The 143438-nt window shown below is 51.2% G+C and overlaps 1 protein-coding gene and 1 long non-coding RNA gene across 2 annotated transcripts; one reads left to right on the top strand and one right to left on the bottom strand.

Annotated features, from left to right (window-relative positions):
- Window positions 1-41228: 41228 nt before the first annotated feature.
- WNT7A (Wnt family member 7A) lies at window positions 41229-108868 on the top strand. Its single transcript, XM_030849522.3, has 4 exons — window positions 41229-41431; window positions 46130-46356; window positions 63588-63859; window positions 106452-108868. Exons 1-4 carry the CDS (start codon window positions 41361-41363, stop codon window positions 106929-106931), a joined length of 1050 nt encoding a protein of 349 aa, XP_030705382.1. The 5' UTR covers window positions 41229-41360; the 3' UTR covers window positions 106932-108868.
- An 11775-nt stretch (window positions 108869-120643) lies between these two features.
- LOC132598144 (uncharacterized) lies at window positions 120644-132389 on the bottom strand. The gene is made up of 3 exons (XR_009565892.1): window positions 132272-132389; window positions 130879-131070; window positions 120644-120730 (listed from the first exon to the last, which is right to left on the bottom strand). It is a non-coding gene; the product is annotated as an uncharacterized lncRNA (long non-coding RNA).
- Window positions 132390-143438: the final 11049 nt, after the last annotated feature.

Below are 143438 nucleotides of genomic sequence, written 5' to 3'. Positions count from 1 at the left end.
TAAGCACATAGATAAGGCAAACAGATTGGTGGTTGCCAGAGGCAGGGGGTGGAGTGGGGGCAAAATGCTTCAAGGGGTCAAAAGGGACAGACTTTCAGTTTTAAGGTAAACAGGTCCTGGGGATGTGAGGTACAGCATGGTGACTCTAGCTAATAATACTGTGCTGCATATTTGAAAGCTGCTAAGACAGTAGGTCTTAGAAGTTCTCATCACAAGAAAAAACTTTTATAACTATGTGTGGTGATGGATGTTAACTGGACTTATTGTGGTAATCATTTAACAATAGATACAAATATCAAATCATTTAGTTGTATACCTGAAACTAATATAATGTTATATGGCAATTATACCTCAATAAAAAAAGGTAGACTTGGATTAGTTGTAAATGTATATTGCAAACTCTAGGGCAACCACTAAAAAAGTAAAGAAGTGTAACTGATATGCTAAAAAAGGAGAGAAAACAGAATCATATAAAATGCTCAATGAAAACCAAAAACAGGCAGAAGTGTGGAAGACAAAAATAGAAACAAAGAACAAGGGCAACAAATATAAAACAGTAACAAATACAGGAGATAGTAATCCAACAGTATCAATAATCACTTTGAATGTTAATAGTCTGAATACACCAGTTAAACGATAGTGATTGGATCAAAAAACAAAACCCAATTAATTACATGTTGTTGACAAGAAACCTACTATAATTACAGAGACACATATAGATTAAAAGTAAATGGGGGCTTCCCTGGTGGCGCAGTGGTTGAGAGTCCGCCTGCCGATGCAGGGGACACGGGTTCGTGCCCCGGTCCGGGAAGATCCCACATGCCGCGGAGTGGCTGGGTCCATGAGCCACGGCCGCTGGGCCTGTGCGTCTGGAGCCTGTGCTCCGCAACAGGAAAGGCCACAACAGTGAGAGGCCCGCGTAACGCCAAAAAAAAAAAAAAAAAAGTAAATGGATGGGGACTTCCCTGGTGGTGCAGTGGTTGTGAATCTGCCTGCCAATGCAGGGTACATGGGTTCGAGCCCTGGTCTGGGAAGATCCCACATGCCGCGGAGCAACTAAGCCCGTGCGCCTAGAGCCCGTGCTCCACAAGAGAAGCCACCATAATGAGACACCCGCACACCGCAATGAAGAGTAGCCCCTGCTCACCGCAACTAGAGAAGGCCCACGCACAGCAACGAAGACCCAACACAGCCGAAAATAAATGAATAAACTTATTAAAAAAAAAAAGTAAATGGATGGAGAAAAACATACCATGCTAACACTAATCAAAAGAAAGCAGGAGTAGCTATATTAATTTCAGACAGAGCAGACTTCAAAGCAAGGAAAGTTATCAGGGATAAAGAAGGCATTACATGATGATAAAGGGATCATTTCTCCAAGAAGTCTCAACAATTCTTAATGCCATATACCTAAAAATGGAGCATCAAGTTACATGCAGCAAAAACTGGTAGGGCTGCAAGGAGAAACAGATGAATCCTGCATAATAGTTGGAGACTTCAACACCCCCTTATCAGAAGTAGACAGATCCAGCAGGCAGAAAATCAGTTAGGACACAGTTAAATCCATCAATATTCAATCAACAGGATATAATTGACATCTATTGCTTCCATTGCCCATCTGTTCTTACATATTGTCTACTTTATCCACTAGAGCCCTTAGCATATTAGTCGTAGTTGTTTTAAATTCCCAATCTAATTCCAACATCTCTGCCATGTATGCTTCTGATGCTTGATTTGTCCCTTCAAATTACGTTTTGATATGCCATGTAATTTTTCTGATAGCTGAACTAGATGCACCTGGTAAAAGGAACTGCTGTGGAGGAAAAACAGCATCTTTGGCAGTGAGTTTTTCCTTTTTTTCTCTCCCCCCCGATTTACAACTAACTGGATGTCCATAACCAAACCAAAGTGCCTCTGCACATTACGCCAGGACATCCAGGAGTTTCTACCACCTGTGCATCCAGCACGGCAGACAGGCCTTCAGTGGGGCTGTGGGTCCACGGGAGTTGGTGAGCCTGCCCCACACCCACTTTTCACACCAGGAAAAGGGAAACGTGGAGAGTGTAACACAGGGCGCCATTCATGGGAGACAGAGAATCTGTGGAGGTCCATCCAACCTGATGGGAGAAAGTGGTGTGCCATCAGAGCAGGACAGAGATGAGTTTGGAGGAAGAGAAGACAGAGGAACTCACCAAGCAGGTCCCCCTCCCCAGGGTGCCACTGTGAGGTACTGCGCTTTTTGCTGGTAATGGGGACAAGCCGTGACCTCCCTGGCAGAGGAGTGGGATGCAAAAGCGGTGAGTGACTCACTGCCCGACTGAACACACTGCAGCTGAAGGGACCCGTTTCTCTACAGCAGCACCTGGATTGCTGAGGCGAGACTTCTGTGACGGGGATGGGGGTTGGGGAGTGAGAGGAGAGGGAAGGAGGCAGACAAGAATATCAAAGCGCATTGAAGGAATGCATTTCCTGCTGCCTGCTCCAGGATTTCAGCAGGAGGTCTGCCTATGAACCTCTAGAGTCTCCCATTCGATCCCCCAACAGAGCCAGGGCACCCACAGCCCCAGGTGCTAAGGCCACACCTCCTTTCACTCTGCTGCCACCTCTTCTTGCATGGTCAGTAGTACTGCTCTGAAAGCCAGAGCCAGTAAGAGAAACCAAAAACTTGAGCTATAGTGCCACCTTCTGAAATACAAAAGAAAGGTTTCTAATTGCCAGCCTGTTGAACTGTAACAGCTAAAAAAGCCCAAATCCTTGCCTAAGGAGAGTGTTTGCTACTTCGAATGTGAAAGCAGAGGTGCATATCCACAAACACTATGAAGAATCAGGGTAATACGTCATCGAAAAAGAAAATGATAATTCTCCAACCATTGAATTCAAAGGCATGGAGTACTGCAATGAAACTGATAAAGAATTCAAAATAGCTATTATGAAGAAATTCACTGAGCTACAAGCAAACTCAGAAAGGAATTCAATAAACTCAGGAATAAAATCAATGAGCAGAGGAGTTCTCTACTAAAGAGATTGAAATTTTAAAAAAGGAACCAAGCAGAAATTCTGGAGCTGAAGAATTCAGTGATCGAGACGATGCATACATTAGAGACCATAGGTAATGCAGAACAGATGGAAGAAAAAATAAGTGACTTATAGGAATTTAGAAATGATTTGGTTGGAAGAGGAGAGAGAACTAAGATTTTTAAAAAGTGAAGAAATTTTATGAGCACTATCACTTTCAATCAGAAAAGAAAACATAAGAATAATTGGTGTACCAAAGGAGAAGACAGGGAGAAGGAGGCAGAGAGTTTACCTAAAGAAAATTTTAAAAATAAATAAATATATATATTTATATTTATATAAGAAATAATAGCTGAGAACTTCCCAACCTGGTACATACAAGTCCACAAAACCAACAGAATACCCTATTACTTCAATGTAGAAAGATCTTCTCCAAGACATAATATAACATAGCATAACTGTCAAAAATCAATGGTAACTAAAGAATCTTAAAGGCAGCCAGGGGAAAAAAGAAAGTAACCTACAAGGGAACCCTCATGAGGCTATCAGCAAATTTCTCAGCAGAAGCTCTGCAGTTCACGAGAGAATGCAATGACAAATTCAAAATGTTGAAAGATAAAAATTGCCATCAGTAATTCTTCATCTCACAAAGTTATCCTTCAGATATGAAGGATAAATAAAGGGTTTCCAGACAAACAAAAGCTGTGGGAGTTCACCACCTCTACACCTGCCTTGCAAGAAATGCTAAAAGGAGCTCTTCAAAACAATGTGAAAAGACGTTAACTAGTGACACAAAACATATGAACGTAAACAACATGCTGGTTAAGGTGAAAAATAGACGCTTAGTATTAGAAAAAGTAACTCTATTAGAATACTGTGTTAACCACTTAATTACAGTATAAAGTTTAAAGAGAAAGAACACTGAAAATAATTACAGTTATGATAATTTTAAAAATTCACAGCATAAAAAGAGGTAAATTGTGACATCGAAAATAAAAGGAGAGGAGTAAAAAGGTGGAGTCTTTATAGGTGAATGAAGATAAGCTGCTATCAGTAAAAAAGGGACTGTTTTATCAATGGAAAGTTTAATGTAAGCCTCATGGTAACCACAAAGCAAAAATCTAGAGTGGATTCACAAAACATAGAAAAAGGGGAGACTGAGCCTATCACCACGAAACACCACCAATTACAAAGGTAAGCAGAAACAGAGGAGAAAAGAAATGGTGGAGACACAAAACAACCAGAAGTCAAATGATAAGATGGCAAAAGTCAGTCCTTACATACCAATAATCACTTTAAGTGTAAATGGATTGAATTTACCAATCAAAAGGCATGGAGTGGCTGAATGAATAAGAAAAATAAGAACCCACCATATGATGTCTACGGGAGACTCATTACAGCTGTCAAGACATACATAGGCTCAAAGTGAGAGAATGAAAGAAGACATCCTAGCCAGTGGGAACCAAAAGAAAGTGGGGACAGCCATAGTAATATCAGACAAAATAGACTTCAAACTGATAGTAGTAACAAGAGACAAAGAAGGTCATTACATAATGATAAAAGGGTCAATATATCAAGAACATATATCAACCATAAATATATATGCACCCAACATCAGAGTACCAAGATATATTAAGCAAATACTAACAGATTTGATGGAGAAATAAACAACAATACAATAACAGTAGAGAGGACTTCAATATCCTACTGTCAGCAATGGATGAATCATCCATACAAAAAATCAACAAGGAAACCTTGGAATTGAACCATGTTTTACACCAACTGGACTTCACAGATATATATAGAGAGTATTCCATCCAACAGCAGCAGCATACACATTCCTTTCAAGTACACATGAAACATTCTCCAGGATAGAGCATATATATGATAGGACACAAAATAAATCTTAGCAAACTTAAGACTGAAATCATACCAACTATCTTTTCTGACCACAATGGGTATGAAACTAGAAATCAACAACAAGAGAAAAGCTGGAAAATCTACAAATATGTGGAAATGAATAACATGCTTCTGAACAAATAATGGGTCAATAAAGAAATCAAAAGAAAAATAAAATATCTTGAAACAAATGAAAATGGAAACACAACATATCAAAACTTACAAGATGCAGCAAAAGCAGTTTAGAGATGAAAGTTTATAGAGATAAATGCATATACTGATATATTCGAAAGACCTCAAATAAACAACTTAACGTCACATCTTATAACAATAGAAAAAGAACAAATTAAGCCCAAAGTTAGCAGAAGGAAGGAAATAATAAAGATCATAAAGGAAATAAATGAAATAGAGACCAGAAAAAAAAGACAAGACCAATGAAACTAAGAGTGGGTTTTTTGAAAAGATAAAGAAAATTGGAAAACCTTTAGTTAGACTCACCAAGTAAAAAAGAAGACTCAAATAAATAAAATCAAAAATGAAAGAGGAGACATTACAACGGATACTGTAGAAATACATAGGGTCATAAGAGACTACTATGAACAATTATATGCCAATAAATTAGATAACCTAGAGGAAATGGATAAATTTCTAGAAACACACAACCTACCAAGTCTGAATCAGGAAGAAACAGAAAATCTGAACAGATCTATAATGAGTAAAGACATTGACTCAGTAATCAAAAACCTCCCCACAAAGAACCCCAGGACCAGATGGCTTCACTGGCTAATTCTACAAAACATTTAAAGAGGAATTAACACCAATTCTTTTCAAAAACTTCTGAAAAATTGAGGGGGAGGGAACAATTTCAAACTCATTCTACAAGGCCAGCAATATCCTGATATCAAAGCCAGATAATAACACAAAAGAAAAAAAACTATAAACCAATATCCCTGATGAATATAGATGCGAAAATTCTCAGAAAATATTAGCAAACTGAATTGAAGACTACATTGAAAGTGTTACACACCATGACCAAATGGAATTTATCCCTGGGATGCAAGAATGTTTCAACATACGAAAATTAATAAATGTAGTATATCACATTAATAACATGAAAGATAAAAATCACATAATCATCTTGATAGATGCAGATAAGGCACCTGACAAAATACAACTTCTTTCATGATTAAAAACCCTCAAAGAGGGCTTCCCTGATGGCGCAGTGGTTAAGAATCTGCCTGCCAATGCAGGGGACATGGGTTCGAGCCCTGGTCTGGGAAGATCCCACATGCTGCGGAGCAACTAAGCCTGTGTGCCACAACTACTGAGCCTGCGCTCTAGAGCCCAAGAGCCACTACTACTGAAGCCCGCACACCTAGAGCCCACGCTCTGCAACAAGAGAAGCCACCACAATGAGAAGCCCGCACACTGCAATGAAGAGTAGCCCCCGCTTGCCGCAACTAGAGAAAGCCTGCGCACAGCAACAAAGACCCAACTCAGCCTTAAATAAATAAATAAATTTTAAAAATCCTCAAAGATTGGATACAGAAGGAACATACCTCAACATAATAAAGACCATTTATGACAAACTCACAACTAACTATACTCAAAGGAGAAAAATTGAAAGCTTTCCCTCTAAAATTAGGAACAAGACAAGAATACCCACTCTCACCACTCTTATTCAATGTCCTACTAGAAGTCCTAGCTAGAGCAATTAGGCAAGACAAAGAAACAAAAGGCATCAAAAGCTGAAGGGAAGAAGTAAAATTGTTGCTATTTGCAGATAATATAATTTTGTATATGGAAAATCCCAAGACTCCACCAAAAACTGTTGGAACTAATCAATGATTTCAATAAAGTTGCAGGATATAAAATTAACATATAGAAATGAGCTGCATTTCTGTACACTAATTATGAAATATCTGAAAAAGAAGTAAAGAAAATTATCCCATTCACAATAGCATGAAAAACAATAAAATACTTACGAATGAATTTAACCAAGGAAGTGAAATGTCTGTACATTGAAAACTACATTTTTTTTCACTACTTTGTTGAAAGAAATAGAAGATACAAACAAATGGAAAGACATCCTGTGTTCATGGATCAGAAGAATTAATATTGTTGAAATGACCATAACATTGAAAAGCATCCGTAGATTCAATGCAATTTCCATCAAAATTTTAATGGCATTCTTCACAGAAAAAACAATCCTAAAATTTGTATTGAACTGCAAAAGACCTCAAATATCCAAAGCAATCCTGAGGGGAAAAAAAACAAAGCCAGAGGTATCACACACACTCCTGATTTCAAGCTATACTTCAAAGCTATAGTAATTAAAACTGTTCGGTACTGGGGAAAAAAGACACAGATCAATTGCCTAGAATAGAGAGCCCAGAACTAAATTAAATTCCTGCTAATACAGTCAACTAATATTCAACAAGGGAACCAAGAACATTCAATGGGGAAAGGATAGTCGCTCCAAAAAATGATTTTGGGAAAACTGGATAAACACATGCAGAACAATGAAATTGGACCCTTATTTTACAGCACTCACAAAAATTATCTTGAAATGGACAGAGACTGAAATATAAGACTGATACTGTAAAACGTCTAGAAGAAAACATAGGGAAGAAACTCCTCAATATTGGTCTTGGCAATTTTTTGGAAATGACACCAAAAGCACAAACAATAGAAGCAAAATTTTAAAAATGGGATTATGTTCAACTTAAAAGCTTCCTCACAGGGAAAGAAAAAAAATTAATGAAATTAATAAAATGAAAAGGCAGCCTACAGAATGGGAGAAAATGTTTGCACACCATACACAGTCCTCCATATCTGTGTGTTCTGCATCTTCAGATTCAACCAACCTCAGATCAAAAATCTTTGGAAAAAATTCCAGAGAGTTCCAAAAAACAAAACTTGAATTTGTCACATGCTGGCAACTACTTACATGGCATTTACATTGTATGATGTATTATAAGTAATCTAGAGATGATTTAAAGTATATGGGAATATGTGTGTAGGTTATACACAAATACTACACCTTTTTTTTTTTTTTTTTTTTTTTGCAGTACGTGGGCCTCTCACTGTTGCGGCCTCTCCCATTGCGGAGCACAGGCTCTGGACACGCAGGCTCAGCGGCCATGGCTCACGGGCCCAGCCGCTCCGCGGCATGTGGGATCTTCCCGGACCGGGGCATGAACCCGTGTCCCCTGCATCGGCAGGCGGGCTCTCAACCACTGCGCCACCAGGGAAGCCCAATACTACACTATTTTATATAAGGGACTTGAACATCTGTGGATTTTGGTATCCATGGGGGGTCCTGGAACCAATCTTTCATTGATACTGAGGGAAGACTGTATCAGATAAGGAGTGAATATTTAAAATATAAAAAGAATGCATAACAACAACACCGACAAATCCAATTGAAAAATGCACAGAACTAAATAAATAGACTTTTTTTCTAAAGACATCCAAACAGCCAACAAGTACTTGAAAAGACGCTCAACATCACTAATCACGGAAATGCAAATTAAAATCACAATGAGATATCACCTTACAGCTGTTAGAATGGCTATCATCAAGGAGAAAAGAGATAACAAGTGCTGACAAGGATGTGGAAGATTGTACAAAGTTGGTAGGAATGCAAATTGGTTCAACCACTATGGAAAACAATATAGTTTCCTCAGAAAGTTCAAAATAGAGCTACTACATGATCTAGCAATTCCACTTCTAGGTAAATACCCAAAGGAAATGAAAACAGGATTTCAAAGAGCTATATGCACCCCCATGTTCTTGCAGCATTTTTTATTCAGACATGAGAAAGGAGGACATCCTGCCATTTGTGACAACATATTTGTTTCATTTTTTCATTTCCTTCATGTTTATTACTTGCTTTACTTTATTGTTTCCTCATTTTCATTTCACCTGCTTTTTTGTTCAAGGTGTTCATTTCACTTTCTTTTCCTTCCTAATAAAGAATTTCCATTGTCAGTTTCCATCTATTGTTACATTTCCTTCCCCTGATCTTGTAATCAAGCACTCTGTACCAAATATTTCTCAGAGTAAGATGCTCAAATTCCCTTCTATTTCCTTGAACACAAATAACATAGATCTTTCCAATATTCTTTAAAAATTTATTTTATCTTTATTTATATAAATTTGTTTATAATTTGTTTCTGTCTGACTTATCTCACTTAGCATAATGTGTTAAGCACATTATGCTAAGTGAGATAAGTCAGAAAGTAGAGTACTGAATGATATCACTTATATATGAAATCTAAGAAAGCCAGACTCATAAAAACAGTAAAATGATGGTTAACAGGAGATGGGGGTGGGTGGACAGGACAGATGTTTAAGGGTACAAAGTTAGAATGAGTAGTAAATAAACTCTAGTGATCTAATGCACAGTACAGTGAATATAGACAACAATATTGTATTATAGTCATCAAATATGTGACTCCACTAGAAATGTGGTTGCGAGGTATGAGAGGAGGGGAAGCATTCTCTATTTCTATGATTAGGTCGCAATCTTTCAGCGAGCCCATGCCTCTGGGCTGTGAACTTCACAACTGTTTCTCAGTTTTTTTCTGCCCGTTAAGGTGGGACAGAATGGCTAGAGAGAGCTGCAGTTGGGTATTCCCCTTACCTGGGTCAGTTAGGCTCTGATAATACCCCAGTTTAGCCACCGGTTAACCAGGTTCCTCTGAGGGCAGGGTTTGTAAAGAAGAACAGAGTGCTCTAGTTTATTTTTAAGTGGTTCCTTTCCCTCTCCCCCTCCAGGAAGCCAGAGGGGATTTTTCTTTGATATTAACTGTGGGAATACAGTGGAGCTCCTGAAGGTAAATCTCCCAATATAGTGTCTCTCCACCACCACCACCAAGGACTGAGTCCCCCTGGAGTTTTTAACTCTCTGAGTTGTCCACACTGAATCTCCAGCAATCCTTTATTACAGTTCAGGTCTTCCTACCCTGGCACTGGTTCTTGCAGCAATTTCCACTTGTGAGCCTCTGTTTTATTAATCCACGTCTTCCTGTATTTGCCTGTCTCTCCAACCTTGGGGGCTGTGGTTTACCCTGTGTCTTCCCTTCTCAATTGGATCCAAGATGAGTTAATGGTTTTTCAATCTGTTGAGCCATTTATTTGTTAGAATGGAGCGGCGACTTCCAAGCTCCTTACGTGCAGAACCAGAAACTGGAAGTCGCGTTAACCCATTTGTTTTAAAAGAAGTATAGTTGATGTACAATATTATATGTTTCAGGTGTACAATATAGTGATTCACAATTTTTAAAGGTTATACACCATTTATAGTTACTGTAACATATTGGCTATATTACCTGTGTTGTACAATATATCCTTGTAGCTTATTTTATACATAAGTTTGTACCTCTAAGTCCCCTACCCCTATATGGCTTCTACCCCCTTCCCTCTCCCCACTGGTAACCACTAGTTTGTTCTCAATATCTGTTAGTCTGCTTCTTTTTTGTTACATTCACTAGTTTGTCGTATGTTTTTAGGTTCCACATATAAGTGATATCATACAGTATTTCTCTTTCTCTGATTTATTTCAATTATCATAATACTCTCCAAGTCCATCCATGTTGTTGCAAATGGCAAAATTTTCAGTGTTTTTTTAATGGCCGAGTGGTATTCCATTCTGTATATATACCACATCTTGTTTATCCATTCATTTTGTTAAACCTTTTTAAAATCCTAATACCGGTGATTTGTTTTTTCTTTTTTGTTGGATCAACGTAGCTAAGAATTTGTAATTTCTGATCTTGGAAAACAGCTTTTAGGTTCATTAATTTTTTCTATAATTGTCAGATTATTTTTCTTTCCTTCCTACGTATATTGTTTTTATGGATTTCTAGTCAGGTTGCTTGTGGTAAGAGAAAACAACTCTGTATAGTTTTGTTTCTCTTAAATTTACTGAGGCTTGTTTTATGTCCCAGCATATGACTTATCCTGGTGTACCATGAGCATGAAAAAAATATTCTATAGTTTTGGGATGTAGGTCTCCGTATTCGATAATTAGAGCAAGGTCATTGATAGTGTTGTTCAAACTACTATGTCTTTTCTGAATTTTTCTACTATTAATTTCTGACAGAGGGGTGTTAAAATCTCCCACCATGACTGTATTTCTCTCTCTTGATTTCTCTCAATTTTTGCATCATGCATCTGAGGTCATATGCATAGGTGAAGACATGTTTACATTTGTTATGCCTTCCTGATAAAGTTTTGCCTTTATCACTGGGAAATATCTCTCTTGTTATCGTAAATGCTTCATCTTTATGTTTACTTTATCTAGTATTAAAATAGCAACTTGAGGGCTTCCCTGGTGGTGCAGTGGTTGGGAGTCCGCCTGCTCATGCAGGGGACACGGGTTTGTGCCCCGGTCCTGGAGGGTCCCACATGCTGCGGAGCGGCTGGGCCCGTGAGCCATGGCCGCTGAGCCTGCGCGTCCGGAGCCTGTGCTCCGCAGCGGGAGAGGCCACAACAGTGAGAGGCCCGCGTACCGCAAAAAAAAAAAAAAAAAAAAAGCAACTTGAGATTTCTTATGCTTACTCTTTAAATGGTGCATCTCTTTTACTCCATATTTAATATTCCTATTTTAGAAAACATATAATAGGGACTTGTTTTTTATCCACCGTGTCCATCTTTGCCTTTTAATCTGACAGTTTAGATTATCAACATTTTATGTAATTATTAGCATGGGTGGACTGAGATCTATCATTTTTCTTCGTTTCTGTTTGTCCCCTATGCGTGTTTTTGCTGCTTCTGCTGCAGTTCTTCTTCTCCTCCTCTTCCTGCTTGCTTTTGAATTATTTGAATAATATCAGTATTCTAATTTATCAATTGGAATTTTTGTGGTATATCTTTGAATTATTTACTTCATTATTACCCTAGGAAAATTAATGTATATATCTAACTTTTCATGATCTACCTAGAATTAATAATAGTACCAATGCATATAAACCACCAAATTTTTAGTATCATATAGGTTCATTTACACCACCATCATTGTTTATAGGTAGTACATTTGCACACAGAAAATCCCCAGTCCAAGTGTTAGAAATTTTGCTTTAAACAGTCATGTGTATTTTAAAGAAAATCTAAGAAGGAATAAAAGTAGTGTTTTCTTGTTACCCATACATTTACCATTTCTGTGCTATCCTTTAAGTCCTAAAGATCCAAGTTTCCCTCGTCCTTCAGAATGAAGTACTTTATTTAGCATATCTTGTAGAGCAGATATGCTTGTAAATACTTCTTTAAGTTCTACTTCAGTTGAGGATACTTTTGCTGCATATAATGTTCTGGGTTAACAGGTTTTTTTGTTTTGTTTTGTTTCCTTATAGCACTTTAAAGATATTTTCACTGCATTCTGACATCCATTGTTACTGATGAAAAACACATGGTCATTCCAATCATTGTTTTCCCACTTTTAATGTATCCTCTACCTCTGGCTGCTTCCAAGATATTTACATCTTTGGGTGTTAGCAGTTTTATTACGATCGATCTAGGCTTGGTTTTCTTTGAATTTACCCTGTTTGGGGTTTGCTGAGCTTCCAGGTTGATAAATCTATGTCACGTGTCACATTTAGGTAGTTTTCTGGCTATTCTTTTTTTTCAAATATTTTTCCCTTTTCCTTCTCTATTATCATAACACCAATTACATACACCTTAGACCTTTAGATATTGTCTGCTAGGACCTCGAAGCTCTGTCCACTTCTTTCAGTCCATTTTCTCTTATTCTCTATTGGTCTTTCATCAAGTTTGTTGATGATTTTCTCTGTCATCTCCATTCACTATTGAGACTATCAAGGAAGATTTCAATTTTCCATTGGGTTTTTTTTATAATTTCTATTTCTCTACTGAGATATCCTATCTTTTCATTCATTTTTAGAGTATTTTTCTTGACTTATGGATCACATTTATATTCTATATTAGAAATATATAAATATTTACAAATAAATATATAACATATGTTATATTTATAACTTATAACAGCTTCTTTGAGTCTAGGTTTGGCTTCTATGTATTATACCTTAGTATTGGTCACATTTTCCTGGTTCTGTCTCTCCTGAGTAATTTTTTTTTCTTACATCTTTATTGGAGTATAATTGCTTTACAATGGTGTGTTAGTTTCTGCTTTATAACAAAGTGAATCGGTTATACATATACATATGTTCCCATATCTCTTCCCTCTTGCATCTCCCTCCCTCCCACCCTCCCTATCCCACCCTTCCAGGCGGTCACAAAGCACCGAGCTGATCTCCCTGTGCTATGCGGCTGCTTCCCACTAGCTATCTATTTTCCGTTTGGTAGTGTACATATGTCCATGCCACTCCCTCGCTTTGTCACAGCTTACCCTTCCCCCTCCCCATATCCTCAAGTCCATTCTCTACTAGGTCTGTGTCTTTATTCCTGTCTTACCCCTAGGTTCTTCATGACACTTTTTTCTTAGATTCCATTATATGTGTTAGCATACGGTATTTGTCTTTCTCTTTCTGACTTACTTCACTCTGTATGACAGACTCTAGGTCTATCCACCTCATTACCAATAGCTCAATTTCGTTTCTTTTTATGGCTGAGTAATATTCCATTGTATATATGTGCCACATCTTCTTTATCCATTCATCCGATGATGGACACTTAGGTTGTTTCCATCTCCTGGCTATTGTAAATAGAGCTGCAATGAACATTTTGGTACATGACTCTTTTTGAATTATGGTTTTCTCAGGGTATATGCCCAGTAGTGGGATTGCTGGGTCATATGGTAGTTCTATTTGTAGTTTTTTAAGGAACCTCCATACTGTTCTCCATAGTGGCTGTACCAATTCACATTCCCACCAGCAGTGCAAGAGTGTTCCCTTTTCCCCACACCCTCTCCAGCATTTATTGTTTCTAGATTTTTTGATGATGGCCATTCTGACTGGTGTGAGATGACATCTCATTGTAGTTTAGATTTGCCTTTCTCTAATGATTAATGATGTTGAGCATTCTTTCATGTGTTTGTTGGCACTCTGTATATCTTCTTTGGAGAAATGTCTATTTAGGTCTTCTGCCCATTTTTGGATTGGGTTGTTTGTTTTTTTGTTATTGAGCTGCATGAGCTGCTTGTAAATTTTGGAGATTAATCCTCTGTCAGTTGCTTCATTTGCAAATATTTTCTCCCATTCTGAGGGTTGTCTTTTTTTTTTTTTCCCGGTATGCGGGCCTCTCACTGTTGTGGCCTCTCCCGTTGCAGAGCACAGGCTCCGGATGCGCAGGCTCAGTGGCCATGGCTCACGGGCCTAGCCGCTCTGTGGCATGTGGGATCTGCCCGGACCAGGGCATAAACCTGTGTCCCCTGCATCGGCAGGCGGACTCTCAACCACTGTGCCACCAGGGAAGCCCCTGAGGGTTGTCTTTTGGTCTTGTTTATGGTTTCCTTTGCTGTGCAAAAGCTCTGAAGTTTCATTAGGTCCCATTTGTTTGTTTTTATTTCCATTTCTCTAGGAGGTGGGTCAAAAAGGATCTTGCTGTGATTTATGTCATAGAGGGTTCTGCCTATGTTTTCTTCTAAGAGTTTGATAGTTTCTGGCCTTACATTTAGGTCTTTAATCCATTTTGAGCGTATTTTTGTGTATGGTGTTAGGGAGTGATCTAATCTCATACTTTTACATGTAGCTGTCCAGTTTTCCCAGCACCACTTATTGAAGAGGCTGTCCTTTCTCCACTGTACATTCCTGCCTCCTTTTTCAAAGATAAGGTGACCATATGTGTGTGGGTTTATCTCTGGGCTTTCTATCCTGTTCCATTGATCTATATTTCTGTTTTTGTGCCAGTACCATACTGTCTTGATTACTGTAGCTTTGTAGTATAGTCTGAAGTCAGGGAGCCTGATTCCTCCAGCTCCGTTTTTCGTTCTCAAGATTGCTTTGGCTATTCGGAGTCTTTTGTGTTTCCATACAAATTGTGAATTTTTTTGTTCTAGTTCTGTGAAAAATGCCAGTGGTAGTTTGATAGGGATTGCATTGAATCTGTAGATTGCTTTGGGTAGTAGAGTCATTTTCACAATGTTGATTCTTCCAATCCAAGAACATGGTATATCTCTCCATCTATTTGTATCATCTTTAATTTCTTTCATCAGTGTCTTATAATTTTCTGCATACAGGTCTTTTGTCTCCTTCGGTAGGTTTATTCCTAGATATTTTATTCTTTTTGTTGCAATGGTAAATGGAAATGCTTTCTTGATTTCACTTTCAGATTTTTCATCATTAGTGTATAGGAATGCCAGAGATTTCTGTGCATTAATTTTGTACCCTGCTACTTTACCAAATTCATTGATTAGCTCTAGTAGTTTTCTGGTAGCCTCTTTAGGATTCTCTATGTAGAGTATCATGTCATCTGCAAACAGTGACAGCTTTACTTCTTCTTTTCCGATTTGGATTCCTTTTATTTCCTTTTCTTCTCTGACTGCTGTGGCTAAAACTTCCAAAACTATGTTGAATAGGAGTGGTGAGAGTGGGCAACCTTGTCTTGTTCCTGATCTTAGTGGAAATGCTTTCAGTTTTTCACCATTGAGGACGATGTTGGCTGTGGGTTTGTCATATATGGCCTTTATTATGTTGAGGAAAGTTCCCTCTATGCCTACTTTCTGCAGGGTTTTTATCATAAATGGGTGTTGAATTTTGTCGAAAGCTTTCTCTGCATCTATTGAGAAGATCATATGGTTTTTCTCCTTCAATTTGTTAATATGGTGTATCACGTTGATTGATTTGCGTATACTGAAGAATCCTTGCATTCCTGGAATAAACCCCGCTTGATCATGGTGTATGATCCTTTTAATGTGCTGTTGGATTCTGTTTGCCAGTATTTTGTTGAGGATTTTTGCATCTGTGTTCATCAGTGATATTGACCTGTAGTTTTCTTTCTTTGTGATATCCTTGTGTGGTTTTGGTATCAGGGTGATGGTGGCCTCGTAGAATGAGTTTGGGAGTGTTCCTCCCTCTGGTATATTTTGGAAGAGTTTGAGAAGGATAGGTGTTAGCTCTTCTCTAAAAGTTTGATAGAATTCGCCTGTGAAGCCATCTGGTCCTGAGCTTTTGTTTGTTGGAAGGTTTTTAATCACAGTTTCAATTTCATTACTTGTGATTGGTCTGTTCATATTTTCTCTTTCTTCCTGATTCAGTCTTGGCAGGTTGTGCATTTCTAAGAATTTGTCCATTTCTTCCAGGTTGTCCATTTTATTGGCATAGAGCTGCTTGTAGTAATCTCTCATGATCTTTTGTATTTCTCCAGTGTCAGTTGTTACTTCTCCTTTTTCATTTCTAATTCTATTGATTTGAGTCTTCTCCCTTTTTTTCTTGATGAGTCTGGCTAATGGTTTATCAATTTTGTTTACCTTCTCAAAGAACCAGCTTTTAGTTTTATTGATCTTTGCTGTCGTTTCCTTCATTTCTTTTTCATTTATTTCGGATCTGATCTTTATGATTTCTTTCCTTCTGCTAACTTTAGGGTTTTTTTGTTCTTTCTCTAATTGCTTTAGGTGCAAGGTTAGGTTGTTTATTGGAGATGTTTCCTGTTCTTAAGGTAGGATTGTATTGCTATAAACTTCCCTCTTAGAACTGCTTTTGCTGCATCCCATAGGTTGTGGGTCATCGTGTCTCCACTGTCATTTGTTTCTAGGTATTTTTTGTTTTCCTCTTTGATTTCTTCAGTGATCACTTCGTTATTAAGTAGTATATTGTTTAGCCTCCATGTATTTGTATTTTTTACAAATCTTTTCCTGTAACTGATATCTAGTCTCATAGCGCTGTGCTTGGAAAAGATACTTGATATAATTTCAATTTTCTGAAATTTACCGAGGCTTGATTTGTGACCCAAGATATGATCTATCCCGGAGAATGTTCCATAAGCACTTGAGAAAAATGTGTATTCTGTTGTTTTTGGATGGAATGGCCTATAAATATCAATTAAGTCCTTCTTGTTTAATGTATCATTTAAAGCTTGTGTTTCCTTATTTATTTTCATTTTGGATGATCTGTCCATTGGTGAAAGTGGGGTGTTAAAGTCCCCTACTATGAATGTGTTACTGTCGATTTCCCCTTTTATGGCTGTTAGTATTTGCCTTATGTATTGAGGTGCTCCTATGTTGGGTGCAGAAATATTTACAATTGTTATATCTTCTTCTTGGATCGATCCCTTGATCATTATGTAGTGTCCTTCTTTGTCTCTTCTAATAGTCTTTATTTTAATGCTTCACATTTTTAAAATGCTCTTTAATGTCTGACTTAAGAGAAAAGAGCTGGATTCCTATATATATTACTCTATGCAATATTTGTGAAATAGTATCATGGCTAAAGCATATGGAGAAAATCTGATCTCACATGGATATGTAATTGGGAAATGGAGGAGTATTTTCACAGCCTTTTCATTATAGTGTACATTGCTTTTGAAACTGCATCAAAACGCAATGAGTGGTAGTCCTTTAAAAATTAGTTGCAAGATAGAAAAGAAACACTTTACAAATAGTAAGCATAATACATCTGGGATGTCTATTCTGATAACAGATAAAATGGGGGTATTTCATAATAACAAAAGGGTTAAAATTATTCAAGAGGACATAGTAATACTAACTGTGTGTACAACTACTTACAGAACTTTAGAACACATATAGAAAAAATGACAATTCAAAGGGAAGAAAATGACAATATAAAGGGAAGAAATTGACAAATCCACAATCATAGATTTTAAAAGTCCCCAAATGATAGAATGAGCAAACAAACAAGCAAAAAACAGTAAAGAGAGCAAAGTTTTGAAAGACACATTAATCACCTTGACTTGACTGAGAGTTATAAAACACTCCAAGAAGACATAAAGATCTTTAATATATATGTGCCTAGTAACGGAGCATCAACATACATGATCCAAAACTGACAGAACTGCAAGGAGAAACTGATCCATCCACCATTATAATTGGAGACTTCAATCCCCCTCAATCACTAATGTGCAAATCCAGCAGGTAGAAAATGAGTCAGAACATAGCTGAACTCACCAGCCATTCATCTAGATCTAATTGATATCTATAGACTACTTTATCCAACAAGGGCAGAATTATATTCTTCTCAAGTTCACATGGAACATTTACCAAAATAGACCACATCCTGGGCCAAGTAACACATCTCAACGAATTTTCAACAAGAGAAATCATACAATATATGCTCCAGAGCGCCAATGGAATTAAACTTTTTCCAACAGCAAAAAGTTAGAAAATTCCCAAATACTTGGAGATTAACAATATACCCCTAAATAACACATGGGTCAAACATAAATCTCAGGAAAATTATAACTATTTAGAACTAACTAAAAATGAAAATACAACTTGTCAAAAATTGTGGTATGTACTGAAATCAGGGCCTACAGGGAAATTTACAACATTCAGTGCATATATTGAAAAAGAAGAAATATCTAAAATAGATAATCTAAGCTTCCACTTTAGGAAATTAGAAAACAAAGATCAAATTAAATCTAAAGTAAGCAGAAATAAAAAAATAATAAAAATAAAAACTTAAATCAATGAAACCCCAAACACAAAATCAATAGAGAAAATTAATAAAACCGAAGCCTGGTTCTTCGAATTGATAAAACTCTTGCCAGAAATGAAAGAGAAGTAAACACTACTGATCCTACGGACATGCAAAGCATAATAAAAGAACATTATGAATAACCCTAAATCCATAAATTTGATAACGTACATAAAATGGACTAATTCCTTAAAAGACACAAACTATCAATACTCACACAAAGAGGAACAGATAATCTGAATGGGCCTACATCTATTAAAGACATTAAATCAGTAATTAAAATGTTTCACAAAAAAGAAGCAACAAGCCCAGACGGTTTCACTGGTGAATTCTACTAAACATTTAAGAAAGAAATTATACCAATTCTTTACAATATCTTCCAGAAAATAAAAGCAGAGGGAAAACTTTCTAACTCATTCTAAGAGGCAGAATTACCCTAATATCAAAACCAGATGAAGACATTACAAGAAAGGAAAACTACAGAACAATATCTCTTATGAATACAGATGCAAAAATCCTCAACAAAATATTAGCAAATCAAATCCAACAATGCATAAAAAGATATAAACAGCAGGACCAAGTGGGATTCATTCCAGGTGTGTAAAGGTGGCTCAACATTTGAAAATCAATGAACATAACCCATCATATCAACAGGGAAAAAGAAAACATCATATAATTATATCAATAGATGCAGAAAAATCATTTGACAAAACTCAACACCCATTCATCATAAAAACAAAAAACAAACTAACACTACAGGGGGACTTCCTCACCGTGGTAAAGAAGAGCTACAAAACATGCACCTCTAACATCATACTTAAAGGTGAGAAAGTAGATGTCTTCCTCCTGAGATCAGAAACAAGGTAAGATAATAATACCCTATTACACATCCAGTAGAATATATGAAATTACAGACCAAACAACAAAAATGTGGCAAGGATGTTAATCAGCTAGAAGTCTTACATATCGCTGGTGGGAGTGTAAAATGATGCAATGACTTTGGAAGGTTGTGGCAGTTTCTTATTGAGTCAAACATACAGCTACCCTTTTGCTCAGCAATTCCACATATGTATCTACCCCAGAAAAATGGAAACACGTCCACAAAAAAGACTTGTGCATTCATGGGTAGACAACAATTGAAACAACAGAAATGTCCTTTAAGAAGTGAATGCATGGGGCTTCCCTGGTGGCGCAGTGGTTGAGAGTCCGCCTGCCGATGCAGGGGACGCGGGTTCATGCCCCGGTCTGGGAGGATCCCATATGCCGTGGAGCGGCTGGGCCCATGAGCCATGGCCGCTGGGCCTGCGCGTCCAGAGCCTGTGCTCTGCAACGGGAGAGGCCACAACAGTGAGGGGCCTGCATACCGCAAAAAAAAAAAACCAAAAACAAACAAAAAAAACCAGAGGAGACAAATAGAAAACACATAAGAAAATGATAGATCTCAATCCAACTGTATCCATAAGTATATAAAATGTTAATAATCTAAAGAATCCAAATTCATGCAAAGATGGAGAATGATTTTTGAAAGTCCATATTATATGTATGCTGAAATAGGAACAGTTTATTTTATTATTTTATTTAAAGGGTTTTTTTTTATGTGGACAAATTTTAAAGTCTTTATTGAATTTGTTACAATATTGCTTATGTTTTATGTCTTGTTTTTTTTGCCGTGAGGCATGTGGGATCTCAGCGTCCCGACCAGAGATCGAACCTGCACCCCCTACACTGGAAGGGGAAGTCCCAACCACTGGACTGCTAGGAAAGTCCCAGAACACTTTACATACAAAGTGAGAGAGATGCCATGTAAAGAATGAGCACAAGAAGTCTCTTTTTAATGTCAGGTAATATAGACATAGAGTCAAAGCATTTACTTTTTAAAGACTGGGATACAATACATAAAAAATAATTTAACATCTTCACCATTTTAAAATGTACAGTATAGAGGCATTAAGTACATTCACACTGTTGTGCAACCATAAGCACCATGCAGCTCCAGAACTCTTTGCACTTTAAATAACTGAAGCTCTGTTGTGTCCCGTTAAACACAACTCCCCAATCCTCTCCTCCAGCCCCTGGCAACCACCACCTACCTTCTGTCTCTATGATCTCACTATATTAGGATCTCATATAAGAGGAATCATTCAGTATTTGTCATTTTGTGACTGGCTGATTTCACTGAGCACACTGTCCTCAAGGCTTATCCTCATGATTCAGAATTCCCTTCTGACTCTCAGAGGCCCCTTCTCTTTTTCCCTTTGCCAGAACAACATGGTTTCTGTTATTACTTCACGAGAAAAAATAAACGGGAAACCCACCCTCATGCAGGATGCATCTCCAATGGGCTCCCTCCACAGCTGGCCTGCTTTTGTTTACTTTTCAGAGCCCTCAGATAGCTGTCTTTTATATTTTGCCCAAAGATTTTATGTGTAATTGGCAAGAGCAATGGGTTTTACCATAGCAGAATTGAAACTTTTCCATTGTATTTTCATTTCAATTTTTTAATTTTTCATTTTACTTCTAGAATTTTCATATGGATCTGATAGTGAGGAAAGTTTTCCTTCTTGTTAGTTTGGACTTCAAATTAACAAATGTGTGTGATAAAGAATATATGTTCTCTAGTTGTTAGTCCTCAAGAGCAAGAAAGAAGCAAATAACAATCCATTCATAAAATATTCTCCAGAGTAAAGTCAGCTATATATGAGTGAAAAATCTAAACTTTCAATACATTGAAAAATCAAATTTCCGTTGAAATTAAAGAGGAAAGAACTCCAAAAGTCCAGATCCTGTAATTACCACATATGTAAGATAAGCATGAAAAACATTAAAGAAATAAATATGGGAATTAAAACATAAGCAAAGATCTAAAGACTTTAATAATAAACCAGATATATATGTATGAGGACAAGGTTTCCATTTCTTTTCTCTCATGGATTTTTTTCACCCATGAATTGGCCTGGCAGTAGTAACAGAAACCATATCCGCCTGGCCGGAGGATACAGAAGAGGTGCCTTTGAGGGCCAGAGAGTGTGGGAGGGAATTCCAGAGGGGAAAACCTGCAAAGGGGTCCTAATCCATCTATGTCCCTGCAGGTGTCTCAGCCTAATCTCTGAACACATATGGCTCACACCCGAAGCAACAGAGCTGTTTGATCCAACACACAGAAGCTGAACTAGACACACAGGCTGAACCAAACCAGGCTGATTGCCTTCTACAGCAAAACAAAACCTCAAGAGGTAGGGAACAGGACTGAGAACATAACATTCAAAAAGTTTAAATATAATTAAAAATAACTTAATATATAAAGAATCAGGAAAATGTAACCAATTTTAAGGGATAAACATCATCAACAGATACCAAACCTATACCATACAGACGTTGAAAATATTAGACATTTGTTATCAGGTCAGACTTCAAAAATGGATTTAATGAAAAGCACAAAATCACAGAAAGAAGTCCAATTCACGATCTTAGCACAAGATTTTTGGTAGAGGGAGAAAGACTTCATTTTGTGAATTAAGGCTCAAATTCAATGCTCTTTCTCTCTATACCTAATGAAATATTACTGAATTACCATGTAGGTGGGAGACTCTACAATGCACTTATGACCCATATCTCAACATCTTTGTATCATGATACATTTTATAATCATTGAAATGACATAGTTTAATTGGGAATTTTTTTTAAAAGTCTTAATGGTACATAAAATAGTGTTACATTTTATAATTTGTAGCAATTCTGATTTGATAATATGTGGTGCATGACCCTCATAAAAATGTCTTTCTTAATTTGTTGTTTAAAAGAAAAGTAAGTTATTAAGAAAATAGTAACTGTTAGTTATATCCTATTATATTCCTATTCCATTCGAATGTATGGAATTTTTACTCTGCTACCTGAATTATTTAACACGGAAAAAATTACAAACTTATACTGAAGACTTATGGTCTTATAAGTTTTTATCTTTAGTTTGGTATCAAATAAGATCAATTTTTGAATATGTTTATATGAGTTTCACATTTTCCAAATTAATAAAAAAATTGGGTTTGCTTTCAAGAAAAATTTAGTGATGTACAAAGAGGTTTCATTTCCAGATGATTTTCCCAGATTGGTTTTCCACCTACATATGTCTCACGTATTTTTTATTCACATGTATGAGTTCTTGCATGGTAAGGAACTCAGGAACTTTCACACATTCTGATGAATTTATTACATTAGTAAGAGCAGTGTAAATTGGTGCAGCCACTATGGAAAACAGTATGGAGGGTCCTCAAAAAATTAAAAATAGAACTACCAGATGATCCAGCAATCCCACTTCTGGGTATTCATCCAAAGAAAACAAAAACACTAATTTGAAAAGACATCTGTACCCCTATGTCAACTGCAGCATTATTTATAATAGCCAAGATATGGAAAAAACCTGTATCCATCGATGGATGAATGGATTTTTAAAATGTGATATATATATATGAAATATATATATAATGAAATATTATTCAGCCATAAAAAGGAACGAAGTCTTGTAATTTGTGACGTGGATGGACCTTAACAGCATTACGCTAAGTGAAATAAGACAGAGAAGGACTATAAAAATACTATATGATCTTGGGCTTCCCTGGTGGCGCAGTGGTTGAGAATCCTCCTGCCAATGCAGGGGACACGGGTTCGAGCCCTGGTCCAGGAAGATCCCACATGCCGTGGAGCAAGTAAGCCCACGCACTACAACTACTGAGCCTGCGCACTAGAGCTCGCGAGCCACAACTACTGAGCCCGCGTCCCACAACTACTGAAGCTTGTGCGCCTAGAGCCCATGCTCCGCAACAAGAGAAGCCACGGCAATGAGAAGCCTGCACACCGCAACGAAGAGTAGCCCCCGCTCGCTGCAACTAGAGAAAGCCCGTGCGCAGCAATGAAGACCCAATGCAGCCAAAAATAAAAAATTAATTAATTTTAAAAATTTCTATATGATCTCACTTGTATGTGGAATCTAAAAAAAAAAGAACAACAAAACAAACAAACAGAAACCAAGACCTCAGCTTACAGAAACAGAGAACAGATTGGTGATTACCTGAAGCAAGGGGGGGGGGCAAAAATGGGTGAAGGCCTCCCTACATTTATTACACTTATAGGATTCTTTCCACTATTAATCTCTTGAGGTCTTACGAGGTTTGTTATGACTGCAGGTTTTCCCACACTGATTACATCCCAAAAGTTTTCCTGCTGCACAGGTTCAGCTATTGTAGAATACTTTCCCTCACTCATTATGTCCATGGGAGTTCACGCTAGCACAGTTTCTCTCAACTTTGCCTAAACTACATTAGAAATGCCCTCAAACAACTATGGGATATTTTTCTTAGAGGAATAAACTCTGAGCTTACATGAAATTGGCTTCCAATTTTACTACATTCGTTTCCTTCCTCCACCACAGTCAATGCTTTACTGAAAATGAATGTAACTGGTTGACATCTCCTTTTTAAATAAATAACACAAATAACTATTCTTTGTGAATATTCCTATAATCTACCTAGGTGTATCCTTGGTCAGAAGTGTCCTGTTGTGTGTATGACAGTCTGGTTTCATGTCTACTTTTCCAGAACCAAAGAAAGCTCAAGTGCAAATACTCCCTTCCCTATCTGAAAAAATACCTGACAAAAGACAATCGGTACAAAAAATTTTTGGACAATTTGGGGAGGAGAACATATGAATTACTTCACATATGAACTTATATTATGCAGAAAACCCATAAAGTACACACAAGAAGTAAGCAGAAAAGAGCAAAAGAGAAAATGCACAGATTGGAGAGTTACTAGAAACTAAGGAGCTAGGAAGACATCAGGGGGATGACATAGTAAGTGCCCCCAACATACCCTGCTTCATAAAAGTGATGACAACACCAGCAAAAATAGTCAAAATGAACTCTTTCAGAACTCTTGACATTTCAAGGCTTGTAACAATCAGGAGAGCATTTATTCAAGGAAGGTAAGAACAGCCAGCTCTGTGGCATTTAAATTGCTCTAGGGCTTCCCTGGTGGCGCAGTGGTTAAGAATACACCTGCCAATGCAGGAGACATGGGTTCGAGCCCTGGTCTGGGAAGATCCCACACGTCACGGAGCAACTAAGCCCGTGAGCCACAACTACTGAGCTTGTGTGCCACAACTACTGAAGCCCACACGCCTAGAGCCTGTGCTTTGCAACAAGAGAAGCCACCGCAATGAGAAGCCTGTGCACCGCAACAGAGTAGCCCCCACTCGCCGCAACTAGAGAAAGCCCGCGCACAGCAACGAAGACCCAACGCAGCCAAAAATAAAAACAAACAAATAAATAAATAGCTCTATTTATACTCCCTTTACTCCACCTGTGGGTATCTTTGAACATCAAGAGCCAGCAATCAGGGTGAAAATCTACAGTCCAGCAGCCACTGAAGGGGAAGGACTGGGCTGGAACACATTCAAAGCCCCGTTCCAAGAGAACTGTTATTATTTCACCTGTCTGGAAGTTCCAGAGATAACCCCACTCAAGGGCCTTCTCTTATTTTACCTTACTCAGAATCACCCACTGTGAAAAGTATTTTCTCCAGGTGCATCTGTCAAAAAAAATCAGCAGCAATTGAGCTAGCTGAGATGATGATAACAGGGTAAAAAACAAGCTAACCAAAAACCTTTAAAAAGTAAAATCTGGAGAATGAGGTGTCCCTAGGGGGCTTTGAATTCCTGGGGGATATAAAAGCCCACAAGCACACATACAGTAGTGAGCGTACTCAGGGCTGTAGGCATACTAGAAAAGGCATTTTGCACAAGCAGGAAGCAAAGACTACAAGTTATAAACTGCCTCACCACGTTGAAGGCATGTCCCAACACACAGTGCGTCTAAACTACAAGACGTATTAGCTCCATGTTTTTAAGCAAATCTCTCTCCAGTTATGAACTGACCAATATGCTAACACAGCAGAGATTTCAGTGGCCACAAAAGAGAAAAAAACCCGCAGATTTTACAAAATTACATGAATTCCACAGCTCCAAGATCAACAATGTTAACACCCTGGGCAGGTACCCTTTTATCTCATTCTCCTTAATCAGAAAAATATCACGTGTTGCCTTCATGTCCTCTACCCACATTCTGCCATCAACTCACCCAACTGGCTTCTGCTCCCAACACCTGAAGGACACTGGTTCCATCGAGAGCATCCGTAACCTCGTTGGTGCCAAATCTAATGGTCTCCTCTCGATCTCCTTCTGCTCGCTCCCAGTGGTGCTTGGCTTGAGGCAGCCCCACCTGTCTTCCTGAAATCATCTCCTCTGAAATCCATGTCATTACGCTTACCTGGTGTGCCATCTACTGACCGAACGTCCGTTCTCTGTCTCTTTCAGAGACTTCTCTGTCTCTAAGTGTCCTGTGCCCCAGGACTCAGGGCGAGGCTCCCCAAGCTTCTCTAATTGGTCACCCTGTCTTGACCCTTGAACAATGCAGGGAGTTAGGGGTACCGACCATCCACATAGTCGAAAATCCACGTGTAATTTAATAGTCGGCCCTCCCTATAAGTGGTTCCTCCCTATTCGACATTCAGCCTCTGGGGATTCAACCAACCAGGGATCATGCAGTACTGCAGAATTTACTATGAAAACAATCCAGGTAGAAGTGGACCCATACAGTTCAAACCTGTGTTGTTCAAGGGTCAACTGTAAATACTATCCGATGCCCGTGACTTCCTGCCGCCCCGCTGACCTGCAGTCCTCGCCGCATGGATATCTAATAGTATCTCAAACTTAACAGTGCAAACACAGAACTCTCCAACCCCAGGAAAAACCAATAATATTTTTCCTGCCCCAAGTCTCCTCCCCTCTCTGTCCAGTATCAGGTGGCATGAACCACCTGTGTTGCCCAAACCAAAAACTCAGGAATCAACTTTAGTTTCTCTTATCCCTTATTGGTCACATCCATCTCTCAGCAAACCCTGCCTAATCTAGAGCCAAAATAATCTGTATCCCAGATCCAACCACTCTCATTCTTCTCTCAGCTAGTCATGCCGTCACAGAATACAATATGTATTCTATTGATACCCGGGACTCTTCTGGCGAGATCTGCTGGATGCTCACAAATCCCCCCCTCCGCCCAGATTTCATTCCCAGTCTCTCTTGCTATTACTTTAGACCATAGGACTGAGTTCAGGCTGCTGGAATCTGGGGAAGAAAGTGGCGTCAACTGCCTCCAGCCTGGCCCCTAAAATGTCCCCCTCAATCTTCCTTCCACAGGACAATTTCTCTTTGGAGAAAAACCACCTAAAAAAGGATGGCATGTTTCCTCATGAGCTGGCAGCAGAGGCTAGGTCAGGACCACTTCTGAATTTCGGATGAAATTCCATTTTGTGGTCCCTCCTAAGATAGGGAGGGGCCTGCATGTTCACACATTTGAAATGAAAGAAATTTTGGTGAGAAAGCAGCGCAAGTAATATCTGCTTTTGACCTAATCCTAGCGTGGGTGGAAGGTAAATGCGATCGGGGGATGGAGGGGAATCCTTCTGATTGAACTGTTTCCTGGCTTATGAAAAACAGAGCCGGACAAAGAGAAGGGAACGTCCCCAACCTTGGCCCAAGTTCCCTAAATCATCCTGGCGACGGAAGTTGCGGGAAGAGGCTGTGAGTTCGGACTTTGGGCCAGGTTCTGAGTACAATTACATGGCTCGCTCTCCAAGGGCTTTGTGATGGTACTGAAACAGTGCGGGCAGGTAAGCTGTATAATACTCCCATCTCTGTTTACCTCTGGAAAATTAATTAGATACATAAAATTCATTGACAGCTGTGCTAAAAATATATAAGCTGCTAATAAAACAAGTTTTAAGTGGCTTCCTAAAAGGTCCAACAACCAAGCCAGTTTCCAGGAAGCCCATGCTCAACGGCCACTAGAGAAAGCCTTGAGTACAGTTCTGGCGCCATCTCGTGTCAGTATTGAGCTCAGCACTTCTAAACAAGAAAAAACAACCAACCAACCAACCCAGAGCAAAGGGATGTAGCGAAGCGTTCCTTAAATTTCGGGGAGAGAAAGGAGGTGCCACCGGAGAGGTAGGCTGGGGGAGCCCTGAGGGAGGCCTTTATCTCATAGCACTGAAGGGCTCTTAGTACCTAAGTGACATGATCAGATGTGTGTTTCAGAACAATTCAGCTGTAGGAATACAGGCTGGGACTGCGAGAAGGGATCAGATGCCTACGGGGACAGCGTATCCAAGACTATGCTTCCGCCTGAATTTGGGGGCCAGACCACAGGAATAGTTGTCTCCTACCAGGATACAAGCAGGGATTACTGACTTGTTTGTTCGCGTCTGTGTCCTCACTGCTTAGAACACTGCCTGGTACATATGAGTTTTTATTAAAAATCAAAAGGGGTGGTATTTTACTATATAAAAGACCACAGGATAATACTGTCAAAATCCTGATCCCCTACCCCAACCATCCCCAAATCTGCTTTCTGAAAATTCCGAAGTTAGCTCCGGGCTGCACACCAGCCTGAGAGGCAGGGGTGTCTCCCCACCTTGCAGGCGAAAACTGAGGCTCGGGGCGGTTGCCCACACCTGGGACTCTTTCACCGCCCAGACCCCAGGGAGCGCCTCCTGCTTCACGTCAAGACGCCGGCCTTCGGGCGCAGCCCAGGCTCAGCTGGTGTCGGCTGTGTCCCACTCCCCGCTCCGGACCGGGGACAGTACCCACCGCACGACGAGGCGAGGACACGCTCTCCGAACAACGTGACGGAGAATTTCTGCCCCAGAGAAGCAGAGTCTTTTAAGCGACATCCCCCAGAACCCTTCCCAGGTTAACTGGACCCGAGGGACCCCACCGAGAGAGGTGACAGCCAGTCCCACCAGAAAATGCGAAAGGTCTACAACATCCCCTGAGTCGGAGACAGGCTGAGCCCCCAGCGGCTTCCGCCCCCCTCCACAGCCTCAGGTGTGCAAACGGGGAAACAAGGGCCTCCACAGGAAAAGACTCCTCTGACGTTACCTCGCGGGCTTGGTGAACGAAGTGCCCTGCTTTCCCTGTTTAGCTTGAAAAGACGGGGTCTAAATGCGAAGGATCACAGGACTTCCAGAGCTGCCTCACCTCTACCAACTCCCACCGCCTCCACTAGGCGGGACTCTCTCAGCCTCCTGGAGGTCACCAGCGCTGCTCCGCGGGACTCGGCCCCGCTCGGCCCCGCTCGCCTCCACTCGGCTCCACTCGGCCCTGCTCGGCTCCGCCCGACAGGCTCCATCCACGTGCTCGGCCTAGCTCGGCCCACGTGCTCGGCCCACGTGCTCTGCTGCTCTCCAACTGTAGAACAAATTCGAATGGCACGCTTGCCGCGTTGGGCCTTACGGTCGTGGCTGGGTCCGGCTCGGCTCTCTTCGGCCCCCCTCGGGTTGTGTCCTGCACAGCCGCTTCCACCCGCAGCCTCGCCCCCTTCTCCAGTCACCTGAGAAGACCCCCAGCACCTTCCCACCAGTCACCGACCCGGCCGCTCTGGGGGAGCCTGTCGCACACGACCTGCAGGGTTCCCCCGGGTTTCCATCGTCGCTGAGGCCGCGCGGGCTGAGGGGTGGCCCTGGGTTTTGGACCATCGCGGACTCGACCCACATGGCAACTGGATGACCCTGGGGCCTCTGAATCTCCGTCTCTCCTTATGCAAAATGAAGCTGCTGATAACCCCGCTCTCGTGGGGCTCGTGGCGGGGCTCGTGGCGGGGCTCGTGGCGGAGCTGGTGAGCAGTGAGTGCGTGTTGCGCGCTGTCGGTGCGCCAGGCCGAGGGTGGACGCAGGGGAGAGCCTGGGACAAGAGAGCGAGAGGCCTGGCCCTGAATGCGGAGAGGCGCACGGACACCTGGCCCTCTCTGCCTGTCCATAGCTGTGTGGCTTCGAGCACGTTGCTCAGACGCACCGAGCCCAGTTTCCTCTCAGTAAAGGCCTAACTCCTGGGCAAGTAAAAACTATCTGTGCGCGCCCTGCTTCCAGCCCCAGACATCGCAGAATGAGGCTGCACAGGTGTCAATCCCATTCGTCGTCCTTCAGAAGGTTGGGTTGAGGGAAGGACAGCCTCTTACAATGACTTCACTGTGACTGAGGTTCACCCACAAACCTTTAATAGCCTGGAACTCAATATTGGGGAGACAGGGCCACAGTTGGGTACTTGAATTGCAAGCTGCAGAAACTGACCTTAGGAATTTACATGAAAACAATTGTTGAACGGATAGTCAAGAGCTAAGGAATTAAGGGAGGCCTGAAGACAAGAGTCAACAAGGCAGCAGCTGGGCTGCCCCAGGTGGTCTCAGTACCCAAAACCTCTGAAGAGTCACCCCTGGACACTGGGCTGCCACTGCTCAGACTATGTGTCCAGAGAGAGGATCTGATTAATGTGGTGTCAGGAAATTCTTCACACTGGAGTAGCTTTTGAAGGATAATAGAAATTTGCCAAAGGGAGAGGGAAGGCCTTCCAGGTAGGAGAAGCAGGTCCAGGGCATGTCCATGAGAGGGCAGGGATCTTGGGGCCATCGCAGAATTCTGCTTGCCACACTACGCCAGATGCTTTCCTGGCCCTCTTGTTCAGTGCTTACAAAACCCCACAAAAATAGGTGCTATTAATTTTGGGGAAAATGATTTTATTTTCTCTATAAAATTGCTAAATGCTTTCAAGCTTTACAGGAAAATACTGCAAAAATGGGGGGTGGAGAATCACTGTGAATATTAGTACCCCAAATATCCAGTATTAATATTAGCAGCATCATTCCAGATATCTTTCTAGGCATGTATATGACAGGAGGCAAGGAGGAGAGAAGAAAGGAGGAAGGTTGTGTGGAAGGACGGGAGGGAGGGTAAAAGGAAGCAAGGAAAAGAAAGAATTCTATAAAGTGGGATCACACTCTATTTGCTAAATTTTAAAATGCATGGAGCTTATTTATACTTGAATTTAACAAAATAAAAAAATTTAAATGAACTAAAAGCAGTTGCTAATTTTACTTATTGTTACCATGACATGTTATTTCCTACAAGACTCCCCCAAGATTATGAAGAACATTAAGAGGTTGGGGGTCATTTATTTTCTTAAATTACATGTTTCACTCTTGGCTCGATTTTTCCCTACTGTGGAGGATGAGAAAAGTAAGTCCCTCACACTCTCTTCCGTGCCCACGCCCAACACTCTGCCGTTGGGCTATTGTTTTCATAATGCCAAGGTCTTCAATATCTACATTTACTCTGCCACCTCCCTTCCCTGGGATGTTTAGTCCTAGTTCTGGGTTTATTTGGAAGCATTACTCACCTCTATCCCTGTTACCTCGGCTTTTCCCTCTCTGAGTTGCGTGTTTAGATTTATTTCTTGGTGGCCGTAGCCTCAGTTGACAAATGTGAACATCGCGATTTGTTCAAAGACACTTTGCCCATGGCAGATCAGTGCAGGAGTCAATCCAGTGCAGGCTTCAAGAGTCTGAGCTAGATTTTCCTGACTCCAGAGACTGCTCAGGAGATGGGAGCTTTTGGTATGAGGTTGGCCTCTGGGGAATGAGACAGTCACTCTCTCTTCCTGAACCTTCTGGGAGGCCAGAGGAGTCTGGACAGGACACAGGGCTAACTCTGCCCAAGAGGTCAGATTTGAGGCAGGGCAGGTTTCCTAACCCAGCCCCAGGGGTCTGAGGAGGGAATTAGTGACACCGGCTGCTGATCTTCTTGTCCTATATTTATCTGGAGGCTGAGGACTGTGGACAGAAAGTAGGACAATGAGGAAGTTCAAAGCATCTGTTTTCCTTCTACTAGAAACAAGAATTCCCAACCAGGGGTCTAAGCAATGACAAGTTTCTTTCACTTGGGGGGGGAAAAAAATAAAGCCCAGAGGTGGGCAGTCTGGGCTGCTGTGGCAGCTCGGCCATGTCCCCAGATCCTCCTTGTTTCCCATTCTGGCCTCCTTCTCAAGTTGGTGGCCAGAGGTCGGGGAGGAAGGGGGAACCCCAGGGACTAGGAGCCCAGAGACTTGCACCTGAGTCTCATTGGCCAGAGCAGAGGCCTGCAGAGGATGCTGGGAAATGTAGGTTTTTAGGTCAAAAGACAGAAGCTTTATCTTCATGATAACTGATATTTCATCATCACTTTTTAATATACAGTGACGACAACAGCTGCATTTATTCACTCACAGATGTTTGTTTGAAGTGCCAGCCGTGGGTCAGGCACAGAGCCAGCTGTTGGGTATATAGTGGTGACTAGACAAGGGTCTGTCCTCACACGGGTCACTTGGGGGCTATGTGCCAAGCACCTGATAGTGATTCCTCCCTTTAATTCTCCCAACAGCCCTGGGAAGTAAGCACTATTTTCCCCATCTTATGGACAAGTAAACGGAGTCTCTGAGAAGCTAACAATCTATTCAAGGCTTATATAAGAGAGTCAGAATTCAAACCCATGTTGGTTTACTTTAAAACTTCGGCTCTTTACAATTTTTCCACTCCTTGCTGTGCCCAGTGCCTGGGACCTGCCCCTCAGAAATGCTGACTTAATTGGTTGGAGGGGTAGAGCCTGGGCATCTGTGTACTTGTATTACCTTATTTAGCCCTCACAGCAACTGGAGATGGTATTTTTCTCTCTGTTTAAAATTGGGGAAACTAAGATCCAGAGAGGTAGACTCACTTGCCCAAAGTCACACAGCAAGTTCACGGTGGAACTGGGATGTGTGTCCACATGTCTTTACCTTCTCCAAAGAGCTGTCCTTGGCTCCAGAAGAAGATCGTTTCCATAAAGTTGGGGGGTACACTGGCCAACCCCTCTGCCCCAGCCAGCCCAGAAACCTCCCTGGGAATGTGTGTGCCCGAGGGGCAGGGCACCACGTGGCAGCCGGGTGATAAAGGGCCGGGCCAGGCCAGGATGTGCAGCGGAAGCCCAGCCCGCTGAAGGCAGAGGTGTGGCTGGGCCCAGGTCGGGGCAGGACGTGGGGATGCACTTTTTCCCCAGCACAACAAGCTGTGGGTTTCCTCCTCCCCAGCTGAGCCCTGCCTGATATGTCAGGCCCAGAATGGGTCCCTAGCGAGGGACTGGAGGGCTGGCAGGCGGGCAGGGGCCCAGGGCCAGTCCCAGGAGGAAGTCACGTGGTGGGGGTCACAGGCCTGACCCAGGAACGGTGGAGGGAGGGAGATATTTCAGGCCTGAGAGGAAGGGCCCAGCCCACGAGATGAATCACCAGGGACAGATTATCCTGAGGAAGACCTTGGGGGTGGAATTGTGATAAGCACCCTCCTCCTAAGGTGACCAGAGCCCACGTCAGTGATCAGTGAGGCCACGTGTGGCTCGAGCACTCAGCTGTGTCTAAGAATAGTTCCAGGTGCTTTCCAGAAGAGGCTTTTTGGTGACCTTACGTCATGAGGATGAACACCTCCACGTTCGAGATGAGGGAAAAAAAAAAAAAAAACAGAGACTTGGGGATAAGTCACTCGTTCAAGGTCACACGGGCAGAGGTGGGATCTGAAGTGGGAGTCTGCCTATCTGTTGCCGCCAGCTCCTCCCAAAGCAGGGAGCTCCTGCCCTCCTGTTCCCGCAGCTCCCGGCCTGGATGTGAAGTCTCACAAATAAAACCACAGGCTCTCGACTCCTCATGGCAAACCAGGCCTCGAGTCTTATGCTTGCTTCTAGAAGAGGCACTAGACTTGTCCAAACCCCTTGATGTCCAAATGGGAAGGGTGGAGTCCAGAGGGGGCAAAGGGGATTTTGATGCCACTGAACTCCAAGCTCCCCATTCCCCCACCCACACTATAGTTAGTGTAAAATGGCTCGTAATGACTCTAAGCCCAAAGTTCAGTGGAAAATCCCATGTGGTGGCTCATCTACGAGCTCATAAACCATGACGGTCCTTGGAAACCAACAGGGACAGTGTTTCTCGAATTTGAGAAAGCTGTCTGTGTGCTCCTCCCCTGCACCAAATGGTGGTTTGACCAATTTTTATTACAGGCATACCTCGTTTTATTATGCTTTGCAGATATTGTTTTTGTTTTGATTTTACAAATTGAAGGTCTGTGGCAACCATGCGTTGAGCAAATCTGTCAGTGCCAATTTTCCAACAACATTTGCTCACTTTGTGTCTCTGTGCTACATTTCGGTAATTCTCGAAATATTTCAACTTTATTATTATATTTGTTAAGGTAATCTGCGGTGCGTGATCATCGGTGTTATGGTTGCAAAAAGATCATGACTCACTGAAGTGTCGGTTAATGGTTAGCATTTTTCAGCAGTAAAGTATTTTTAAATTAAGGTGTGTACTTTTTTTAGACCTAATGCTATTGCACACTTAACAGACTATAGTATAGTGTAAACGTAGCTTTTATATGCGCTGGGAAACAAAAAAATTCTTGTGACTCGCTTTACTGTGATATTTGCGTTACTGTCTGGATTTTCAGTGGTCTGGAACCGAACCCACAGTAACTCAGAAGGCTACCTGTATTCCATCGTTTAATATACACTATCATAAAACTAAGTACAGGCTCTTCTAAAATCAGCAAGTTCCAGATTAAATATAGACAACTACAATCAACACAGAGACAAACTCAAGCAGGGAACTCAGCGGAGGGTGGCCCTCAGTCAGAAAGCTGTCATCCCGATAGTCCAAGGTACGTGGATGTTAGATTCCCATTGAATTGAAACGACAATTTAAAAATTCTCACTCTTGGAGCCTTGAGCCTGTCTCTGGAAAACTAAGGGTCTGCAGAAGTCCCTTTTGGGGAGATGCAGACTTAGGGCAGCCACGCCTGGCCCCATGTCTGAGCTGGAGAAATCAAGGCCCAGAGAAGGTGGGGACCCACTCTTCCCTTCTCTGATCCCTCTGACCCCCATCAGCTGCTTTCCCGTTGGTTTGACGAAGAACTGTGAACCTGCCGCTGCTGTCCTCGAATGCCAGGGCCTCACCTGAAGTAAAGTAAGCTGCGCTCCCTGCGAGAGGTCTGCGCACAGTGGCCACCACTCAGCAGGGATGGCACTGAGGGAGGATGGGCGCTGCGTTAGGACTGGGCACAGCAGGGTTCCCCGAAGGCCTAGCTCCCCCGACGTGGCCGGCACCTGGGGAGCTGGTTATAACCAGAGAGGTGACAACCTCCTTCAGGAAGTCCAGGAGGGGGACCTGGGCATCTTTTTATTTTTGTAACTAATTTATCCTGATGCCACGGAAGCTTGAGAAATACTGACTTAGATGACCTTTAAGATTCCTGAAGGTCCTTAGGGCTGGATTCCAATATACATGTTACCACCAAAATCCTCATCACCTTCTTCACCCGCATTGTTATCACCATCATCATCATCAAGTAGCTATCGTATGTCTCATGCATGGTATATAACAGACACTCTGCTAAATGCTTCACACATACGACAGCATGGAATTCATCAGGTAGCCTTATTATAATCATCCCAGTTTATGGAGGAGGAAGCCGAGGCTGTGGGAGGTTAATCACTTTGCTAAGGTCACACAGCAAGTGGCTGAGCCAGGACTCAAGGCTGGACCTGCTGCCCCAACGCCCTCAGCAGCGTTTCACATCTGACCCTGCCTCAAGCTGGCCGTGTGTCTTCGGAGCCTCCTGTAGCGGCTTCAGTATTCAGTCTCCTCAAGTATGGAATGGACAGTCTCTTGCATCCTTTGTGCTCCACGATCTCTGTCCCAAATCTGCAAACAGGCCTTTTGGGTTTTCTGCCTAGGTGGGCAGTCAACAGGACTTTGGCAGCAGGAGTGAGGCGCTGCTTTTCCAGGCCTGATGCCCACGTTCCAACTCCTCCTGGTCAGGATGCTTCTGCCCTACCATCCTGGCCCCCTGTGTTCAGCACTGAATCACTCACCGGAGAGTGGGAGGGCTGGGATGTGGATGAAAACAGCGTGGAGGCCCCCATTCCTGGTAGGGGTGGGGAGATGGGGAGGGGGAGACAGAAAGGGAATTGACAGTTAGCTATTAAGCACTGACTGTGTGCCGGGCACCCAGCTAGGTGCTGGGCAAGGGACTTAGCCACTCAGCAGCTCAGTTTTCTCTTCTGGAAAATGAGGGTGTTATAAGGAGTAAATGAGACCCTCTCAATTACTAATTTTCCAGTGATCCTCCACTGAGGTCTGACCACGTGCCAGCCATCGTTCTGGGAAATGCAGCAGTGAAGTGACAAATATGCCTACCTCACAGGGCCAGTAGTGCAGGGGAAAACAGACACAAATAAGTCAACAGATAAACATACCATGTAAAGTTGGGGGTGGTGACAATGAATGCTAGGAAGAGAAACAAAGCCAGGATAAGAGGTGTCTAGAAAGTGCCGTGAGGGGCAGGATGGATGCTTGGGGACTAGCTGGATGGAGTGACCACTGATAAACTATCTGGGAGAAGAGTGCTTCCAGGGGGCAAAGACACAGAAAGGGTCCACTGGGAGGGCCTGGCACATAGCGGAGGCTCAGTAAACCGTGCTGGCCTAGCTCTGAGGGAGGGGCGGCTCCTTTTTGTACCAGATGGCCCATCTCTGTTGCTGCCGCTCCCAGCCCTGGGAGTGTGGCCTGCAGGCCCCCTTCTCGTCCCATGTGCTCCCGTCCTGGGAGAGAGGACCTGGGGGGGAATCCACAGCCCTGAGACAGGAGAAGAGGGAGGAAGAGCTTCCATGGGAGGGGCTGCACCACACCCACCGGTCTGACCCACAGCGGGGGCTCCCCCAGCGGAGACTGCTGTGTCAGTCCCAAGGGGGCCAGGTGCCGGGCAGCCACAAACTAATGGAGGCTCACTTGCTTGGAAAACCCACATGGGACTGTCACTGCCCTCCCTGCTCACGTACAGGTGACATGGATGAGGAAGAAACAAAAGAGGCCCAGAATGGAAGGCAGGGCCCCTGCAGCAGCGAGCGTTGTGAAGGAGCCGGACGGGCAAAGGGATAGAAGGAGGCTGGTGAGGAGGCCACTTGAGGTTGAGTGGCCTGGGCAGGTGGCTCTGAGGAGGTGACATGTAGCGACTCCCTTGAAGCCATGCAGAATAGTGACAAAGGAGAATCACTCTCTTGGCTCCCACACGAGAGCTCTGCCCCACACCCCACAGCCCTGTGCTCCTTCACGCTGGAAAGGCCCGCACTTTCACGACAGGCTGCCCCAGGCAGCAGGTCGCTGGGGGCCTGGCTCTCAGGAATCTCCATGCACTTCCCCCTGCTCCCAGCTGCTCCAAATACTGCAGCCATGCAAGCCTCCCCTCTGATTTGGGTTGCTGACCTTTTCCTATAAGCCCAAATGAAGGCAGAGACTGCCTTAAACATGATGTCCTTTCCTGATCGGTGGTGTCACCAAGAGGTGGCTGTGGCCTCCCCATTAATTGAATGTCCCAAATGCATCCACGGCCCTCACCGTGCTCCAGGCAGCCTTCTAAGCACTTTACCTTAGCTTCTCAAACCTCACAACCACCCTCGGGAGGTAGAATCTGTTACCCACAGTTTACAGAGGAGGCAAGGAGACATGTAAGGAGCTCTCCCAAGGTCACAGAGATAAACGTGGACCCAGCTTACAGCCCACACTTAGAGCAGTGTCTGGCAAGCAGCCGACCCAGTGTGTTAATACCTGCTAATGCCAGTCTTGGGATCCAAGCAGCCACTCTGTGCGTCCAGCAGGGGGCACCAAAGCCCCCAGCCCCAAGCCCCGCCCCAGGCCCGCTAGGGGTGGCTGAAAGGGAAAGCCGCTGAAGAGGGGATCTTTGAACGCCAGGGAGCTGAGTGTGGCCCCTTCTCAGTCCTTGCCTCCCCTGCAGGTTCTGACCCTGCAAGCTCCTTGCTCCTCCCCTGCTTCTCTCAGGGGCTCCCAACCGGTTCCTGAAGCTCCGGCTCCCAGCTTGCTCTTTACACCACGCTCAGCCCCTGTGGCTCCCGCACAGCACTCCATCCCCGCCTCAGCTTGACGACTGCCCACTTCTAGCTGTGGAGACCCCGGGCACCCTCCGTCCTGCGTGCCCGGCACACACGTCCCCCTGTCCCTTCTGTGACCCACAGACACACCCAACTCGGCACCTCCAAAACCAAGTTCATGGGCCTCAGACCAGCTTCTCCTGGGTTGTCCTCATCAGCCACACTGGTCCTGTCCTGGGGCTTCCTCACCCTGTCTACCCTGCCTTCACACCACCTCCGGTCCACCCACTTCTCTCCTTGACTCTTGTCCGGGCTGGGCCTTTTCTCCTTGGATAACTAAGACCTTCTGCCTCTCTTCTGCCCCCTTCTACTGGTCCCATAACAGTTACCATGAGCCTTCCGAAACACAAATCAGATGCCATCACCCGCCTGCGACCCTTTCTGAGAAGGCCCAAACTTATGAATACGCTCTGAATGTATCCCCAGACCCTCTCTTGGGCCTCATCTCTGCAACCCGCCCCCACTCCGTTCCTCCATTCTCCAGGCCTGCTTCCCCTGGCTCCAAAAACTCTACCTGGTTCACACCAACACATTTCTTCCAGATCCCAGTTTAGGTATACCTCCTCCAGGAAGCCTTCCCTGATGCCCCATGCTGGATTTGGAGCCCCCTTCTCTGTGTTCCCACAGTTCTCTGTGTGTCCCCCATCTTGAGGCCCGATACCGTTTCTATTGCAATGGCCTAAGTCTCTCTTCTCCAGGAGGTGGGCGGCGTAATTGAGGGGCTAAGAGCAGATGCTAAAGCTGGAAACTCTCTAGGTTCAAATCCCAGGTGTGCCATGTACTGGCTATGGGAGTTTGGGAGTATATTCAATCCCTCCATGATTCATTTTTCCCATACTGTAAAATGATGATAATTCTGACAATCATTGTATTAGCTAGAAGACTAACACCTATCTCATAGTATTGTTAGAGGACTAAATGAGTTAATACACTGACGCTCTTAATGACAGCAGCTGGCATGTAGCACGTGCTACCTATGTGACTGATCATTAAATTGGTCCTCAAACTAGTTGCTTCTGGAGGGCAGACTCTGAATTTATTTGATCCACTGTTATGTCTCCAGCACCTGCTCCAACGTCCTGGTTCTGAACATCCCCTAACATTTGTGACATGAGCGCATCTTTGGTCTAAGAATGACAGCGCATGTAGAAAAGAAAGAGAACATGTCAGTGATGTTCTGGAGGCAGACTGCTCAGGGCTGGGAGAAAGACAGGAGGAAGAAGATGGCCAGGAAAGACCTGTGACTTTGCTCCAAATCCTGGGTGGCTCCATCCCCGCCCCAGTCACTCACTGCCACCTCTCTCCACGCAGGCACCCCAGCCAGCATGGGGGACATTGCGGCTTCCTCGCTTCTCTCTCTCTCCCTCTGCCCCTCCCCACTGACTCCTTCTAAGTCCCATCAGAGCTGCTCATGTGCCAGCCTCCTCCCTCCTGTCTGCACCCCATGTCCACCCTAGTTGTTCCAGTTACAATTGCTATGCAACAAGGGACCCCAAGACACAGTGGCATAAAATAACCATTGCATTATACTTGCAGGTTATGGGGCTTGGAGCTTGGTCAGGGCACACTGGGATGACCACAGAAGCCACTGTCCACAGTGCCTCGGCCGAGAAGATGGGAAGACACGATGGCTGGTGGCCGCGCTCTTCTAGAGGCTCCTTCACCCACACGTCTGGCGCCTGGGCTGGGGTAATTCCAAGGCGAACCTCAATGGGGACGGTGGACTGGAACGCCCCCCAGGGCCTCTGCATGTGCCTGGGCTTCCTCCCAACATGGCAGCCTGCAGATTCTTCCCCTGGTGGCTCAGGGCTGCACAGCAGTGTTCCAGGCAACAAGACAGAAGGCACGTTGTGGTGTCACTCTGTCATCTTACCGGTCACCTTACCAAGCCCTCACCGGCCCCCCCAGACTCAAGCAGGGAGACACGGAGGACCCGCCTCTCACTGAGAGGCCAGACAAAGTGAAGCCACCCATGTCTGGAACCTGCATCACAGGGTGGCCTCCTCTCTGCTGTGTCCCACTTTGCCCAGCCCTCTCCATGCCCCCGTGGACTCTCCACAGGGCAACCTTTCAACACACAAGTCACATGAGTCCCCCTTTCTTTGATCCCTCCAACGTCTTCCCGCCAAACTCTGTGCTGAAAGCTGAGCTCCGCACGTGCCCACACAACTCTGTGGGATCCGCATGCCCCCATCTCCTCCCTGGGGCCCGCTGCCCTTCCTTCTCTTTCTGGAGCAGCCCCTGGCCCTCCTGGGGCCCCGCCCACCTCTGAGCCTTTGCACTGCCTCCTTCGTGCGCTGCCGGGCCCTTGGCTCCCGTGTCCTTTAGGCCACCTCCTCACATCTAAAACCAACCCTCCAGCCCAGTAGTGCCTCTCCCATCACTCTGCTTTATTGTCTGCAGTTGCCCCTGTGATGTCTCAAATGATACATTTGTTTACTTCTGGTCTGCCTCTTCCACCAGCTCCGAGAGCAGGACGTTGTCTTTGTTCCTCACAGTATCCACGGTGCCCACCCTGGTGCCTGGCACAGAGATCTGTGGAATGGGAATGAAGGCAAGAATAGTGGTTTTCAGGGAACGTGTATGATTTTTTTTTTTTTTTCCGGCTGTGCCATGCGGTTGTAGGATCTTAGTTCCCCAGACTGTGGGATTTTAGTTCCCCCAACCAGGGGTCGAACCCGAGCCTCCAGCAGTGGAAGCGCGGAGTCTTAATCACTGGACCGTCAGGGAAGTCCCCACGTGTGTGTAATTTAGAAAAGCAATCCAGAAGTAATAGCCCTGGGGAGGGGGCTGTTAACTAGAGTCAGGCACGCCTTGTTTCCAATCTGGCGCTGCCATTCACCAGCTGGTGACTGTGGGAAAACACCTTTGCGCCCCTGAGCCTCGATTTCTTCAGCTGAAACTTGAGTCCAACCGCCCCCTAGCTCACTGGACTGGGGTGTCTGTCACAGGAAAGGATCAAGACCTCTGGTCAGCCTGGACGCTGTCCCCGGGAGCGAGGCGGAGCTGCACCGCCCGTCGCGCCCGCCAGGTGTCGCCGCGAGAGCGCGCTGAGCAGCCGGCTGCGACCGAAGCCTTACGGCTACTCGGGCGCCCCACGTCTGGGTTGCGTGCGGGGCATCCAGGCCTCAGCCCGACTCCGACTTTCCTCTAGGAGCGGGACTCCAGAGGAGGCTGTCTCACCTGGGCCCCCACCTGCCTCCCCGCCTCGAATAGACGGGGGCGGGGAGGAATGCTCTGAGCCAGTCTTCCCCGCTCCGCCAGTAGCCCTGCGTAAGGGGGCGCCCTCCCCTGAAGCTGGGCTGGAAGCCAAGGGGAGGGAGGAACCTGGGTGCGCCCTAACACCCCACAGCTCCGAGCGCTCGGCCGGGCCGCGAGGACGGGGAGGCAGGCCAGGGCGAGAGGGTTCTCGGCTGAGCCCCGATTCCCGCCAACCCGAGGGCAGTCCCTGCGCGTCCGCTCGCCCCGCAATTTACGAGTTAGCGTCGGGTGGAGCCCCTCCGGACTCCCACTGCCCCGGACCCAGCTCGGCGCCCCGGAGCCGGGAGGGGGCGCCGCGGGAGCGCGTGGGGCAAGCGCGAGCGCGCTTGGAGCAGGCGGCCCTGTCCCGCGGGCGCGGGGGCGCGGGGCGGGCGCTCCGGGGAGGCGGGTGGGGGAGGGGCGGGGGAGGGACGGGAGAAAGGAGGGAGGGAGGGAGGGGCGGGGGCGGGCGGCTGCAGCGCCCCCGCACTCTCCGCGCCTCGCACACTTGCACCGGCCGCTCGCGCGCAGCCCGGCGTCGCCCCGTGCCGCGCTCGCTCCTCCCTCGCTCCTCCCGCTCCGTGGCTCCCGCGCTCCCGGCGAGGCTCAGGCGCCGAGCGCGCGGACGGGCGCACGACAGACGGCCCCGGGAAGCCTCGGCCCGCGCCTCCCGGGCGGGCTATGTTGATTGCCCCGCCAGGGCCGGCCCGCGGGATCAGCACAGCCCGGCCCGCGGCCCCGGCGGCCAGCGGGGACTATGAACCGGAAAGCGCGGCGCTGCCTGGGCCACCTCTTTCTCAGCCTGGGCATGGTCTACCTCCGGATCGGGTAAGGGCCGCTCGCACCTCCTGCACGCGCGTCCCGGCAAAGTTGGCGTGGCTTGGGGAGGGGTTGCGCCGCCCGCGAGCCGCCGCCGGCCGCCAACTTCCTTGGCTCCTCAGAGACGCCGGGTGGGCGCGGTGCGGGAGCGGTGGGCGCACAAAGGCCCCCCTCGGGCGGGAGCCCCAGGGGCGCGCACAGCTCCAGAGACACGGGCAGGGGGACCAGCCGTCCTGAGAACGCCTGAGGCTGGAAGACCCCCAACCCAAGGACAGCCAGTAGGGACGCTCCAGCTTGGGGGACTCTGAAGAGTGTTAGCCGCTGCAAAGGTCAGCGTCTCCCAAGGACCCTTCAGACCAGGGCATGGGAACAGCAGGTCCAGCGGGAACACCCAGCCAGGACCACAGACGCTCGCAGGGAGCTCAGCCCCCAGAGCCCGAAAGGAGCTCTGTACACAGAGGCGAGGGCACAGCCGCTCCTAGTACAGGGCAGTCCCCGGGCGGCAGGCGGGGCCGGTCCGTGAATAGGGAACAGGTACCCGGAGGGAGGGACGTTCGCTGGCAAAAACACAAACCGCTCCTCAGAGCCTTGGCACCACCCGGTTTCCAAGGACCCTCAGACTCCCGGAGCCCCATCCCAGGCGAAGGGGACAGCGCCAACCACCCTAACAGACGCACACAAAGGTAGAACTAGAGATGGCCCGAGACACCCAGGGAGACAAGCTCGCAGAGCCAGCGCCAGAGAGAGGCGGGACACCCCGCCCCCTAAAACTGGGCACCCAAGGCGGCCGGCTCGCTCGCGGAGCAGCCCTCCCTGCCTCACGCCAGCCTTTCTAGGAGGTGGGGCCGGGGCGGCGCGCTGGCTGGAAGGTGGGAGGGGGCGGCTTGGGACGCGTCTTGGAGCTGCATTTGCGCGGCCAGTCACCCTTTGTACTTCGGGGATAATGCGCGTGAAGCACAGGAGGTGGGGGCGGGGGCTTTAGGGATGGGTAGAGGTTCTAACGCTCAAGGGCCACCTTGGCAGGTTTCACGCAACCTGCTCCCCCAGCTCCGCTCGGGGAGAGGTCGGACTGCAGGGGCTGCGGCGATGGTGTGTGTGTGTGGTGCATCCTTTGTGTTTTGTCACTACCACTCCCCCGTTTCACCACCCCGCGGCTCTGGCGTGGGGATTTCTCAAGTTGACCGGCCGTGGCGGCCAGCAGGTGCGCACAGAGCGGACCAAGCGGCTGCCAGCCCTGACCGCGGGCCGAGACGCGACCGCGGGCGGAGAGGCGGCTGCGAGGCTCGCGCGCTGCCTGCCTGCCGGTGTGTTTTAAGTGTTATTGATTCGCCCGCATCTGGGTGGCTTTCTTTTTTTTCCCCTGCTTTAATCTTCATCTTGGCCCGCGCCCCGCCGTCCCGCGCGCATCCAGCATCCAGGAAGCCGGTGGGGCTGATTGGCGCTGGCCGCGTGCGGCTTTATCTCCTTTTTAATTAGAAACGGGGCGGAGGAACTCGGGAGGGGAGAGAGAAAGGGAAAACAACAGAAAATAACTCCCCTGGCCGCCCCGCCCGCCCGACCTCCCGCCGGCGGCGCCGAGACCTCATAGTCCCCGCAGGGGCCCAGCTGCCCGGAGGGAGGGCGCCGGCCTTCCGCCCCGCTGCCGCCCTTTGGGGTGGGGAGAGGGCCAGGTCGGGAGGAGTTGCAGGGTGGTTTGGGGCCAGGTCCTGCTGCTGCTCTCTGTACCTCGGGTTATCCATCTGTAAAATGGGCATGGGAGGCCTTTCGGTTCCGCGGATGGATGGCAGGGCACCTGTGGTATTCTTATTTTACTTGGATAGTTCAAGTGACTCAAGCACTAGCCTTTTTCTAACAATCAGATGCAATAATAATAACTACCACAGCAGCTCATTTATTGAGTACTCACTGTGTGCCTGACACGTTCAGAGCACTTCCCATGTTTTGACACATTTAATTTTTCAGCAGCCCTATGAGGTGAGGTCCAGTTAATATCCTCATTTTAGCAATGGGAAAACTGAAGTACAGAGAGGGGATGTAACTTGCCCAATGTCACACAGCTACTAGGTGAAGGAAGCTTAGATGGCGCCCTAGACCTGAGCTCTTAGCTGCGAGGCTATGGTGCCTGTGCATTTTTACCCCAATATATAGTTTCACTCTCTGCCGGTGTAGGGATTTCCTGGTGGTCAACTAGGTGTCGACAGGTTCCTCCTGACTTGTGGCCAGAACATCTCCACTTGACCTCCTCTTTCTGTGCTGCGTCTTCCTGAAACATTTAAAATATCCTAGCTCTGTGTTAGACTCTCTTTGAGTGGCTGAGACGAATGACCGAGAGCTCTTGCTAGGGTCCTGTTTTAGATCCATCACCTGCTAGCCTCCAGGCCTCAACCTCGGTGAGCCTCGGTTCTCAGCTACGCAAAGTGGATACGTGAAATGGAGATGGTGATTCCTGCCCTATAGGGCTGTTTAGAAAGGCCGACTGGTCTAGAGTTAGTGGTAGCACCTGCCATACTGCATTTGCATATAATAGAGGTGCTGCAGAAGGTCCCGGATGCATTCAAGGCATAACTAGGGGCACCTGCTGTGTAATAGGCAGTGACATTTTTGAAGCTCCACAATCCATTTAGCAAGCCCAGCAGACAGCCTCCCTGTCCTCGAGGAGCTGCTGGTCTAATGAGAAAGACAGGTGATAAAAAAGCAAGCACACAGGTTAAAAACAAACACATACATTAAAACATTTCAGAAGACCATGAGTAATCAAGAGTACTAAGTAAACAAAACAGAGACTGTGATGGAAAGTTAGGAGGGATGGGGTGCAGAGGCAGGTTCCCTTAGGTGGGATGGTCAGGGAGGGGACCCTTGAGGTCACTTGGATGATGGCAAGAAGCCAACCGTGTGAAGGTCAGGGGGTGAGAGAGCTTCCAGGGAGAGGGACCTGCCCGAGGCAGGAAGAGGGCTGGTGTGTGGCAGGAGCGGCAGTTATGTGCTTCGAGAGGAGTGGGGTCACCTCAGCTCTTGTGGTGCTGGTCAGGGGACCCTCGCCTTGAGAAATCCCAATTCCAGAACAACTTCCCACAGCTGAGCCTGGACTGGAAAGACGAGGCACTTAGCCCAGTGGCTGACCATGGCCCATGTAAATGGGAGCTCATTATTATAACCAGAGTGAGGTCTTCTCTTTCAAAGGGTGCTTGATGACCTTTGAAGGATTATACAAAAGGAAGCTCCAGACAAGTGGGCCATCTTTGTGTAAAGGGAGGGCTAGCTGCATTGTCAGGGCTACCACTGGAGCCTCTTTGGGGTTATCTTGATATTAGGAAATGGGCCCACCCTCAGGCCAGATACCCACGAGCCACACTGACGCCTCTCTTTCCCTTGTACCCTTCCCCAGCCCTCCCATCGGCTCCACCTCATCCATCAGCGAGCTGGGTCGCCTCCATCTGCGGCCACCCAGGCCACGCCGCCTCTGGCCTGCCCACTCTCCCTGCTGTTGTTCTGGAGCCCTGCAGTCCTCTCCCCGCTGGGGCTGGAGGCATGGGATCCTGTCAGTAACCTGCTTCCAGCCCTTCAGTGCTTCTTGATGTACCGAGATAGATCAGCCCTGAGCCGTGTCCTCTCCCCAGACCCCCCCGCAACCGAGCCCTGGTTCTGCATTGGGTTCTGTGGGTTCTTTCTGTTCCTTGGCGATCCCAAGCTTGTTCCCTTCCCAGGACTTTGCATCTTCTGTTCCCTCTGCCCAGAATACTCTTCCCCAGACCTTCCCATGGCTGGTTCCTGACCATTCAGGTCTCTGCTGCACTGTTACCTCCTCAACCACTCATGCTAAAGCAGCCCCTCTCCCTTCCCTCTCAGACCCACCACTACTTGTTATCACAGCATCTTCATTTATTTTCTTTGTAGTGCATGTCACTGAATGTTGTGTTGTGTTCATTTGAGACATTTGCATGGTCTCCCTCCATAGCCCCTCGAAGTTAGGGCCTTGCCTGCCTCCCAGCATGGTGCCTGGGAGCCTGGTGCCCTGATAGGTGCCTAGTACGTACCTGTGACTGAGTTGGGAAGACAGGAACCTTGCTGTGATAGTCATAAGCGTCCTCTAGGCCAGTTATACCTGGAGTGGGATACACATATTCCATTGGCATGCAGGAAGGAAATACTACAACTTTTATTCACAGTTGCTTTTTAAAGATTTTTTAAAAATAAAACATATACATACATACATTATGTTGTCCATATATAACATGTCTGAACAGTTTTTGTTCTTTAATCAACATCTGTGCACCCATCCCCCTTTCAGAGGCAAACGCTACGTGAAACTTGGTGGTTACCTTTGCAGTTTTACCGCACAGAGATGACCCCTAAACAGCGCAGTTCCATTTTGCATGATTTTAAACTTCATCTCAGTTGAATTCTCCCATAGATGCAAAGGCAACTCGCTTAGCTCATTTGACAGTATGTTTGTGACACGCATCATCTTTCTTTGTGTCTAAGAAAGAAATTAAGCCTCACTAATATTGAATATACACGTGGTACAAGTACCGATAGGAATTATAAATGAGTGAGCATGGGTTGGGGGTGCAGTATCAAAAAAGTTGAGAGACCCGTGCTGGGAGCAGTAGCAGGGGGAGGGCAGGGCTGGACGCCTAGGGAGGGCCTGTAGGTGTGCCCCCCACCTTGCTGGCCTAACGCTCCATCTCTCTGTGTCCCCTGCTCCAGTGGCTTCTCCTCGGTGGTAGCTCTGGGCGCGAGCATCATCTGTAACAAGATCCCAGGCCTGGCTCCCAGACAGCGGGCGATCTGCCAGAGCCGGCCCGACGCCATCATCGTCATAGGAGAAGGCTCGCAAATGGGCCTGGACGAGTGTCAGTTTCAGTTCCGCAATGGCCGCTGGAACTGCTCGGCGCTGGGGGAGCGCACCGTCTTCGGAAAGGAGCTCAAAGTGGGTATGTGCTCACCCAGACACCCCAAGCGGGGTCTTATAAACTATGGGGAGACCAAATTGCCTCGGGAGTGCTCTGGGACCCCCTTCTCTGCTGCAGGCTGGAACGCCCTAGGTAAGGGGTCCTGCAGGTGCCACAACTTGAATTTAGGTCTGCTGACGAGGGTCAGCTCTCCGATTGGAATCCACCACCAGCCGTTCCCAGTAGAGTTGCACACCAGCAGCCAGTGGCCTAAATGCTAACTGGCTGATACAGCACTGATACTGTTTTTTAAATTGAAGCCCAAATTTAGAAACTATCTGTTTCGCCTAAAAATATGGACTTCTGGCTTCTTTTGAAAAATTGGCAGATCTAGGATAGCTTACACCTGTGTCCACTTAGTTACTAATGGGCTGCAGCTGAGAACACAGCGCCCTTTAGGTGGAACCTGGGCAGCCCATTCACTGCCACAGTCCCCACCCTTCTGCATTGCCTTGCCTGGCCACTGTGGGCATTTGAATTTCCAACCCCTGTTTTATGGGAATGTGTAAAAGCCTGGTGGAAAGGGCACGGGAACAATGTTGGTTGCCAGGAGGCCCCGGTCGATGTGGGGAAGGCCATGTTGTATGTCTTCTCGCTTGTATGCGTCTGGACTGGGGGGCCGGAAAGCCTGCAACCTCACTGCTGAATCGAGCAGTGAACTTCCCTGAAAGTCGGGTCAGCCTCAGGTCCCTCGGCTGCAGTGGTTCACCCAGCCTGCTCGACTGCTCACAGGGCACCCCTGGGTTCTCTGTCTCCTTCAGCCCCGACATCAGCAAATCCAGTTCATGTTGAAAAGATCCACCCCAAGTCTGGCCACTGCTCCGTGCCCTCCCTCGCTCCCCCTCGGGTCACACAGGTGGCACCTCCCAGCCTCCGGCCATCCTGCAGACCCTCCTGCGGGCAGGGTTGTCCTTTGTAAGTGGAAATCAGATCCTGTCATTTCCCTGCTTAACCTCCTTGGGAGGCTCCCCCTGGCCTCAGAATGAAATCCCAACTTCTCACTGGTCCGCCGCTGTCCTCTGTCCTCTGTCCTCATCCGCTCCCATCTTCCTGTCCCCCTTGCCCACCCAGCCTCATGCTGTTTCCCAAGCACACGGCACTGTTTGGGTCCTGCTTGGGGGCCTCGGCTCCACGCATTCCTTCTGCCTGGTATCATCTCCCACCATCCTGTGCACCTTCCCTTGTGGTTGCTATGGTTTTCCTGCCTTCTCCTGCTCACACGCATGCCCCCTGTTTCTGGGACCCAGACCTGGGCTCTGGCGTTATTTTGAGCTGTGTCTTTGTTGACATATGAGATGTTACATATGGGGAAACTGAGGCTCAGGGGGACTTGCCCAAGGTCAGCAAAAAGTGAGTGGCAGGGTCTCCTAGGACTGGGCTGATCCCAGTGTCACTCGCAGTCCTGGAGTAGCTAGCCTGTTGGTGGCATTGTGATAATGCCTGCCAGGGTGCAACAGGAGGGCTCCAGTGCAGGGAGTCCTGGGATGAAGGAGTCCCTGCTGTCCAGAAGCCCCCAGCTGCCCAGAGTTGTAGGATTGAGGGATCTGTTGCAGGCTGAGGCGGGGGAATACCGCCAGTATGCACCACCAGTTTATTTATTTATTAAAAATTTTTTTAAAATTTTAATTAATTAATTTATTTTTGGCTGCATTGGGTCTTTGTTGCTGTGCGTGGTCTTTTTCTAGTTGCGGCGAGTGGGGGCTACTTGTCGTTTCAGTGCGTGGGCTTCTTGTCGTGGCTTCTCTTGTTGCAGAACATGGGCTCTAGGCACGTGGGCTTCACTAGTTGTGGCTCGTGGGCTCAGTAGTTGTGGCTCGCAGGCTCTAGAGTGCAGGCTCCGTAGTTGTGGCACTCGGGCTTAGCTGCTCCACGGCACGTGGGATCTTCCCAGACCAGGGCTCGAACCCGTGTCCCCTGCATTGGCAGGCAGATTCTTAACCACTGCGCCCACAGGGAAGCCCCCACCAGTTTATAATACCAGTATACACTGCAGGAGCAGAGGCCTGGGGCAAGGAGCATTCTTTGAGAGGAGGACTTGGGTAGGATGGCCTCAGGGGATTTAAGCAAACAGAGGCGCCAAGAAAACCCCTGGGATTGCGATGCTGGACAGCAGGCCTGCGGGACCTGGAGGGGAGTGGGAGCCAGAGCCTGGAGGTGTGTGGGGTCACGGCTCGCAGTTTCTATTTCTAGGTGGTAGGAGATAACGGGGAACTTTGAGCAGGGGCATGACTGCCAAAGTAAGGTTGCACTATATGAAATTGCCACAAGTCAGTGGTTTCAGGCCCACAAAAATAACAACATTATGTGATTCAGTCCAATGGGAATTCTGGAAGAGTCATTAAAGAGTGGGTACAGAATTCATTCATTCACTCACTCATGCGTTCACCAAAAATTTCTTGAGTGCTCTCTGTGGCTGGAGGCTGCCCTTTCAGCCTCCGTGGTCAGGGAAGGCCTCTGGATTTGTGAGGGAGGTGTCTGGGGGAAGGAAAAGGGGATGGCAGGTGCAAAGGCCCTGAGGCAGGAATATGCTTGGTGGTTTGACAAACAGCACGGAGGCTGGCGTGGCTGGAGTACAGAGACTCAGAGGTCAGAGAAGGAGCCAGGAGGCAGACATTGTGGCACCTGTCAGGCCAAGCCCGGGGTTTGGATTTTCCTCTGGTGAGTGGAGGGGCAAGTGTGGGAGTGAGGAGTCTGGTCCAGTCTTCCAGGCAGGAGCTGGCAAAGTGGTAGCAGTGGAGACCCGTTTTGGCCGTGAGCTGCCAGGATAGAGCGAGACTGACAATCTGGAGGCTGGTTAGGAAGGAGTTACCCTGGTCTGGCTTTCTCAGGTGGTGGCAGTGGGAGCAGAGGAAGGGGAGGTCAAGAGGAGACCCCTGCAAGTCTGAGGAGTCACTTCCCCTCTGAGCCTTGGCTTCCGTGTGTGTAAACAGGCAACCTGCTCCAGGACAGCAAGAAGCAAGGCTCAGATTTATGCTTTCCAGGCTCTTCAACACTGCTCTGCCCTCATGGGATTGCCTCTTTCTGGGAATGACCAGCCAGCTGGGGCTGCCTTGTAGGGGTGAGGGATCAGGATTGTAGTCTTTGGGCACTCTGGCCATCAAGTCCACACTCTGGACGCAGAACACATCGCTGGCCTTTGCAGAGACTTCCCAGAAGCTCCACCCCACACTTCTGCCTACTTCCCATTGGCCAGGACCTAGTCACATGACACACCTAGCTGCAAGGGAAGCTGGGAAATGTAGTCTTTTTTTTTCCTTTTAATTCTGAGCGGCTGTGAGATAAGCTAAGGGTTTGTGACGGAGCAGGAAGGAGGAAATTGACATTGGTGGGGGGCAGCAGCCCTTCACGGGTTCTGCATCCCGTGCTGAGACCCAAAGGCTCACCGTTCTCCACCTCCTCACGCCCAGTCCGGTCCCCACTCTGCCTATGTTTCTGTCTCCCCTCCTGAGTGTTCTGGATTTTACTGCTTAGATCTGAGGAGAGGGCCCCAGGGCAGGACCAGGCAAGGCCCTCTGGGATGCTGGAAACCGAAACCCAATTCAAGCTGCCTCAGGCGGGAAGGGGAATTGGGCATCCTCGGGAACTGAAGGTCGGGGTGCCGACTTGGGGAGCCCTGGGATGTGAGCTGGCATCAGCTTCCTCTGGGGCAGAAAGGTGTCTGTCGGGGGGGTCAACCTCCAGGCTCAGGTCCTGCAGGAAAGAGCCTGACCTTTCTGTGGCAGCGCCTGCAAGAGCCCTGGAGCTCACTCTGATTGGATCTGGGGCCTGACTTCTGGGCGTGTGTCCATCCCAAACCATCACAGGGACCACTGACAATAGGGCTGTTGTTGTCCAGGCCTGGGAGCCACACCTGCACCATCTCCCAGGGAGGGGGACTGTTTGTGGGGCTTTCAGGCAGCTCGGGTGGCCGGAATGAGGACCGACCGCAGGCGGGGTGACTTCCACACACAGTCCTGGGGGCTGAAGTCCAAGATCAAGGTGCTGGCAGGATTGGCTTCTTCTGAGGCCCCTACGCTTGGTGTGTAGAGGGTCGCCTTCTTCCTGTATCTTCATTTGGTCTTTCCTCTGTGCACGTGCCCTGATGTCTCTGTGTGTCCTAATCTCCTCTTCTAATGACACCAGTCAGGTTGGAAGAGGGCTCACCTGAATGGCCTCATTTTAACTTAATCACCTCTTTAAAGGTCATACCTCCAGATACAGACACATTCTGAGGTACTGAGGGTTAGGGCTGGGCATATGAATTCTGGGGTGGGGGGGGGACACAATTCAGCCCATAACAAGCAGCCTGAGAGCAGCCTGGTCTGCACTTTAGGGAAAAGCATATGGGGTGTGGTGGGTGCTCGGAGGTGAGATTCCCAGGTGGAAAGAGCAGACTGGACCAATGGAGATGGCCTTGGTCTGGGTCTTGAAGGGTGGGAAGAGTTTCACGGGTCAGTGAATGGGATCCCAGGCAGAGGGAACATCAGGACAAAGACGACGTGTGATTGCGAAGGGGATGGCGAGCGGGGGTCTGCAGCCTCAGGTGAGGTGACAGGCCAGCTCTCAAGGGTCTTAAATGCCAGGGCTTATGTGACCCCACGACAAGTTTATCAACTGCTAACCAGGCTCAGTGTGGCCCTTGGGGACCCAAAAAGGTGTTCACCCCACTCCAGGTTTTTCATTTTCGTAAATAAAACAATGAACTCCCCCTTGAATCCACCACCAGCATGACAATTAGAATAAGGACCGGTAGCTTGCACCCCTGTGAACGTCCCTCAGGCAACTCCTGCTCCCGCCTCCCAAGTCACACTTTCTCTATCCTGAATCTTGATGTCTAATTTATGCTACTGATATATTCCCCAGAAGTACATTATTTAGTTTGAGTTGTGTTTAATTTTACAGAGAAAAGGCATCACGCTATAGGCAGTCTTTTGGAATTTACTTCTTTCCCCTCAGTATTAACAAAGCTCATCTGTGTTGTTCTTCTTAGCTGTTGTTGATTCATTTCAGCTGTGGTGAATAGACCCCATCTGTGCACCCATGCCTTGGTTGAGGGGCATCTGGGTTGTCTCTGAGCACCTGCTGTCACAGTGCCACCGCGGGCCTCCCTGTGCGCGTCTCCCGGGGCCCACGTGTGTGCTTCTCTGGGGTGTATGCTGAGGAATGGAATTGCTGGTCACAGGGTATGAGGATGGGCCTGATTTCTGCAGTGACCGTGCCACGTGCCACTCCCCCAGCCGGCAGTGTTGACCTTCGGCCTCGCTCACACACGGGATTGCCCAGACGTCTTCATTTTTGCCTGGGGGATGGGTGTAAAATGCTTCGTCACTGTCCTCTTGATTTACATTTCCCTGAGAAGTCGTGTGGTTGAAATCCCTTCCTATGTTTACTGGCCGTGCAGGTTGACTCTTCTGTGAGTTGCCTATTCGTGCTCGTTGCCTGTTTTTCCATCCGGTTGTGTGTGCTCGTGTCACAGGTAGAAGAGTGAGGGCTGCATCAGGCAGGACCCCAGGGAGGGTGGGTCCCATGGGGCTTCACACCCTTGTCTTTCATATTTTCGTGGAGGATCGGTGGGTGAGGGCCAGGAGCAGAGGCAGCCCTTCCTCTGGGTCCATCACCTCATGGGTCCTCTCCATCCCTGAAAGGAGGCATGTCCACCTACATCTCAGCTCAGAGCCACGTGGAGGCTGACCAAGTCACGTGGGTGTTCTGTGGCAAGACTGAGATGGCCGGCGAGTTCCCTGTTGCTGGAGGGGTTCTTGTTTGTGTGGTTCTGCCACACGTGAGATTCTTGAGGCCGCCGTGTGTTGGACAACCTCGTTTTGTTGGTGGGCTTGAGGCAGCCACACGAGCACTGACATCCGAGTCACGCAGCCCACCTTGTCAGGTGAGAGCAGTATTCACAGGACGTAAGACCCTAGCGCCTGGTGGGTTAGGGCCCCAAAAGGATGTCCCTTCACCCTTCCCGGAGGCCCACGTGCCTGTCTCCTGTGAAGAGGAACTCAAGGACCTGGGGGTGCTCCGGATTCTATTCCTGGTGCAGCAGGACAGGGAGATGTGGAGTAGAAAGGGGAGAAGCTCTTGGTCCCATTTCTAACCTGAGCTCATCATTTTGATTCTACAAAGTGCATCTGCCAGTCTGTCCACTTCTCACCACCTCCCCCATCATCTCCTTGTTCAAATCTCCATCTTCAGAGAGCCATCACCCAACTCCATCAGCCCCCTAATGTACCCCCCCAACCACCTGGCACCCAGCAAAGAGTCTCCCCACGGTCGCTGTGACCACGGTGTCTCCCTGTGTGAAACCCTTCCTCTCGCTCTGAGAATAAAATGCCAGCAGGTCCCCTGGTGCTTTGCTGACCTCCGTGACCTGCATCCCGACCCCCTCTCCACCCCAGCTCTGCCACCCTCTCCCACCCTCTCACGTGACTACGTCCTTCCCACCTCAGGGCCTTTGGCCCAGCTGGTCTCTCTGCCTGGGTGCTCTGCCATCCTTCCACCCTCAGCTCACACGGCAGCCCCTCACCAGGACCGCCTGTGTAGTGTAGACCTTCCATTCTCCAGCTACCCCTCACCTTCCATGTTTTTCTCCTCATCACTTACTACTCCAGGGCACATCCTCTATTTATTTGCTCATTTGTGCCGCCCAGAATTATAGTTCAGCCCTGCAGTTACCTGCCGCTTCTCTTCCCAGCTTCCCCATTGCCTGGCTGTGGACCAGGACCAAACGGCAATGATAATATACCCATCTTGCAGGTGTGGGCAGCTGAGATTACTTACACCCCACGAGGCACCCAGGACGTGCTCCATAAATCACAGCTATGTTATTCTTGAGTCTCTCCAGCCGGAAGGGCTCAGTGGATGTGGTGCACCCCCAGGTACTGGTGCAGACCCCCGCCCCAGCTCCTTCTGGAGCAGAGGTCAGAGCAGAAGGGCCACAGGGAGAAACTGCTGAGCGATGGTGGGTAACCTGCATACCCCAGCATTATGTAGGCCTCCACCCAGACGCCGCCTTCTCCAGGAGGCCTCCTTTGACCATCTGGCCGAGACAGCCTCCCCTGTAGGTCATGCTGTGCTGTTGTCTTTATAGACTTACCACTTCCAGAAGTGACTTTGCATACTTTTGCAAGGCTGTGTGTGTCTGCCATCGGTCCCTGGCTGTGGGGAAGTCCATGGAGCCCGGGCCTGTCAGTCGTCTTCTCTCTGTGACCCCCAGCACCTGGCCCATGGCCTGGCACACAGCAGATGCTCAGGAAACACATGGAGAGATGCTCGCCCTCCTGGCAGGCCAGCTCCTCTCTACCCTACAGGCCCAGCTGCTCTGAGCCCTCCAGGGTCTTGTTAGTCTTGTGGCCCCAGGTCTGGGTGCACCGCACACATGGGAAGCGCTCTGTTCTCTTTGTTGAGTGAATGCTTTCCATTTCTGACCCAAAATACAAGACTGATCGTTCATTCCTGCATGTGAGCATTTTGATCCATGTGAGGCCAGCGTTCTGTTAGCTCTCCTCCCACATTTGCGTTGGCTTCAAATGGGATCAAATGTTGAGTAGGTCAAGGCCTAGGGGAGATCCCCCCTCCATGGCGTGACTCAAGAGGACCTGTTCCCCAGTCTGTTCAGCGGACTGGTTTCTATCCCTCCCCACCCGCACCCGCTGCTCTGGGGTAAAAAGGAGGGCTCCCTGGATGATAAATTTGGGAACTCAGCATGCCATACTCCCTGCTTGAGAGAGAGATCCAGTGTATTAAAGGCTCTGAAAAGTCCTGCAGACAAGAGAGCAGCTTGAGGAGGCTTCCCTGGAGGTCCACACTCCTCTGACCTCAGACTCACTGGCCATCTGGTGGAGCTGCTCTTCCAAGGCACCCACGCCAGGAAACACTGCTCTGGAGACCCTCACAGATTGGCCATGCTCGTACTGTGGCTTTTGGACTAACCAGGAATCCACCCAAAGTATATTTACCCACCACCAAGTCCGACCTCCTTCCGCAAGGGCACAGCGGAGGCATGTTCCAGTATCTGATATGGACGTGGACGATGAGATCTATACGAGTCAGCGTCACTCTGCAAAGTCCCTGAAATCAGCCACAAAATTCAGAATACGTAGTTTTCTATACAAGTAGGAAGACATTCACGTGTGTGTATAACGTATATACAGTAATGCACCCCATCCAAGGTATTCATACGCTATTTTTTTAGTTCAATTTTTTTTTTTTTTAAGATTCCACATATACATGAGATCGTACAGTATTTGTCTTTCTGTGTCTGGCTTATCTCACTTAGCATAATGCCCTCAAGTTCCATCCATGTTGTCACAAATGACAGGATTTCCTTCTTTTCTATGGGTGAATAATATTCCATTGTGTGTATATACATATCTATACACATATGCGTGTGTGTGTGTGTGTATCACATCTTCTTTCTCCATTCATCTGTCGATGGGCTCAGGTTGTTTCCATGTCCTGGCTATTGTGAATAGTGCTGTGGTGAACACGAGGATGCGAATATGTTTTTGAGTTAGCATTTTCATTTTCTCTGGCCAAATACCCAGAAGTAGAATTGCTGTATGCTAATTCTATTTTTAATTTTTTGAGGACTCTCCATATTCTTTTTCCATAAAGGCTGCACCGACTTACATTCCCACACGTACAGTATGTTAAATTTACTTTTCCCCGGGTGCATTTGGTTGAATTCATGTAAGTTAAGTGCTCATGGGACACCCCCCCCCTGCCACCCACAGTATGTCCACCCATTCATTCACTCATTCGTTGGTCCCACAGATGTTTACTAGAATCTTCAGCGTGGTAAGTGGCTGATGAATCGGCCACAGGGTCTGCTCTCGGGGCACTCACCGTCTGTTGGGGACAGACAGCAGAGTCGGGGCTGGTAGAAGAGCAGAGGGCACGGGTGGCACTGGACTGGAGCGTGGAAGGCTGCCTACAGGGTCACCTAAAATGGGCCGCCACAGCCCAGGAGAGGAAGGGTGTGGTGGGGATGGGCAGCCGCAGCAGGCTTGCAGGTGTGACCCAGCCAGAGCCGGGTCTCTAGAGTGATCTGGGCACTGGCTCCAGGCTGGGGGGCAGGGAGGGCAGAAAGAGGCTGGAGAGAGTAGTGGAGACAAATCCATCCCACAGGGTTTGCCTGGGAGGGGAGCTGTCCGAAGAATCTCTCTCCCTTGTCTCTGGGGAGAGACAGGATGTGGGAAGATGATCAAATTCTTAGCACATATAGAAATTTGCTATGAGTCTAGCATTATTATCAACAAAGAAATGGTGATTTCCTGATGTGTGCTCCTGGGGACGGCTGCATTCTTTTTCACATACTCACGACCTCCTGTTTGGTACTCCCCTGTGGAATTTTTCCAGGGAAGGGCACAGATGACCTAGGATTCAGGCCCTAGGGGCCACCCTCTTCTGTCTACCAACCGGGGAACTTGGATGCATTTCTGGGCTTCCGCTCCTGTCCCGTTTCACCGCTTCTCCTCCCGAGTGGTCGCTTCAGCAGCTCGCCCCTCTCCCTCGGGTGACCGGCTGGGCCCAGGATCCCAGGTCTGAGAATCCGTATGCCTCGCACAGTGGCTCCGTCTTTTTGTCTGTCTCGGGCAGGGTGGGTGGATGGAGCACATGTCTGGTGAGCTGATGACTGCTTGGAGGGATGATTTGAAGACCTTTCCGGTGAGAGACACAGAAGTGAGGGGCAGGCCAGCTCCACTTTCTCTCTGCCATTTCTTAACAATACGCCATCTTGCCGGAGCAAAAGACCTATTCTTTCCCTATTCTTGCTTAGAACGCAGCTAACAAAGGACTTTTTGTCTCGCGTGCATTTTTTTTTTTTTGCAAGCCTCAGTTCATCCTGGGTTTTAGCTCTCCTGACACCATTCTTTGAGATGAGTCTTTTGTTAGAACATTCTCTTGCCAGCTTTCTTATGGTTGACACACACTCCCACGCCTTTACATGCACAGTCATTCATTCATTCAACTGTCGAGCCTTCGCAGATGAATAATCCGGGTCCTCACAGCCTTGTGGGGAGAGACTGATCTTTCAATTTAACACAGAGTAAGGATGGCAAAGGTGCTGAGCCGAAAGCCGAGGAGGGGATGTCAGGAAGGCCCTCGGACAGGGGACCCTGAGCAGTGTCTTGATGGAGACAGTTAGCCAGTGCCACGCCTAGTAAGAGCTGCTGCGTACTGATCCCTTCCAGGTGTGGTCTTGGCTTGTTTCACCTTCCTAATGACTTTAGGAGGCAGGTGCTTTATTATTCCCGTTTTACAAAGGAGGAAACCGAGGCCTTGAGAGGTCAGGCAACTCCCCCCGATCCTTTCCCCCGGGAAGTGGAGCCAGGCTGCCAGCCTGGCTTGATCGGCCCCCAGGGCCCTGCTCGGAAACCACTGAGCTACGTGGCTTTCACCAAGCCCGTGGGAGAGGAAGGGCATTTACCGACTGAGGGAGCCGCGTGTGGAAAGGCTTGGGGGCAGGACGGCTTGGAGGAAGGAAGGAATGCCCTGAGCATTTCTTTTGTAAAAATTTTTTTATTAAATCAGAAAAAGAAAGATACAGTTTACATGATATCAGTCAATCATATGGCTACTTTGACTTACATTTTAATACACTCATGGTCCTATTTACTCCTCTGTACAAGTATTAAAAAAAACTCAGGTATTTGAATAATCTTCTGTAAGTTGGTTGTTGACCCTTGGCGGGTGGCAGCAGTGCGGTCTGGCCTTCCTTGCTGGGAAGAGACGCTTGGATAGAACGGAGGTGGGAGAGAAGGGCGGGGGCTGGGAGACCAGAGTCCGTCTCTGTGGGCCTGTTACGTCAGCCAGGCCCCGCCCAGACACGTGCCCCCTGCAGCCCCCGTTCTTCTGTCTCTTCATCCAGAGGCCCCCTAGTTCCTCTGCTCGGAGACAGCCAGATGTGGCGTTCTGAGCCCAGAAGGGCTGTGAGTGTCATGCCCTGGGGCTGGCAAAGGCAACCTTTTTCCGTCTGTGTATTTTCCAAATCATCATATATTTCAGCTGGTGTCACTGCAGATTGCTCACCCTCTGACCCATTGGCTTTAAATAGCAAAATAGAAAAAAATACAATGCACTTTGTGGTTTCCAGTAAGATACTGTAAATACACCCAGATAATATTCCGGTGCAAACCATTTGCAGTGGCTGCACAGGGCGGTGGAATGGAATCTTTCAGGCAGGCTTGGACATCAGTTTGTTTCCTCTGTACCCGCCGGGGTCGTTATGGAGCTGGAATGTGGGGAGGGCGTCAGCCGGGCTCCCCGGGTTCATCTCAGTGATAACAACGGTCTTTACTAAGCACCTTCTGGGGAACGGGGCCTCTCTGTACACAGAGGTGTCGTTTCGTCTTCAGGGCAGCTTGGCCGTGTCCTCCTGGTGGATCCCATTTCACAGGTGGGGAAGCTGAGGCCGGGGAGCCAGCATCCTTGCTCAGGGTCACCCCGCCCTGAGTAAGGAGCACGGCGGAGGGACTAATAGGCTCCATCTTACCCAAGTTCTGAGCTGAGGCTGCCTGAGCTTCTGCGTGGAAAGTTACCTGGAGATGCAGGTGGATCGAGAGTGAAAGAAGCTGTAGTGGAGGTGAGGGCAGGACTCCACGCTGGGAGCCAGGAGACCCTGGTCCTAATCCCCCAGGTCTCGCTGCTGAGTCATTGATGAGCCTGGGCACGTTTCCCGGCCTCTGTGAACCTCTCTTGTTCCAGGATGAACCCACGGGCCTTATGTCTGTGGCTCTGGGAGACTTTTCTCTGGTTCCGGGCACAGAGGGCCCTGTGCTGGGGCAGGATGGTAGGGCTTGCAGGACCTGCCTCTGCCCCAACAGCCTCACTTCCTCCCACCCCCGTGGGCTTACCTGCTCCCGCCACTGCCCAGGCCGGGTCAGGGCCACCGCAGGGTCTGCCCATCAGCCGGGAGCCCCCTCTCCCCTCAGACAGCCTCATGGCTGGCTCCTCCCGGCTCAAAAGTCCCCACCCCAGGTGGTCCCTGCTCCCGTCACCTCCCTGTCCTGCGTCTGCAGAGTCCTCCGCTGCCGCTGAGTGAGTGATGTGTCTTGCTTTCTGCCCCCTCAGAAGCCAAGGCCATGTCTGAATCCCTCCTCTCAGTTTCCCCAGCCCCCAGCACAGTGCCTGGCACATAGTAGGTGCTCAAGCAATATCTGTTGAGTGAAGGAACAGGGCACGTGGCTCGGTCAGGGGGGCCGAGGAGAGGCAAGGTGTGACGGAGGTTCTTCCTCTGCTCGTGCACAGGAGGGAGAGGTAGGTGGTCAAGGCAGGAGGGGGTAGGTCTGTTCTTGGAGGGGCAATGGTCAGTGATGGGCAGTAAGCCAAGCCCAGTGTCCTCTGCTTACTGGCTCCATGTGGAAGAGTCGGGCAAGAGCCTGGGCCAGGAGTCAGTAGGACTGGGGTGGGTGTCGTAACCTTAAGGCAGGAGACAGGGTCAGACTCTGGAACCAGGCTGACCAGGGTTGAATCCTGGTCAGAGTACACGCCTCTCTGGGCCTCAGTTTCCACATCTGTAAAATGGAGATAAAAATGCTCCACACCTCATAGTGTCGCCAGAGTGAAGCGAATTGATCTGTATTGAGTGCTTAGGAAAGAGACTGGCAAATAGTAAGCATTTTATGACTTTGCTGTTCTTCTTATGAACCGTGTGCCATTGGGACCATCACCTCATTCTGTTTCTGCAGCAATAAGACACACCTTAGAACTGCCCGTGCAGACAGCCAGTAAGAGACAAATAGACAGCTTCGGGAAATTGCCCAACTGGAGGGGCTTCCCCAGGCTGAGGGTGGGGTTGTCCCGGGAGCTCCGAGCGTGGTCAGGGTCGGGGGTGTCCTCCGCAGTGGTTGGAGGCCTGTGACCCCTAGGTTTGCATCCTGGCTCTGCCTCTGTAAGTCACCTCCTCGAGCCTCAGTTGCCCACAGATACAGTAAGGAACTGCTGCTTACCTGGGATGGGCGAAGGAGGCATGGACGGATGGAGGTTAAGATGGCCTCTCACGCAAGGAATCTGCGATGGTAAGATTCTGGGATGCTCGTATACCTTCTTTCTGCCATCAAACCCTGTTCTCAGGAGGCCGTCCTATTTGAATGCGTCCTATAAATTTATTGATGTTTTAACTGGTAACAGTTGAATGGCAGAAATAAAGGCATTTTGATCAGGGTTGCTGCCTTAAGGCAAAGGAATCTCTCTCAACCGTGGGCTTTGCCACGCAGCGAGGAGCTGGAAGGGTGGTTGGAGCAGGGCCTGAGGGAGGACATTGCCAGCTTGGGCCTGGAATCCCAGTTCTGGCTGGTTTCTGGGTTGGCGGCCTCAGTGAATCAGTTTACTCCTCAGAGCCCCGGTTTCCTCATCGGTAACACTGTGGAGAATGGTGGCCACTGAACGGGGCTGTTGGCCAACACCCCCAAGGGTGGGTCTGGCAGGTGCTTAACAAAGCTTACTTTCCTTCTACCCTCTGCCCGCACTGAAAAGCCCCGAAACCCCAGGCCTTGGGCAGACTCTGTCCTGACGCCCTGGGGGAGGTCATGCTGAACGGGTGGAGCCCATCGCTGCTCTGCACCTGCCTGGTCAGAGCCTCTCTGAACCTCAGTCAGCTGGTTTCCCTATAAACAGGTGACCAGAACACTTTCCCAAAGCGCCTAGCGCGGAGCCTGGCCAGTAATAAGCACTAAATGAAGCTCACCTGGTTTTTGGCCACTGCTTGGAGCGTTCATTCATTCATTCATTTATCTATCCATCTATTCATCTAACAGATATGTACTGAGCACCTCCTACATGTCAGGCCCTGGGGACACGAAGGGCACATGACAAAGCGCTGCCTTCAAGGGCATTATGCTGTAGGGGCAGCAGGAGTGGTGGCTGTGGTGTGAGAAACAGACGACAAACAAATAAGTCTAAAATGGCAGGAGGGCCGTGGAGAAAACTGAAGCGGGGGAGTTTCTCTCTGTACCTCTCAGGGGGCCTGTAATTCCATCCATTGTAATTATTATAATACTCACTATCGTTTATTCATGCACTGGTCCCAGGGCTCACAGATACCTGGGACCCCCACTCGCTGGGTGCCAGCTGGGTGAGAGTCACAGATACGGAAAGGGAGGATCAGAGAGGCCCAGTGACTTGCCCAGGGTCACCCAGCTTCTGGCGGGGTGGGGTTGGCAGTGAGGTCTGCTCATTCCTTTATCTGTCACACACTGTCGTGGGGACTGTAAACAACGGGAGACAGACAGACACGGGCCCTGCTCCCTCGGGGCCCCCCAAGTCTGGCTGGGCAGCCGGAGTCTGGGTCAGCCCCACACACTGGCCTCTGTGTGAGGCTATCGTGTCCTTCAGTGCATCATGGAGCTCAACGAGGCAAAACGGACTTGGTGGTAATCGTGATCACAGCAGCAGCGGCCAGTGTTTACGGAACACGTACCCCATGCCGGGCGCTGTCCACTCACCAGCCCGTGATGCTGCTAAGCCCATTTCATGGAGGAAGCAACAGAGGCTTAGACAGGTTGACAGGCCTGACATTAGTTACACGGCCAGCCCGCTGCCCAGGGCAGCTTTCCTGGTGATCAGTGAGGAGGGGGAAGTATGGGGACTGGGCAGTCCTAGTCTAACACTGGTGGGCAAGGCCCAGGTCAAGGTCAATGGCAGGGGTCAGCAGTGACCCTTTAGCATCTGGAAGCGTTGGACTGCAACAGCCAGTACCTGGGTCCCGGGGAGCTCAGAAGCTAAGAATAACGGTCCCTCTGTTTCTCGGGGGCCGTGGGTGCGGAGGTGAGGGCCAGCTTGGTGGGGAGGGAAGGCCATGGCCCAGGATGGACTTCACTCTGGTCTAGGAGTGCACCTTGAACTCAAGGGAGTTGTGTGTGTGCCGGGTTCAGCCGCCCTTCTCCCACCCACCTTGGGATGTGCTGGGGGATCCTGGGTAGGAGCAGAAGCCATCTGCATTGCATGCGCTGCTCAGAGGGCTCAGAGATACCTGGGACCTCCGCCTGCTGCATGGTAGAACCTCACACACTTGTCCCCACCCCCACCCCTAGGGAAGAGCCTGGGGGAAGGGCAAGTCTCAGGTGGCGGGCCAGGCTCCGACCCTTCCTCAATTTGCTGCTCTGTTCTGAGTCTGATAAAGGGGATACAGTTTCCCTTTAGCTGCCGGAGGCTGCCAGTGGGGCCGCTGCGCTTTGCAGTCATTTGCTCCCCGGAGAAAGTTCTTGGTCTGAACAGGGTGTCCAGAGGCCACGACTGCAGCTCAGCGCTGCTGCCCACCAGTTGGGTGGCCTGGGTGAACCAGACTTTTCTCCTGGCCTCAGTTTCTTCAACAAATGAAAACTCCTACTCCATACCTCACAGCCTTCTTATAAGGGACCGTTATTACCATCGTCAATAGAAATCGTAATAAATCTAATATTTGGGGTCACTGTCTCATGCCAGGCCCTTTGCTAAATGCTTTACCTTTGTTAATTCTTTCTAGTTCTCTCGACCTCCCTAATTAAAGTGAGCGGTTGTCATCCTATTTTGTAGAGGAGGAACTGGAGCACAGAGCAGTTAGGTGACTCACCCAAGGTCACACAGCCAGAAAGTGGTGGAACAGAGATTTCCTCCCCCATCTTATTCTCTGTATACTCTGCACCTGATGATTCTTTCTCTGATGTCTGTGAGGGTCTAATCTCGCTGTCGCCTGGTTCCTCCAGTGTATCCTTTTCTCGTGGGTTTGATTCTCAGTAGTGTGAGCTGGTGCCTGGAGACGGAGGCTCAGGCAGAGGAGGAACTGGTCCAAGTCACGGTCAGTCAGTGGCAGAGCTGGGATTGAATCTGGGCGTATGGGCTCCAGCACCCCCGTATTAACAGGGCCGCCGTGGAATGTCAGGGCCAGGCGTCGGCACAGTGAAGCCGTCGGTCCAGCAGGTGGACAGGCCTACGTGTCTGCAGGGTGCGGATGCGGTGGCCAGGGGTCGGCGTGCAGGTTGTTGGCATCCTAGCAGCCTGGGTGAGGGGCTGCGAAGTGAAGGAGGGACGGGTGAGAAGGTCCACCTGAGTCGGGGTGACGGTGTCCTGAGAGACTTCTCCATCCCTGGGGCCTCTTCCTCTAGGGTGCTTCCCTGACCTGCACCCACCCTGGCTCTGAGAGCGAACGCGCTGAGTGCCTACACTAGGCACGGGGTCTGGGTTCATCTCCATCCCAGCAGGAGGTGCCTCTCTGGGACCCAGGGAGGCCGGGAGGTTGGGTGGCAGGGCGTATCTGCACCAGGCCTAAGTGACCGCCCCCCACTCTTGCACCCCAGCTACTCAGGACCCTTCCACCCCACTTAACAGCTCAGCACCGCCCTGCAGGGCCCTTGTAAATTCTTAACATGTGGCTCCCAGCCCCCCAGCAGGGCCATCTCCACCTCCACGTAGCTGGGAAGCCCTGCGGGGAAGTGACACCTCAGCAGCTCCCCAGGCCCCCATTGACCCTTTGCTATCCTGTCCCTCCTGCCTGCCCACGAGCAGTCCCTCTCCCCTCCCGCAGCCCTTGTCCCCTGTGTCAGTCGGAGTCCCGAGGATGCAGGTCCCAGCCTTCTCTGGAGATGCTCACAGTCGAGTGAGGGGGCCACGGGGGTCCAGACCTCTAGACAGCAGGTGACACAGCAGCGATAGCAAGGCCACGAGCACAGGAGCTGCTGTGTCAGGCAGGTGCCACGAGCCAGGCAGGGCGCTGAGAGCTTCACATGGACAAACTCTACTCTCTTATCATCCCCGTGAGAAAGGGACTATTGCTGTGTCCCCACTTTCCAGCGACGAGACTGAGACACAGGGAGGGGGTGGTGGCGGCTGAAGGTGGCAGAGCTACAGACCGATGTTCTGGGGTTTCAGCCTAGGCCTCTGGCTCCAGAGCCTGGGTGCACTGTGGTGGTCAGAGTGCTGCGTTACAGTTTGTCACCAGGTGCCACGAGTGCTGTGCGTGTGTGCAGCGGGCATGGCCACATCAGCCTGGGGGGAGTGGGTGGCCATCCACAGAGGAATCCCTCTTCTGGTCTCCAGCCTCTCTCCTCCGCTGCCCCGTCGACTCCCCATGGGCGTTCAGTGACTGGGGATTCAACGGGGATGTGCGTGATGGGGGTGCCTGGGACGGAGTTTTCTCGGAGTGAGGAACGGGCGCTCAGTCAGTCTCTGTGGTGCCCCGACAGTGAGCTCAGCCTCCCTTCCCATCCCAGGACGCCCTGGACCTGAGCCCAGCCTTTCCACTCTTGTCCCCGCAGGGAGCCGGGAGGCCGCCTTCACCTACGCCATCATCGCAGCCGGCGTGGCCCACGCCATCACTGCTGCCTGCACCCAGGGCAACCTGAGCGACTGCGGCTGCGACAAGGAGAAGCAAGGCCAGTACCACCGGGACGAGGGCTGGAAGTGGGGTGGCTGCTCTGCCGACATCCGCTACGGCATCGGCTTCGCCAAGGTCTTTGTGGATGCCCGGGAGATCAAGCAGAATGCCCGGACTCTCATGAACTTACACAATAACGAGGCAGGCCGAAAGGTAGGCAGCTAGGGAGGGGAGCCGGGCGGCTCTTGCAGAGATGCTGCAAAATGGCTTATTCATAACAACTGGTGTTGGGTGTCTGGCGATGGGCCACAGGGCTCTGCCCGTAGCCTCATTCTGCTTGCATCTGTTGTCGATTTGCTGCTGGTCAGGATTTCTGTGTGGCATGACACTTGTCAGTTACTGACAAGGTTGAATAATCGAATCTCTGTTTAAACATTGGATGTAACTCAGCAAGATGGAAAGAGGGACGGATGTGAACTGTCATCCTCGGGCCCACAAAATCAGCTGTACAAAACTCTGATTGTGGGGAGGAGTTGAGGTGAGTGCAGTAGGAGTCATTGCTGTAGGGCAGATGCCAGGGTTGGTGACGTATCCTTGGTCACCTTAACCAAGATCTGGAGCTCAAAATAATGGAGGTGACCATTCCCTCTTCACCGCCTCCTCAGATCCTCCTAGATTCTGGGCTCAGCTTGGAAGAGAGTCCAGGCTGTGCCAGGATGTTTCTAATGGAGGTGGCTGGCTTACAAAGGGGATGGGCACCCTATCCCGTGAGGCAAGGGAGCAGACAGGTTTGCCGGCAGAGTACAGTGAGGGCCTATGGGGTGGGGCTGTCACAGGAGGGTGGATCCTGCCTGTGTGAGGACCCGCAGGCCCCGGAGGTACTGGGCAAGGAGGGGCTCTGATGGGCCAGGCCAGACAGGGAGGGAGGGCTCCATGCCGCCGGGGTGGAGGACGGACCACTGCAGTGACAGGGTATGTGTGGGCACCACTGGGGGGGCCAGGCAGGAGTAGTGGTGAAGAGAATGGGGGAAACCGTGCCCAGGGCTGTAGAGACCAAGGAACACAGGCCCCATCCGTGGGGCCCCCAGCTTGGCTCCAGCCCGTGGAGGCTGTGCGGGAATGCCGGCCCAGGGTGGCCTCATCCTCTGGTTTTAGACCCAGATTTTCATGCACAAGCACTTAGTTTTTTAGGCGTTGGCATTTAAAATTGGTCGTCACCAGTGACTCTTAAAAAATGTAGAAAAAGGAAAAAAGAAAGAGGATTGCTATAGGAGCTCAAACACACACATGCTGGCTAAGGGTGGGCCTCGAGCTGCCCATTTGGGTGCCAGCTGACCTGGTTTGGCTAGAACATGTCCGTGGGCCAGCAGTCCTCTCGCTCAGTCCTGTGCATGAAACAGGACAAGCTGAGTTCCCTGTGCTTCTCACAGCGTCCCTGTGAACGGTGGCCTCATTATCCCATTTTGCAGGTGAAGAGATGGAGGAACAGGGGGATTGTCACGTGCTAATCGGGAGCAAAGCCAGGATGTGAAGCCTGGCGTCTGGTTCTCGGGTTGGTGTCCTTTGCACAGTGCGGGCTGGCGGTGGGCTGCCTGGGTTCAGATCCGAGCTCTGTTGCTCGCTTCTTCCTGGGAAGGAAGCAGAGATGGCAGGAGTGTCCTCGCGGGGAGAAGGCAGGAGAGCCCTTCCCCAGGGCTGGCACACAGCTGGTCCTCAGCACGGGGTGGGTGTGACCCCAGACCGAGGGAGGGAGCTGTCTGGTAAGTGGTGTTGGGGGGTGGCTTGCCCACCCGTGTACAGACGAATGGGAGGCACCAGGAGCCCTTCCTCCTGCCTTGGGATTCCCTCCCTCCCTCCCTCCCTCCTCTGCAGTCTCCGGGCACATCTGGTGTGTCAGAGCCTCCCAGGCGGCCACGGTGAGTCACGCAGCAGGCTGCTCACCTGGTCTGTCCTAGGATGATGGCCGGGGTAGATTGCAAGGCCCTGCCGGCCCTGCCCTGTGCTGGAAGCTCCTGCTCAGGGCGGCACATTCCTCCAGGGTTCTCAGCTCTTCATCCCTCCCGATTTCTACGGTCAGATCACTTCCTAGGGCTGAGGTCATAGGTCATGGGGTCCCTCCTGGCCTTGAAGCTCTCATCCCTGGGAGTGGACAGGAGAGGGACAAGTGGCTTCCGTCTCCCCCTGTTTCCTCCTGTGTGGCTACCTGGTCCAGCCACAGTGAGAATGAGGGGAGAGAGCGCTCAGCTGGGGGAAGGAAGGTCCCACGCACATCAGGCGGAAGAGGGTTTCTTTTTTGGATTTCCTTCCCATTTAGGTCACCTCAGAGCACTGAGTAGAGTTCCCTGTGCTATACAGCAGGTTCTCATTAGTTATCTGTTTCATACATAGTAGTGTATATATGTCAATCCTAATCTCCCAGTTCATCCCACCCCCTTCCCCCCTTGGGGTCCATACATTTGTTCTCTACATCTGTGTGTTTATTTCCGCTTTGTGAATAAGTTCATCTGTACCATTTTTCTAGATTCCGCGTATAAGCGATATTATATGATATTTGTTTTTCTCTTTCTGACTTACTTCACTCTGTATGACAGTCTCTAGGTCCATCCACGTCTCTGCAGATGACCCAATTTCATTCCTTTTTATGGCTGAGTAATATTCCATTGTATATATGCACCGCATCTTCTTTATCCATTCGTCTCTTGATGGACATTTAGGTTGCTTCCATGTCCTGGCTATTGTAAATAGTGCTGCAGTGAACATTGGGGTGCATGTGTCTTTTTGAATTATGGTTTTCTCCGGGTATATGCCCAAGAGTGGCCTTGCTGGGTCATATGGTAGTTCTATTTATTTATTTTATTTTATTTTATTTTTGGCTGTGTTGGGTCTTCGTTGCTGCGCGCGGGCTTTCTCTAGTTGCGGTGACCAGGGGCTACTCTTTGTTGCAGTGCACGGGCTTCTCACTGTGGTGGCTTCTCTTGTTGTGGAACATGGGCTCTAGCTATCTGGGCTTCAGTAGCTGTGGCCCTCAGGCTCAGTAGCTGTGGCTGGTGGGCTCTAAAGCGCAGGCTCAATAGTTGTGGTGCATGGGCTTCGTTGCTCCGCGGCATGTGGGCTCTTCCTGGACCAGGGCTTGAACCCGTGTCCCCTGCATTGGCAGGCGGATCCTCAACAGCTGCACCACCAAGGAAGCCCTGGTAGTTCTTTTTTTTTTTTTTTTTTTAAGGACCTTCCATACTGTTCTCCATAGTGGCTGTACCGATTTACATTCCCACCAACAGTAGGAGGGTTCCCTTCTCTCCACATGGGAGAGGGTTTCCTGAGCCACCAGCGCCAGCAGGCTTGAGGCTGTGCTTGCTGTTCAGGGCAGCTCTGGGGTGATGCAGATGATGGGACCATCATATGTTGTAAGGTCAACCTCAGGGGCCTTTTTGGAGTAGGTGGACCCCACCTACTCCAAGGTTTGGCTTGGCAGAGAAGAGAGGTAGGGGCAACCCAGGTAGTGGCCAAAGGCCCAGAGGAGGGGCTTGGGGCCAGTCCAGGGGCCCAGACTGGCTGGTCTGTGAGCCCCTGAAGGGGTGGCTGCAGCCAGAGGGCTGCAAGGTCACCTTCCAGGCCAGGGAGTGAGAGCCGTGAGTTTTCCCCTCAGGGCTGCCCTGTCCTTACGGCTTGAGTTCCAGCTCCGATATCCCCTCTTCAGAGAGACTTCCTTCTCAACCCCTTCCTAGCCTTTCCCCTCCCCAGATCATAAGCTTGTTAAGGACAGAGACCTCATGCATCACATTCACAGCTGCACCCCAGGGCCTGGTGTATAGAGGCGCTCTATGTACGTGCGGAGTGAATGGTTGAGTCCCCTACGGTCACTGGGGAGCCACTGATGGTTCTGGAGCAGCGGGTCAGAAGTCTCAGAGACTGACTCCAGGGCAGCAGAGCGAGGCCTTGGGCGGTGTCAGGAACGGGGTGTGGGCATCCTTGGTGGGGTGCGCAGGTTGGGCCTCACTTGACACTTCTGAGCAGGAATGGTTTTCCCAGCTCAGGGTACCCCCTGCACTCCCACCGTCCCCTGCTGCCTAGCTCCACTCTGGTTCAGGAGGACGCTTGAGGGTCACCTCCTGGAAGGGCAGTTCAGCCAGACACTATATGTTTTCCAGAGCCAAGAGGTAGAATTTGGGACTCCCCAGTGGACACAGGAAAGGCCTGATTAACCACCAGTCCAGCCCCTTTGTGGTTTGGGGGTGCAAACAGAGGCCCAGAAAGGATCCCGACTGGCCCTCAGCTATGCAAGGCAGTGGCCACACCCCTTGGCCAGGGCACGGCAGGAAGGTGGTCTCCCAGCCTAGCCCCTCGCTCCCAGACGTGGGGCACCCCAAGGGCCCAGACACAGATCCGAGCGGCCAGGAGCAGGGCAGCCGCCTAGCCTGGGGAAGGTAAGGCTCAGTGTGTATCATCTCTGGGTTCCATCCCTTCTGGGGGCCTCAGTTTCCTCATCTGTCAAATGGCACTATGATCCTTGGTCTGTTCTGGATCCCAGGTGCTAGTCAGGGCCAGGCGAGGGCACACACTGGAGACCCCCAGGATCCTGCGGCCTGCCATTTATTCAAAGGCACGGGACCCCATTCCAGAAACTCTGCCCACAACAGGCTTCCGTGGGCCCCATGCACAGTGGAGCTGGAACCGGCAGGAGAGGGGCCAGCCCGCAGCCGCCCCTGGCTGAGCGTCTCGGGAAGGATCACAGATGTGTTTATCACCGGCTCCCTCCTCCTGCTGTGAGAAGACAAGACTCAACCTGACCACAGGCTCTGGGGCTTGTTGGCAGCTGGTGCGAGAGAAAAGGGGGAGGGGGAGGTGGGGAAGGGGTGCGTGTCCCAGAGCCGAGGTGGTGGCCCGCTGAGTGAGCGGAGATTCAGGGCTTGTCCTCCGGGCGGCCCTTGGGGTGGCAGGGTGCCCCCGACTCAGCTGGCAGATCAAGAGGAATAATGCCGCGGGGGGGCACCTGCCCTCACAGGTCTCCGGTTTGGGTCCGGCCCAGGCAGAGCCAGGGTTTCACCTGCAGATGTGGCCGCAGGGCTGGGGGTGTCTGTGCCCTGCCTCCCCCCGGCACTGTCTTGTGCAATTGTGTGGTCTGCAGGGTTGAATCAGAGGGGTCACAGTAGAAGACAGGAATGGGGGAAGCCAACAGGTCCTTTGGGGACGTGATTTTTGAATCAGAGTCTATCTCTATTGGAATTTTAGGGCCATGGTATTTTGGCATTGAAATCACAGACGGTTCAGGCTGGGACTGTAGAATGTTAGGTTTACACCCTCACATGGGGGGCTTGGAATCAGGATCTTTGGTTGGGAGGGAGAGAGGCGTCAGAAGCGGTGGGTTGAAATCTCTTTGTTTTTTTTTTAAGTATAGGTACATTTTAATGAAGTCATTTTTTTTTAGATTAACTTGAGTTAATCTAAATTTTAAATTTGCAATTTAAGAAACAAACAAAAAACGATTCACAAGAAATTTGCACTGGAGTAACTTTGAATTGTATTTCTTATTAACGGTTGAAGGTATAGCTCATAGTTGGTGGTAGTGTGAAGGAGCCAATAAGAAAACTTTAAATTGCTGTTTGAAATCTTTGTTTTTTTAAAAAATTGTATTTATTTTTGGCTGCATTGGGTCTTGGTTGCTGCGTGCGGGCTTTCTCTAGTTGCTGTGAGCGGGGGCTACTGTTCGTTGCGGTGCGTGGGCTTCTCATTGTGGTGGCTTCTCTTGTTGTGGAGCACAGGCTCTAGATGCGTGGGCTTCAGTAGTTGCAGTACGCGGGCTCAGTAGTTGTGGCTCGTGGGCTCTAGAGTGCAGGCTCAGTAGTTGTGGCGCACGGGCTTAGTTGCTCCGTGGCATGTGGGATCTTCCTGGACCAGGGCTTGAACCTGTGTCCCCTGCATTGGTGGGAGGATTCCTAACCACTGCGCCACCAGGGAAGCCCCGGGTTGAAATCTTTGGATGGTGGAATCTTTGTGGCTTTGAATCGTTTCTTTCCCACCTTTGGGGCAGTGAGGATATGAACTCACCGTGCTTCTTGCCCTCAAGGTGCTCTGTCTGGTGACAGAGGCATTTAAGAGGAGCAAAAATGATGATTCAGGGCTAAACACCGCAGGAGAAATGCAACACAGAAGGTGCGTAAGAGCTCATAGGAGGGTACGGTTTCTTCTCGGAGGAGTCTGGACACTTTTGGGGCAAGAAGAAGGGACCCTTTAGTAGGGCTTTGAAGGATAAGTAGGAGTCCACCAGGTGGACAAGGCAGGTGGGGGGGAGGGCAGTTCAGGGAGAAGTAACGGCATCTATAAAAGCATGAAGTCCTGAAAAGGCATGATTAGGTGGGGGCGGACTGCGTGCATCTGGGGAGAGGGGATGATGGGTGATGAGACTGCAGAGGTGGTTGGGGTCAAGTGCAGGGCCTTGCCTGCCAGGGTGGCAGCTGGTGCCCCACCCAGCAGGGACCACGGGTAGGCAGGAGGGATAGCTGTTTTGGAGCAGAAGAGGCAGGACCCGCCTTGGGTTGCACTTGGGGTGGATAGGTGGGCGCTCTACCTCACTGGGGTCAGGCACTGGGGCGTGTGGAGTCTGGACTTGAGGGGAGATGATTATTAGGGTGCTTTTGGGCATGTGAGTGGGAGAGCCTGTGGGCATCACATGGAGATGCCCAGGGGCCACTGGTGCCTGGAGAGAGGTCTTGGTTGGAGCCACTTCCTGGCAGCCACCAACGCGAGGCAGTTGCCAAAGCCCTGGCATTTGGCAGGATTGGCCAGCAGGAAGATTCTAGTGGGAAAGCCCAGAGCCGGCCACAGCCCTGAGGAAATGGGCACTGGGGCAGGAGGGCTATGGGACACAGAAGAGCAGACAGGGAGGTGGGTCCTTGTAGATGCATCCCTGAGCACTGAGCTCAGAGCCCCCTTCTGCTGCATCCTGGCTCTGGAAGCTGGGCTGCGGGGCCGGGGGTCCGGGCTCTCCACGCCTCGCTGATGCTACTGCACCGGGCCGGGGGTGCCGTCGAGGCCTTGCCGGCCACTGAGGGCAAAGTGTGCTGGGAGCTCTGGGGGCCCCAGGGAGGGAGGGGGCCTCCACAACCCCTTCCTGGGAGCGTGGTGACTGAGCCCAAGAGAGGCAGCCCTGGGGATGGGGGCCCAGCTGGGACGGGGCTGGCCCCTGCTGGAATGTGCTCCAAGGGAGGTGAGCTCAGGGGGATGGAATTCCACCCAAACGAGAGTCACCTCCCAGTCCCTGCCCAGCCTCTGCGCGCGGAGGGTGCTGGTCTTGTCCCTTCCTGCCCTGCCCTGTCTGGTCTGGGTGCTCCTGGGAGCTGGATTTCCACCCTGCCCTGGCTGCAGGCAGGCCTGTGAGTCAGGGGACACCAGGGACCTGGCCTCTGGCAGCTGGGGCGGGGCCCCGATAAGGCTTGCTCAGCTATGCTCTCCTCTGCTGTCCCGAGGGCCACTTGCATATTTGACCGGATAGAATGGTCAGTGGTGGCACGTTGAGGGCCCGAGGAGCCAGGCCCTGCCTGGCCTGAAGCCAGCTGACCAGGCCGGGCTGTGAGGAGGCCTCCGCAGGCCGCCGTGCCCTCCCTTCCTGCTCCAGCTCTGGTGCAGGTGTGGGTTCTTCCCTTCCCAGATGCAAAGGCTTCCAGCTGGAACTTGAGGGACTTGGACCAGGGGTGGCCTTGGGCAGATCCCGGCCCTCCAGGGCCTCAGTTTCTCCCATGGTGGGACCTCGTGTCTCAGAAGGGTCTTCTAGTTCTGACATGTGGGGGTAGGGAATACAGGGTTCTTAGGACCACTGGACACCAACTATGTCTCCAGCCACACGCTCCTGCAGTCCGCCAAGCTTGTTGCCGCCTCAGGGCCTTTGCACATGCTGTTTCCCCTGTCTGGAAGGCCCTTCCCTCAGATGTTTGCATAACTAGTTCCTGCTGTTCCTTCAGGTCTCTGCTCAGACGTCGCCCTCCCGGGGAAGCCCTCTCTCACTTTCTGACTTTCCTCCCCTTTCTCCACCTCGGCTCTGTCTGTACACTGTCTTGCTTTATTTTCTCTATAACACTTAACACCATATGAAACGATTTTATTTGCACAGTTCTTTACGTCTTTATTCCTTCTGTCCTCCCACTACAATGTCAGTACCACGAGGGTAGGGGTGGCCTGAGTTTACAGCTGTATCCCCTGTGCCTAGAACAGTGCCTGGCACATAGTAAGTATTCAAGAAATATTTGTTGAGTGAATGAATGACGTGACAGGTGTCTCCTCTTACCTGGGGCAATTTCCCAGGAGTAGGGTTGCCAGATAAAAAACAGGACTCCCAGTTAAACTTGAGATAACAAATATTTTTTAGTACAAGTATGTCCCCAATATTGTGTGGAGCATACTTATAGCAAAACTTTATTCATTATTTATCTCAAATTAAAACTTAAATGGGTTTCTGGCACTTTTTTTTTTTTTTTTTTTTGGTGATATGCGGGCCTCTCACTGTTGTGGCCTCTCCCGTGGTGGAGCACAGGCTCCGGACGCACAGGCTCAGCGGCCATGGCTCACGGGCCCAGCCGCTCCGCGGCATGTGGGATCTTCCCGGATCGGGGCACGAACCCGTGTCCCCTGCATCGGCAGGCGGACTCTCAACCACTGCGCCACCAGGGAAGCCCCGGTTTCTTGCACTTTTAAATTCAAATTTTTATGTTGAGATATTGTCAACTCATGTGCAGTTGCAAGAATTCAGAAAGATCCTATGTGCCCTTGGCCCGGTTTTCCCCAACAGCTCGTAAAATTATATAGTATCCCAACCGGGTATTGATATCAGTATAGTCACGACACAGAACATTCCACTGTGAGGATTCCTGTGCTACCCTTTTGGAGCCAGATCTCCTTCCCTCCCTCCTTTATCCCCTCCTAATCCCTGGCAGCCACTAATCTGTTCTCTATTTCTACAGTTTTATCATTTCAAGATTGTTATATAGATGGAATGGTACGGTGTGTAATCTGTTGGGATTGGCTTTTTTCACTCAGCATAAGCCCCTCAAGATTCATTCAACTTGTTGCATTTATGAATAGTTTGTTCCTTTTTATTGCCGAGTGGTGTTTCACAGCATGGAACCGTTCATCTGTTAAAAGGCCGCCTGGGTTGTTTCCAGTTTGGGGCTATGACAGATAGGCTGCTGGGAACAGTTTTGGTGTGAACGCAGGGTTCCATTTCTCTGGGCTAGATGCCCAAGAGTGTAACTGCTGGATCGTACGGTAGTTGTACGTTTAGCCTTGTAAGAAAGGGCTAAACTTTTCCAGAGTGGTTGTGCCGTCTTACATTACCACCAGAAATGTGCAAGGGGTCCTGTTTTGCTGCATCCCCTCCAGCGTTGACGGTCACCACTGTTTTTTGGTTTTGCCGTTCTGAGAGGTGTGTGCAACATCTCACTGTGATTTTAATGACTGTTTCCCTAACAGCTAGTGATGTGGACCGTCTTTCCACGTGCGTATTTGCCGTCTGTACGTCCTCTTCAGTGGAATGTCTGTTCGTGTCTTTTGCCCATTTTCTAATTAGATTAGGTTTTTACTGTTGAGTTTTGAGATTTCTTTGTATGTTCTGGATCCTAGTCTTCTGTCAGACACGTGGTTTGCAGTTTTTTCCTCCCAATTTATAACTTGTCTTTTCCTCCTCTTCATAGGCTCTTTTGCAAAGCAAAAATTTTTAACTTTGATAAGGTCCAATTTATCAGTTCTTCCTTTTACGGATAGTGCTTTTGTGCTAAGAACTGTTTGCTGAGCCCTGGGTCCTGAAGATTTTGCCCTGTGTTTTTTTCTAAAAGCTTTGTAGCTTTACATTTAAGTCTTTTGTTTTTTAAAATTAATTAATTTTAAATCAACCAACTAAGGTTTGTTTCTTTTTTAAATTGAAATTTTTAGTTCGCAAATTTGATTTTTTTTTTTTTCTTATTTTCTTTGGCCGCACCTCATAGCATGCAGAACTTTCCTCACCAGGGATCGAACCCATGCTCCCTGCAGTGGAAGTGCAGAGTCATAACCACTGGACCACCAGGGAAGCCCCTTGAAATTGATTTTTAAAATGTATTTATTTTTTATTATAGTAAAATACCCATAACATAAAACTTACCATGCCACCCATTTTTAAGTGTCTGGTTCAGTGGCATTAAGTACATTCACACTGTTGTGCAGCCGTCACCACCATCCATCCCCAGAACTTTCTCATCTTCCCAAACTGAAACTGTTGCCATTAACCACTAACTCTCCTCCGCCCTCCTCAGGCCCTGGCAGCCACCGTCCACTTTCTGTGTCTATGAATCTGACTGCTCTAGGGGCCTCATGTGAGTAGGATCAGACAGTGTCTGTCCTTTTGTGGCTGGTTTATTTCACTGAGCAGAATGTCTTCAAGGTTCCATGATCCATTTTGAATTAACTTTTATATAAGGTGCATATATTAGGTCAGGGTTATCGTTTTGTCTGTTTATGTTCTCAGCCTGGCAACCCCTGCCCAGCCCCTGCTGCCCCGTGGAGGAGGCTGGTCTCCAGACAGTACTGAGAAAAATCATTTCAGAACCAGACTCCCTTCCTTGGGCCCATTTAATAGATGAGAGACTGACACCACCGCGGAGGCCCTGCCAAGGCCACACACAGCAAGGGGGCGGGGCAGGATTCACACACAGCAAGGGGGCGGGGCAGGATTCACACACAGCAAGGGGGGCGGGGCAGGATTCACACCCAGGGCCTGGCTCCCAGGTCCTCCTGCCCCCTCCTCCCCACATGACTGGCTGGGGCAGGTGGGGCTGGGCGGGGCTGACGTGTCCACTGGGGAATGCCCACTGGGATGACCAGGCCGGGATGTGCAGGCCTGGAGGAAAAAGTCAGACAGGTCCGGAGCGGAAGCCACTGAGGAGGGGCTGGAGGGGAACCAACTCGGGCCCGGGTGGAGGACGCCCACGAGGCCTGAGGGTTTTTTTCCAGTTTTCTCCGATGACACAGCGAGGGCAGGGCCCAGCCAGGTCCGGTGGGTGATGCTGCCATGATAGCAGTGGATGGTGCCGGGGAAGGGAGGGGATGAGATGGGGGGGACGGGGGTGGGGAGCCGGGGCGGGGTAGGAGCAGCCCTTCTCACAGAGAAGGGAAATGTCTGTGGGTCCCCAGCCTCGTGAGGCCTGGTCCTCAGCACCCCACTTTGCTCTGGGCTACTGAGACCCCTTCCCGACCCCAGTCTGGGTGGGCGTGGGCGGCCTGGGGCAGGCCCAGAGGGGGCAGCTGGACACACCAGCCTAGGAGGGGCTCGGGAACTCAGCCTGGAGTGGGCCACCTCGGGGGCTGTCACTGTCCTGCAGTCAGTGAAGGGCTGGGGGCGGGGACGGTGGGAGGGCGGCAGGCAGGACCAGGACCATGGAGTAGAGGAATGTGGGAAGATGCAGGTTGCAGCTGTGATGAGAAAAATGGGATAAGCCGGAGGGCAGGTGCCTGTTTGATGGGAGAATGTAGACGATGGGGTACATACTGACTTAACCTCCACGAGTCCTGTGAGGCTGACGTTCTCCGCTGTTCTCTCCATTTTACAAATGGGAAAACGGAGGCCCAGAGAGGTAAAGAAATTTGCCCAAGGCCACACAGCTGGCAGGTGCTGCCCTACGGTCTGAATCCAAGTAGTCTGGCTCCAGACCCAGTTCTTGACCTCTGAACTGTTTCACCAGCCCTGGGGCTTCTTGGACTCAGATATGTTTATCCTCAGACCCAGTTCTCACATCCTGCCATTCCAAAATGTTGTCCTAAGATTCTCCAATCCCCTGTTTGGGGCAACTTGGAGACTCTGGGGTCCCCAGCCCCCAAAAGGCCCCAGTGTCTGGTGGTTTGGGGACTGTAGATTATTCTGGCACTGTTCGTGCTCCCCGCTCCTGGTCGCTGCGGCCCTGGGACGGCCCTTGGGCCACTGTCGTCTGCCTGAGAGAGGCCTCTTGCAGGCCAGGAGGGAGCTTGGCCACGTGGAGAAGAAGATTCTGTGCATTGCCCCTCCCCAGCAGGAGAGGGGGCCTGGACCACCATGGGGGGCGCAGGGGCTGGGCAAGGAGGTCCCCAGGAGTGCCCACACTGTGCAGAGACCTGGCACACCTCCTGCTGTCACGGGTTTTCTGGGCTGGCTCAGCCTAGGGAAGGCAGTGGGGGACCCACATCCTGTCCCCCTGCTGGATCCTCTCATCCTTCCGGGCAGGCGTGAGAGACACCTCGCCATCTCCCAGAGCCCAGCCTGGAGCCTGGCACCCAGTGGGTGCTCTCAGCGACGTGGCGTGACGTGAGTGCGAGGCTGGCATCCAGAAGGGGACTTAGAGGATTGGCAGGCCTGGGGGTTGGGAGTGCGTGTCCTCTGCCTTCCTGGGCACGGCTGTGCAGTGGATGGGGATGGACTGAGGATGGCTTGTCCCGGTGTGGGAGGCAGCCTCCGGAGACCATTCCCGGCTTCCCTGCTTCTCAGCTGTGTGGCCTTGGGCATGTTCACTTGCCTCTCTGTGCCACAGTTTCTCCATCTGTAAAGCAGGGACAGTGATCGCTTTGTAGAGTGTTGTGAGGGTTAAAAGATTAAATGCATTTAAAGTGCTTGCAGCTCTGCTGTCCTGTGTGGTGGCCACAGGCCACGTGGGGCTATTTAGATTAAATTAATCACAGATGAATAAGATTGAGCATTCACCCCCTCAGTCCTCACGTTCAGTGCTGGGTAGCCACGTGGCTCGTGACTTGCTGCAGGAAGGTCCGGTGGACAGACCAGCTTGGAGCGGCAGGTGCTGGGCTCGGGCTTTGGTGTCACTACTAAAGGGACCCGGAAAAGTCTCAGCAGCGCGGGGGAGCAATCCTTTCACCTCCCTGGGCCCCTGCCAGCCCAAGGCGGGGTCTCCGGTAGCGGCCGTGTCACTTCTCTTGGAAGGAATCCCCACCATGGCTGTTGGCCCTTCAGAGGGGGCACATTTGAAACCGGCTGAGGTGGGAGGGGGCGGCGTGGCGAGGCCCCGGGAGGCCTCCCAGGTGAGGTGCAGCCGAGGGGGCTCGGTTACACCACGGTGAGACCAAGTCAAAAGGCGCCCACCAGGGACAATTACCGCCTTTGTCCTCTGCAGGGGGAGTGGGACTCTCGGGTGTTATCAAATCTGCCCAGACAGGGGACAGGGAGCCAAGTGGTGGAGGGTGGGCAGGGGCGGGGCGGGGGGTGAGGAGGAATTGGCACCCAGGCGGCAGCGTCACTTGCCCTAATCTTGCACACTTGTGTGTCCTTTGAGGAGAAATCCAGGTACTATTATGTCCCGAAAAAGGACCCCTTACCTGACACAGGGCCTTCTTCAAGTCTTCACCCTGCAGTGTGCCTTCCAGACACTAATCCCGTGCTCTGTCTACACGAGTGAATCCGTTTCACTGGCCCGACCACCTTGGGGGTCCTTCTGAACTCCATGTCACAGATGGGCAGCTGAGGTCCAGCCAGTGACTTGAGCAGCGTCCCAGGGCAGCCCCCGCTGCAGCAGATCAAGGGCTCACCTGATCTCAGGATCTCCCCAGGACGTCGTGTGGAGGGGGCAGGCCCAGGGCCGGCTGGGGGTGGGCAGGGTCAGGCCAGCCCTCAGCTGCTCTGCGCGCCTCTCCCAAGGCCTGATGCACCATGTGCTGCCCCACACCTAGTGCTCTCCATAAATGATCCCCCAGGGAAGGTGTGGTTAGTCCCATTTTACAGATGAGGAGAGTGGAGGTAGAGTGGGTTTACCGAGGTGGCCCAAGTGGAAAACATCGAGCCAGGATTCCCTCCCAGCCATCCTGCTTCTGTAGCCCACGCGCTGCCCGTCCTCTCTGGGTCTCTTCTTAGCCCTCAAGTGTGTGTGTGTCTAGTTTAGACCTGGAAGGATTGGTCGTATTTTGAAATAATGATTCTCACAACGTTTGTAAGAACACTTTATAATTTGCGAGACCTTTTCTAACACTTTTCTCTGGCCGAGCCTCACAGCTTTCCTCCAAGCAAGCGGTGTAAATGTGCCCATTTTTCAGGCGACATACCAGAGGCTCAGGCCGGGCACCGCTCAGCCTGCAGGGTGGGGGGCTCTGCGGGGCATAGAGTCCTGGGTTGGGGGGAGGCCGGGGCCTCCTAGCAGGAATGACACGGCTGAGAAAAGTGGCCAGAAAAACCCTGACTCTGCCATTTGTTTGCTGCGTGCCCTTGGGTAGTCTCCCCCAGCCTTGGTTCCCTCAGTGGCAGAAAGGCCGTGATAACCTGCACTTCTCAGAGCCATCATGCTGAGTGAATGAGATGATGCCCGGGGGGTACCGAGGCCCACACTCTCAGGTGGTGAGTGCTCAGAAGACGGTAGCTATTGGTATGAATATTGTTATTACTATTATTAGTGGTGGTAGCAGCAGTAGTCATTCTAAAGCCACAGTTAGGTTTTAATTCCTATATTCCATTCTGTAGGATCTTTCTAGCTCTGAAGCTCCATGCTTCCCACGTACCATTCGTGTAGCCTGCTAGGAGGACTTGGGGAGGAGATGTCTGGGAATCCACGGAGATTTGTCACTTCACTGAAAAGAGGGGGTCGCTGGGGAGAACGCTGTTGCAATACCACATTGGCCCTCCTCACTTTGTGACAGGTGAGGTCCATCTGGGTCTCTCGGGGGTATCTGAGCTGCTCCCTGTGGAGAGAGCCCACCCAAGCCCGTGCCACACTCTGGGACCTGCACAGTTGTCTGTAAAGTCCAATCTCCAGCCCAGACCTCCTTCCAAACTCAAACCTCGTGCATCCAGCTGCCCCCCGCCCCCTGCTCCTGGACGTCTGCTGGCCCGGAACCCACCTGTTCGAAACCTCGCTGCAGGTCCTTCTCCCACAGCCATGCTCCTGCCTTCCATCCCCTGCCAGCTCAGGAAACAGCAGCCCCGTCCTCCCGGTTGTCTGGGCCCAAAACCTTGGCTTCATCCTGACTCCTTTCACACCCCACATCCAGCATGTTGGCTCTGCCTAAAACATCTGTCCAGGACCTTCCCTGTCTCACAGCCCGCACCCCTGCCCCCATCATCTCCCACCTGGAGTAGCACAACAGCCTCCTAACCCGTCTCCCTGCTTCCACCTTGGCCCCGGCAGCCTCTTCAAATGTAAGTTAAATCGTCTCCTCTCCGCTCATAACCTCACAGTGGCTCCCAACTCAATCAGAGGAGAAGCCGAAGTCATCACAAAGGCCGACAAGGCTCTTCATGACCTGGACCCCTGGGCCCCTTTGACCTCATCTCCTACTTCCCCTTCACTCACTCTGTTCCACCTACATTGTTCCTTAAACACACCGGGTGTGTCCCTACCTCAGGGCCTTTGCACTTGCTGTTCCCCCCTGCCTGGAGCGTTTGCTATCTGGACACCCACCCCCTCCCCTCCTCAAGTCTTTGCTCAAATATCACCTTCTTAAGGAGGCCTTTCCTGACCACCCTATTTGAAATTGCCCCCCATCTGCCTCACCACTTCCTGTCCGCTGTCATGTTTTCTTTTTCTACATGGCACTTACGACCACCTGACATAATATTGGTAAGTCGCCAAGTGATCCCAGCGTGGCTGGGGAAAAAGTGCTGTAGGAGGCTTCTGTGGGAACTGTACAGGCTCAGACAGAAGCTTTCCTCTCACCTATGTCTTCAGTATTTGTTCCAGAGGGTCGGTAGTAAATAGAGATTTTATTTTTAAATTCCTATGTCCCCTTATCTTACTCCAGGCACTATTCTAAGTACTTCATATATATTAACTCATAAAATTCTGATAAGAACCTAGTGAAGTAAGTACTATTTCAAAAAAAATTTTTTTGAAGTATGGTTGATTTACAATGTTGTGTTAATTTCTGCCATGCAGCAAAGTGACTCAGTTATAAATATATATATATATTCTATTTCATGTTCTTTTCCATCATGGTTTATCACAGGACATTGAATATAGTTCCCTGTGCTATACAGTAGGACCTTGTTGTTTATCCATCCTATATATAATAGCTTGCATCTGCTAATCCCAAACTCCCAATCCTTCCCTCCCCCACCCCCCCTTCTCTTGGCAACCACAAGTCTGTTTTCTATGTTTGTGAGTCTGTTTCTGTTTCGTAGATAGGTTCATTTGTGTTGTATTTTAGATTCCACATACAAGTGATATCATACGGTCTTTGTCTTTCTCCTTCTGACTTATGATGTAAGTAGTATTATCTCACTTTTACAAATGAGGACACTGAGGCACAGAGAAGTTCACTAACTCACCCAAGGTCACACAGCTAAAAAAATAGCCAGGATCTGAATCCAGGCAGTCTGGCTCCAGAGTCTCTACTCTTGCTATAGTTCTTCTCTTGTGTGCATTCATTCACTTAATCATTCACTAAATATTTATAACATATCTACTTTGTGTCAGGCACAAGATTTTAGAGACCAGCAGATGACTAAAAAATGGTCTCTGCCATCTCACACCAGTTAGAATGGGCATCATCAGAAAATCTACAAACAACAAATGCTGGAGAGGGTGTGGAGAAAAGGGAATCCTCCTGCACTGTTGGTAGGAATGTAAATTGATACAGCCACTATGGAGAACAGTATGGAGGTTCCTTAAAAAACTAAAAATAGAATTACCATATGACCCAGCAACCCCACTACTGGGCATATACCCAGAGAAAACCATAATTCAAAAAGACACATGCACCCCAGTGTTCACTGCAGCACTGTTTACAATAGCCAGGTCATGGAAGCAACCAAAATGCCCATCGACAGATGAATGGATAAAGAAGATGTGGTACAGATATACAATGGAATATTACTCAGCCATAAAAAGGACTGAAATTGGGTTATTTGTAGAGACGTGGATGGATCTAGAGACTGTCATACAGAGTGCAGTAAGTCAGAAAGAGAAAAACAAATATCGTATATTAACGCATATATGTGGAACCTAGAAAAATGGTACAGATGAACCGGTGTGCAGGGCAGAAATACAGACACAGTTGTAGAGAACAAATGCATGGACAACAAGAGGGGAAAGTGGCGGAAGGTGGTGGTGGGATGAGTTGGGAGATTGGGATTGACATGTATACACTAATATGTATAAAATGGATAACTAATAAGAACCTGCTGTATAAAAAAATAAAATTCAAAAAAAAAGGTCTCTGCTATCAGGGAGCTCACAGTCTAGTAGGAAATGCAAAACAAATAAATAAGGGGAAGGGAAAAATATATTCATTCAGCAAACATTCACTGACATCTACTAAATGTCAGCCCTCTGTTAGGCACTGGAAATCAGAGATAAGACACAGTTTGTGCTTCAAGGTGCTTACATTCTAATAACAGAGGGAAAGTGTGAATTACTGCGTGTAATCATGGCAGCATGAGCTGAATAGGGTAAAGGAGAAGGTAGGGGACTCTGGGACCCTGGGATAGGAGTTCTAACCATCTGGGGGTTGGTTTGGATGGGTCGATGGCTGAGTGGTTGGGCAGATGGATATGTGGATGGTTGGATGGATAAATAGATGATAGACAGTATTTTGAAGGATGGTTGGATGAATGGTTATATGGATGGATGAACAAATTTATGATTAGGTGGATAGATATTAGAAAATGGTTGGATGAATGGATGTACGGATGGATGGATGGATGTATAGATAGGTATTTGGAAGGGTAGGTGGATAGACAGAAAGAAAGTGTTTGGAAGGATGGTTGGATGAATGGTTATATGGATGGACAGGTAGATGGATGAATGGATAGTTATTTGGAAGCATGCTTGGGTGAATGGATGGATAAAAAGCTGAGCTCATTGCTGGCAAGTTGGACATTATCCCAGTGAGATCACCAGAACAGCTTAAAGAAAGGGACGGAAATCCATTCATTCTTTCAGCAAATGTTTATTAAGCACCTATTTATGTGTCTGGTACCATTTTAGGCTCTGGTATTAGATGGTACTTGCCTTTATGGAACTGACATTCCAGAGAGAAAGCAGAGGACAAACAAATAATCAAATATATATAGAATCTGCTGTCAGAGACTAATAAATACTATGATGACAAAGTAAAGCAGGTCGAGAGGGCAAAGGCGATGGAGGGGGCATTTTATCTTAGGGAGTCAGGAGAGACCTCTTTGAGAAGGCGAGTTCTGAACAGGAAGTGAGGAAGTGTGCCGTCTGAGGAATAGCATTTGAGGCAGAGGGAACAGCAAATGTAAGAGCCCAAGGCAAGGAGGCCAGTGTCACTGAGTGAGGGAGAGAGGAGATGAGGTCCCACATGGTGTGTTTGGAGTCTGGGGTCCGGTTGGGAGATATGGGCAGATCACCTTCTGGGCCCTATAAGGAGGGTGTGTGGGTTTGGTTATGTCCCGGAAAACCAATGGCAGACTTTGAACCTGGGCCAATTTGTGTTTGTGTTCCCTGCTCCCCTCGGTGGGGGTCCCAGCCCTGCATCCTCCTGGCCTCTTCACAGCTGGGAGGCTGTCAGCATTTTGATTACAGCTCCCAGCTCTCAATGGTTTACAGCTCAGCGGTGAAACAGGCCCTGGGCCACGGGTGGCACCTCGGAGAGATTTACTTGCTCACCATTTCTATATTTAGTGCTGTTTAATGCCTCTAGGCCAAGTTTTCAGAAAGAAAAAGGAGGAGGAATTTAGGGGGAGTTGGTTACTTTTTTTTTTTTTTAACACGTAGATCCATTTTTCAGTTGTTTTCTGAGATTATTGCCCAGACTTTAAAAAAGTTGCAGGATGCCAACTAATGGTGTATTCTGGGACATCGTTCGTTTCTAAGAGAGCCTAGTCTCCGCTAAGCTGCCCTTTTCTCTTGAAGGTTTGTGTCTGCTTTCTGGTGAGCGCGAGCTGGACCGAGTGTGTGACTCAGGGGGCGAAGGTATCCATTACTTAATATTTCACAGAATACGGCTGGACTTCAGGCCGTTTGCTCTCACTGACCCCTAAAGCGGGGTCCCTCAGACCCCCAGCCAAGGCATCTGCAGGGCATCTCAGATTTTAATTTACACACGAATCACCTGAGGAGTGTGAAGACGCAGCTTCTGATTCTGCAGGCCTGGGATGAGGCCTGAGAGTCTGCATTTCCAACAAGCTCCCGGGTGATGCCCTGGGACCAGTCTTTGAGCTCAAGGATTTTCATCAGTGCTGTCCAATAGAAATTAATACGAGCCACACAGGTAACTTAAATTTTCTAGTAGCCACATCAAAAAGGTAAAAAGGATGACAGTGAACTTAATAATATCTTTTATTTAATCTAATATGTCCAAAATATTGTCACTTCCCTGTGTAATCGATATGAAAATACTGAGATGGTTTGCGTGCTTTTTTTTTCCGTACGTCTTTGAAATCTGGTAGTTGCTTTACACTTAGAGCACATCTCCGTTCAGACTAGCCACAGTTCAGGCGCTCGTGTGGCTGGTGGCTCCCCTCTTGGATGGCACATATCTCAATGTGGCTTGAATACCTCTGGTGACAGGGAGCTCCCTCCCTCCTGGGACGTTCACTCCATCCCCACAGGCTCTTAGTTGGGATTTGCCCCCAGGCCAACTGGGAAGAGCCAGCTTCACTCCCTGGGTCTCCGAGCTGGTTGGCATCCTCTGCAGAGAACCGTCTTGCAAAAATGCGGAGGGCCCCTCGAAGCCCTCCCCTCCGGCTCCCTCCTGTGAGCAGGCCCCTCACGCGCTCTGCCTCAGCGATGGTCTCTGTTGTTGTTCTTTCTTGTTGAAGAACCGGGGTCAGGGAGTTTCGATGCTGTTCCCCTGATCGCCCAGCCAGGAGGTGGCAGAGCTAGGGCTCCAAGTAAGGACATTGAGACCTCTCCTCCCTCTGCTGTCAGAGGCTCCAGGTCCTTCCTGGCCCACTCGAGCTCCTCCAGGCACACAGGGCCGGCCCACCTGGACTGACGGAGCCGCAGCGCTGGCCAGGAGGGTGGGCATCAGAAGCCACATGGCCCCGGGGCTCAGATCCTGTGTCAGCTCCTTGTTGCCACAGAGCAGTAAGAAGCAGCTCGTCCCCCCACCATGCCCACCCCCTGCCCGGGGGAGAGCCCCCGCCATCTCGGCTGGAAACTGCCCTGGGATAGAGATAACCCAGGGTGTTTTTCCCAGTCGCTGGCCTGGAAAAAAACCTGACTCCACTGGGGCAGGAAAGAGGCTATCTGAGGGGAGGTGCCCCTGCGCCCGTGTCCTCAGGCCTGGCTGCAGGGCAGCAGGAACGGCGGCCCAGACCAGCCACCCTCCTGGACACCAACACAAAAGGAGCTTCTGCTCTGGGATGGGGGCTTCAGAGGGCTTCAGTGGTACCTGGTCACTGGGCAGGGCCTTGCTGAGGTCAGGGCAATTCATCTGGGCGTGGCCAGGGGCACAGAGGGTGGTCAGCCGGAGGGCGGATGCCTCTGTGCTCTGGGGCGTCCGCTCCTATGTCCTCTGTCCCACAGCCCCTCCCTGGGGGCTCCAGCTTGATCTTCTATGGACTGAGCCAGGGCCTCTTGTACCAGACCCCACCGTGAAGGAAATGGCCGTCCAGGCTCCCGAGCCAGGGTGGATTCATTCATTCGCTCATTCATTCATTCAGCAAATGCTTGCTGAACATCTCAGCCTCGTCTTGGTGCCTCCTGAACGAGAAAGATGAGGAACCGGAAGAAGGGTGTCACAGGCAGAAGGGACAGCAGGTGCAGAAGCCCTGGGGGCTTGGAGTGGTTCAGAAGGGCCTGGCATTAAGTGTGCATGGAGGGATTCACAGAGCTGCACAGCCATCAACACAAGCAATTCTAGAACTTTTCATCGCCCCGAAAGGAACCCCCGTACCTGTTAGCAGTGACTCCCCATCCCCCTTTCCCCCAGCGCTGGGCAGCCAGTAATCTGCTGTGTCTGTGGGTTTACCCATTCTGGACATTGTGTGTAAACGGAATTGTACAATATATGACTTCAGGCGTCTGGCTTCTTTCACTGAGCATCATGTTTTCAAGGTCCATCCATGGTGTAGCAGGTGTCGGCACTTCACCCCTTTTTAGGGCTGAATAATACTCCCCTGTATGTATAGACCACATTTAGTTTCTCTGTTCATCCGTTGATGGACATTTGGGTTGTTTCGCCTTTTGGCTGTTTGAATAGTGCTGCTGTGAACACGCATGGACAAGTTTTGTGTGTTTCTGGACGCGTGTTTCTGGTCTGATTGTTGTGCCGCGCTGTGGTCAGTGCCACACATCCTTGAAGTCCATCCTCTTCAGGGCTGTCCCTGAAAAAGCCATGTCTCTGGGTCAAGAGAGGAGGAGGGTCTGGACAGACGCAGGCGGGACCTGCGCCCTGAGCACTCTGGCTCTGCATCCCCGTGGGGCTGGCCAGAGCCCTGCAGCCCAGCAGGTGCCGTGGACACTGGCTCGGCCTCCGTCAGCTGGTTCGCGGGGGCTGCCCCTGGAAAGCGGCGAGCGGGCCTCCGGCTTCTGTGCTTCCTTGCTCCCCATCTGTGGTTCTGCCTGGCTGAGCCACTGTCCTACTTCTTCCCGCACCTGCTCGGGCCTCTGGTCTGTCCCCCACGTGGCTGCCTGAGGGAGCCTCTGCAGTGCCAAGTACCCCGTCCTGTCTGGCAGCGGGTCGGCCCTCCCCCCGACGGCTGGCTTCCTTCCCGTTTCTGGCCTCCCCCTGCTCCCTTCCGCGCTGCCCTTCTCCCGTGCCGGTCCCTCTGCCCGGCTTGCCCTTTCCTGCTTTCTGTCCAGCCTGGCCCTCCTCAGGTCCTGTCTCAGCTCAGGGGTTATCTCCTCACCTCCTCATTCCAGTCGGGCTCCTTTGTTCCTGCTCTCAGCCATTCACCCAGCAAGTATTCGCTGAGCACTGGCTGTGCTCTGGACACCAGTCAGAGTGCTGGGGCCACGGCAGGAGCAGACAAACCGAGGCCCTGCCCTTGGGCAGCTGGCATTCTGGTAGGAGACAAGAGAAACCGAAGACAGAAATGCGTGCTATGTCAGATACCGATGCCCGTGGGGAGCAAAACGAACCAGGGCGGGGGTCAGGGAGAGTCCCTGCAAAGGTGAGATTTGAGCAAAGGCCCCTAGGAAAGGAGGGCGGGAGCCATGGAGAGGGTGGGGAAGAGTTCCAGGCAGAGGGAGAGCTGTGCAAAGGCCCTGAGGCAGGAGCATGCGTGGTGTGTTGGAGGAGCAGCAAGGAGCCCATGGCGATTAGGGTGGAGTGAACAAAGGTATAGGGGATGAGGCCAAAGAGGTAGCAGGGACCAGGGGGTGCAGGTGGAGAGAGAACAGTGTAAGGGACCGTGGAGTGTAGGTGGAGAGAGAACAGTGTGAGGGACCATGGGGTGTAGGTGGAGAGAGAACGGTGTGAGGGACCACGGGGTGTAGGTGGAGAGAGGACGGTGTACGGGACCACCGGGTGTAGGTGGAGAGAGGACAGTGTACGGGACCACGGGGTGTAGGTGAGAGAGAACGGCTTACGGGACCACGGCATGTAGTGGGAGAGAGGACATTGTACGGGACCACGGGGTGTAGGTGCAGAGAGAACACTGTACAGGACCACGGGGTGTAGGTGGAGAGAGAATGGTGTAACGGGGTGTAGGCGGAGAGAGAACGGTGTATGGGACCACGGGGTGTAGGTGGAGAGAGGATGGTGTGAGGGACCACGGGGTGTAGGTGGAGAGAGGACGGTGTACGGGACCACCGGGTGTAGGTGGAGAGAGGACAGTGTACGGGACCACGGGGTGTAGGTGAGAGGGAACGGCTTACGGGACCACGGCATGTAGTGGGAGAGAGGACATTGTACGGGACCACGGGGTGTAGGTGCAGAGAGAACACTGTACAGGACCACGGGGTGTAGGTGGAGAGAGAATGGTGTAACGGGGTGTAGGCGGAGAGAGAACGGTGTAAGGGACCATGGGGTGTAGGTGGAGAGAGGATGGTGTGAGGGACCATGGGGTGTAGGTGGAGAGAGAACGGTGTATGGGACAATGGGGTGTAGGTGGAGAGGACGGTGTACGGGAACATGGGGTGTAGGCGGAGAGAGAACGGTGTATGGGACCACGGGGTGTAGGTGGAGAGAGAAAGGTGTGAGGGACCACGGGGTGGAGGTGGAGAGAGAACGGCGTAAGGGACCATGGGGTGTAGGTGGACAGAGAACGGTGTATGGGACCACGGGGTGTAGGTGGAGAGAGAAAGGTGTGAGGGACCATGGGGTGGAGGTGGAGAGAGAACGGCGTAAGGGACCATGGGGTGTAGGTGGAGAGGGGACGGTGTACGGGAACATGGGGTGTAGGTGGAGAGGACGGTGTACGGGAACATGGGGTGTAGGTGGAGAGAGGACGATGTACGGGACCACGGGGTGTAGGTGGAGAGGGGTACGGGACCACGGGGTGTAGGTGGAGAGGGATACGGGACCCCTCGGACCCAGCACAGAACCCCAGCATTGGCCAGCAGCCATCAGCATTGTTCTAGTCTCCACGCCGAAGCTCCCACAAACTGGAATGGTATGGGGCGAATCCAACAAGATGTTATTTCACCTACTGTGTATTTCTAATCAATAAGGATTTTAAGAACATAACAGTGGCAGCGTTAGTACTTGGAGCAACGTGAACAGTCCCTCAGGGCTTTGTAACACCCCACCTGACTCAGATTCTTCCATTGTCTTGGAAACATTTTCCAGTTGGGCTGTGGAGCGGGGGACCGCTGGGGGACTGTGACCACAGGAGGGGCAGGTACGCGCTTTCCTTCAGAGCCGCTGATGGTGGAGGCTGGCGTTGGCCTCGTGCCCATGTGACATTTGGATGCATGGTTGCCTTATCCCCCAAGAGCGTAAGCTTCCAGAGAGCAGGGGCCTGGCCTCTTTCTGCCACCTGGCCACCAACCTCAGGCCCACCCAGGCCAGGGATTAAATTAACATGTGGTAGAAAAATGAATTAGTGAGTCAATGAATGAATGAATGAATGCCAAGGCCAACCCGCTGATGCGTCAGAGGTCGGGAGGGGCGTGTGTTTGATAGCTCCACCTACTCCCGCTGGCCTCCCTGCCCCCAGGCGATAGTTGGGGTCCCTGACTGCCTCACTCAGTCCGCAGTCCACACTCCAGGGCGGCAGACCCCGTCAGAGGCCACCCCCAGGTGAGAGAGCCGCAGCCAGCGCGGTGGCAGGGCTGGGCTGGGGCAGGGTTGCCCGTGGGGCTTGTCTGTTCCACGTTGACAGTGGGCCGCGCTGGCCCCGGGTACAGGCGAGCACAGCAGAGGCTGCCCAGGCCCTGGGGGGCCGCATGGGGACCCCCCCTGCTGGCTTCCACCATCCAAGAATCTGTGTGTGAGCTTGTGTCGGGGGTGGTGACTGTGAGAGTCACGTCAAGAAAGACACAAGTCTGGGGGTGAGGGGTGTCGGTCCCCAAGAAACGGTTCCCCCGAGACCCCGGGGGTGGCAGAGGCCAGTTCGTGGAGGCCTCGAGAGCCAGGCCACGGACTCTGGGCTTCAACCCCCGGAAGACTGGGAGCCAGAGACAGTGTTCGAGCAGCCGTGATCTGGCGAACACTCCTTACAGGAGGTCCCAGTCTAAACCAGGAAGCTTGTCCCTCGGGATGGGGTTGACACCCCTTTTTTTCCTGAGGCCCTGGCCGGAGTCCACGCCTCCCGTGCCGTCGGGCTAACCCAGCTGCATTCCAGCGGCCTTGTTCTGTGGAACGCAGCTTCCCCTGCCATCCCCACCCGAGGCAGACAGGAATACTTGCTTGAAGTCGGTGCATCCAGTGTGACTCAAAGAATGTGACCAAGAAGAAAATACTCCAAATGTTTACTAAAAAAAAAAAAAGCTGTCTTTTCCCCTCTTTCATCTGAGTTGCCCAGAGGAATACAGCTGCAGCTGAAAGAAAGGTAGCTTTCTGCTCACGATGGATGGACGTGCAGGAGGAGGGCAGGTGGAGGAGGAAGAGGGGCGGGGGCAGCGGGAGAGCAGGGGCGGTGCTGTCAGCTCTGGGCCCCCAGCCTGCAGCCCCCTCCCAGGGCGGCGCTCACACCTCGTGTCTCCTGTGTACGTTCTGTGAGGGCAGTGTCCACGGCTGCCTGCCCGCTGGCTTCCACGTTGTCTTAGGTCAACGTCCTTGGAAAGGCCCGCTGCATGCAGGGCATTTCCCAGGAAGTGGGAGCAAAGCTGGGCTGTGATGCAGCAGCTACAGAGGCTTCAGCTGGTCCGATGAGTGGCTCTGGGCTGGAATGGCCCTTTAGAGTTGTCCCCAGCATCAGCCAGTGGATTGGCCTGGCCCAGGGCACACCGGCTGAATGCAGCCGTGCCCCTTCCAGGTGGGTCTGGCCAGTGGAAGGCACTGGAGGGAGCCCTCAGGGCAGAGCAAAGTGGCCTGGGCCAGGCCACTCACTCCCGGGGCTGCCCTGATGAGGGGCCATGACCGCGGGTGAGGCTGCTCCCGTGATGGGAGGACGGTTCCAGGAGGGATGCGGCTGAGGGTGTCAGCGGCTGACACTCTGGGCAGCCAGGCAGCGAGTGCGTGGTCCTGGAGGAGGACCTGGGGGGGCACCATGGCGTCCACAGCACTCTCCAGTCCTGTGACCGTGGCCTGGGGGAGCAACGCCATCCCGGCACACCTGCCTTCCTTCTGTTCAGCTGCATTCCGTAGTGCTACAGCCAGACTGCCTGGGTTCACATACCAGCCCAGCACTTCCCATCTGTGGCCCCTGGTGCCTCAGCTTCCTCACCTGTAAAATGGGGATGATGGGGATAAATCTGCCTCATAGGGTTACTGTGCGGATTCAGCGAGTTGCTGTCTGTTAAGAGCTTGGAATGCCAGCTGATGCTGTCAGTGGCTTTTATTGGAGTTGGGCACGGTTCCTGCCCTCGTGGGGCTCACGGCCTGGCGGGAGGGATGGGTGTGCAGACAGGATGTTATGACACAGGGCAGTTTGGCGTGGAGCAGGCATGGGCCTCTGTGTGAGCAGCTGTCTCTACTCTTATCCAAGAACACAGGGAGTTCATGCAGTGCCGTCAGTAATCTAACCACCATAATGACACAGCTGCCCTTCCTGAGGGCTCCTCCGGCCGGGCACCATGCCTTTGGTCACTGGGTCCTGATGCTGCCACCACTGGATGTGTTCTGTTGAACAAGGAGACACAACCGAGGCCAGTGGAGGGGTGGCACTCACCCAGTGTCCCAGCCGGGGTCTGGTCAGTGGCACAGTTGGGATCACGGATGGAACTTGAACGAAGGGGTTACTTACAGGGCATACGTAGCATCCAGGCTGTCCTCCGAGGGGTGCTGCAGCACCTGGGGCTGGCAGCCGTGGGGAGCTCGTACTGCCTGGGGCCTGTGGGGCAGAGAGGGGAGCTGTGGACTGGAGGGCGAGCAGCTGGAGGAGAGGGGCCACCTGGCGGGAGCCGTGGCCCCAGGTAGAGGAACGGGGTAACAGCCACCACGTGGCCCTACAGAGAGGGGATCCAGGGAAGAGATGTCCCTGCCCCTCTCTCCTCCTGCCGTCCAGTCTCTTGCAGGACTCCCTGCTCCCCACTGCCGGCTGGGCCTGACCAGACGCTGGAGCACGGGAAGCCTGTGGGCGCAGGGTACACAGGTGAGCCTCCAGGGCCGGAGAAGGGGGCACAGAGGTGCCCAGCACATCCAGGCCCTCAGCCTTGACTCCAGCATGGCCCCCACCTTGTGGGGCTCCTTAGGCAGATGGCATGAGGGGCCCAGCACAGGGCATGGCCATAGCACGTGCACAGCGAGGGACACCTCGTGTCACACACAGAGGACGAAGGACCAGTGCTGGCCTCTTGTTGCAGGTGGTTTGGGTCGCGGGCAGCTGGGGCCGGGAGCCCTGGAAGAGGAAAGTAGCGGGACGCGGGGACCACCTCCTGCCCGCGTCCCCTGAGTCTAGCCCAGGCAGGGCCTCCTGTGGAAACCACACAGCCCCGGAGGAGGAGGCCTCGGCACCCAGCAGATCTGCCTCCTGCTCTCTGTGTTCTCCCTGCTGGTGCCGCCTCTCCCAGGTGGCCTGGCTGCCTCGGGTCAGGTGGAGAGTGGGTTTGGAGAAGGTTCGGGAGCCAGGTTTCCTGCTGGGGGAGGGTGGCTGGGAGCTGAGAGCGGGAGAAGGCACAGCGGTAACACGGACGGGCAAGGATGCTGCCGGGAGTGGGGCAGATGGGGTGAGGGAGGAGGAGGTGACCGTGGAGGCTCTCCCGTGCAGGTGGCAGCAGCGCAGACGCGCCGCAGGAGCTGCGGGTGCGGGTCACAACAGGACAGGCATCTGCGTGTGGGAGGAGGCAGGAGGCAGGGCGACGGGCCGAGCTGCTTCAGGGGGCCCACTGGCCACTCACGGTGGCCCCGGGGGGACGGTCACTTCCTCATGTCTCTGCACTACCGCACTACCCAGAGGTCGACTCCTACCCGGCAACGTCTGGGAGAATGTGCCCTCCTTGTCCTTTTGTGTCACTGTCTTCTCTCTTGGAAATCCCCCTCCGGCGCCTTCATTGTACAGGCAGGGGAAACTGGGGCCCAGAGAAGGAAAGGGCCTTGCCCGCAGCCACACAGCAATGTGGAGGCAGAAGCAGAACCAGCGCCTGCCAGCTCCTTCCACCCCATAACCCTGCCCCCGGCCCCTCCAGCACCACGCCACGCTCACCCCGGCACCCCCAGCATTCGTTGTGTGGAAACGGGAAGAACTCACGGGTTAGGGGCCTATAGTGTGAGATGCGCCACACCAGGCCCTGATAGCCCTTCTCTCCTTAATCCCCACCATTTCTTCTGAGGAAAGAATTGCTCCTACTTTACAACAAGGAGCAGATCACTGAAGAGGCTTGGGTGCCAAGTAACAGAATGCTTAACCAGATGTGGCTTCATTGATAGGAGCTGGCTTTTTCTTACAAAATGAAAATCTGGATGTAGTTTCTTTCAGACGTTCAACAATCTCTTCGAGGCCCAAGCTGTTTCCCATCCTCCCGTCTGCAGATTGTCACCTTGTTGGCCTCTGCTTCTCTTGCCTCGGCATCACAATATGGCTGCCTAAGCTCCCAGAATCACGCTTTCACACCACAGCATACAAAGACGGAAAACAAGAAGTTGCTCTCTCAGGTCTCTCTTTTTATCAGGTAGTTCCCTGTGTTTTCAGCCTCTGTGGTCAGCAGCAGGCAAGCTGTGGTTAGGCCGTGGAGGGCCAGACAGGAGGTGTGCCCTGTTCCCTCTGGCTAGTTCTGCTATCACCAGCGTGTGGTGCCCAGAGGTGGGATTCGAAGCAGGTTCTTGGGCTGCCTGGCTCTGACACTGGTGCCTTCTCCCCTGCTTCAGGCTGCCTTTTGTCACAGTGTGCTGCCATGTTGAGACTGATTCTGACTGCCTGGGTCACTGCTCACCAGCTGGGGTGCACACGGCCCAGAACTGACCTCTCCCTGCAGAAGAGTCAGGCTGGCCAACAGTGGGGGGGTCAGACGGACAGAGCAGCAGATGCCCAGCTAACCCGCAGCCTCCACCTTCAGGGCCTGGTCTCCCCAAGGCCCTCAGATCTGCTTCCTGCTGTGACTTCAAACCCATGAAGTAAGGACTGGCTCTTGGGTCTATGTAAAACATCTTACTGCACAGACGAAAGGACCTCTGGGACAGTTAGGACATTTTAATCCATAAAGGACAAACCCAACTCAAGCCAGCTTAAAAACAAAGGAAATTCGTTAGTTCATGGAACCAAATGGTCCTGAGTTAATGGATTCAGGGCCAGCTTGATCCAGGGTACAAATGATACTCCCAGGAACCAAGTCCACACACCCCTCATTCTCTGTTTCTCAGCTCTGCTTTCTTAGTTAGACCCACATCGTTGCGAGATGCCTGTCCATAGCTGTCCACAGCTCTGCCCTCGGTATCCCATCCTGTTCCTCTGGCAGGAAATTACCAATAGTTCTTGACTTCTCTTCACACCAAATCCCCAGGACTCACTCTGATTCGTCCTGACTTGCCTGAGTCACCAGCTCATACCTAGCAATGACCAGAGGGAACTGGCAGTGATGACCGGTGGGAACTGGGGGTGATGACCTGTGGGATCTGGACGTGATGACCGGTGGGAACTGGCAGTGATGACCGGTGGGACTAGGGGTGATGACCTGTGGGATCTGGGAGTGATGACCGGTGGGAACTGGGGGTGATGACCTGTGGGATCTGGGAGTGATGACCCGTGGGAACTGGGGGTGATGACCTGTGGGATCTGGGGGTGATGACCTGTGGGATCTGGGAGTGATGACCCGTGGGAACTGGGGGTGATGACCCGTGGGATCTAGGGGTGATGACCGGTGGGAACTGCGGGTGATGACTGGGGGGAACTGGTGGTGATGATGAGTGAGATCTGGGAGTGATGACCCATGGGAACTGGGGGTGATGACCCATGGGAACTGGGAGTGATGACCGGAGGGATCTGGGAGTGGTGACCCGTGGGATCTGGGGGTGGTGACCCGTGGGAACTGGGGGTGATGACCCGTGGGAACAGGGGGTGGTGACCTGTGGGAACTGGGGGTGATGACCCGTGGGATCTGGGAGTGATGTCCGGTGGGCACTGGGAGTGATGACCCGTAGGAACTGGCAGTGATGACCCGTGGGATCTGAGAGTGATGACCAGTGGGAACTGGGAGTTGTGACCCGTGGGAACTGGGGGTGATGACCCGTGGGATCTGAGTGATGAGCCGTATGAACTGGGGGTGATGACCCGTGGGAACTGAGGGTGATGACTGGTGGGAACTGGGAGTGATGACCGGTGGGAACTGGGGGTGGTGACCCGTGGGAACTGGGAGTGATGACTGGTGGGAATTGTGAGTGGTGACCCGTGGGAACTGGGGATGATGACCTGTGGGAACTGGGGGTGATGACTGATGGGAACTGGGGGTGGTGACCCGTGGGATCTGGGGGTGATGACCAGGGAGATCTAGGTGTGATGACCGGTGGGAGCTGGGAGTGGTGACCTGTGGGAACTGGGAGTGATGACCCGTAGGATCTGGGGGTGATGACCTGTGGGACTGCTTTAGCATCTGCGGCTGGGGAAAGGCTCACCGAGGAGTCAGAGTTTGCAGAACTCGGAGGCCCAGCTGCGCTCGCTGTAAAACAAGGCACAAAGAGAAGGGCGTCAGGAGTGGGAGAGGTCGGGAGAGGTCCGTGCTGGAGGAGTCCTCCTGGGGCTAGGCGGGGCGCGGGCAGGGCACTCTGAGGAAGAGGTGGCATTTGCCGAGGCCCTAGAAAGGCTGGGATGGACTGGGCCATGCCGGGATGAATGGAGGTGCATTTCTGGAGGAGGGCAGGTAGGAGGACCGGTTGCCCTGAGGTGGAACTCCTCCTGGGCTGTTTTTTTCCTGGGGACTGCAGTTTGGCGGAGAGGTGAAGGGAGGCGGTGGAATTCAACACTGGCAAACAGCTTTTGGCTTTAATACTCAGATGCCTCTCAGAATGCTGTGGCAGGTGACAGAGGCTCCTGCTCCCAGGAGCACCATGTGGCGGGGACGTGTGGGAGCCAGAGGTCGCTGTCTGACCTCCCTCCCCTGAGAACCCCTCCTTCTCCAGTAAGTTCACCCCTAGATCATCTGGGCAGCCCCGAGAGTTTGGACAGCCCAGGAGGCCAACCTTGACGGTATCTGTTGGGTGTAATGAATCAGGAATCTTTCTGGAGCCAAGTTTCTCCGGAGGCCCCTCCCAGGCGTGGGAGCCCCGCCCTGGTAATTCTGGGCTCTGGGCAGCACCTGGTGCATTGTTGGCACTGCCTGGGCACCTGTCAGAAGGAGACTGATTTTCTTCCCTCCAGCGATGCAGAAAATCCTTCCTACTGCTCCAGACAGGTTTGGGGCTGGGCTGGGGGACAGAGAAGCAGGGTGAGAGCAGCCCTGCCCCACCTGGTTCAGGAATCCCCACTGCAGACCCCACACCCTCCCAGGACAGGTGCTCACCAGCACCCCCCCCGCCCCCTGGCGGCCCCTCCAGTGCTGGTCAGCCTAGTGGGGACGGCTGGCATCTCACTGAGCTGGGATCTGTTGCCTTATGACTGCCCTCCAGCTGGGGTCCCAGTCCTGTCCTCGGAACAGACACAGTCCCTCCTATTCACCCTGCCCCAGGACAGGCCTGCAGGATGTATGGGGCGGTGATCAGGACCCCAGACACTGCCTTCGCTAGGCGGGACAGCTCCAGCTCCTTTAGCCTGGGCTCTCCCGTCCCTTCCCCTCCACGTGTGCTCTGGTTCTGTCCATCTGCTGGGGCGTAGCCCAGTTCTGGAAACGATAGAGCAAGACCATCTCCTCTGGTGTTGTGAGCGCTAGACCTCTGTTAATACGGCTTCAGATGGTTGGCTTTTTCGCAGCCTCTGAGTTCATAGTGCTCTGGTGGTCAGCTAAAGCTTTCCGTCTTTCTCAGTCTCTCCTATCTTGTGCTTCCGCAATCTTTTTTTTTTTTTAATACCAAAAATTATAGGTGTTCGTCCTACTTCTGGCTGTTTTCAACCACACGTTTCATTTAGTCTTTGGAAGTGACTGAATCCTGACTGGGATTATCCACTGTGGACACCCAAGCTGGCTGGGGCCAGATTTCAGTGGCACCAAAAGACCCTTCTGCTCCCCGAGAGGCCCCTTTTCCCGGCCACTCACTGTGCCCCCAATTTTCTCATCACACCCTCAACACAAGCCCTTCCCCAAGCCTCGACCCTCCTCCGGTCCCTCGTCTCAGTGCACGGCCTCCGTATCCATCAGAGGCCCATGAGTCACCCCTGGGCCCCGCAATCCTCCCCCACTGCGTATTGCCTTCTCTTCCCTCCACTGCACCCTCTTCATCGGAGCTGCCGTCATCTCTGGCCTGGGTGATGGGAACATTCCCTCTGGATCTCCATCCTGCCACTCTGACTCTCTGACCTAATTTCCACTCTCTTTGGCACGATCTTTCAGAGTATCAGTCAGACCTCATCACTCCCTGCACGAAAGCCCCTTGGCTCACAGGTACTCCAGGTGCATCCCTACCCTGAGCGTCCAGCCCTGCCGCCTCCCCGCTCCATCTCTTCTCACACGGCCCCAGCCGTGTCTGCTCCGTTCCTCTCGGGGTCGGGCTGCATCCCTCCCACCTCTGGGCCTTGGCGTGTGCTCTTCCCTGGTTTGAACTGCCATTGCCCCATCCCCCTAAGTCTGGCTGATTCTTTTTTTTTTTTTTAATTTTTATTTTATACTGGAGTATAGTTGATTAATAATGTTGCATTAGTTTCAGCAAAGTGGTTCAGTTATACGTATACATGTACATGTATCCTTTTTCAAATTCTTTTCCCACATAGGTTATTACAGAATATTGAGCAGAGTTCCCTGTGCTATACAGTAGGTCCTTGTTGGTTATCGATTTTATTTTATTTTTTTAATGTCAGGTATTTATTTAGAAAGATTTTAGTTTCTTTTCCTTTACATTTTTACGTTTCTTCACTTTTCTCAGGTTCCATAGAAATTTTTTAAAAAATATTATTCCAAGTTTGAATTAAAAAAAATTTTATTTTATATTGGAGTATAGTTGATTAACAATGTTGTGTTAGTTTCAGGTGTACAGCAGAGTGATTCAGTTATACATATGCATGTATCTGTTCTTTTTCAAATTCTTCTCCCATTTACGTTATTACAGAATATTGAGCAGAGTTCCCTGTGCTGTATAGTAGGTCCTTGTTGATTATCTGTTTTAAATATAGCAGTGTGTACATGTCAGTCCCAAACTCCCAATCTGTCCTTCCCCCCTGGTAACCATAAATTCATTCTCTAATCTGTGAATCTGTTTCTGTTTTGTAAGTTCATTTGTATCATCTTAGATTCCAGATATAAGTGATATCTTATGGTATTTGTCTTTGACTTATTTCACTTAGTATGATAATCTCCAGGTCCATCCATGTTGCTGCAAATGGCATTATTTCATTCATTTTTATGGCTAATATTCCATCGTATATACGTACCACGTCTTCTTTATCTATTCCTGTCGATGGACATTTAGGTTGCTTCCAGGTCTTGGCTATTGTAAATAGTGCTGCTGTGAACTTTGGGGTGCATGTATCCTTTTGAACCATGTTTTTCTACGGATATATGCCCAGGAGTGGAACTGCTGGATCGTGTGGTAGGTCTCTTTTTAGTTTTTTAAGGAACCTCCATACTGTTCTCCATAGTGGCTACGCCAGTTTACATTCCCACCAACAGTGTAAGAGGGTTCCCTTTTCTCCACACCCTCTCCAGCATTTGTTTGTAGACTTTTTAATGATGCCCATTCTGACTGGTGTGAGGTGATACCTCACTGGAGTTCTGATTTGCATTTCTCTAATAATTAGTGACACTGAGCATCTTTTCATGTGCCTCTTGGCCATCTGTATGTCTTCTTTGGTGAAATGTCTGTTTAGGTCTTCTGCCCATTTTTTGATTAGGTTGTTTGTTTTTTTGATATTGAGCCACATAAGCTGTTTGTAAATTTTGGAGATTAATCCATTGTCGGCCGCATCGTTTGCAAATATTTTCTTCCATTCTGTGGGTTGTCTTTTCGTTTTGTTTCTGGTTTCCTTTGCTGTGCAAGAGCTTTTGAGTTTCATTAGGTCCCATTTGTTTATTTTTGTTTTTATTTCCATTTCTCTAGGAGGTGGGTCAAAAAGGATCTTGCTGTGATTTATGTCCTAGAATGTTCTGCCTATGTTTTCCTCTAAGAGTTTTACAGTATCCAGTCTTACATTTACATCTTTAATCCATTGTGAGTTTGCTTCTGTGTATGGTGTTAGGGAGTGTTCTGATTTCATTCCTTTACATGGAGCTGTCCAGTTTTCCCAGCACCGTTTATTGAAGAGCCTGTCTTTTCTCCATTGTATGGTCTTGAGTTTAGCTCATTCTAATATGTCCTCCCTGGTATCTGGCCCTTGCTGCAAACAGAGCAGCTCCTCCTGGGTCAAGTTTTCTTCGCTCTCTGTGTCACTCCTTCACAGCACTCACCAACGTGTAATTAGATTTGGGGGGAGTATTAATTCCATGGCTGCTTCTGGTGTGGGTCTGCAGGCTCAGAGAAGGCAGGGGCAGCATCTGTTTGTATCATGGTCCTCCCAGGGCCTCCACAGCAGGAGTGATGCCAGCAGCACACAGTAGGTGCTCAGTGCAAAATGAGTGAGCAAGTGAATGAATGCACATCAGAGCAGACACACAGTAGGTCCTTCTTTCCCCTCGCAGTTGGCCGGCACCTGTTCTACGCCAGGCTCTCTGCCCGGGGCTAGGAGGTGGAGGGGAATGTCCCCAGCCCCCCAGGAGTGTCACAGGTAGGGTTCTCCAGGAGGAGAGGCCGAGATGAAGTTCGGTCTAAGCTGTTTATTAGGGGTCAGTGAAGAGGGTGGGAGGAGCAGGACAGGGCAGAAGTACAGTTGTGATGCTGGCCTGCAAAGCCACGGTGGGTGCTCTGGAGCTGCGGTGGGAGTGTCCGGACCTTGGGACCCCTGCCTCTCTCTGTCCCCAGAGAGGGCTGAAGGGATCTGGAGCTGGGACAGACCCTGCAGGATCTGACAGCTGGAGCCTTCCCTGTCCCATGGTGTGCTGGTGCCAGGGCTCATCACTCGTAAGATGCAGTATTAAATAAATATTAGAGATTTGCAAGCTGATTGGGAAACCACCGGTAGCTTAAAATTGGCCATGGTGGGAGGATTTATCCCACAGGAATTGGCAAACACTACAAAACAGGGCTTTTTTTTTTTTTTTTTTTTGAGAGTCTGTTCACCAGCACATCTCTACATGTAGCTGTGAAGCAAGACCTCCCTTGAAGGGGGTTTGGGTGGTATATCTCCATGTCCACCACAGAGGGCTCCTGGCCTGATGGGGGAAGCTAACAGGTAGACAGTCACCACAGGGACAAAGTGAAAATTACCCAACAGCCCAGGACAGTTATGGAAACCATGAGGGAGTGAACGACTGCCCTGGCAATCAGGGAAGGCTTTGTGGAGGAGGTGACTTTTTTTCTGACAGTGTAGAATATTCAAATGGTACAAAGAACAGTCCTATGAAAAGTAAGGCCCCTGATACCTGGTATCCTCCCCGGAGGCAGCTACTCCTACCAGTGTCTCACGTATTCCTCCAGGGATGTTATTCTGTGTTCTTAGGAACACGCACGCACAGGTCTTTTCTGTCTCGTACAAACAGCTCCTGCTCTGCATACTCTCCTGCACCTCTGTTCTCTCCACTGTGTACCTCACTAGAAAGTGCAGGGCTGCCTCATTCTCTCCGGCAGCTGCAGGACATTCCAGTCTATCGGTGCACCATGATTTGTAGAACCAGTCCCCATTGGTGATCTTTAGATCCTTTCGGCCTTCTGATATTTCAGATAATGCCTCTCTGAGGCTGTCATTTTACACATGCATGAGCCTCCCCGGAGGGTACATATTCTGTGGCGGAATTGTTGGTTTGAGCCTCTATCATGGCAGTAAAGATTGGCCTTCCAGATAAGGGCCGGCAGGTGCAGAGCCCAGAGGTGGACGAAGGGGAAAGAGGACAGGCTGGGAGTCCCGGGGTGGGCTCGTGCTTGGCTCTGCCACGAGGAATGGTGTGCAGCGCCGGGGTCAGGGCCCATGCAGCAGGCACATTCAGACTAGGAAATTCGGGAGAGTTTTAAACAGAGACTGCAGGCCAACAACTGATGAATGGGTGGATAGAGTGCGGCATACCCCTACAATGGAATATTATTCAGCCATAAAAAGGAAGGAAGTGCTGACACCTGCTACACCATGGATGAACTTTGAAAGCATTATGCTGAGTGAAGGAAACTGGACACACAACAGGCCACATATTGTATGAGTCCGTTTATATGTCCGGAACAGGCAAAGCTATAAAGACAGAAAGTAGATTAGTGGTTGCCAGGGACTGAGATGAAGGGAGAAACAGGAGCAACTACTGATGGCCATGGGGTTTCTTCTGGGGTGATGAAAATGTTCTAAACTTAGTGGTGATGGTTGCACAGCTCTGCATATACTAAAAACCACTGAATCGTGTACTTTAATACAGTGAATCGTATGGTATGTGAATTATATTGCAACAGAGCTGTTTTGTAAAGGAGAGGTTGCTAATAAAACAAAGGACAAAGTTAAAGGAACCAAGGGGGATGGTGCAGCACCCTGGGCCTGGCGCCAGGGGTCCCATTACTCCTTAGGGTGGTCGGGCTGCTAGAACCCAGGGGGACTCACAGAGAGGATGTGGGAGCCATGACCTCTGCTAGAGGAACACAGCCACCCTGTGGGCCAGCAGGGGGGAGCGGGAGGACTACTAACCAGGACTTTGCTCTGCCCTCAGGGCTCCCTCCAGTGCCTTCCACTGGCCAGACCCACCTGGAAGGGGCGCGGCTGCATTCGGCCGGTGTGCCCTGGGCCAGGCCACTCACCGATAGCCATCAGGGAACTAGATCAAGCTCAGGGGTGCCACCCTCTGGTCCAGCCTCCTGGGGAAGGGTGGGGAGTGCTCTGGAGAGACGTATGGAGGAGATCCAGCCTGCTCTGTGGTCTTAAGTCCCTTCCTTTCTCTGAGACTCAGTTTCCTCACCTGTGAAATGGGATGGATATGCCCATCTCTCAGCAGGTGTCAGACTACCAGATGCCATCAGAGCTCTGAAAACGCTTGGTCTGGGTTAAAAAGCAGTGTGGATATGAGGTCAGGATTCTCAGAGAGAGTCAGAAGCAGCCTCGTAAATCATTTACTTCAAACCCTTGCGTTCAAAATGGGGAAACCCAGGCCCAGTGAGGACATCCAGCCGGTCAGCTGCAGAAACAACCAAATCTTGACTCCAGAAAAACTCCCTCCTCCTCCCCTGGGATTTTTTTTTAAATAGACTATTTTTTCAGAAAAGTTTTAGGTTCACAGCAAAACTGAGGAGAAGGTACAGAGCTTTCCCATACTACCCTCCACCCCCAAACACACACACACACAGTCCCCCAGCACCAGCGTGAGTGCTGGGTTTGTTACAGACAACGTGAGGCCTTTCTAAAATCGTAAATCCTGCTCCGGGCAGCACTGGCTGCCCTGTCCACACGCAGTAAAACCCCGTCTCCCGGCCCAAGGAGACAGGATGACTAAATGCCGTGCGGTGGCCGGGATGGGATCCTGGAACAGAAAGGGACGCACCTTATCAACCAAGGGAATCTGAATGAAGCATGGACTTCAGTTCATAATAGCAAATTAATATTAGCTAATTAATTAATTTACCACGCTAATAAGTTTACGTTTACCACACTAATGTCAGATGTTAGTTCATAGGCAAAACCGGATACAGGATGTATGGGAATCCTCTGTACTATTTTCACAATTTTTCCGTAAATATAAAACTTAAAAGTTCAACAAAAAAACACTGAATAATAAAAAAAAGTCGCACCTCCTTAACATGGTTGGTAGAGCCTCTGGGATGGGCCCCCCTACCTGTGCCACCTGGGCACCTGCACTGTAGCCCGGTCACCGCAAGGCCTTTGCCCTCCTGTGCAGAAGCCTCGGGCCCTTTGCCCTGCCTCAGTCCATCTTTCAAGTGGAGATGAAACGAGGGGACAGGTCTGTGCTGCCCTCTGCTCGGGTGTCCCCCTACCATCAGTGTCACGTAGCCGCCCCTGCCTCCTCCCGCGCTCTCCAGCCCCGATCCTCTCCCACCTTCTCCGTCTCACTTATTCTATTATCTGAAGTGGGTGCCTGCTCCCCTCTCCCCACAGCATGTCTTCTTTACAAGGGCGGCAGCTTCGTGGCCTTAACTTTACTGAGACCCCAGTCCTTGCACGGTGCCGGCACACAGCAGGTGCTCGGCGTGTCCCAAGCTCTTCAAGTGTAAGGGGGGTGCCCCGGAAGTCCCCCTGGGCAGCTTGGAAGCTGGGAGCCAGCTGGCCTCACGGTGGGAGCACAGCGTGGCTCTGTTCCACCCACTTCCTCTGCTGTTGTCCCCTGCTTTGGGCAAAGGGCTCGGTGCCCATCTGGGTGACCAGCCCTGGCCAGGGCGGCTGTGATTATGCCCAGCTTAATGCGGACATAATGTGATCACTGAGGCTCTCAAGATGCAGAGTTTGCGGCATGAAGGGGCTGCGTGTCATCTGATTAGGGGCCCACACAAATGCCGCCACGGCCTCAGGTCATGGTGGCCACAGAAGAAGAGGAAGGCAGCTGCCTGCCCAGCCTGGGCGCCTGGCCCTGGCCCTGGGGCTCGTTGCTCAGGGGCCACCACCGAGGACACATTCAGTGTCACAGACGCACAAATACAACCCAATGCTTCTTCACGACATCCTACCAGGGACTTTTTCTTAAAAAGCCAACTTAATTAGTCTAATTCATATACTGTACCATGCCCTCACTCAAAGCGTACAGGTCAACACTAATATATTCACAGATATGCGCAACGATCACCACAATCAATTTACCTCAAAAAGAGACCTACACCCTCTTCAGCCGTCTCTTCCCATTTCCCCAACCTCCTCCCAGCCCACTAGTCTACCGTCTGTCTCCACAGAGTTGCCTCTTCTGGGCATTGCCTATAAACGCAGCTATACAGTATGTGGTCTTGTGAGTCTGGCTTCTTTCACTGAGCATGATGTTTTCAAGGTCCATCCATGGTGTAGCAGGTGTCGGCACTTCACCCCTTTTTATGGCTGAATAATATTCTGCTGAACGGATGGACTTCATTTATCTATTCATCAGTTGGGTTCATTTATCTGTTCATCAGTGGTCATATGGGTTGTTTCCACTTTGGGGCTATTTTAAAGAATGCTGCTATAAACTTTGTTTTATCAGTTTTTTATGTGGATGTGTGTTTTCATTTCCCCTGGGTATATGCCCAGGAGTGGAACTGCTGGGTGTCTTAGTGTGCCTGAGTGGCTACAACAAAATGCCCCAGACTGGGCGGCAGAGAAACAACAGAAATTGATCTCTCCCAGTCCTGGAGGCTGGGAGGCCGAGATGAGGGTTGAGTCCTGATGAGGACCCACTTCCTGGCTCATAACTGGGGCCTTCTCACTGGGTCCTCACGAGTTGGAAGGGGCTGGGGTCTCTCTGGAGCCTCTTTTATGAGGTACTAATCCCATTCACGAGGGCTTCACCCTCATGATTTAAGAACCTCCCTAAGGCCCCACCAAATACCATCACTTTGGGGGTTAGGATTTCAACGTATGAGTTGAGTTGAGGGGTGGGGAGGGCGAGACCCAGACATTGGGTCACTTGGTAACTGTATGTTCAACACTTTGAGGAACTGCCGGGCCATTGCCACAGGGGCTGCACCATTCCACATTCCCACCAGCAGCGTCTGAGGGTTCGTTCCCTTTTCTCCGCATCCTCGCCAGCAACTGTTCTACCTGTGTTTCCCCTTGTAGCCATCCCAGTGGGTGCGAACTGGTGTCTCACTGTGCTGCTGACGTGCATTTCCCTGGAGTGAATGATGCTGAGCGTATTTTCTTGTGCTTGTGGGCTACTGTGCCCACTGCATTTTTATAAATTGCACGTACAGCTTACACGCAGAAAAGCGCTCAGATCATCCACGTGGATTTAAAAGAATAATTTTAAAGCACTCATATCAAGGAACAGAATATTGCCAGGACCCCAGGCGCCCCCTGGGTGATCCTCACCCGCCACAGCCCCTCACCTCCTACCCGACGGACAACCACTGCCTTGATATTTATGACCCTCATTTCTTTCCTCTCCATTGCACTCACCGCCTCTGTATGTGCCCCTAAACAACACAGTCCAGTTATGCCGCCTTTGAACTTGATACACATGAAATCATTCTGTGGAAATCATCCACGATTGCCTCTTTCCCTCCCCACTGTACTTCTGAGGTTGACCTCTGCTGCCGTAGCTGGTCATGGTCGCTGCCCTCGAGTGTCCCGCTGAGCCCACACGCCTCCGCTTATCCATTTAACCGTGGATGGACATCAGGTCCCGCCCAGTTTGGAGCCACAATGAACGCCGATGCTCTGAACATTCTTGAACCTGTTTCCTGTGCGCACAAGCATATGATTCTCTAGGGCACACATCCTGGAAGGGACACTTCTGAGTCACAGCTCTGTGCATCTCAGCTTTCCAGGTGCTCTGTGGCCTCACCCACACTCAGTGTCAGAATCTGTTCCCAATGCCCCCTGCCCCCAGGCATCCGTGTTGGAGTCTCTGACACACTAAGATCCACCAGCCAGGCCGTGCGGCCTCAGACACGCCTGCCCAACTCTGCCCCCGGCACACATCACACCTCTGCCCCTCGCTCTTCCCCACGCTTTTTAGACCAACACGGAATGGTCACATTTGGGAACTATCTCCTCACTGATGACCAAAAGGGACATCTGTGTGATCTGGGGGGCTGCTCACCCACCACCAGCTGCACGTGTGTGGAGGCTGCAGGACAGTATGTGCTCTGTCGCTCTAGGTGTCCTGGAACCAGGCATTCAGCTGACCGCAGTCCATCCCTGTCCCCAAACACTCGGGATGCTCCGGCCTCGCTGGCTTGTTTAAGTGCAGACACCGTGGTCTCCCCTTCTGTTGAGTATACTGACCAGCACGGGTCACCTCCTCCTGGAAGCTGAGCATCCAGGGTTGGGAGGACCCTGGACATGGGCCCATCCTTGGAGACGGGAATCTTATCTTGTCACCTCTGTGTCCCCAGCACCAGCACAGGCCCAGACCCAGAGGCAGAACTAATGGCTATTTTGGGATATCTGATTTCGTTCCAGCCCTCTAACTTTTGTCAGAAAAGATGGAATTGCCTTCACTCCACGTTCACTGAAGGCAACTGAGGCCCGCAGAAGGGGATGTGACAATCCCAAGGTCACAGAGCAAGTGTGCAGCCACCAAGCACTCGATTCGCACCCCTTGGCAGTAAGACCCTCGTGTCCGAACACCTCACAGACCCGCTCCAGGAGTCAGCCGAGCCTCGGTTTTTGCCTTGTTCAACGGAGTCACGCTAACTCCATGGAGTTAAATAAGACGCCACGTAGAAAAGCACGGACCCAGTGTGTGGTGTGCACAGGTGACAAATAGATGTCTAGTCACTTACTCATTCATTCACTTATTCTTTCACTATGTAACAGGCAAAGGCAATTTGGCAGTCTGGATGAAGAAGCAGGAAAGTGACCCAGAAACCACGTTCACTAATACATCCCCATCCCACTGCCTGGCACACAACAGCAAGTGTCCATTAGGATGAAATCAGGCTGAAGATGAGGAGGAAGTAGGAGAAGCTTTAGTTCCAAAAACACCTCCTTACACATTACATATAGTTTGTAAAAAAACAGAAAGAAAGGAGGGAAGAGAAAAATTGGAAAATAAACAAACAAACCCTGAAAGCAATATAAATATCTTATACGATGGGGGGTTTGGTAAATGGTGTCTTCTTTTATTGCTGGGATATTCCAAAGCAGGGGTCAGCAAAATCCAGCACGTGGACCATCTCTGGCCCACTGCCTATACATGTAAATAAAGATTAAGTGAAAACCAGTCGTTAGCTTTGCCTGCCCTTGAACTTCCTATCAGCGGAATCACACAGTATATTCTCTTTTGCATCCAACTTCTTTCATGCAACATTACATCTTAGAGACCTGAGCTTCTTGTGTGTTAGAAGTTCATCCTCATTTCTGTCCAGCATCTCATTGTACGATTATAATGAAGTACTATCATCCTCCCCGTTCTGCACGTGGGGAAACTGCAGCTGCGCTGAAGCAAGTTGCCTGAGGGCACACAGCAGGTTCATGTTAGATCTGGGATTTAAACCCAGGGTCCAAATCTCTGCTTTTCACTCCCTGTACGATGCTGCCCCTCATGCTGTGATGATGCCTGAGAGGTGCTGGGAACTCAGAAGAAGGAAAACATCATCCAGGCTGGGAGTCAGGGAAGGTGAAATCAGAGTCAGGGTTACCAGACTCAGATGTCCATAGCAGTGTGGACATCTCTCTACACTGGGTCCAACTACATCCAGTGCCTCTCAATCTGGAAAGCTCTCCTCCAGAAGGGTATGGTGTCCTAATGTGTGTCCATTTGCATTTCCCTGTGTGGTGTGTGTGTGTGTGTGTGTGTGAGAGAGAGAGAGAGAGAGAGAGAGAGAGAGAGAGAGAGAGGGAGGGAGAGAGAGAGAGAGACTTTAAGGATGCTCGGGGTTGCCATGTGACGGCACCCTCGAGCACCTCCCGGGTGCTGATGTGTGTACGTCTTGTGTGCTTCTGCATGTACACAGCTATCTGTGTATCTCTCTCCATGTGCCTGGGAGATTCAGGTTGCTGCCACAAGTGATCAAAGCAGATGACCTCTGAAAAAGCATAGCCTGTGGTCAGGGAAGCAACAGGGAGTGGTAAGGACTGTGGCGAGTTGAGGGATGCCGACCCGTGAGGGAGGCAGGTGCTGATAGAACTCCAGGTATCATGCCATGCGATGATGCTGGCTGAGGGGAGCCAGATGCAGCAGGACTGCCGTGCTGGCCTCTGTGGCCAGCAGGTCAGTGCCCAGCTGCACTGGTTATGAAATAATTTGAGTATCACTCCAGAGTTGCCAGATGCCCTTTCTGTTTGCCAACAAACCTGGCAGTCTGTCTTTGAAAGTCTCCTGGTTTTTAAATGTTGGTTCAAGAATGATTTTAAGCCTGTGCAGCCCCGAGAGAACCTATGTGTGGTCTGGACTGGCCTGAACTTATGTAAGCGCCGGCATGAGGACCACTCAGGGTGGGCTGGCTGGGAGGGGAGGCGAGTCCTGGGGAAGGCACAGCACAAAGGCTGCAGGTGAGAGTGGTTCGAATCCAGGTCTCAGTTTCCTGCGCCAGAAAGAAAAACACACGCCAAGCCCAGCCAGGCGGGGCAGGGGGCGGGCGGGCCAGGGGCCCCACTCGGCCGGCCACGCAGTGACGCGCTGTGCTCTCCCTGCTACCCCCGCAGATCCTGGAGGAGAACATGAAGCTGGAGTGTAAGTGCCACGGCGTGTCGGGCTCATGCACCACCAAGACCTGCTGGACCACGCTGCCGCAGTTCCGCGAGCTGGGCTACGTGCTCAAGGACAAGTACAACGAGGCTGTTCACGTGGAGCCCGTGCGCGCCAGCCGCAACAAGCGGCCCACCTTCCTGAAGATCAAGAAGCCACTCTCCTACCGCAAGCCCATGGACACCGACCTGGTGTACATTGAGAAGTCGCCCAACTACTGCGAGGAGGACCCGGTGACGGGCAGCGTGGGCACGCAGGGCCGTGCCTGCAACAAGACGGCCCCCCAGGCCAGCGGCTGTGACCTCATGTGCTGCGGCCGCGGCTACAACACCCACCAGTACGCCCGCGTGTGGCAGTGCAACTGCAAGTTCCACTGGTGCTGCTACGTCAAGTGCAACACGTGCAGCGAGCGCACCGAGGTCTACACGTGCAAGTGAGCGGCGGGGCGGCGGCCCCACTGGCCGCATGTGGGGCGGCGAGGACCGGACGCTCTCCACGCCGCGGGCGCGGCCCAGACCTCTGCAGCCACGCTGAGCTTGTCTTGTCTGCTGTGGGGTCCCCTGCGGGGGACCCCTCCAGGGCCCCGAGTTGTCCACGCCACACCCAGCGCCGCTCCCTCGGCCCCAGACGCTGCCTGGGGCCTCCTTGGCCGGAGCAGAGCCTTCGCACCAGAAACTCTGGACTCCGGGGCCTCAAGAGAGCAATATTTAACAATTTATTCTGATAAAAAATAATATTAATTTATTTAATTAAAAAGAACCCTTCCACCTCGTCGGGATCCGTTTTCTGCAATCAAAGTGGACCGCTTGCTTTCCTGTGGGATAATTCTGTCGCTAGGACAAGGAGCTGAGTAGAACTGTATATAATGATTCTTTCTGCAGATACTTCTACTAGTTGATTTCGCAAGTACGCCCTTGCCGCACTAGATGTTTAAGTGCAAGGGCAGACATCCTGTATACCTATGTAGACATATACACACACACTTATATTTTTTTGCTGTTTGCTGCTAATTCTCCAGAGATTTAAGCTGGTCCAGAAATGGAGACGTTTTCCAGGATACGTTTCCCATCCTGTAGTCCTCCCCAGCTCAAACGTCACCATTAGAAAAGTCCAGTTTGGAATATATAGAGAGAGGAAAGGTAATACTAAAACTCCCAGCAGTTTCCATCTTTTGGAAAGTGAGCCACTGGATAAGAGAGAATATTTTGTAAGAGACTATTTTTATATGAATATTTTATTTATATTGAGTCTGCCTGTGTCATTCCATGGCTTGTACTTCTTCTTAATTCCAGTACTCCCTTTGGGGTGAGGAGGGGCGAGGTCTGGGTATGGGGTCAGCCCCACGGGGACCCTCACATGGCTGGGTTCTCAAGTTCTGTGGGCAGAAGTGGCCCCAGATGCCTGGGCTGCAGTGTCATCGGTATCCCTAGGAAGGAAGCAGGTCTCTGGCCACAGCCTGCTGAGCTCAGGCCTTTTGAGCAGGGTCCCTGAGCAGTGACCTCGAGTTGAGCCATGTAGTGGGCAGGCTCCTGCCCTCGGCATCACATGACCATCACAGGGACAGGTCATCGTCACTCAGCAGAAGCCAGCTAAGGGAGCCCGCTCCTCACCAGGATGCCCTGCCGTTGCCGTGTATCCTCAGTTATGGGGCAGCAGAGCTGGGGTGAGGGGTCCCACGAGCAGCAGTGAGTTAGTGGATGGCTGGTTGGTGTCACAGACCCAGGGCAGTTATCCCTGGGTCTACACTGGGTCCAACTACATCGAGTGCCTCTCAATCTGGAAAGCTCTCCTCCAGAAGTGTGTGGTGTCCTAATGTGTGTCCATTTGCATTTCCCTGTGAGTGTGTGTGTGTGTGTGAGAGAGAGAGAGAGAGAGAGAGACTTTAAGGATGCTCGGGGTTGCCATGTGACGGCACCCTCGAGCACCTCCCGGGTGCTGATGTGTGTACGTCTTGTGTGCTTCTGCATGTACACAGCTATCTGTGTATCTCTCTCCATGTGCCTGGGAGATTCAGGTTGCTGTGTGCCCGTGCATCTGCTGGTCCCGGGTTGTCTCTGCTTGCGGTTGACAGCTCGTGGTGTGAAGCAGACAGCGAGGACCTTTGGTGATTGTGTTGAGCCACCAAGAGATGGCACCTCTGAACTACGTGCCCATAGACACTGATGAAACTCAGATACCTCTGAGACCACAGCCCCATGGCCCCACACACTGGGAGCCCCTCAGTGTCTAAGCTGTGTTGGACTCCCCAACGTTAGCACTGGGCCTGGATCACAGCATGGACAAATAAAATGGCTGGACAGTTGGTTGACTTCTTCCCTTGGACCATTTTTTTCTTCTTTACATGGGTGTCAGGATGTGTAGGCATGTAAAGGGATGAGTGGATGGATGAATGAGTGAGTGGATGGATGGATGGATAATGATGGGTGGGTCGGTGGATGGATGGATGGATGAGTGGACGGATGAGTGGATGGATGAGTGGATGGATAATGGATGGGTGGGTAGGTGTGTGGGTCAGTGGATGGATGGATGGATAATGAATGGGTGGGTAAGTGGATGGGTAGATGGATGGATGAGTGAGTAGATGGTGGATGGATAATGGATGGGTAGGTAGGTGTGTGGGTCAGTGGATGGATGGGTGGATGGATGAATGGGTGGGTGGATGGATGAGTTAGTGGATGGGTGGTTGGATAGATGGAGGGATAATGCATGAGGGGGTAAATGCGTGGGTCAGTGGATGGTAGACGGATGGATGGATACATGGATGAGAGTGTGGATGGATAAGTGGATAGACAGATGGTTGGATAATGGATGGATGGGTAAGTGGGTGGGTTGGTAGATGGGTAGATGGATGTGTGGATGGATGAATAGGTAGGTGGATGGATGGATGAGTTGATGGGTGGATGGATAATCTGATGGGTAAAGGATGGGTGGGTAGGTGGGTGGGTTGGTGGTTGGGTAGATGGATGGATGGATGAATGGGTGGGTGAATGGATGGATAAATAATGAATGGGTGGGTAAGTGGATGGGTTGCTGGATGGGTAGATGGATGGGTGGATGGATAATGGATGGGTGGGTAGGTGGGTGGGTTGGTGGATGGGTAGATGGATGGATGGATGAATGGGTGGGTAGATGGATGGATGGATGGATGAATGGGTGGGTAGATGGATGGATAGATGGATAGATGGATGGATGGATGAGTGAGTGGATGGGTGGATAGATAAGTGGATGGGTGGATAGATAAGTGGATGGATAGATGGATGGATAGTGGGTAAGTGGGTGGGTCAGTGGATGGTGGATGCATGGATGGGTGGGTGGGTAGATGGATGGATGGATGAGTGAGTGGATGGTGGATGGACAGTGGATGGGTAGGTAGGTGTGTGGGTCAGTGGATGGATGAATGGATGGCTAATGAATGGGTGGGAAAGTGGATGGGTTGATGGATGAATGGATAGGTAGATGGATGGATGAGTTAGTGGATGGATGGTTGGATAGATGGAGGGATAATGCATGAGTGGGTAAGTGGGTGGGTCAGTGGATGGTAGATAGATGGATGGATGGATGGATCGGTGGGTAGATGGATGCATGAGTGAATGAATGGGTGGATGGATAAGTGGATGGATAATGGTTGGGTGGGTAGGTGGGTGGGTCAGTAGATGGGTAGGTGTATGGGTGAGTGAGTGGATGGGTTGGTGGATGGATGGATGGATACATGGACGAGAGCATGGATGGATAAGTGGATAGATAGATGGTTGGACAATGGATGGATGGGTAAGTGGGTGGGTTGGTAGATGGGTAGATGGATGTGTGGATGGATGAAAGGGTAGGTGGATGGATGGATGAGTTGATGGGTGGATGGATAATTTGATGGATAAAGGATGGGTGGGTAGGTGGGTGGGTCAGTGGATGAGTGGATGGATGGATAATAGGTAGGTGGGTCGGTGGTTGGGTAGATGGATGGATGGAAGAATGGGTGGATGGATGGATAATGAATGGGTGGGTAAGTGGATGGGTCAGTGGATGGGTGGATGGATGGATAATGGGTGGGTCAGTGGATGGGTAGATGGATGGATGAATGGGTGGGTAGATGGATGGATGGATGAATGAGTGGGTAGATGGATGGATAATGGATGGGTGGGTGGGTGGGTCAGTGGATGGGTAGATGGATGGATGAATGGGTGGGTAGATGGATGGACGGATGGATAATGGATGGGTGGGTAAGTGGGTGGGTCAGTGGATGGGTAGATGGATGGATGGATGGATGGATGGATGGATGGATAAGTGAGTGGATGGGTGGATAGCTAAGTGGATGGATGGATGGAGGGATCATGGATGGGTGGGTAAGTGGGTGGGTAGGTGGGTGGGTAGATGGGTAGATGGATGGATGGATGGATGGATGGATGGATGAATAATGGATGGATGGGTAAGTGGGTGGGTTGGTGGATGGGTAGATGGATGGATGGATGAATGGGGTGGGCGGATGGATGGATGGATAATGGATGGGTGGGTAAGTGGGTGGGTTGGTGGATGGGTAGATGGATGGATGGATGAATGGGTAGGTGGATGGATGGGTGAGTGGATGGATGGATGGATAATGGATGGGTGGGTAAGTGGGTGGGTTGGTGGATGGGTAGATGAATGGATGGATGAATGGGTGGGTGGGTGGGTGGATGGGTGGATGGGTGGATGGGTGGATGGAGGGATGGAGGGATGGAGGGATGGAGGGATAATGGATGGGTGGGTAAGTGGGTGGGTTGGTGGATGGGTAGATGGATGGATGGATGAATGTGTGGGTGGATGGATGGATGGATGGATGGGTGGGTGGATGGATAGATGGATAGATAAGTGGATGGATGGATAATGGATGGGTGGGTAGGTGGGTGGGTTGGTGGATAAGTGGATGGATGGATGGGTGGATGGATGAATGGGTAGGTGGATGGATGGATGAGTTGATGGGTGGATGGACAAGTTGATGGATAGATGGATGGATAAAGGATGAGTGTGTAGGTGGGTGGGTCAGTGGATGGGTAGATGGATGGGTGGACTGATAAGGGAGGAGAAAACATACAGAAGTTTCTTGAAGCCCCCCACCCCATGTCTCAGTTTATCTCTGCCTTGGAAAACCTACAGTGTCTACCATGAGCAGAGACTTCCCAATCCTGTGGTCCCTCTGCTCCTGGTCTCGTGGCCCCTGAGAATGGGGGAGTTTCTGACCAGACTCCCCAGATGACCATTTAATGCTAATCACATAACATGATATCAGAAATCACCCCATGATTCCCCTTCAATCCAGGTGAGGAGCGGGCGTGGCATGAGGGCAACCAGGCCTTTGAGAAGAATGACCAGGTCGGCTGCCAGGCTTCCCGTGGCCCCTTAGAATACTGTTAGTTCCCAAGCCTGGGGCCTGCCTTTTCTCTCGAGGTGCCCAGCTCAGCTGTGCTCTGAGACTCAGCTTCTCCATCTGTAAAGGGGGAGAATAATCCCTCCCTCACAGGGCTGTTGTGAACGTCCTCCCTCCCGGTAATGACTGCACGGCCCTCTGAGTGGCAGAGCAATGGATCAATGCTAAATATTAGTATTATTAATTATCACTACTACTATTACTATATTCTTCCCATAATGATGAGATTCTTCAAACATGGCTTATGGTAATAAATATTTGGCTCTGTGGTGGGCAAAGGTGTTTTCCCCCTCTTTGGTTTATTCCTAAAGTGGCTTTTCCAGAAAACTGACTTTAAAAAGGCCAAAATCATAAGAGGCTGAATCAAAAATTAGAAAGCCCCAGGACTGTGTGCTGAACACTCAGATGCCGGGGCCCAGGTGTAACAAAACTGTGGGAAGTGAGCCGCTCAGCACAGGCCCGTTGCGGCCACATAGGAACGTGGGCCACCCGGTGGCCAGATCTTCTGGTTTTTCAAGAAGGGCTGAACATTTAGGTTTTTAAAGTAAAATCTACTTTTTCTGTATGTTGACAAACACCATGAGGATGGCGCAAAACATGACTGCAAGCTGAACTTGGCATTTGTGTCGGCGGCGTGCAGCCTCGGACTCGGACCAGATCTCTTGTTTCAGAGACAGAGAAGCTGAGGCCCAGAGAGAGGCAGGATTCTACCCCAGACCACACAGCAAGCACAGTAGAGGGATGACCAAGGCTAATGTGTTGTTCAGACATACATGTGTGAGTACGCGTGCGTGTGCACACTCTCACGTGCCCCCTGGACTAAAGTTTAAAATCAGCTCAAGGCTCCCCAGGGAGGGAGCTGAGCCTTCCCACGGCCCCGCAGGGATGGGCTGTGCCCTGCACCACTCTGCAGGGGGTGCCCCGGCAGAAGGCCTGGGACCACCCCCCAATCTTCCCACGCTCCCTGCCCCATGCCCCTCCACTCAAGGGACTCCCTCAGCAAGACCCGGGTCAGAAGAGTCCTGGGACAAAGTTTTCTCCACCTGAGGCACAGCCGTCCCCTGCCAGCTTCAAGCCAGTCCATGACATGTTTCCTGAGCCCCTAGGAGGCTGATCACTCCCACACACAGGTGAGAATCTGTATTTCAGACTTGGTGGCTATAGGCTGATCTAGAACAACTTTAGCTAGGATGGCTGGGTCTTTTCCCACATGATCTCATCCTCCAGCAGGCCTCATTCACACCAGAGAAGAAGGATTTCAGAAATAGGAGCAGAAGGGGCCAGGCTCCTTGAGGCCAGGCCCAGCACCGGCACTACGTTAGTTCCGCTACATGCTAAGCGCCAAAGCAAGCCACAGGGCCAGCCCAGGTTCCAGGAATTGGGAAGGAGACGCTGTCTCTTAATGGGAGCTGCTGCCCAGCCACACAACAATGGGTGTGGCACCAGGAGACTTGAGACAGGACCCCTGTGAAGACACTGGCACATGCTGTCCTGAGCAGAAGACAGTGTTAGCACTGACCATGTGGCAGGGACACAGCCACTCTGTTTGATGGACCCCCACTCCCACCCCAGAGCCTCAGCCACCTCCACCAGCTGCTTGGTCCTAGAGTCAGTCTTGGGTTTTGTCTTCCTCCGCTCCCCCAGCCATCAGCAAATCCCACAGGACTCCTCTCTGTCTGCAAACCCACCATCCACTGGTGTGGCTGGATCTGGCTGAATTCCCGCCACACAGGTCCTCTTCCTCCAGGTGACACTGCTGGACCACGCCTCCCATCTCCCTTGCACTTGGAAGTGGTCATGGGACTAGGTTCTGGACCGTGAAGTAGGGGTGGTGTGCTCCACTTCTGAGCCCATCAGCACCCCCCACACTCTTTCCCTTCCACTAGCTTGACACAACGGGCCATGAGGTGTGGGCAGTGGAGCCCCAGAAGGAAGAGCCCTGCGTCCTTGAATGGCCACCTGGAGGAGAGCCACCTGCTGATCAGGAACACCCAAGGGCAAGAAAAACACGTCTGTTGTGGGGAGCCACTGAGATTCTGGAGTTCATCTGTGACAGCACAGAGCCCCTCCCTCACTAGGCTCCAGCCTCAGAGGCCTTCCTCCTGTTCTTCCAGCATGCCATGTTCCACCCTGCCCCTGGGCCTTTGCATGTGCTATCCCCTCTGACCTCTGTATGGCTGGCTCTTTCTGGTTGATGAGACTGAGCTCAAATGCCAACACTTCAAGTATATACCTCTAGCACCCTGGCTTCCAGCACCCCTCATCCACTACTTTTGTCTCTCTGTGGCATTTACCACTATCTGAAATGTTATCTCTCATTTACTAAAGGCTGTGCAGTATAGGTGGTTAAGAGCATGTACTCTGGAGCCAGATACTCTTATGTTCAAGTCTGCCTCTGCTATTTATTGCTGTGTGGTTTTAGGGCAAGTAACATAACCTCTCTGTGTCAGCATGTCCCTATTTGTAAAATGGGAGCAGTAATAGAATTATCACAGTGATTAAATGAACTAACACATGTAAATGGCAAAACACAGTGCCTAGTACACTACAAGAACTGAGGAAGTGTGAGGTTTAATTAACATGTTTACTAAATTTCCTGGGGGCAGGACTTTGTTTCTCTTTGCAGCCACTGGGTCTCCAGTGCCCAGCACACAGCTGGGGTTTAATATTGGTTGACTAAGAATGAATGACAATAAAAGGGACAACCTAGAAGAAATGGATAAATTTCTAGAAACGTACAATCTCCCAAGACTGAACCAGGAAGCAATAGAAACTATGAGCAGACAAATTACCAGTAATGAAACTGAATCAGTAATTTTAACACTCCCGACAAACAAAATTACAGGACCAGACAGCTTCAAGGTGAATTCTACCAAACATTCAGAGAAGAGTAACACCTATCCATCTCAAACTATTCCCAAAAATTGCAGAGGAAGGAACACTTCCAAACTCATTCTAGGAGGCCAGCATCACCCTGATACCAAAACCAGACAAAGATATTGCATAAAAGAAAATTACAGGCCAAAATCACTGATGAACATAGACGCAAAAATCCTCAACAAAATATTGACAAACCAAATCCAACAATACATTAAAAGGATCATACACCATTATTAAGTAGGATTTATCCTAGGAATGCAAGGCTTTTTCAATATCTGTAAACCAATCAATGCGTTCATCACATTAACAAATTGAAGAATAAAAATCATATGATCATCTGAATAGATGTGGAAAAAGCTTTTGACAAAATTCAACATCCATCTACGAGAAAAACTCTTCAGAGGGAGCATACCTCAACATAATAAAGGCCATATATGACAAATCCACAGCCAACATCATACTCAATGGTGAAAAGCTAAAAGCATTTCCTCTAAGACCAGGGACAAGACAAGGATGCCCACTCTTGCCACTTTTATTTAACATAGTTTTGGAAGTCCTAGACACAGTAATCAGAGAAGAAAATAAATAAATTAATTAAAAGGCTCCATTAAGAAGTAAAGCTGGGCTTCCCTGGTGGCGCAGTGGTTGGGAGTCCACCTGCCGATGCAGGGGACGCGGGTTCGTGGCCCGGTCCGGGAGGGTCCCGCATGCCACGGAGCGGCTGGGCCCGTGGGCCATGGCCACTGGGCCTGCGCGTCTGGAGCCTGTGCTCCACAATGGGAGAGGCCGTGGCAGTGAGAGGCCCGTGTACCTCAAAAACCAGACAAACAAACAACAACAAAAAAAGCTTTTGTACAGCAAAGGAAACAAAATGAAAAAACAACCTACTGAATAGGAGAAAACATTTGCAAATGATATGATCAATAAGGGGTTAATATCCAAAATATATAAACAGCTCATACAACTCAACATCAAAAAAACCAAACAACCCAATTAAAAAAATAGGCAGAAGACCTGAAGAGACATTTTTCCAGTGAAGACGTACAGATAGCCAACAGGCACATGAAAAGATGCTCAACATCATTAATCATCAGAGAAATGCAAAAATCACAAGGAGCTATTTACCTCAGAAAGAATGGAACCCTTGTACACTATTGGTGGGAATGTAAGCTTGTGCAGCCACTGTGGAAAACAGTATGGTGTTTTCTCAAAACACTAAATACGGAACTACCATATGACCTAGCAATTCCACTCCTGGGTGTATATCTAAAAAAATGAAAACATTAATTTGAAAAGATACATGCACTCCCATGTTCATAGCAGCACTATTTACAATTGCCAAGATATGGAAGCAACCTAAGTGTCCATCAGTAGATGAATGGATAAAGAAGGTACGGTGTACACACACACACACACACAAAAAACGGAATACTACTCAGCCATAAAAAGGAATGAAATTTTGCCATTTGCAACAACATGGATGGAATTGGAGGGCATTATGCTAAGTGAAGTTAAGTCAGAGAAAAACAAATACTGTATGATATCACTTAACATGTGGAATCTAAAAAATAAAACAAACTAGTGAATATAACAAAAAGGAAACAGACTCACAGATACAGAGAACAAACTAGTGGTTACCAGTGGGGAGAGGGAAGTGGGGAGGGGCAAGACAGCAGTTGCAGATTAAGAGGTACAGACTATTGTGTATAAAATAAATGAGCTACAAGGCGATACTATAAACACAAGGAATATAGCCAGTATTTTATAATAACTATAAGTGGACTACAACCTTTAAAAATTGTGAATCACCACGTTGTACATCTGTAACTTATATAATATTGTACATTAGCTTTATCTCAATAAAAAATTTTTTTTTAATAAAAATAAAAACAGGGAAAAAAAAGAAAGAATGAAGACCTGGATCTGTTCCCAGACTAGCCCGGCCCCTGCCCCGATCCAGGCTGGGGGACAGTGGGCTTAGGCAGGCTTCTGGAGCCCAGGAGCTGGGGGACAAGAGGTGGCCTGTCCTGAGGGTTGTCTGCCAGCTCAGGGAGTGGCTAGGATTGTAGAGACAGCTCAAGCCCCCTGGATGTGGTCACAGGCACATCTGTTCCATTGACAAGGTGGCCACTGGTTGCCATGACGACGCTCCTGGCCCCAGAAGAATGTGTTGAAGACAACGGGAGAACTCTGCAGCCACCCCCAGCTTAGCCTCCAAGACGGCAAGCCACCTCTGACCCAGAGTAAGCGTCACACCACATGCTCATGTGCAAGCACACACGGACCCACGGTCACAGGCGGACTGAACAAGACACCCGGAGGGCCTGCACACACCCGGAGGGCCTCACGCCCACGGAGAGGCCAGACACCCACGAGAAGGGCAGACACACATCCACCCTGACCAGAGCCCCAGACAGACCCCCGCAAGAGGCCCTGAGACGCGCACAGGCCTCCCCAAGGCACACAGGGTCACTCACAAGATGCACGCCCACCCAGAGGCGAGACACGGACTAAGCAACCTAAATCACCTGCGAGGGCACGGCCTGACCTCGCCATTCACCTGTGGTCCCTGGGACCTGCTCTGCGGCATGCCCGCAGCGAGCGTGTGAACGTGTGTGTGTAAAGACAGACAGGCCCTGAGGCTGAGCCCTGCCCCCACAGAGCAGTGTGCCCCCCACCAAGCCCCTGCTCTCAGCCCCAGACGCAGGGTTCCAACCACAGCTCGCTCCCTCTTACCTGGAGAGATGGGGTACACGGATGATGCCAGGCGGGGCTCCCTGTTGCTAGCAGCGCAGTCAGCAGCAGCGCCCGGACCACCTCGACACCGCAGGCCCAGGTCAGCCCCACTGCCATTGTGGCCGGGTGGGTTCACGGGCCGTGCGGGCCGGCGGCGGGGGGGCGGGGGGGTGGCTTTGCCCCAAACGAGCCTCAGACAATGATTCTCAAAGCGAGGTCCTGGCGCCTCTCTCAGAGGATCAGGAGATCAAAAGGTCAAACTATTTTCATGGTAATAACTGGGATACTTGCATTTTTGACACTCACACGCTCACAGGCGTACTGTGGAGTTTTCTAGAGGCTACGTGAGGTGTGATATCGCGAGAGGTGGAAAGTGGTGGCTGGTGTGAGAATCCAGCTGACTTCTATTAACCACACGTTCAAGAGATTTGCAAAAGTGAAAAACAGTGCCACCCTTTTCGCTGAGTTTCATTGTATTTCATTGGTTTTAAAAGAGCTATTTTTCATTAAAAATGTATTATTTCTGTAAACACAGTGGGTTCATTGTCATTTAAAATGAATGCGTAAGTATTTATATTTTTCTCAGCTTTAATTTCTATCACTGTAAATACTGATAGATATACACATACACAACAGCTCTGGGTCTGCAATAATTTTTTTAAAAGCTAAGGGGTCCTGAGACCCCCAATGTTTGAGACCTGCTGCCTTAGACACATGGCTAACGGTTGATTATAGTTCCTCTGTGCACCCAAATTCAGTGAATGATAGGGAGCATGTATTGAGTCCTTACTGTGCCCAGGCCCCATCTGAGGGCTTTAGAAGGGTCATCTCAGGGAATCCTCACTCCAGTCCTATGAAGAAGGTGATCTGAAGACGAGGAGGAAACCCAGGGTGAGCTTCCAGTAACCTGAGGGGACTGACCATGGGCCCAGTAAGTGGCAGAGTCAGGACTGAAACTCAGGCGGTCTGGCTTGAGAGTCTCCCGCCCGAAACCCCACCATCTTCTATATATTAAGCATTACATGGGACAGACTTATACTAATGCACTGTTTATCTGAAATTCAAATTTAACTGGTGTCCTCTATTTTTATTTGCTAAATCTGGTGACCCCAGCTGTGCCAGGCCTGCTCTGGGTGCTCAGGGCCCCTACCTTCTGGACATCTGTCCTCGGCAGCATGACCTGACCACTTTCTGGCTGTGCACCCCAGGGGCAGTCCCTCCACCTCTCTGATCTGCATTATAGTCCCTCTCCCCAGAGCAGAGATGAGGGGGTGGCAGGAGCAGAGTTGTGGTGATTGTGGGCACATTTCATTCTAGTAACATTTTCCCTAAAATTCAGTGTCCACAATATCCACTCACCCACCCTACACACCCGCCCCTGTACCCCACACGCTATAGCCACTCAGGTCTACTTGGAGAGGTTGTCCCACAGCTGCTGCAATCTGCTCTCCCACCCTCTCCCCAGCCCTGGATGACTGGGAAGGACTGTGTCCTCTGCAGCCTTGCTTTGACTCTCTCTGGCCTCCAGCAGGGCACGGCTGGGGAGGTGCCACCCGGCAACAGGCTCTTGAACGTCCACAGGTCCTGGGGCTTCCCCATCACAGTGACACCCATTTTACAGACAAGGAAACTGAGGCTCGGCTCCCAGGGCCTGTGATTTAGCACTTAATTAGGGGCCAGGCCACTGCATCCTGAAACGCCACGCCCTCCTCTCCACGGGAACGTCTTCTGCCCAGAGCAGCCTCCAGCCCACCTTCCAGCCCCCACAAGCCGGCAGACCTGGATGGTGGCAGAGAGGTGACTTACAGCAGACACTCTGACACAGCTCTAGCCACTGGAAGGCAGCCAGGGCTGCACATCTGACAAGGATGTGGCAGTGCTGAATCACTGAACACACTGTTGGGCTTTTCCACTTAATATATAATTACTTCCTTGAGTAAGATCCTTCTTCTGCCAGCCTGGCCCCCTTCTCTGCTGTTTCAGTTTTTTCCTTTGACCTCTGAAAGCATGATCGATTGATGTGGTTAAGCACCAACTACAGGCAAAGAAGGCCCAGGGTGGCAGGAACCCCACAAAGCGCACTTGGAGAGAACTTAGATCGGAGTTCAGTAGGGTGATCGAGAGATCAGGAGCACAGGAGCTGTGTGATCCCGGGCAAGTTGCTTAACCTCTCTGGGCCTAAGCTGCCTCATCAATTATTGTGTGTTGGTGTGGGCCAGGCCCTTTTCTAAGCACTTTCACACATCTGCTCTCGTGTAATCCTCTCCATGTGAGACAGGTACTGTTATCAGCCTTGACATATGGGTTTACCAAGGCTGCTGTAACATAGTACCAGAGACTGGGTGGCTTAAACAACAGAAACTTCTTTCCTCACAGTTCTGGAGGCTGGAAATCCAAAATCAAGGCATCAGCAGGCTGGTTCCTTGTGAGGGCTGTGAGGGAGCATCTGTTCCAGGCCTCTCTCCTTGGCTGGTACGTGACACTCTTCAACCCGAGTATCTGCACACTGTCTGCCTTCAATGCATGCCTCTGCGCCCAAATGTCCTCTTTTTATAAGGACTCCAGTCATACTGGATTAGGGCCCGCCCTAATGGCTTCATCCCAGTTCAATTACCTCTTCATTGATCCTCATTCCAAATAAGGTCACATTCTGAAGTTCTGGGGGCTAGGACTCCAACATATGAATTTGGGGGGAAAATTCAACCTCTAACACTTAGTTATAGGTGAGACAACTGAGGCTGAGTTTAAGTGACTGGTCCAAGAGCACACATGCTTTAAAAGCTAGAAGCAGGATTCAAACTCAGGTCCCAGAGGCGCTCGCTCTCTCGAACCCTCAGCAGCACTGCTGGTTCAATACTGAGCCAACCACTCCTGCCTGACAGGGCTGTGCTGCAGAAGGCATTTCGATCGGTGCCTGGCACAGAGTAAGTACTGAACACACTAGCTATTAATACTACGGTCCGCCAGGCCTGGGTTCAGATCCTGCCCTGACTTCTCGTGCTGTGTGACCTTGGGGGGGCTCCACCTCTCTGGGCCTCAGCTTTCTCACCTGTGAACGGTGGGGTGGATGACACGTGTTGCCAGGTGCCTGGACCGTGCTGACTGTGACCCCTCCTCCTCCCCAGGCGCTGGGACCTCTCCAGGCCCAAGGCTCTCTGGGCCTCCATGTGGCCTCCCTCAGGCGTGGCAGGAGGTCTGACCCAGGGTGCACATCAGCCTTGGCTGGCAGAGGGAGGAGAGAGAAGAAACAAGTTTAATTCAGGTGCAGAGGCCCAGAATCACTGGGGGTTGTCTGCTCTGGCCAAGATGGAGTCACAGGGACCGATTTAGTACCTGAAACAAACCAACCAAACAGATAAAATACATGACTCAGCGATTATCAAGACACTGGCTTCAGGCCACAAAGGACCATGATCACTGCAACACAGGAAATGAACACAGTGAGTTTTTTTGTTTTGTTTTGTTTTGTTTTTTTGCGGTACGCGGGCCTCTCACTGCTGTGGCCTCTCCCGTTGTGGAGCACAGGCTCCGGACGCGCAGGCTCAGTGACCATGGCTCACGGGCCCAGCCGCTCCGCGGCATGTGGGATCTCCCCGGACCGGGGCACGAACCCGTGTCCCCTGCATCGGGAGGCGGACTCTCAACCACTGCACCACGAGGGAAGCCCCCACAGTGAGCTCGTATGATTACCCACCTTGTTGCCTTGAGAGCTTTCAGGCTGGGTCATGGGGAAGGGGAGCTCACAGGGCTCAGAGAACTCCTGGGGTACACGGAGACTACAGCAGCCATGGTTCAAGGGCAGAGCACAGGAGGAGAGAGTGCCCAGAGGGAGAACCTGCTGATCCAAGGAGGGGCCCCCTTGAGCACCAGCAGGTAACCTGTGCAGGTGTGCGAGGATGCTATCTGAGGCCGGGGAAGAGCCAGCTGAAAGGATCAGAGAGACGGTGGCCTGGTATCACACAGGACAGGGAATGGTGCCCGTGTCCGCCAGCCAGACCAAAAGCCTCCCATTTCACAGGGCGGTGAGCAGTGCACTCAGGAAGGCCTGGCCTCAGGAGCCGGGGATGACTAGCCATAGACTGAGCCTTGCTCCAGACCCACCGACCAGGTCATAAAAGCAACACCTGAAAGAACCAAACCATTTCCAAGTGACTTGACTGCGTCTCTGAATAAAGTTCAAGAAGATTTATAGGACACAAAAATACTAGCACCCAACCAGGTCAAATTCACAATGTCTGGCATCCAAAGATCACCAGGGCACAAAGAAGCAGGAAAACACAACCATGATGAAGAGGAAAAAAATCCACTAAATCGAAACCAAACCAGAGCGGACGTAGACACCAGAATTAGCAGAGAAGGATGTTAAAATAGTTCCTGTGACTGGCTGCCACGAGCTCAAGAATTTTAAATGTGGAAGATTAAAAACACCTTCTCAAGATAAGAACTATGAGATGAAGAAATATACTAGACAGGGATAAAGGCAGATGAGACGCTGCAGAAGAAAATAGTAGCAACTTGAAGACACAGCAACAGAAACTATCTGATACGAGAGACACAGAAAAAATTAAAAAAAACTGAAAAGTGCATCTGTGAGCTGTGAGACCACTTTCAGCCACCTAACATACAAGTCATTGGAGTCTGGGAAGGAGAAGGCGGGGAGGGAGGCAGAAAAAATACTTGAAGAAGTAATGGTTGAAAACTTTCCAAATGTCATGAAAATTTATAAACCAATAGGTCTAAGAACCCAACCAACCCCAAGCATAGGAAACACGAGGACAATCACAGTAAAGGCACATCGTATCAAATTGCTCAAAAGCAGCGATAAAGAGAAAATCTTAAAAGAAGCCAGAGGAAAAAAAATGTTACTTTTTCAAACACACAAAAACTAAACTATTTCATCACCAGCAAACAAACACTACAAGAAATGCTAAAGAATTAGCATTTAGTCTTTTCGGAGGAAGGAAAATGACACCAGATGGAAACTTGGATTTACACAAAGGAACAGATTGCACTGGAAATGGCGACTCCACGGGGAAATGTAAAAGATGATATTCTGCAGTATTTAAATGTCTTTCAAAATAACTGACTGTCTAAACACAAGCAGCGACGCATCTATTGTGGGAGTTATCATTTAGACGAGGAGCACGTGGCAGAGAAAGGTTAAGTTACCTGCCTAACAGGTGAAGGCAGGTGTGAATCCAGGTCTGCTTGAAGCTTAAGGGTTTGGTTTTATTTTTGGTGGAAATAAAAGTATTATAGTTACGAATGCTTGTATATACGTACATATATATGAATCTATAAGTGTATAATTAATATATTTACCTGAGACTTGCCTGTAAGGTTATTCACAGTGATTTTCCCCCAGGTGGTGGACTTAGGCATTTTGTGTTCTTTTTCCTTACCTGTGTTTTGTAATTGTCCTTTACTCCGATTTGGTGTAAAAACTTTCAATTACTTTGAGAGGAATAAAGCTCCCGGTTACACTGACGGGTGGGAACTGTTTTCACAATCTGCTTCCTTTCTTATCCATTTTTTGAAGTCGATCCCCACAGGGTTCCCTTTTCAGGAAGGCCCAAGGTAGCGACTCCCACTGGGAAGTGTTCTGACCCACGTGGCCGGAGACCAGGGTCTGCAGCACCAGGTTGGACCTCCGTCCAGAGTTAGCTCTCCAGCTGCCTTCTCGATATTGCCACCTAGATAGTGGCACAGAAAATAACAGCATCGAACCTGAACACGAAAAGCTCCCCAGTGCGCCAGGCAGAGCAGGTGGCGCAGTGGTCCCCAACTTTGGCTGCACTTGGCCTCATCCGCCAAGCTCTGGAAGGACAATGCCTCGCCCCCGCCCTGCGATTGCGTGGGGCTGGGGAGCCGCTGGGGCGTGGGGTTCTCTCAGAGCTCCCTGGTATTCTTGTGAGCAGCTGAGGCTGAGGGCCACCGATGCGGCACATAGGTGACATCAGTTAACCGCCCCCCAACCACGCCAGAACTTTGCAAAGTACATAATATTCATTCCCAGGTTACAAGTGACAAAATAAGGCTCAGAGAAGGACTGGCTTCTGCCTTGTCCCAGACCGTGCAGCCAGGCAAGGGCAGACCCAGGTTCGAACCCCACAGGCCTCCAGTGAAGCAGCACAACGTCCCACCAGACACCATGTGGTCAAGCCTATACATCATTTTGTGCCAAGATGTTTCTGCATCCCAACTTCTTCTTTTTTTTTTTTCTTTTCCATTGTGGTCTATCACAGGATATTGAACACAGTTCCCTGCGCTGCCCGGTAGGACTGTGTTGTTCATCTTGCCTCCCACGTTCTTAATCTTCCCTTCTCAAGCTTCCCAGTTACCCCAGGTGGGACCCCCAAAGTCACCCTGGGTTATCCCTTCTCCCAGCCTCCAAATCCAATCAGTCACCAGGTCCTGCTGATCCCACCTCCTAAATCCCTCCCCTCCAGCCCCACTGTTATAGTCAGCCTTCGTCATCTTTCCCTGGGACTGTGGCCCAGGTCTCAGAGCTCTCCAAGCCCCGGGCCCCTCTCTGGGCAGCTCTGACCTCTGTGCTTCTCTCTCACACTGGATGGCAACTGCCTTCCCCACCAGGCTGGCACAGACACCTGTGCCAAAGCCCCCGTACCCCACACAGAGCAGGGTACTCTGTGGGCACTAAATAAATGCTTAGTGGATGGATGGATGATTAATTCATTAATGACCAGGCCTTTCCTTTCTTCCCCACTGGGCTCTGAAGTCTTCAGAGTTAGGGATTATTTCATCTGGCTCTGTGTGCCGTGCTCTCAGCACTTGCCCAGCCCGAGTAGGGCCTAATAAGTGCTTGTCAACTGAGTGACAGAACGGCCTTTGCACGTACTGCTCCCAGCGTCTGGAATGCTCTTCCCAGACATCCCCATGGTTCACCCCCGCACCTTCTTCAGTCTTTGCTCAAATGTCACCTTCTCAATGAGGCCTGACCACCCTCCTTAAAACAGAAGGGCCTCCTTCCATCCAGGATGCCAACCTCCCCTCCCTGACTCTTGTTTCCACCTTCTCACTGAGGCTATCCCTCACTCATTTATTATGTTGACTGCTTATGTCTCTGTTCCCGTGACCACCAGAAAAAAATAAAGTTTGTTTTAAACACAGAGCTTTTTGGCTCCGTTCTGTGTGATTTCTCCAATGCCTAAGACAGGGTCTAGCACATAGTAGCTGTTCAATAAACAATCATCAACCAAGGGAATGGCTCTTGTTCTGCCGGTGACTGCCCTGTGGCCTGGGGCCGCCTCCTCGGTCCCTCTGAGTCCAGCGTTTAGAATAATGAATAGTGATGATGGTGATGAAGGAGGCTGGCTGGGCAGGCAGTCACTGGCGTGGCTCATACATAAGGTGCCTCTCCATCCTCCAGGTGCATCCAGGGCCGTGGTCCTCCCTTGGGACTGGCCATGTGACCTGCACTGGTCAGTTTCAAGGAGAAGTGATGTGTCTCACGTCCAGGCAGACACTCTAAGAGCCAGTAGCAAGCCCTGCTCCCTCCTCTCTGCCACAGCAATTGGCAGTGTTCCTGACGCTGGCTGCCGCATCAGCCTGACTGATGACAGCGCAAAGCCACAGCTGAGCCATTTGGGGCGTGCTGAATGAGTGAAAAATAAACTTTTGTTGTGTTAAGCCCCCGGGATTTGGGCTTTTGTTACCATAGCATAACTTTGCCTCTCCTGACTGACAGTCCTGATGAATGGGATGCCGTGGCCCACGTGTTCCCCAGAGGCCTTGGTGGACGTGCAAGAATCACAACGACAGTGGCTCACCTGTGTCGTGTGCCTAACGTAACAACTGCCCTGCTGCGTGGTCACAGCAACCCAGTGACTAGGCCCCGCTGCTGTCCCTGTGGTGGCACAGGCAGGCAACACACTTGCCCAGGGAGCCGTGGGAGGTGGGCGGGCCGCGAACCAGGCCGTCTGGCCCCAGTGCCTGGACTCTTCACCGTGAGCCACCCTCCACTGGTTCCTGTTTCTTCCCTGACGGTCTGAAGGTTCCAGCCACCCCAGCCCGGTGGCCAGCTTGTCCCCCGAGGAAGGCCGGCAGCTCAGTGTCTGGCCTCTCTGTTCTGTTCAGGCCCAGGCGGAGTACAATGGGTGTCAGGTCCAAGGGTCTTTGCTCAGGCAGTTATGTGGGTGAGGCTCTGCTGGTGAGAAAAGGGCTGGGGCCTCTGGCTGCTGTGAACCCCTCCACGTGCCCCCACGTTGGTGTGCAGGTTAGTCCACACTCCCTTGGGGAGTCTCCCTTTCCCCCCCCACCCCGGGCTCTTTCATCAAGAGCACCCAGAGCTCCTGGCCCCCAACAGAAAGCATTGCTTGGGTCAGAGTGTCAGCTCCCCTGGACCATCTGGCCTAACACTGGTGGGGACGGAGGCCCGAGAGTGAAGGCCTCACAACTGAGTCAGCCTGGATTCAACTTCTGCAAAACCAGTTTCTATGATTCCCCGGCTGAGAAGCCTTTCTTATTGAAATTTGGGGTGGTGATGGGAGAGTTCCCCCGTGTGCATGGGGAGTTGGGGAGAAGGGGAAGACACATCAGTTGTGTCAGGGGCTGGATAGAAGAAACCCACTAAGGGGACTTCCCTGGTGGCACAGTGGTTAAGAATCCATCTGCCAATGCAGGGAACACGGGTTCGGTTCAACTCCTGGTCCGGGAAGATCCCACATGTGGTGGAGCACTAAGCCCACGGGCCACAACTACTGAGCCTGTGCTCTAGAACCCATGCACCACAACTACTGAGCCCGCGCGCCTAGAGCCTGTGCTCCGCAACAAGAGAAGCCACCACAGTGAGAAGCCCGCACACCACAACGAAGAGTAGCCCCCGCTCCCCACAATTACAGAAAGCCCGTGCGCAGCAACGAAGACCCAACACAGCCAAAACAAGTCAGAATAAATAATTAAAAAAAAAAAAAAAGAAACCCACTAAGGCCTCTGAGGTGGGTCCCCCTGTGCCCACCTCACAGGTGGGAAGCCTGAGGATGCCCAGCAAAGGGACAACTTTTCTGAAGTTGTGGGGCTGCTGAGTAGCAGGGCCACGACTCACACCAGGTTCCTGACGATGGCCAGGGCACAAGACCACCTCCTGCCGCCTCACAGCCACCATCCCTGCAGAAGCTGCCCCTGTGACGGGGAGTGGGGTCAGGAGCTGAAGCCACCAGGACAGCTGACTCTGAGTCAGACCTTAGCTCTGGACACTCAGCCTTGGGCCAGGGGTCCCACCTGCTGAGCCTGTCTCCTCAGCAGTACAATGGGCACAATAGAGATTCTTTCTGCAGTGGAATCATGAGGTCAAGTGCATGGCACAGTGCCTGCAAGTCACAAGTGATGGGCACCCAGGTGCCTGCAATGCCCGCTGCCCCAGACAGCACCCCAGGGCACCATAGGGACCTGTGAGGGAGTCTTGGGACAAGTGTCCAGGAGCAGAATTGCTGAGTCCCAGGACAGGGGCACTTCATTTGCATGAGCCCCAGAGGTGGCTCTTGTGATTGGCTCCAGCAGCTGCTGTTCCCGCGCAGGGCACCAGGGGTCCTCCACGCCCACACCCATGCCCGCACCTGGCAGCACCCAGCCCTGTCCTTCCCAGTCTAGTGGATGAAAGTGAGACTGGTGAGTTTGCCCATCTCTGCACGTGCTTTGGGGCCTTTTCTGTCTCCTCTGCTGTGAATGGCTTTGCTTACAACCCTGGGCCTCGTTTCCCACCAGGGCCACTACCTGAGAAAACCTTCCCGAGCTCCCTGGCTGGCCGAGCTCCCTGCTCCCCGGCGTCGTCTCCTTATGTCTGGGGGGCTTCTGGACTCGGGGGGTGCCCTGCGCTTGGCCTCTCCCTGCCGGGGACAGACCACGCTGCATTCTCACCCCTGTCTGCTCTTTTGCCTCGTTCATTCATCCACTGGTTTCCCGTCACAACTGGAATAAATTCAAACTCCTTACAGTGGCCGAAGGGGCCCCGGGACCTGGCTCCTGCGGCAGCCCACCTCTCCTGAACGGCCTGCTGGCGGCCTGAGCCGGCGATTCCGGGCTGGGTTTGACCTGCCATGCTCATCCCCACTCTGGGGACTCTGCCCGTCCTCCCCTCCAGGCAGGCCCCTGTTCCCAGAGGCGACCCCCACCCACCCCAACATGTGCCCTCTGCAGACTTAGGAAAAGCAAGGGGCTGGCCTGGACTGCATGAAGCCACCAAGATGCCGAGGTTTCGCTATTAGAGCAGCAGGAATGACCAGCTGGAACAGCGGGACTGGGGCCGTGTCCACCTCATCAGCTTGGCCCGGCCCTAAGTCTGGTGACAGCGCTGACAGACGGGATGAATCAAGCAGCGCTTCCTTCTCCTGTGCTCGCTCCAGGCACAGGAGGGACGCCCTCTTTCTTTATATCTTCAATAACAAAAGTTAATACTTGTTCCCTGGTTTAAAAACACACAGAAGTGTCTAAAGTAAAAGGTAGAAATACGCATGTCTCCTCCAAAATCCTACTCCCGGGAGGGAAGCCCCAGGACCGCACTGTGTCTCTGTGAACAGGGACATGCACATTCTCAGCTCCACCCCGCCCCGGGCCTGTTTCCCAGGCTGTTCCGCTAACTTCACCATCCATGTACGTAGACTTACCTCCTTCTTTTTACCAGCCGTAGAGTATCTCATGGCATGGAGGGACCCAAATGATGTCATCAGCCTCCTGATGACGGACACAGGAAAGGGCCCTGTGCACTTTTCCACCATCACAGATAACACGGTAACAAAGACCCCCGAACATTTACCTTTCTACGCTGGTGTGAGCCTTGCCGTAAGCCTGCCTCCTAGAAGTGGGCTTTCTGGGTCAAATGGTGGTGGCTTTTATATTTTGATGGACCTCCCAGGAAGGGGGTTGATCGTCCCCTAGGATGACCCTGGATCAGCCCTGAGGTAGTGAGCTTTCCTTTGCTGGAGGAATTCAAGGGATTTTTAAAGCACCACTCGACAGGGTGCCGCAGACAGGGGCTCCTCTATCAACGTCTGAGCTGCCCTGGACGACCTTTCATGTGTCCCCACTCGCAGCTTTTATTTTTGTACAAACCTACTGCAGGCTGATCCTGGCTGAGACCTGCATGAGGTTCCTTCACAGCCATGATCTGAAGGGGGGGTGGGGTCTGCTGAGGGAACTAGAGCAGCCTCAGCCTAGGGATGACACTCCCCCATCCTCCCCCGGGAATGCCCTGTGAAATACACACGAGAAATGCAGTGGCACTTGTAGAATCAGTGCCACTGTTTGTCACCAGATGTTCAGAGGCAGGAGTGCTAATTTATGCAGGCAAGTAGGAAGGGGAGATGGGAGGGAGGCTGCTAGGAGGACATGCGGGCTGGGGAGGTGGGAGAGCCTCACAGTGGGGCAGTGCAAGAAAATGCGTCCTAGGAGGGACAGAGCAGGAGGGGGACCGCAGGACATTCGGGGGCTCCCGGTAGTGAGATGTAAGGAGGCTGTGAATAAGGATCTCCGATTTTACTATAAGGTCTTGTAATACCATTGAGAATTCCCATCATCGGATTCCTGTATCTTACGACTCTGCTTTAAAATGCTCCGATAACGTCATTCTGAGCCTGTGATTCTATGTTAAAGCTCCAGGGCGGGCCACACAGAGCAGGCGGCTTTGGAGATCACATCCAGCTCCCAAGAGTGCTGAGAACTTGGGTGCTCTGCCTGGTGGCTCTGCGCCTCGGCTTCCTGGCTTGTCGATGGGGACAGAAGGTACCAGCTCCAAGTGTCCCAGGGAGGGTTCAAGGAGCTCACCTACGTGGACTGCCGCAAAGGGGGCCTGGCACACAGTGGGTGCTCAGCAATGCTGGCTTCAGCTGCTTTACAACTCAGCTCAATGGCCAGGAATCCAGCCGAGTCTGGGAGCTGAGACCGGGGCTGAGCTGTTCTGAGCGGCCTCTGCAGCTCTGGAAGCATCAGGGGCTCCAGGGCCCGGGTCCACTGGGTGGCCAGCCCTCCACAGCAGACAGCTGCTGGGAAGTAAAGCAAACACGCAGAGGGAAGGAAGCTCCCGGGGCTGCAGGAAAGCAAACAAGGGCCACTTCCTCCAGCCGTGCACTGTGGACAGCCAGCCTTTCCCAGGGCTGCTCCTTGGGAGTCCTCCTCGGGCGCCCGGCCCGTGTTTGGACAGCTTGAGGGGCGCGGGGCAGAGCAAGCAAGAGAATGCAGACAGCCAGGCCCGGCCAGACCCTCATCCTGCCCGTCCCCCGGGCAGGGCACTGCCCAGCAGCCTTCCTGGCCACACGCTCAGCTACGCCCACGGGGCCCCCAGGATGGGGTGCTGGGGCTGGGAATACAATAACATCAATAATAATAATTAGCATTGATTTAATGCTTACCAGGGGCCAGGCACTATTCTTAGTGAGGTATGCAGTATATTTCATTTAATCTTTTTTTTTTAGTTTATTTATTTTTATTTATTTACTTTTGGCTGCATTGGGTCTTCGTTGCTGCGCGCGGGCTTTCTCTAGTTGCGGCGAGTGGGCGCTCCTCTTCATTGCGGTGTGCGGGCTTCTCATTGCGGTGGCTTCTCTTGTTGCGGAGCACGGGCTCTAGGCGCATGGGCTTCAGTAGTTGTGGCACGTGGGCTCAGTAGTTGTGGCGCACGGGCTTAGTTGCTCCGCGGCATCTGGGATCTTCCCAGACCATGGATCGGACCCGTGTCCCCCACGTTGGCAGGTGGATTCCTAACCACTGTGCCACCAGGGAAGTCCCTCATTTAATCTTAATAACATCCCATCACCACTGCGATTTTGCAGATAAAGAAATCCTTATGAGTAATTTTACAGCCCAGATGGTCCAGTTCTGGGCACTACACGCTCAGGAAACCACATATTGCCTTTCAAGAGATAATAAGAATGATGCCAACAGGGACATTTTCTGAACAGTCTGCTCGCACGGTACCCTATTAGGTGGGTATCATTATGAGACCCATTTTCCAGCTACAGTAAACTGAGGCACAGAGAAATGGAGCCACTTGCCCAAGAGTATCCACTTAGAAAAAGTAGTAGGTGGGGGACTTCCCTGGAGGTCCAGCCGTTAAGATTCCATGCTCCCAGTGCAGGGGGCTGGGGTTCGATCCCTGGTCAGGGAACTAGATCCCACGTACTGCAACTAAAGATCTCACATGCCGCAACGAAGATCCCGCGTGCCGCAACGAAGAGCCGGTGCAGCCAAATAAATAAATAAATATTTTAAGAAAAGCAAAAAGGAGAGGTAGTAGCTGTATTTCAAACCTGTTTCCAGTGCCAAAACCCATGATGCTGAGCACTATGCTAGTGTATTAGTTTCCTCTCGCTGTTAACAAATGACCACAAACGTAGTGGTTTAAAGCAACACAGACTTACCCCCTTACAGCTCTGGAGGTCAGAAGTCTGGAATCACTTTTACTGGGCTGAAGGCAAGGTGTCAGCTGGGCTGCTTCCTTCTGGAGGTTCTGAGAAGAGAATCCGTTCCCTTGCTTTTTCAGCTTCCAGTGGCCGCTTGCATTTCGTGGCTCCTGGCTCCTTCCTCTGTCTTCAGAGCACATCACTCCCTGCCTTCCTCAGAAAGCCATTAAGATAACATCAGGCCCAGCTGTGCAATTGAGGATCAACCCCCCCCCCCACACCTCAAGACCCTTAATCTGTTCACATATTCAAAGTCCTTTTGCCATACAAAGTAACATATTCAGGTTCCAGGTATTGGGACACAGGCATTTTTGGGGGACTGTTATCCTGTCTCCCACAGCCAGGTTGGGCTGTGTCTTGGCAAAGTAAAGGTAGTGATCTCCCCGTCCCCGGAGGTATGGAAGCACATCTTAAGCCCACTCAGAACCCTGGTGGTGGGAGTCATGGGTGCTTAGCTCAGACCTGAAACCTCGGAACTCACTCTCAGCCCATCCTGCACATTTTGGGACAGAGAAACTGAAGCATCCCTTGCCCCAGTGGGGGTGACTCCTCCTCACCAGGTCCCCAGCCCTCGGCCGGCACCTCCCTCAGGGATCATCACACCCCAGGGCCATGTTACCCCACATGCATCCGCTGCCTGCTGCGAGCCTGCCCAGGGCCCAGCTGGCATCCCCTCCCTCCGGTGCTAGCACAGTGCGTGCCCCACACACACGCGTGGGAAGAGCAGCAGTGAGGCTGGAGGGCGCCTGTAACCGGCCAGCTCACGGACAGCCTGGCTGGGGCCTGGCACACGGCAGGTGCCCAGCCACTGTGTGCTGGTTCACTCTCCGCAGGCTCTAAAGCAGCGCCACCGCAGAGAACGTTCCGCAGTGCCCAGGGTACCGGCGGCAACCATGCCTGGCTACTGAGCTCTTGCAATGCGGCCAGTGCGAGTGAGCAACTAGTTTTTATTTTATCTTTCTTAAATGTGAGTAGCCGCACGTGACAAGCAGCTCCTGCATTGGATGGTCTGGCTCTCCCAGGACCTGGCGCTCCCACAGACTCAGAACCTGTTTCGGGGACAGGCCACCGCTTAGGCTGAATTCTCTCAAGAAACGCCAGTCCTGGCCTGAAACTGGGCCTCTTCAGGCCGCCCTCCCCACTGCCCTGAAAGGTGCGGCTTTGAAGGTCTCAAGCCCAGTGCTTGGAGCTGCTTGGCCTTCTCACTGCCCCGTGTGAACACCCTCACACCTGACTGTGCGGCTGCCAGGCCTGTCGCCACCGCTGCCAGTGTGAGCTGAGGGCCTACTGTGCGCTGGCGTGAACAGGCAGGCCTGCAGCAATGAGGCAGGCAGCCGTCATCATCACCGACCTGCAGGTGAAGAAGAGAAGGTTCAACGAGGGCCGGAGGATTCCCCCATTCATCCAGGAGAGCTTGGCCCCGCTGGACCACAAATCCCAGTCTCCCAGGTGCTGCTGCGGAGAAATTCCTCGGGCAAAGGAGCCCAGCATCTTGGGGGCAGGAAAGAGACAAAGTCAGGGCCACCTGAGGCGACCGCAGCACCCTGCCTCACCACCCCCACCCCCCGACCTGCCTCCTGGGACTGGGACTGGTGTCCCACCAAGCCAGTCACAGCCCGAGGGCCGCGGGGGGCAGGAGGCTCCATGGGCAGAGGCAGGGCGGGCCCTCGCCGGGCCGGGCCCTGTTTCGTCCAGGGCCGGGAACAAAGGGCTTTCACGGGGTGTAATCCAGGCTGAGGGGAGAAGAATGGTCAGGTGTGTGGAGAGGCAGGTTCACATGGAGGGGAAGAGGCCGCCGTGCGGGCCCGGCTGGCACGGGGGCCCGGGTTCCGGCCGCTCCCCGGGCGCTGGCAGCCGGTGAAGGCCCCGTTTGTGCACCGTGTCAGCAGGGAGGGCTGGCCTTCTAAGGGGCGAGATCGTGTGGCCCGATAGCTCGCAGGGGCCTCTCCCTGGGGGGGCCGGGCCCCCCGTGAGGACTGTCAGCCATTGTTAGCTGCCCTCGTGTGAAGGAAAACGGGACACAGGTGGTCAGCTGATACCTGTGCGATCCGGCGCGGGACTGGCTCCCCGGGCTGCGGCTCCGGTTACACGGCCGGGACAGGGGAGGGGGGCGCCCGCCCCAGGAGGGGCCACGATGCTGCTGGCCCTGCGGGAGGCCCCGCCCATCCACGCGAGGGAGGGAAGGGGGAGAGCCCAGAGGCCACAGAGGCCTCACCCAAGACCCCTCACTCAGAGAGGAGAGGACATGAACACACCCTCCAGGACTGTGTGGCCACATCCACCCGACCATCAGCGTGGAACAGGAAGCCGAGGAGAATCTGGGGAAATGGAAGAGGCCCCATGTGCCGTGTTTGTCAGCGTCTACGGTGTAAATGAAGGCGGGCGCCCACTGCACCCCACAGCCCACGGGCACTTAGCCTCTCACCAGCACACATGGGCGTCCATGGCCACTAGGGAATGGCAGTCACAGCCCAGCTGGGAAGTGTGCTTAGTCCCCATGTGACAGGTGTTCTAATACTTACCACCCCCATTTTACAGGTGAGGCACAGAGAAGCTGAGTCACTGGCCCAAGGTCACACGGCCGTGACGTGGCCGCGATGGAATTTGAGTCCAGACCGTCTGGCTCCAGAGTCCATGCCATTGACCACTGCTGTACCCTCCCCACCCCCATGGCCCAGTTAAATAACAGTCATTTACCGTGCACTAGTGATGGGCTGGCCACGCCGCTGGATGAATTCTCTCACTTAACCTGTTCAACCAGGTGTAGCTCCTGTGATCACTCCCATTTTACGGAAAGCAAGACTCAGCTACAGGAAGGGGTGTGCCTGGTGCATCAGGCAGGGTCCTGGCAGGAAACAGTCAAGTGGGTAATTAACACAGGGGACAGTCAGAGGCGTGGGCAGTGGCTAGAGAAATCAGTAGGGATGGTGAGGCACCTGGGGGCTAGCAGCAGTGGGGAGCTGTTCTCTCGAGGCCTGCGGCGCAGAAAAGCCGTCCCTGGGACCAGCGGCAGCAGAGGAGTGGGCTGCCGGGCAGGAGTCACAGGCCTTGGTGGACGCAGCCACCTGCCGCCCTGCAGGAGGGCCAGGGAGCCCCACTCACACGCTGTGGACAGCCCCGGGGTCAGCCCCAGGATGCGAGGGGGTCTGGAGGGGCTGATGGACAATAGCCAGCCCAGCTGTCTCCACAGAGCTGGCGAAGGCCAGAGCTTGGGCTCCCGCAGGGCGCACGCACCTGCCCGCACACACGCTTGCCATTGGTCCCCAGCTCGCCTCACAAGTGCTCAGCCCTGGCACTGGCCACAGAGACGATGCAAAGTCCCAGGAATACGGTGCCTCCATTTCTTCCTGTCCAGGGGACTGGAGGCGCCGAGCCAGACGCTAGCTGGACACAGAGTGAGCCAGGTGAGCCGTGGAGGCTGCAGGAAGCATTCCATCCTCCATCCAGCGACGGAAGCCGGCTTACCCGGGCATCCAACTGGCATCCGCAGGGCACAGTCTGGACACTTACGTGGCATTTTTTAATGGTTTTTACAATTTTTATATACGTACATACATACATGTGTATACACATGTATACATGTATTATGTGAATGTGTACATACGTGTATATGTATATACGTGCACATATACACCATATATGTGTGTGGGGGATTATATGTGCATGTGCACACGCACTGGATCTATGTATGTGTACATGTGTGTGTGTACACGTGCGCATATACACAAGCTTGCATATACCAAGCTTACTCACGGACGAGGGCATCACACAAGCTGCTACAAAGCTGGACACGTGCGGGGCCAGGACAGAACAGCAGGTGGGACCTGGGTGTTAGATCCAACCGGAGGAGGTGGTGATGCCAGAGTTTCAGGGCGATGAGGTTAAGGAGGGGCTCCAGGCTTGGTGAGGACCCCCTTGGGGCTTACCACGACCTGACATCCTGGACACGGGGGTGGCCACTGGCATTGCTACCAACCTGAACGCCCTGAAGCTGCAACCCAGCTCTGAAGCCTCCACCCAGCTCTGAAGGCTCCTGGTCTCTGCCTTAAACCCCTGCATCTGGGGGCTTTGTTTTCTAGAGCCCCCGCACCGAGATGGGGTCCCAGCACAACCACCCAGCAGGGCACCTTCAGCAAGCCCCTCCCTTCGCCCTGTCAGTCAGACTAACGGTATGGACACCACGTCACGGTGTTTTGTCAGCTGAAACGAGTCCCCACGCTCTGTCCACAGCAGCTGTTACTGTCCTTGCTACTCTGTGGTCACACATGTTAGTTTAATGTCATTTCCAGTAGAAATACAAGGTAAGCCACATAGATCGCTTAAAATTTTCTAAAAAGTGAAAAGAGGGAAGGGATACGGGGACATATGTATACATATAGCTGATTCATTTTGTTAAACAACAGAAACTAACACAACATTGTAAAGCAATTACGCGCCAATAAAGATGTTTAAAAAGATAAATAAAATAAAATAAAAAGTGAAAAGAAACCAATGCAAGTAACTCTAATAATGTATGTTATTTAACTCAATATTATTTCAAAACATGGTACCAGCCACATTTTAAGGACTCAGTAGCCACATGTGGCCTGTGGCTACTGCACTGGACAGTGCAGGGTACTGAATGCCTGCGAACATGAATGAGTGAGTGAACGGGTGTTCGCTTCAGGCTAGGACACTCAAGAGACTTCCTGTAGGAGGAAGTATTGGTGCTGGATATGCAGGGTGAGCTGATTTGGACATGTGAGGACGGGGAGGGTCGCCCAGGCTCATGCCCTTCCCATTCTAAAGATGGAGAAACTGAGGCCCAGAGAATCTGCGAGCAAGAAGCCTTGGCATGAATTGCAGAGAGAAGGCACAGTATTTAGAAGGTGAGTAGGGAACAGGTATGATCCCTACTGCCAAGTAGAGGGTTGGTGAGAGGGAGGGAGAGAGGGAAGGAGGGAGGGAGGGAGGGAGCAAACAGCGTTAAGGAGACAGGGTGGTACAAGGGGAAGGGGAGGCTGTGAAGTGAAGGAGGCGTAGAACCCTGAAGAGAAATCATCTACGGCTTTAAAGGATCCCGCTGCTGCTTAAGATGCTCAGCCTGCTGTCGCCCTGGTAACGGGAGAAAAATCACAGAGCAATTTGTAATCAGCGGTGGTTCCTGCTGCTTCCTGGGAACATTGTTCCCCGCTGGAGGCCGCATCTTTGAGCAGAAGGGGCCCTGCGGATCGCGGAGTCCAGCCCCCACCCAATGCCGGAGACCACTTGCATCACCCTCCAGGTGAGGCTCCCTGAACAGGGAACTGCCCCCTTACTGGGCAGCCAGCCCCATCCCTGCTGAGTCTGCCTGGGATGACGCTATCCTTCACACCAAGCTGGAGCCTGACTCTCTGTGCTCTGGCCGCTGGAGCCCAGCTTGGCCCTCTGGGCCCACGGCCCACCTCCTCCCCTGCCTGGGGCAGCCGGCAGAGACTCCAGACGGAGCTCGGCAGCTCCCCAGCCCCACTTATAGAATGGTGTCTGCAGACTCCGCCCAAAGCTGGTTGGTACCTCTCAACCAGCCCCAGGCACAGGATCCAGGAGGGGTCTGAGCAGCCTAACGCACAACTACACCTCCCTCATTCTAGGTATAGACCTTGATTAATGGGACCCGAGTTCAAGTTGGCCCGGCTAAGAGCCCATCCTCCCTGCTCTCTCCGTGTTTGTTTCCAAGGGATCTCATCATTGCTGTGAGACACCCACCCCAGTGAGATCAGGCCTCCCACTGCCTGCGTGTCCTGTCCATTTGAAGGTCTCACAGGCAACCTGATGAGGCCAGTGTGGAAACGCTGATTACCCCCCCCAGACCTTCCTGCTCAGACCAACTTCAGCAGTGCTCCTCATTTTTCCCTCAGCTCCCATGTCTGACCCCTGAGGCTGCCCTTCCCTTCTCCTAACAGATCTGGAATCCATCTACTTCTCCCTCCCCGTCTCCTGCCACGTGGATGCACCACCACCATCTCTCGTCCAGGTTATCGCCCTGCTTAAAACAGCCCAGGACTCCCCACCCCACCGGGAACAAAGTTACTCCTCGCCGTGGCCTGTCTCTGCCATTGACTCCTGCCCCTCCCCCCTGCTCCCAGCCACACAGGCCCTTTCTGTTCCTGGGCTCTGCTCCCACTCAGGCCCCTGGCACGTGTGGTCCCTCTGCCCAGGATGCCCTTCTCCCAACTCTGCTGTCCAGTCTCAGCTCCAGTCTCCTCTCGGAGGGCGCTCCTTAAGCCCCTGTTCCCCACCGATAACTTTCTCATTTCCTCCAACACCGGTACAGGTTTTCACCGGCATTTGCTCCCTTCTCCCTACTCAGTTGATGGGGTCCCCAGTGGGCTGGGAGCTCCTGGGGGCTGGGACTGGTCTACAACACCTGGTGCTCAGTACACAGCAAGTGCTCAATAAATGCTCCAGGAATGAGTGCGTGGCCCCCACGTGCCCACCTTGCGCTGCAGGCAGGTGACGGACGACAAGCTTCAGGGCCTAGGGACGCGTTCACGCTCCGCCTGGGCTGCTCAGCCTCTCGGTGACCCTGAGCAGGCTTCCCTGGGACCCCGGATCACTCTGCAGCACCCCACCTAGGGGCCTTTCCCCCAGACTGTGTCTGGGCATCCTCTCCTCCCTTCAGGCATCAGCAGAGCCCAGGCCGCCTCTGTGGTCGGGGGGCAACTCCAGGGTCTGGGCCCCAGAAGCTCCAGGGGGTCAGGGGGACAGAGGTCCACCCTCCTCGGGGCTATGCCAGGGCTGTCAGGACCCCCGCTTGAATCTGGGCTCCAGGATCCAGCATGCCAAGCGTCAGGGCTCAGGCAAGCATGCCCCGAAGGGCAGAGGCCCTAAGAGGCTTTCTCACATTGTCCCCAGTTGCTCTGTGACCAGGTGTAAAAATCATTCTCCATTTTACACATGAGGAAAGACTCATGTGAGAAGTGATTTGGTTAACGTCACACAGCACGTAAAGGTGAAGCCATGGGCCCAGCACCCTCCAGCAGCAGACCCAATCCAAGGCCAGGGAGAGAGCAGACTTGGGAGCCTCAGGGCTGGACCCCGCAGCACTGGAGCAGGTAGGGGGAGGAGGGCTCATGGCTCAGGCTGCTAGGAGGGTCCCCAGGCACCTCTGCGCCAGGACAAAGGACCTCAGACTCTACAGGTCACTTATTCTGTGACCTTGGACATGCCCCTCCCCTCTTCCAGGCCTCAGTCTCCAATTCTGGATAATGGAACTGCCCGGCCCCCCTGGGGTAGAAGGGGGAGAGGACTGGAGGGAGGCTCCGAGGAGACTGGGGCATCGGGGATGGGCCAGGCAGGGAGGCAAAGGGCGGAGGCATTTCACACCTGAGTGCCCCCAGCCCCCATCACCTCTTCCGAGGTGCCCCCCCCCACCGTGGCTGCATAACTCACTCTGTGGTCCATTACTGTCTGCCCCACTCCGGCCCTGGAACTTGTCCAGTCGCAAATGGAAGGGAGCTGAGAGCAGGCGAGCCTGTGGTTCTGAGGACAGGAGCCTCCTGCGATCAATGGGGTCTGGCGAGGGTGGTGGGGAGGAGAGAGAGGTGCTGTGTCCACACCTGCTCCCTTTGCCCTCCCACCCCTGGCCTGGGAACTGCTCTTCACAGGTTGCAAATGTCGCCCTCCCTGCCCTGGATGCCAAGACCCTGGACTTGCCCGTCGGAAACCGGGTGGGGAGGGCAATGACTTACCTACAGTCGTAGATCACACACACGGAGGCCGCATGATTCCTGATCGCAGGCCCCTCCCAGTTGCCCCACCCTGGGTTTTCACCCTAGAAAGTAGTGGCATTTGCATCTGTAAGTGAAGGAGCTTCGCCAATCATTGAAGAAACTGGAGTGGGGACGACTGTCCTAGCTAAACCTCTGCAAGAGGCAGGTCAAAGAGTGGCTCAGCCACGCCCTCCCCCTGTGTCTCTGTGTGAATGGGCCTCTGTTTCCACATCTGCAAAATGGGTTCAGCAAGGGGAGGTTTAGCAAAGGGAAACCATCTTGCGACTGCCGCCGGGCTTAGGAGATACCCATCTAGTTCACCCCGACCTGCATTACCCCAGCGCTCCCACCCCAGCCCCCAAGAGGAGTGGGACAGAAGCTGCGTGGGCTCTGCTGGTGCCTGGAGAGAGGAGGGTCTGGGGGAAGGCCCGTGGTGGGGGGCGTGGCTGCAGAATGATCAGGGGGCCCAGAGAGGGCCTGGCAGAGGGCCTACGCACGAGGTGCCACGAGCCAGGGCCCCGGGGATCGCCTTTCTCCTCTCTGTCACCGGCTGTGAAGGCAGCTCCAGAGGGGGAACTGATCCCGAGAGAGGCGGAGCGCCCTTTCCGGGGTCACAGCGTAGGTGAGCAGCCCTGGCAGAGTGTGGGCGTGCCCGCTGGTCCCCTTTAGAGCTCAGCCGTCCAGCACGACAGCCAGCACCCACGTGTGAACCCTGGGCCCTTGCGAGGGGATTGAGATGTGCAGTGTGGGTCCGATACCCACCAGAATTCAAGGGCTCGGTATGAAAAAAGTCACGTGAAATGTCTTGTTAACGGTATTTTCAATATAGATTACGTGCTGAGATGCTTTTTTGGGTGGACTTCCAAAAACTATCCTATTAAAATTCATCTTACCTGTTTCTTTTTACTTTCTTTTAACGTGACTACCCGAAAGTCTGAGATGACGTGTGGTCTGCGCCCCTTTTCTGCTGGACAGCGCTGCCCCCGCTTTGCACCCAGCAGTCTGGGGGCCCCCAGCCATGCCTCCCGCGCCCCTCCATGCCACTCAGAAACGCCGGCTGTTGGGTGGTGATCGTTATTGTTGTCGCTGAGGCCCAGAGAGGGGAGCGCCTGTCCTGCCGTCGTGCAGCAGGGCAGGGGCAGCAGCAGCCTCTCCCGGGTGGCGGTCTGGGAGCCCCTCCACCGCACGCACACGGCCAGGCCTCGTGGCGGGAGGAGGGAGGGAGGGAGGGAGGGGCTAGCTGGGGGACCCTTTGAATTGCTCAGGTCCAAGCTCCTGACACAATGGAAGTACTGACCAGGCCAAGGCCGGGTGGCCCAAGGCGGGCCGGCCCCTGTCTGCTTAGCATACGAGGCGGAGGCCCCCGCCCTTCCCGGAGAGGGTTCCAGGAGCAACTATAATGTCCTGATTGTCGGACAATGCCATGATGGAGGGCCCTGTCACATTTTTGTCCCGGTTACTGGGGTCCCCATTCACGGCCACTGTCACCGAGCTCAGAACAAGCCAGGCCTGGCAGCCTCCTTTGCATTAAAATGGGATGAGAAATAAGCCTTCTCCACTGTTCAGCTGGGCAGAAAACGGGATTAGGCCGGGGCACAGGGCTGCAGGGCCCCGATGGGGGCTGCTCCGGCAAAGGGCCCCTAACCCCCCCGCCCCAGGCCCGAGCAGGGCCTCAGCCTCCATGCCCCCCTCCCTGGGCCTCAGTTTCCCTGGGTCTAAAACACGGAGAGAGAAGAGCCTTTGGACCTGGTTCCGTAGCTGAGAAACTCCACATTTATAGTAAAAAAAATCCACGTAAAACTGGGCAAAGCAGAGTTGCCCCAGTTGGCTGGTAGTGAGAGCGGACGGAGATGGCAGAGATGTACCTGTCTGTCCATTGTCTCACCCTCGAGGGTGTTTCCCATCAGAACCTCGGAGCTCCTGAACGGCGGAGGGAACCACAGGAATAAGGCCCTTTCTAAAGCAGTGCAGAACGAGCACTAAGCGGCTAAAAGACCCGCGAAACAGCAAAGGACTGAAAGCAACGGAAAGGCCCAGCAGCGGGGGGCAGGCCGGGCCACTCAGGAGACCTCACCGCCGTCCACTGCTTCACCACCTGCAGATACGCACGCCGACGGGTATGTACAGAGGCGCTTGTGCAGCCTGGCTTGGGGGAGCAAAAATCAGAAACAGCCCAGTGTCTATGAATAGGGGGCCAGCTAAATAAATCAAGAGGCATCGGTACCTTGGAACTCCACGCACCACTGAAACAAATGGGGGTGGTCTGTGAAATCTGAAATTGAAGGATGGTCAAGAAATAGTAGCAACTGAAAACAGGAGATGCAGACGTGTGTTTTGAGGGTCCATTTGTAGAGAAATATATACTGCATGTAGATGTATAGAAAACGTCTGCAGTGAAGCACTAGAAACTATAAACACTGGCTGTCTCTAGAGAATTCGAGAGGTTGAGAAGGAAAATTTTACTTTTACCCTATATAATTAGTTACTGTTAATACATACATTTTTCCTTACAAACATGTTTCCTTTAAAAGAAAAAATGAATTAAAAAACATCTACCCTGGCACTGAGTCCTCTGAGGGGCCTCCTTGCTTGCTAATTCAATAGGACCAGTTCAACCAACGTTTAGCAAGTTCTCCTGGGTGCCGCGTTCCGGGTGGCCAGCCACCTAAACGCTCCCGAACACTTCCACTCGGAGACAGAGACAAGCCAATGGCCCCCTGAACTGGATGCCACCAGAGCAGCCAGCATCCAACAGATATTACCCCAGAGGAGGAGGGGAGTAGCCAAGACTGGAAAGAAGAGGGAAAAACCAGCTGGGTGTTAAGGGATGAATACAAGTTCTCCAGGCAGATCAGCCAGGGAAAGTTTTCAAGGAGAGGGAGAGGAGACTCGTGCGCCTGTGTGGGAATGTGAGCTATCCTGTCTTCCACTTTACCCACAGCTCCCCGCACATGGTAGGTATTCACAGCTACCATTTCTTGAGTGCCTACTGTGTGCTAGGCACTATTTTAAGCCCTTCCTATTCATGAACTCATTCCATAAACCCTCTGAGCTAGGCAGCACTCTTTACAACCATCCCCATTTTACAGATAGAGAAATGAGGGTGTCCAAGGGTATGCAAGTTTGGAAAGCTCACAGATGCCAGTGCTGGGATGGGAACCCGGGTAGCTGGCACCAGAGCCCACGCTCTCATCCACGATGCTAGACTGCCTCTTGCAGCTGGAGAACGTGTCGGCTGACCCTGAAAGCTGGGCATTTTATACATGCGCATAATCTCTCTCACACACGGAGAGGCTCAGGGATCCCTTTCCTTGCCTAGGGCCACTCAGCCGGCAAGGGGCAGAGTGTGGGTTTCAATCGTTGGGTGTCCAGCCCCAAAGCCCATGTTCCTCTTACCAGAGTCTCTGCCTCTGGAAGCATGTGGGCGATTCAGTGCCACCAGGGCCCGGGCAGTAAAGGTGCAAGTGAGGGTGAAAGACAGTGGGCTGCAGGGTGACCACAGGAGACAAGATGGGATGTGGTTACAAGAGAGCGGGCGCCCCGTCCAAGGCTCTCAGATCCGCTCCTTCAGAACGCTGTGCAGCCCAAATAAAATACCTCCATGGCCACTGGTTTCCAACTTCTAACTGGTCCACCCGCTGCGACTACGAACAAAGCCAACCCAGCCAAGCAACGATCTCCCGGCTCCCACCTGCCCAAACCAACCAGCAGGCCGACCCTCCTCCTCTTCCAAGCCCTTCCGGATCAGCCTGGGCTTGACCTAAGTCTCTCTTGCTGCAGTTTAAACTGGGGCCTATGTACAGGCCACTCTTCATGCATGGGGGGGGGAGGGGGAATGCACGGCAGCTGGCACTTGCAGCCTAGCATCGTGCTAGTCACCTCCTTGGCTGTGACATTACAAGCCAAATGGAGGACGACCCGAGCAGCCTGCCCTTGTCTGCGCCCCACGTTAGATTAAACGGCATTTACAGCAACTGTAAGCACATCTGAGTTGATTACCCTATAATTTGTATGCAGTTGCAGGTCATTACCAAAATTACAATTAAACCCCGGCATCCTGTAATTAGATGTTTTCATGAATTAGGTCCTGCGGTATTAATGTTAAATTTCCATGTTCTGCTCCTCCCCCGACTCCGATGTCCTTCCCCTGCCAGCCAGGGGCCCAGCGCCCCCTTCAGCTCTTCTGAGCCCTGGGCTGGCTTCAGCCAGAGGCTCTGCCGCCTCCCAGATGGCAGTCACCAGTTCCTGCATCTGTTGTCACCACAAGAATGTCAGCTCCTTGAGGACAGAGACAGCTTCCCACATCCCTACTCTAAGCACACAGCATGTGTTCCTTCCGTAAGTCTTCATTGAGAACCTTCTACGTGCAAAGCAGTCACCAGCTGCTGAAGTTATGGCAGTGGATGTATTGGATAAAAAACAAACAAAAATAACCCTGTCCTTGTGGACAAACGGTAACCATGAAGATGAGTAATGTAATTGGGGTGTCTGGTGTGTTAGAGCACACCAGAAAGGCCATTAGCCTTTCAAAAAAAGGCTGAAGAGTGACAATGAACCTGGGAAGGAAGATGCAACATGTCCTGGAAGACGGTGAGAAGTTTCAGACGTGGTGCCCAGAGGAAGTGTTCCTGAGGCCTCGGCTTCAGGCTCTGTCTGTGCGCATCTTGGAGGAGTGTCACCCACCGAGACGTCATGCCACACGGGCCTGAAGCTGTCTCCTGGGAACTGGCTTCCCCACACCCCAAGGCTGCTGTGGATCCCCCGAGTTGCCACCACCCCGCAAGGTAG

This window comes from Globicephala melas, chromosome 11, assembly GCF_963455315.2.
Source record: "Globicephala melas chromosome 11, mGloMel1.2, whole genome shotgun sequence".
Classification (NCBI taxonomy): Eukaryota; Metazoa; Chordata; class Mammalia; order Artiodactyla; family Delphinidae; genus Globicephala; species Globicephala melas.
Note: the sequence above shows the minus strand (reverse complement) of the source record. Positions and strands in the feature narration are given on the sequence as shown.

Excerpts from the sequence above, each read along its gene's own strand:
- WNT7A (XM_030849522.3), top strand. The coding sequence starts at position 41,361 with ATGAACCGGAAAGCGCGGCGCTGCCTGGGCCACCTCTTTCTCAGCCTG. Across the intron at positions 41,432-46,129 it reads ATGGTCTACCTCCGGATCGG|TGGCTTCTCCTCGGTGGTAG; the intron begins GTAAGGGCCGCT and ends CCCCTGCTCCAG. Across the intron at positions 63,860-106,451 it reads ATAACGAGGCAGGCCGAAAG|ATCCTGGAGGAGAACATGAA; the intron begins GTAGGCAGCTAG and ends CTACCCCCGCAG.